The sequence below is a fragment of the Hemitrygon akajei genome, chromosome 7 (genome assembly GCF_048418815.1).
Source record: "Hemitrygon akajei chromosome 7, sHemAka1.3, whole genome shotgun sequence".
Classification (NCBI taxonomy): Eukaryota; Metazoa; Chordata; class Chondrichthyes; order Myliobatiformes; family Dasyatidae; genus Hemitrygon; species Hemitrygon akajei.
The window spans coordinates 98,108,117-98,252,295 of NC_133130.1; the positions used below are offsets into that span (position 1 = coordinate 98,108,117).

At 46.5% G+C, this 144,179-nt stretch overlaps 2 protein-coding genes across 2 annotated transcripts; both read left to right on the forward strand.

Moving 5' to 3' along the window:
- Positions 1-8,435: 8,435 nt before the first annotated feature.
- LOC140730723 (solute carrier family 22 member 2-like) lies at positions 8,436-89,818 on the forward strand. The gene is made up of 11 exons (XM_073051541.1): positions 8,436-8,932; positions 60,994-61,097; positions 61,193-61,347; positions 65,329-65,497; positions 65,582-65,696; positions 72,356-72,462; positions 74,792-75,006; positions 79,700-79,808; positions 80,829-80,941; positions 85,560-85,659; positions 88,417-89,818. Exons 1-11 carry the CDS (start codon positions 8,516-8,518, stop codon positions 88,517-88,519), a joined length of 1,707 nt encoding a protein of 568 aa, XP_072907642.1. The 5' UTR covers positions 8,436-8,515; the 3' UTR covers positions 88,520-89,818.
- An 8,618-nt stretch (positions 89,819-98,436) lies between these two features.
- Positions 98,437-141,411, forward strand: LOC140730724 (solute carrier family 22 member 3-like). The gene is made up of 11 exons (XM_073051542.1): positions 98,437-98,963; positions 100,216-100,319; positions 100,403-100,557; positions 112,809-112,977; positions 113,075-113,192; positions 114,911-115,017; positions 120,378-120,592; positions 129,315-129,423; positions 132,577-132,689; positions 140,390-140,489; positions 140,585-141,411. The coding sequence occupies exons 1-11, from the start codon at positions 98,553-98,555 to the stop codon at positions 140,643-140,645; spliced, it is 1,662 nt and encodes a 553-aa protein (XP_072907643.1). The 5' UTR covers positions 98,437-98,552; the 3' UTR covers positions 140,646-141,411.
- The last annotated feature ends 2,768 nt before the right edge of the window (positions 141,412-144,179 follow it).

Sequence of the window (144,179 nt, forward strand, 5' to 3'; positions counted from 1 at the left end):
CTCACACAGAAGAACAAATGTACCCCCCGGGAAGGTTTGACTGCTAACGGAATGGTCTTTCTGTGGAAGCAGTGTTGGGGGTTTGGGTAGAGATAACGGGTGTTGTGGAATGTGAGCTGGGTCTTTGTTCAGTGGCTGAAGAGTGAAGATGCTGGAGAGACCCGGTGGTATGATTTGATCCGTGGGGGACCGAGATCCAATGGAGAATGGCCGCAGTCGACTGAGGATCGGTGAATATTACTTTTTGAAAGAGCTGAGCTCCAACACGGGCACATGTAACTGTTTAATTATAATGGGACCTTTTTGTTTGTTGTTTTGTTCTTTTTCGTTACTGAAGCTTTAGTTAAAATTGATAAATATAATTCCTTTAATCGTATGGAGTGTGCTGTCTGCTGTTTCTTCGCACTGAATTGTACAGGGCAGCAAATTCCACACAAACCGGGCTTTGGGGTGAGAGAGCGTCTCAAGCTCACGGGGTTTGGCAGGACCGGAGTGTGTACTCCCCAGATTCACACAGCCAAAGAAACGGGTGGGATTTCATCTGCGGGCGTATAGTCTCGGATCGGTTTCATTGGATGCTGTGTGATTGTCATGAGCGTTGATCCAGTGGGTTGTGTGTTAAACTATTGTCCGGTAGAGTGATTACGATGCGGAGTTACTGGTAATGAATGCATGTGTGTTGAGTGTTGTAGTCCTAATGAATTGTCAATTCGGATTTCAAGCACCGTCAAAGCATTAGGAACACTTGGGATTATGGAGCAGAGGTTTGATGAAATGGCAGGCAAAGACTTTGCTTTAGTTCAGACTAGCGCTGAAGTAACGGCAGTGGGACCGTTTGGTCCTATTGGGACCCCGGAGGAGTGGGGTCATGGGCTGTCCGTACTTTCCAGGAGGAGGGCGTGCTGAATGGGAGGCTGAGATTCCCGTAGCTGGGGGCGGAGACAAGTTGCTCTTGCTTTTGTTACAGCTATAAAGGACCCTGGTCAGACCCCACTTGGAGTTACTGTGCTCAGTTCTGGTCGCCTCACTACAGGAAGGATGTGAAAACCATAGAAAGGGTGCAGGGGAGATTTACAAGGATGTTGCCTGTATTGGGGAGCATGCCTTATGAGAATAGGTTGGAATAGGTTGAGTGAACTCGGCCTTTTCTCTCTGGAGTGACGGGGGGGGGGGGTTGGAGGGTAAGAGGTGACCTGATAGAGGTGTATAAGATAATGAGAGGCATTGATCATGTGGATAGTCAGAGGCTTTTTCCCAGGGCTGAACTGGTTGCCACAAGAGGACACAGGTTTAAGGCGCTGAACTCTGAAAGCACTGCCCTCCACTCTCTCCACACTAATCCTAACCTCACCATCAAACCCGCAGACAATGGTGGTGCCGTAGTAGTCTGGCGGACGGACCTCTACCTCAGTGAGGCCAAACAACAGCTCTCTGACACCTCCTCTTACTTACCCCTGGAACAGAACCCCACCAAAAAACATCAAACCATTGTCTCCTGTACCATCACTGCCCTTATCAACTCCGGAGACCTTCCATCCTCAGCCAAAAAACTCATAATTCCCACACCCCGCTCTGAAAATTCCTGACGAAGGGTCCCGGCCAGAAACGTTGACTGCTCCTTTCAACGGATGCTGCCCGACCAGCTGAGTTCATCCAGCTTGTTTGTAAGGGTCTTTTAAAAGACTTTTGGAAAGGTACATGAAGCTCAGAAAAATAGAGGGGTATGGGTAACCCAAGGTAATCCCTAAGGTGTTCAGCACAGCATTGTGGGCCGAAGGGCTTGTATTGTGCTGTAGGTTTACTATCTGTCTAAATAAGTGCTTAATATACTTACTCGCAACCAGTGATGTCTGTTCAGTGGCCAGACCGGCGAATCTGACGGGCACGAAATAGAACAGATGAGGTTGGACGAGCTGCGTGTGAATTTTGCGACACTGAAAGGGCTTCTTTCGGAGAACACGTAGTGTGTTTACCCAGTGACGCTATGTGTTTGTAGTGCTGAACAGGTTTGCAATGTACGTTCGAGTGGGGATCTTTTGCCATTTCTGACTGTGGAGATGTGAGCTGGAATTACTGGGGCTGAGTTTGCACTATCATGCTCCGGGGCAGTGTGAGCGCCACTCTTCAGTCCCAGCTCAGCTGCGCTCCGCCGCTGACGGAGTCATCCCGAGTGGGGAAGAGTAGCAGCGAAGACAAACGGCAACCTGGGGTTACCATGCCAACAGAACATTGAACTGTGCAGCCCCCCCCCCCTCCCGGGGATCAGGCCCTATGGCCCATGGCAATGTGCTGACCTAACTAAACTTGGAGTTAAATGCCTGACGATATGAGTTCCTTCTGCCTGTACCTCCACTTTCTGCATATTCCTGTGCCCACCGAACAGCCTCTTGAATATAAGAAATAGAAGCAGGAGTAGGCCATCTGACCCATCCACCTACCTGCATTTCCCCATAACCCTCAATTCCACTACGATGCAAAAATCTATCTAACCTTTTCTTAAAAATATTTACTGAGGTAGCCTCCACTGCTTCCCTGGGCAGAGAATTCCACAGATTCACCACTCTCTGGGAAAAGCAGTTCCTCCTCATCTTCATCCTAAATCTACTCTTCTGAATCTTGATGCTATGCCCCCTAGTTTTAGTCTCACCTACCAGTGGAAACAATTTTCCTGCTTCTATCTTATCCATCCCTTTCAAAATTTTATATATTTCTCTGCACTGCCTCCAAAGACAGTATATCCTTCCTCAAGTATGGAGACCAGAACTGCACACAGTACTCCAGGTGTGGCCTCACCAGTACCCTGTATAGTTGCAGCATGACCTCCCTGCTCTTGAATTCAATCCCTCTAGCAATGAAGACCAACATTCCATTTGCCTTCTTGATAGCCTGTTGCACCTGCAATTCGTGCACAAGCACTCCCAAGTCTCTCTGCACAGCAGCGTGCTGCAGTCTTTCACCATTTAAATAATAATCTGCTCTTCCATTTTTCTTTTCAAAGTGGATGACCTCGCATTTACCAACATTGTAGTCCATCTGCCAGACCCTTGCCCACTCACTTAACCTATCTATATCTTTCTGCAGAATCTCCATATCTTCTGTACAATTTGCTTTTCCACTCAATTTAGTGTCATCAGCAAACTTAGATACAGTACTCTACACTCGGTCCCCTCCTCCAGCTCGTTAATGTATATCGTGAACGGATGTGGGGCCAGCACTGACCCCTACAGCACATTGCTCACCACTGATAGCCAACCAGAGTAACACCCACGTATCCCGACTCTCTGCTTTCTATTGGTTAACCAATTCTCTACCATGCTAATACATCACCCCAACTCTTTTATGTGGCATGCTTATCTTATGGGTAAGTGTTTTATGTGGCACCTTATCGAATGCCTTCTGGAAATCCAAGCAAATAATGCCTATCTGTTCCCCTCTACCCACCGCCTGTGTTATATAACCATATAACAATTACAGCATGGAAACAGGTCATCTCGGCCCTTCTAGTCCGTGCTGAATGCTTACTCTCACCTAGTCCCACCTACCTGCACTCAGCCCATAACCCTCCATTCCTTTCCTGTCCATATACCTATCCAATTTCTTTTTAAATGACAATACCGAACCTGCCTCTACCATTTCTACTGATAGATAGATAGATAGATAGATAGATAGATAGATAGATAGATAGATAGATACTTTATTCATCCCCATGGGGAAATTCAACTTTTTTTCCAATGTCCCATACACTTGTTGTAGCAAAACTAATTACATACAATACTTAATGACGCCAACCTTCTAAGGAAGTACTGGAAGCTCATTCCACACAGCTGCCACTCTCTGAGTAAAGAAGTTCCCCTTTGTGTTACCCTTAAACTTTTGCCCCTTAACTCTCAACTCATGTCCTCTTGTTTGAATCTCTCCTACTCTCAGTGGAAAAAGCCTATCCACGTCAACTCTATCTATCCCCCTAATAATTTTAAATGCCTCTATCAAGTCCCCCCTCAACCTTCTATGCTCCAAAGAATAAACACCTAGCTTGTTCAACCTTTCTCTGTAACTTAGATGCTGAAACCCAAGTAACATTCTAGTAAATCTTCTCTGTACTCTCTCTATTTTGTTGACATCTTTCCTATAATTTGGTGACCAGAACTGTACACAATACTCCAAATTTGGCCTCACCAATGCCTTGTACAATTTTAACATTACATCCCAACTCCTCTATACTCAAAGCTCTGATTTATAAAGGCCAGCATACCAAAAGCTTTCTTCACCACCCTATCCACATGAGATTCCACCTTCAGGGAACTATGCACCATTATTCTTAGATCACTCTGTTCTACTGCATTCTTCAATGCCCTACCATTTACCATGTATGTCCTATTTGGATTATTCCTACCAAAATGTAGCACCTCACACTTATCAGCATTAAACTCCATCTGTCATCATTCAGCCCACTCTTCCAACTGGCCTAAATCTCTCTGCAAACTTTGAAAACCTACTTCATTATCTACAACGCCACCTACCTTAGTAACATCTGCATACTTACTAATCCAATTTACCACCCCATCATCCAGATCATTAATGTATATGACAAACAACATTGAACCCAGTACAGATCCCTGAGGCACACCACTAGTCACCGGCCTCCAACCTGACAAACAGTTATCCACCACTACTCTCTGGCATCTCCCATCCAGCCACTGTTGAATCCATTTTACTACTTCAATATTAATACCTAACGATTGAACCTTCCTAACTAACCTTCCTCAAAGAACTCCAGTAAGTTTGTCAAACAGAACCTGCTTTTGCTGAATCCATGCTGTGTCTGCCTGATGGATCCATTTCTTTCCAGATGCCTCGCTATTTCTTCTTTAATGATAGCTTCAAGCATTGTCCCAACTGCAGATATTAAACCAACTGGCCCAGAGTTACCTGCCTTTTGCCTATACCTTTTTTGAATAGTGGTGAGACATTTGCCGTCTTCCAATCCAGTGGCACCTGCCCAGGGTCCAGAGAATTTTGGTAAATTCTCACCAAAGCCACTACTATAACCTCTGCCATTTCTTTCAGTACCCTGGGATGCATTCCATCAGGACCAGGGGACTTGTCTGTCTTCAGGCCCACAAGTTTGCTCAGCACAACCTCTTTAGTAACAGCTATAAAATCAAGGTCCTCACCTCCCATTGCACCCATAACATCTCTCTTTGGCATGTTAGGTGTGTCCTCCACCATGAAGACTGGCACAAAATAGTCATTCAAAGCCTCAGCCATTTCCTCATTCTCTATATCAATTGCCTCTTCTCCTTCTCCCAAGGACTTACATTCACTTTAGTCATTCTTTTCCACTTTATATAATTATAAAAACTTTTACTATCCATTTTTACATTTTCTCTTTCAATCTTTTTATTAATATTTAGAATATTATGAATGAGATACAATTCAAACAATTTTTACATTTTGTGCTAGTTTATTTTCATAATCTATCTTCCCTTTCTTTATTGCTTGCTTAGTGGCTCTTTGTTGCTTTTTAATGTTTTCCCAATCTTCCAATTTCCCACTACTCTTGGTGACTTTGTATGCATGAGCTTTTAGTTTGATGCCTTCTTTTATTTCCTTAGTTATCCCAGGCTAGCACCCCCTACTCTTACTGTCCTTGCTTTCAACTAGAATATAGTTTCATTGAGCACCGTGAAAAATCCTTGGGAACGAGATTTACAGGCTTCAATTTCTGAGGAAACTTGGAATCAAATTTTTTAATTGGTTAACACTTCATCGTTATGTGCCCGCCACTCTCTCCTATAGACCTCCATAGGGCCCATATGACCAAGGATAAGTTGTCTCGTTTTTATTTAGATACATCTCCGTATTGTGATAAGTATAACAATGGAGAAGCTTCACTCATTCATATGTTTTGGACATGTCTGAGTCTTGGAAAATATTGAAAAGAAGTATTTCAAACTTTCTCGATACTTTTCAAAGTAAACTTTAAGCCTAATCCTTTGACCGCTTTATTTGGTATTGTTGGAGGAAAGGACATTATTTTGGAGTCATCTGACTTGCACATTTTGGCTTTTATTTCTCTTACAGCCAGAAGGACGCTCTTGCTTAAATGGAAAGATGTGACTCCTCCTATTTACGCCCAGTGGTTACGTGATGTGGTGTCATGTTTAAACTTAGAGAAGATTCGATGTTCAATCTCTGAATCTAGTCAAGACTTTCAAACATTGTGGGGACCTTTTCTGAATTATTTTCAAAACCTTTGATCTGCTGTTAAAGCACAGATGATGATTAATATATTTTTTTATTTTTTTCTTTACTAATCAGCTACAGTCTTGGTAGTGGGTTAGATTTTTTAATATAATAGAATTATTATATTTCAATGTTATGAATTAATTAATCTGTATGAATATAGGGTAAGGAGCCTTTATAATGTATTGATATATATATATTTTTTTCTTGTACTCTGTATTCTTATATGTAAATTAATAAAAATGTTGGAAAAAGAAAGTTTCTGTTCCTCAACCATCCCACCATATAGCCTGTGTTCCCTGTGTACACTAACCAACTCCTCCTCATCCCATTGTTGTTGCCATTGTTTAAGCATAATACACTGGTTTTAGATGGAACTATTGTACCCTCCATTTGTATGAGAAATTCAATCTCTCTTTCCAAGAGGATATTTTACCTGTCTCATTAGCATGGGACCAGATCTAAGACAACACATTCCCTTGTAGGTTCAGTAACATGCTGTTCAAGAAAGCCATCACAGATGCATTTTATAGTCCACCTCGACCAGCTCGATTCACCCAATCTATGGACACCTCTTTTGTATTTTCCTCCAGCACCACCACTGCCAATGCATTCCAGGCACCCAACTCTCCCTGAGTAAATCTTGCCCTGCTTATTTCCCTTGAGCTTGACCCCACTCATCCTGAGTACTCATGCTCTAGTATTGGACATTTCATCCCTGGGAAATCGCCACCGGCTGTCTACCAATCTGTGCCTCCTGTAAGATTATAAGCCTCTACCAGATCTCCCCTCAGCTTCCAATCCTCCAGTGGAAACTCATTTGTCCAACGTCTCCTTATAACACATGCCCTCTAATCCAGGCAGTGCCCTGGTAAACCTCTTCAGCACCCTTTCCAAACTCTATATCCTCTCGAAAATGGGGCATGAGAATGGAACTCCAGATGTGGCCTAACTAGGGTTTTCTGATGCTCAAAGTCAAAATCAAAGTAAAATTTATTTTCAAAGTGTGTACATATACAGTGGATTCCAGTTGACTGGGACACATTGGGATCAGTACATTTTGGCCCATTTAAGAAGCTACCCCAATTTGCCAGCTTCAAGGAAATAGTTACAAAAAATTAAAAAGTCAAAATACTGCTCAACTGAGTAACCATTTAAGCATTTCAATGAAATACAGAACAAATTTAAACACTACCAATATTACTACAGTACTATAAAAATGTGCATTAGTTCCTAATGTTGTTAATGAATGAATTCATCCAGTTTGATTGAACAAAATCAGCACAGACACCTGGTGCAGATAATGGGCTGCCTTCATACAGTGCTTTCATTCAATACAATTTTTGATGATTGCATCCTGCAAATCTTCAGTTTCGCTGTAACATTCAAGATGATTTTTGATACCTTCAAATTCTTTGTAGTCCCTAACTTGTCGAAATAGTGAAATTGTTTCATTTTCACTCCCAGCTGATTCTATCATCTCCGAGTCTGAACCCTTGAAATCACAGTGAGCTAAACAGTTCTGAATTGTCTCACTACTTATTTCTGAAGAGCTGGTAGTGACAAAATTCACTGTTTTTTGAACACAAACACACACAACTGATGCTATTTAAAAGTAGTTCGCTCTAAGCATGGTGTAGTATCAAACGGCCACTGAAGTGACTGAATATAATAGAATTTAAGAAAAGTAATATGTAAACAAAACTGACAAACAGCCAATATACAAAAGACAAATTGTGCAAATAAAAACTGATCAATACTGAGAACATGAGTTGTAGAGCCCATGAAAGCGGGTCTGTCGGTTGTGGAATCCATTCAGAGTTGTGGTGAGTGAACTTATTCACGCTGCAACATAACTTATGAGTTTTTGAACTCAGTGCCTCATCTACAAAAGGGAAACATGGCACATGCGTTTCAGTTCTATTGGGCTGTGGAGTCACTGTCAGGGAGCTTTGGACTTAGACCCCAAGATACATCCACTGTTGCTGTTATTGTCTCTTCCTTTATATTTGATCTTCCTAAGTACAAACCTCACATTCGGCTGGATTAGATTCCGTAAACACCCAGACTTTGGTGTTTACGGAATTGATAATTGATGAGCCTGATGTGAAATGGTTAGCCCGAATGTGAAACACAGTTAGTTTTTTTTATTTATTAACTTCATTATTTGCTCAAACACTTTGAAGACCTTTGAGCCAGACTCAGATCAGCTCCCCTTCTGTGTGAGCAACACACTCACTGGTAGCAAAAGGACTACAAGGCCGGGGAAATGGCCACCTTTGACGACCTCTTGGAGGAAGCTGGAGAATTTGGAGTCTTTCAGAAGATGGCTTTCACTCTGGTTTGCATAACATCAGCAACATTCTCCTATCTGTACATTGGGATTGTTTTCCTGGCATTCACTCCTAGGCACTGGTGCAGAAGCCCAGGGGTATCAGAGCTGAGGGCGAACTGCGGATGGTCCCAGGAGGAGGAGTGGAACTATACAGTGCCCCCTGCTGACGGAGGGGTCCTATCACATAGCCACTGCCTCAGGTACGATGTGGAGTGGCAGTGGACCCCATCAAGTCACTGCAAGACTCCGCTCTCGTTCCTGCCAAACACCTCGGCACAGGAGCTCCCCCTCACCCTCTGCCAGGGGGGATGGGTTTTTGAGGAAGGCTCATACCCAAGCATTGTCACCGAGGTAGGTCACCCCTCGCGAGCCTGGCTCTCAGCAGCTAAGCAGCCGCAGTTCCCCCTGTTAGAGGACCGCGCACTGTATGCATGTAGGAGGGAGGGAGGAAGCGGTCTTGTTTCACTGTAGTTGCTTTGTCGCTTGGTATGTTCCGTTTTTTTGCATTCTGTGCGGTTCTGCTGAGCGTTGTGTGCACGCTATGTTGGCGACACTAGTGGGCACGTCCTTTGGTCACAACTGGGGCATTTTGCCATCTGTTTTGACGTGACAAATGAATCTGAATCTGATCCTGTGTCCCGACATCCAGCCCAGTGCATGGCGAAGCCAGCAAACCCCCACCCCGCTCCCCAGCTACTCAGATACACAGCTTCAGTTTATGCCAAGTAGCTGAATTGAACCGAGATCCTAACCTGAGCTCGCAGAACCTACTGCAGGAAATACTCACCAGATCAGCCAGTGCCTGTGGCCAAAGAAGCAGTTAACAGCTGAGCGACTGGAATCCAGGAAGAGCGGGAGCAGGTTCAGACACACGTGAGCTGGTGCTTCTAAACCATATCTTATTTCTCTGATTCTATGCCTCATAGAACTTGGAAGACACCCTTCGGCTCAGCACCGTGATAAATTAAACTAATTCTCTTCTGTCCGCATGCATCCACATTGCCCCGTGCCCTGCACTCTCACATCCCTAAAGGAGAGCCTCTTACACGCCACTGTCGTATCTTCTTTCCCCTTTCCCACTGGCATGCCAGGCAGCTGCATCTCACTGTGTCAAGTTCAATATCTTTCGGTGTTTCAGTATGTTTCTATTCCATTGTTTTTGGAAGGTGCAATGTTATTTGGAATTTGGCCCTCAATGGGGGAGCTTTTGACTTCCAATGTGGAATGGATCCAGGCTTTAAACTGATATTTACTCCAACCACAGGGGCATTGGGATGGCTGATTCCTGGAATATTGCTATCTCTGTTCTATTCACTTCCTTCCACCCATTCTCCACCTCCCTTTATGCCTAGAAACTGGATTTTCATCGTCTGATGTGCTAAGTGTGTGCTGCTTATAGTGTGAACATGGATTTAGATCACTATGATCATATAAACGAGAAGCTCCCTGAAGTTCAAAGCTCAAAATAGTTATTATCAATGTTGCTGGATACTATCTTGAGGTTCATATTCTTGCAGGCAATTTTCAAGAAATTTTCAATACTGAAACTTATCAAATATTGAAAGGCTAAGATAGAGTGAACGTGGAGAAGATGTTTCCAATAGTGGGAGAATCTAGGACCAGCGGGCAAAGCCTCAGAATACAAAGACATCCCTTTAGAACTGAGATGAGGAGGAATTTCTTCAGCCAGTGGGTGTGAATCTGTGAAATTCACTGGCACAGATGGCTGTGGAGGCCAAAGTTATTAAAGCAGAGGTTGATAAGTTTTTGATTAGTTGGGGCATAAAAAGTTATGGAGAAAAGGCAGGAGAATGGGTTTGAGAGGGATAATAAATCAGCCACGATGGAATGGCAGAGCAGACTCGATGGGCTGAATGGCCTAATTGTGCTCAGTTATTCTTTATATATAAACAACCATCCAATGTACAAAAGAAGGCAAATTGTACAAAGGAAAAATGATCCTGAGGACATGAATGGTAAAGAATCCTTGAAAGAAAGTCTGTAGGCTGTGGATCAGTTCAAAATTGTGGTGAATGAGGTTATCCACACCAGACAGGAGCCTGTAAACTAATAACTGCTTCTGAACCTGGTGGTGTGGAGCCTAAGACTCTCCTACCTCCTGCCTGACGGTAGAGATGAGAAGAGAGCACAGACTGGATGGTAGGGAAACATGGATGATGGAAGATACATTCTTGTGGCAGTGCTCTGTGTAGACGTGCTCAACGTTAGGGACAGCTCAGCCGGTGATTGACTGAGCTCTACCCAGCACCGATCGCAGTGTGGGCTGTACCCAGCAAAGATTGTGGTCTGGGCTTTACCCAGCACCGATCGCAGTGTGGGCTGTACCCAGCAAAGATTGTGGTCTGGGCTTTACCCAGCACCGATCGCAGTGTGGGCTGTACCCAGCACTGATCGCAGTGTGGGCTGTACCCAGCAAAGATTGTAGTCTGGGCTGTACCCAGCACCGATCGCAGTGTGGGCTGTACCCAGCATAGATTGTAGTCTGGGCTGTACCCAGAAAAGATTGTAGTCTGGGCTGTACCCAGCAAAGTTTGTAGTGTGGGCTGTACCCAGCAAAGATTGTACTCTGGGCTGAACCCAGCAAAGATTGTAGTGTGGGATGTACCCAGCATAGATTGTAGTGTGGGATGTACCCAGGATAGACTAGTGTGGGCTGTACCCAGCATAGACTAGTGTAGGCAGTACCCAGCATAGATCGTAGTGTGGGCTCTAGCCAGCATAGACTGTAGTGTGGGATGTACCCAGGATAGACTAGTGTGGGCTGTACCCAGCATAGACTAGTGTGGGCTGTACCCAGCATAGATTGTAGTGTGGGATGTACGCAGCATAGACTGTAGTGTGGGATGTACCCAGGATAGACTAGTGTGGGCTGTACGCAGCATTGATTGTAGTGTGGGCCGTACCCAGCATAGACTGTAGTGTGGGCTGTACCCAGCATCGGTCGTAGTGTGGGCTCTACCCAGCATAGACTAGTGTGGGCTGTTCCCAGCATAGACTAGTGTGGGCTGTACCCAGCATAGACTAGTGTGGGCTGTTCCCAGCATAGACTAGTGTGGGCTGTACCCAGCATAGATTGTAGTGTGGGATGTACGCAGCATAGACTGTAGTGTGGGATGTACCCAGGATAGACTAGTGTGGGCTGTACGCAGCATTGATTGTAGTGTGGGCTGTACCCAGCATAGACTGTAGTGTGGGCTGTACCCAGCATCGGTCGTAGTGTGGGCTCTACCCAGCATAGACTAGTGTGGGCTGTACCCAGCATAGATTGTAGTGTGGGATGTACGCAGCATAGACTGTAGTGTGGGATGTACCCAGGATAGACTAGTGTGGGCTGTACGCAGCATTGATTGTAGTGTGGGCCGTACCCAGCATAGACTGTAGTGTGGGCTGTACCCAGCATCGGTCGTAGTGTGGGCTCTACCCAGCATAGACTAGTGTGGGCTGTTCCCAGCATAGACTAGTGTGGGCTGTACCCAGCATAGACTAGTGTGGGCTGTTCCCAGCATAGACTAGTGTGGGCTGTACCCAGCATAGATTGTAGTGTGGGATGTACGCAGCATAGACTGTAGTGTGGGATGTACCCAGGATAGACTAGTGTGGGCTGTACGCAGCATTGATTGTAGTGTGGGCTGTACCCAGCATAGACTGTAGTGTGGGCTGTACCCAGCATCGGTCGTAGTGTGGGCTCTACCCAGCATAGACTAGTGTGGGCTGTTCCCAGCATAGACTAGTGTGGGCTGTACGCAGCATTGATTGTAGTGTGGGCTGTACCCAGCATAGACTAGTGTGGGCTGTACCCAGCATAGACTAGTGTGGGCTGTACCCAGCATAGATTGTAGAGTGGGCTGTACCCAGCATAGACTGTAGTGTGGGCTGTACCCAGTATAGGTTGTAGTGTGGGATGTACGCAGTATTGATTGTAGATTGGGCTGTACCCAGCATAGACTGTAGTGTGGGCTGTACCCGGCATAGACTAGTGTGGGCTTTACCCAGCATAGACTAGTGTGGGCTGTACCCAGCATAGATCGTAGTGTGGGCTGTACCCAGCATAGATCGTAGTGTGGGCTCTACCCAGCATAGATTGTAGTGTGGGCTGTACCCAGCATTGATCGTAGTGTGCGCTGTACCCAGTATAGATTGTAGAGTGGGCTGTACCCAGAATCGACTGTAGTTGGGCTGTACTCAGCATAGAACGTAGTGTTGTCTGTACCCAGCATAGACTAGTGTGGGCTGTACCCAGCATAGACTGTAGTGTGGGCTGTACCCAGTATAGTTTGTAGAGTGGGCTGTACCCAGCATAGACTGTAGTGTGGGCTGTACCCAGCATAGAAAGTAGTGTTGTCTGTACCCAGCATAGATTGTAGTGTGGGCTGTACCCAGCATAGACTAGTGTGGGCTGTACCCAGCATAGACTAGTGTAGGCAGTACCCAGCACAGATCGTAGTGTGGGCTCTAGCCAGCATAGACTAGTGTGGGCTGTACCCAGCATAGATTGTAGTGTGGGATGTACGCAGCATAGACTGTAGTGTGGGATGTACCCAGGATAGACTAGTGTGGGCTGTACGCAGCATTGATTGTAGTGTGGGCTGTACCCAGCATAGACTGTAGTGTGGGCTGTACCCAGCATCGGTCGTAGTGTGGGCTCTACCCAGCATAGACTATTGTGGGCTGTTCCCAGCATAGACTAGTGTGGGCTGTACCTAGCATAGACTAGTGTGGGCTGTACCCAGCATAATCTGTAGTGTGGGATGTACGCAGTATTGATTGTAGAGTGGGCTGTACCCAGCATAGACTGTAGTGTGGGCTGTACTCAGCATAGAATGTAGTGTTGTCTGTACCCAGCATAGACTGTAGTGTGCGCTGTACCCAGTATAGATTGTAGAGTGGGCTGTACCCAGAATCGACTGTAGTTGGGCTGTACTCAGCATAGAACGCAGTGTTGTCTGTACCCAGCATAGACTAGTGTGGGCTGTACCCAGCATAGACTGTAGTGTGGGCTGTACTCAGCATAGAACGTAGTGTTGTCTGTGCCCAGCATAGATTGTAGTGTGGGATGTACCCAGCATAGACTAATGTGGGCTGTACCCAGCATAGACTAGTGTGGGCTGTACGCAGCATAGATCGTAGTGTGGGCTGTACCCAGCATAGATCGTAGTGTGGGATGTACCCAGCATAGATCGTAGTGTGGGCTGTACCCAGCATAGACTAGTGTGGGCTGTACCCAGCATAGATCGTAGTGTGGGCTGTACGCAGCATAGATCATAGTGTGGGATGTACCCAGCATAGACTGTAGTGTGGGATGTACCCAGCATAGACTGTAGTGTGGGCTGTACTCAGCATAGAAAGTAGTGTTGTCTGTACCCAGCATAGATTGTAGTGTGGGCTGTACCCAGCATAGACTAGTGTGGGCTGTACCCAGCATAGATTGTAGTGTGGGCTGTACCCAGCATAGATTGTAGTGTGGGCTGTACCCAGCATAGACTAGTGTGGGCAGTACCCAGCATAGATCGTAGTGTGGGCTCTAGCCACCATAGACTAGTGTGGGCTGTACCCAGCATAGATTGTAGTGTGGGATGTACGCAGCATAGACTGTAGTGTGGGATTTACCCAGGATAGACTAGTGTGGGCTGTACGCAGCATTGATTGTAGTGTGGGCTGTACCCAGCATAGACTGTCGTGTGGGCTGTTCCCAGCATAGTCTGTAGTGTGGGATGTACGCAGTATTGATTGTAGATTGGGCTGTACCCAGCATAGACTGTAGTGTGGGCTGTACCCAGCATAGACTAGTGTGGGCTGTACCCAGCATAGACTAGTGTGGGCTTTACCCAGCATAGATCGTAGTGTGCGCTGTACCCAGTATAGATTGTAGAGTGGGCTGTACCCAGAATCGACTGTAGTTGGGCTGTACTCAGCATAGAACGTAGTGTTGTCTGTACCCAGCATAGACTAGTGTGGGCTGTACCCAGTATAGATTGTAGAGTGGGCTGTACCCAGAATCGACTGTAGTTGGGCTGTACTCAGCATAGAACATAGTGTTGTCTGTACCCAGCATAGACTAGTGTGGGCTGTACCCAGCATAGACTGTAGTGTGGGCTGTACCCAGTATAGTTTGTAGAGTGGGCTGTACCCAGCATAGACTGTAGTGTGGGCTGTACTCAGCATAGATCGTAGTGTGGGCTGTACCCAGCATAGATCGTAGTGTGGGATGTACCCAGCATAGATTGTAGTGTGGGCTGTACCCAGCATATATCGTAGTGTGGGCTCTACCCATCATAGATTAGTGTGGGCTGCACCCAGCATAGATCGTAGTGTGGGCTGTTCCCAGCATAGATCGTAGTGTGGGATGTACCCAGCATAGATTGTAATGTGGGCTGTACCCAGCATAGACTAGTGTGGGCTGTACCCAGCATAGATCATAGTGTGGGCTGTACCCAGCATAGATCGTAGTGTGGGATGTACCCAGCATAGATTGTAATGTGGGCTGTACCCAGCATAGACTAGTGTGGGCTGTACCCAGCATAGATCATAGTGTGGGCTGTACCCAGCATAGATTGTAGTGTGGGATGTACGCAGCATAGACTGTAGTGTGGGATGTACCCAGGATAGACTAGTGTGGGCTGTACGCAGCATTGATTGTAGTGTGGGATGTACCCAGCATAGACTGTAGTGTGGGCTGTACCCAGCATCGGTCGTAGTGTGGGCTCTACCCAGCATAGACTAGTGTGGGCTGTTCCCAGCATAGATTACTGTGGGCTGTACCCAGCATAGATTGTAGTGTGGGCTGTACCCAGCATAGACTAGTGTGGGCTGTACCCAGCATAGATTGTAGTGTGGGCTGTACCCAGCATAGATTGTAGTGTGGGCTGTACCCAGCATAGACTAGTGTGGGCAGTACCCAGCATAGATCGTAGTGTGGGCTCTAGCCAGCATAGACTAGTGTGGGCTGTACCCAGCATAGATTGTAGTGTGGGATGTACGCAGCATAGACTGTAGTGTGGGATGTACCCAGGATAGACTAGTGTGGGCTGTACGCAGCATTGATTGTAGTGTGGGCTGTACCCAGCATAGACTGTCGTGTGGGCTGTACCCAGCATAGTCTGTAGTGTGGGAATTACGCAGTATTGATTGTAGATTGGGCTGTACCCAGCATAGTCTGTAGTGTGGGATGTACCCAGTATAGATTGTAGAGTGGGCTGTACCCAGAATCGACTGTAGTTGGGCTGTACTCAGCATAGAACGTAGTGTTGTCTGTACCCAGCATAGACTAGTGTGGGCTGTACCCAGTTTAGATTGTAGAGTGGGCTGAACCCAGAATCGACTGTAGTTGGGCTGTACTCAGCATAGAACATAGTGTTGTCTGTACCCAGCATAGACTAGTGTGGGCTGTACCCAGCATAGACTGTAGTGTGGGCTGTACCCAGTATAGTTTGTAGAGTGGGCTGTACCCAGCATAGACTGTAGTGTGGGCTGTACTCAGCATAGATCGTAGTGTGGGCTGTACCCAGCATAGATCGTAGTGTGGGATGTACCCAGCATAGATTGTAGTGTGGGCTGTACCCAGCATAGATCGTAGTGTGGGCTCTACCCATCATAGATTAGTGTGGGCTGCACCCAGCATAGATCGTAGTGTGGGCTGTACCCAGCATAGATCGTAGTGTGGGATGTACCCAGCATAGATTGTAATGTGGGCTGTACCCAGCATAGACTAGTGTGGGCTGTACCCAGCATAGATCATAGTGTGGGCTGTACCCAGCATAGATCGTAGTGTGGGATGTACCCAGCATAGATTGTAATGTGGGCTGTACCCAGCATAGACTAGTGTGGGCTGTACCCAGCATAGATCGTAGTGTGGGATGTACCCAGCATAGATTGTAATGTGGGCTGTACCCAGCATAGACTAGTGTGGGCTGTACCCAGCATAGATCATAGTGTGGGCTGTACCCAGCATAGATCGTAGTGTGGGATGTACCCAGCATAGATTGTAATGTGGGCTGTACCCAGCATAGACTAGTGTGGGCTGTACCCAGCATAGATCGTAGTGTGGGATGTACCCAGCATAGATTGTAATGTGGGCTCTACCCAGCATAGACTAGTGTGGGCTGTACCCAGCATAGATCATAGTGTGGGCTGTACCCAGCATAGATTGTAGTGTGGGATGTACGCAGCATAGACTGTAGTGTGGGATGTACCCAGGATAGACTAGTGTGGGCTGTACGCAGCATTGATTGTAGTGTGGGATGTACCCAGCATAGACTGTAGTGTGGGCTGTACCCAGCATCGGTCGTAGTGTGGGCTCTACCCAGCATAGACTAGTGTGGGCTGTTCCCAGCATAGACTACTGTGGGCTGTACCCAGCATAGATTGTAGTGTGGGCTGTACCCAGCATAGACTAGTGTGGGCTGTACCCAGCATAGATTGTAGTGTGGGCTGTACCCAGCATAGATTGTAGTGTGGGCTGTACGCAGCATAGACTAGTGTGGGCAGTACCCAGCATAGATCGTAGTGTGGGCTCTAGCCAGCATAGACTAGTGTGGGCTGTACCCAGCATAGATTGTAGTGTGGGATGTACGCAGCATAGACTGTAGTGTGGGATGTACCCAGGATAGACTAGTGTGGGCTGTACGCAGCATTGATTGTAGTGTGGGCTGTACCCAGCATAGACTGTCGTGTGGGCTGTACCCAGCATAGTCTGTAGTGTGGGATGTACGCAGTATTGATTGTAGATTGGGCTGTACCCAGCATAGTCTGTAGTGTGGGATGTACCCAGTATAGATTGTAGAGTGGGCTGTACCCAGCATAGATTGTAATGTGGGCTCTACCCAGCATAGACTAGTGTGGGCTGTACCCAGCATAGATCATAGTGTGGGCTGTACCCAGCATAGATTGTAGTGTGGGATGTACGCAGCATAGACTGTAGTGTGGGATGTACCCAGGATAGACTAGTGTGGGCTGTACGCAGCATTGATTGTAGTGTGGGATGTACCCAGCATAGACTGTAGTGTGGGCTGTACCCAGCATCGGTCGTAGTGTGGGCTCTACCCAGCATAGACTAGTGTGGGCTGTACCCAGCATAGACTAGTGTGGGCTGTACCCAGCATTGATTGTAGTGTGGGATGTACCCAGCATAGACTGTAGTGTGGGATGTACCCAGGATAGACTAGTGTGGGCTGTACGCAGCATTGATTGTAGTGTGGGCTGTACCCAGCATCGGTCGTAGTGTGGGCTCTACCCAGCATAGACTACTGTGGGCTGTACCCAGCATAGACTAGTGTGGGCTGTACCCAACATAGATTGTAGAGTGGGCTGTACCCAGCATAGACTGTAGTGTGGGCTGTACCCAGCATAGTCTGTAGTGTGGGATGTACGCAGTATTGATTGTAGATTGGGCTGTACCCAGCATAGATTGTAGTGTGGGCTGTACCCAGCATAGACTAGTGTGGGCTGTACCCAGCATAGATCGTAGTGTGGGCTGTACCCAGCATAGATCGTAGTGTGGGCTCTACCCAGCATAGATTGTAGTGTGGGCTGTACCCAGCATAGATCGTAGTGTGCGCTGTACCCAGTATAGATTGTAGAGTGGGCTGTACCCAGAATCGACTGTAGTTGGGCTGTACTCAGCATAGAACGTAGTGTTGTCTGTACCCAGCATAGACTGGTGTGGGCTGTACCCAGCATAGATTGTAGTGTGGGCTGTACCCAGCATAGACTAGTGTAGGCAGTACCCAGCATAGATCGTAGTGTGGGATGTACCCAGGATAGACTAGTGTGGGCTGTACGCAGCATTGATTGTAGTGTGGGCTGTACCCAGCATAGACTGAAGTGTGGGCTGTACCCAGCATCGGTCGTAGTGTGGGCTCTACCCAGCATAGACTATTGTGGGCTGTTCCCAGCATAGACTAGTGTGGGCTGTACCCAGCATAGACTAGTGTGGGCTGTACCCAGCATAATCTGTAGTGTGGGCTGTACTCAGCATAGAATGTAGTGTTGTCTGTACCCAGCATAGACTGTAGTGTGCGCTGTACCCAGTATAGATTGTAGAGTGGGCTGTACCCAGAATCGACTGTAGTTGGGCTGTACTCAGCATAGAACGTAGTGTTGTCTGTACCCAGCATAGACTGTAGTGTGGGCTGTACTCAGCATAGAACGTAGTGTTGTCTGTGCCCAGCATAGATTGTAGTGTGGGATGTACCCAGCATAGACTAATGTGGGCTGTACCCAGCATAGACTAATGTGGGCTGTACCCAGCATAGACTAGTGTGGGCTGTACGCAGCATAGATCGTAGTGTGGGCTGTACCCAGCATAGATCGTAGTGTGGGATGTACCCAGCATAGATCGTAGTGTGGGCTGTACCCAGCATAGACTAGTGTGGGCTGTACCCAGCATAGATCGTAGTGTGGGCTGTACGCAGCATAGATCGTAGTGTGGGATGTACCCAGCATAGACTGTAGTGTGGGCTGTACTCAGCATAGAAAGTAGTGTTGTCTGTACCCAGCATAGATTGTAGTGTGGGCTGTACCCAGCATAGACTAGTGTGGGCTGTACCCAGCATAGATTGTAGTGTGGGCTGTACCCAGCATAGACTAGTGTGGGCTGTACCCAGCATAGATTGTAATGTGGGCTGTACCCAGCACAGATTGTAGTGTGGGCTGTACCCAGCATAGACTAGTGTGGGCTGTACCCAGCATATACTAGTGTAGGCAGTACCCAGCATTGATCGTAGTGTGGGCTCTAGCCAGCATAGACTAGTGTGGGCTGTACCCAGCATAGATTGTAGTGTGGGATGCACGCAGCATAGACTGTAGTGTGGGATGTACCCAGGATAGACTAGTGTGGGCTGTACGCAGCATTGATTGTAGTGTGGGCTGTACCCAGCATAGACTGTCATGTGGGCTGTACCCAGCATCGGTCGTAGTGTGGGCTCTACCCATCATAGACTAGTGTGGGCTGTTCCCAGCATAGACTAGTGTGGGCTGTACCCAGCATAGACTAGTGTGGGCTGTACCCAGCATAGATTGTAGAGTGGGCTGTACCCAGCATAGACTGTAGTGTGGGCTGTACCCAGCATAGACTGTGGTGTGGGCTGTACCCAGCATAGTCTTTAGTGTGGGATGTACGCAGTATTGATTGTAGTCTGGGCTGTACCCAGCATAGAACGTAGTGTTGTCTGTACCCAGCATAGACAAGTGTGGGCTGTATTCAGCATAGAACGTAGCGTTGTCTGTACCCAGCATAGACTAGTGTGGGCTGTACTCAGCATAGAACGTAGTGTTGTCTGTACCCAGCATAGACTAGTGTGGGCTGTACCCAGTATAGATTGTAGAGTGGGCTGTACCCAGAATCGACTGTAGTTGGGCTGTACTCAGCATAGAACGTAGTGTTGTCTGTACCCAGCATAGATTGTAGTGTGGGCTGTACCCAGCATAGACTAGTGTGGGCTTTACCCAGCATAGACTAGTGTGGGCTGTACCCAGCATAGATCGTAGTGTGGGCTGTACCCAGCATAGACTAGTGTGGGCTGTACCCAGCCTAGATCGTAGTGTGGGCTGTACCCATCATAGACTAGTCTGGGCTGTACCCAGCATAGATCGTAGTGTGGGCTCTACCCATCATAGACTAGTCTGGGCTGTACCCAGCATAGATCGTAGTGTGGGCTGTACCCAGCATAGATCGTAGTATGGGCTCTACCCATCATAGAATAGTGTGGGCTGTACCCAGCATAGATCGTAGTGTGGGCTGTACCCAGCATAGATCGTAGTGTGGGATGTACCCAGCATAGACTAGTGTGGGCTGTTCCCAGCATAGACTAATGTGGGCTGTACCCAGCCTAGACTAGTGTGGGCTGTACCCAGCATAGATCGTAGTGTGGGCTGTACCCAGCATAGATCGTAGTGTGGGATGTACCCAGCATAGATCTTAGTGTGGGCTGTACCCAGCATAGTCTGTAGTGTGGGATGTACCCAGTATAGATTGTAGAGTGGGCTGTACCCAGCATAGATTGTAATGTGGGCTCTACCCAGCATAGACTAGTGTGGGCTGTACCCAGCATAGATCATAGTGTGGGCTGTACCCAGCATAGATTGTAGTGTGGGATGTACGCAGCATAGACTGTAGTGTGGGATGTACCCAGGATAGACTAGTGTGGGCTGTACGCAGCATTGATTGTAGTGTGGGCTGTACCCAGCATCGGTCGTAGTGTGGGCTCTACCCAGCATAGACTACTGTGGGCTGTACCCAGCATAGACTAGTGTGGGCTGTACCCAACATAGATTGTAGAGTGGGCTGTACCCAGCATAGACTGTAGTGTGGGCTGTACCCAGCATAGTCTGTAGTGTGGGATGTACGCAGTATTGATTGTAGATTGGGCTGTACCCAGCATAGATTGTAGTGTGGGCTGTACCCAGCATAGACTAGTGTGGGCTGTACCCAGCATAGATCGTAGTGTGGGCTGTACCCAGCATAGATCGTAGTGTGGGCTCTACCCAGCATAGATTGTAGTGTGGGCTGTACCCAGCATAGATCGTAGTGTGCGCTGTACCCAGTATAGATTGTAGAGTGGGCTGTACCCAGAATCGACTGTAGTTGGGCTGTACTCAGCATAGAACGTAGTGTTGTCTGTACCCAGCATAGACTGGTGTGGGCTGTACCCAGCATAGATTGTAGTGTGGGCTGTACCCAGCATAGACTAGTGTAGGCAGTACCCAGCATAGATCGTAGTGTGGGATGTACCCAGGATAGACTAGTGTGGGCTGTACGCAGCATTGATTGTAGTGTGGGCTGTACCCAGCATCGGTCGTAGTGTGGGCTCTACCCAGCATAGACTATTGTGGGCTGTTCCCAGCATAGACTAGTGTGGGCTGTACCCAGCATAGACTAGTGTGGGCTGTACCCAGCATAATCTGTAGTGTGGGCTGTACTCAGCATAGAATGTAGTGTTGTCTGTACCCAGCATAGACTGTAGTGTGCGCTGTACCCAGTATAGATTGTAGAGTGGGCTGTACCCAGAATCGACTGTAGTTGGGCTGTACTCAGCATAGAACGTAGTGTTGTCTGTACCCAGCATAGACTGTAGTGTGGGCTGTACTCAGCATAGAACGTAGTGTTGTCTGTGCCCAGCATAGATTGTAGTGTGGGATGTACCCAGCATAGACTAATGTGGGCTGTACCCAGCATAGACTAATGTGGGCTGTACCCAGCATAGACTAGTGTGGGCTGTACGCAGCATAGATCGTAGTGTGGGCTGTACCCAGCATAGATCGTAGTGTGGGATGTACCCAGCATAGATCGTAGTGTGGGCTGTACCCAGCATAGACTAGTGTGGGCTGTACCCAGCATAGATCGTAGTGTGGGCTGTACGCAGCATAGATCGTAGTGTGGGATGTACCCAGCATAGACTGTAGTGTGGGCTGTACTCAGCATAGAAAGTAGTGTTGTCTGTACCCAGCATAGATTGTAGTGTGGGCTGTACCCAGCATAGACTAGTGTGGGCTGTACCCAGCATAGATTGTAGTGTGGGCTGTACCCAGCATAGACTAGTGTGGGCTGTACCCAGCATAGATTGTAATGTGGGCTGTACCCAGCACAGATTGTAGTGTGGGCTGTACCCAGCATAGACTAGTGTGGGCTGTACCCAGCATATACTAGTGTAGGCAGTACCCAGCATTGATCGTAGTGTGGGCTCTAGCCAGCATAGACTAGTGTGGGCTGTACCCAGCATAGATTGTAGTGTGGGATGCACGCAGCATAGACTGTAGTGTGGGATGTACCCAGGATAGACTAGTGTGGGCTGTACGCAGCATTGATTGTAGTGTGGGCTGTACCCAGCATAGACTGTCATGTGGGCTGTACCCAGCATCGGTCGTAGTGTGGGCTCTACCCATCATAGACTAGTGTGGGCTGTTCCCAGCATAGACTAGTGTGGGCTGTACCCAGCATAGACTAGTGTGGGCTGTACCCAGCATAGATTGTAGAGTGGGCTGTACCCAGCATAGACTGTAGTGTGGGCTGTACCCAGCATAGACTGTGGTGTGGGCTGTACCCAGCATAGTCTTTAGTGTGGGATGTACGCAGTATTGATTGTAGTCTGGGCTGTACCCAGCATAGAACGTAGTGTTGTCTGTACCCAGCATAGACAAGTGTGGGCTGTATTCAGCATTGATTGTAGTGTGGGATGTACCCAGCATAGACTGTAGTGTGGGCTGTACCCAGCATCGGTCGTAGTGTGGGCTCTACCCAGCATAGACTAGTGTGGGCTGTACCCAGTATAGATTGTAGAGTGGGCTGTACCCAGAATCGACTGTAGTTGGGCTGTACTCAGCATAGAACGTAGTGTTGTCTGTACCCAGCATAGATTGTAGTGTGGGCTGTACCCAGCATAGACTAGTGTGGGCTTTACCCAGCATAGACTAGTGTGGGCTGTACCCAGCATAGATCGTAGTGTGGGCTGTACCCAGCATAGACTAGTGTGGGCTGTACCCAGCCTAGATCGTAGTGTGGGCTGTACCCATCATAGACTAGTCTGGGCTGTACCCAGCATAGATCGTAGTGTGGGCTCTACCCATCATAGACTAGTCTGGGCTGTACCCAGCATAGATCGTAGTGTGGGCTGTACCCAGCATAGATCGTAGTATGGGCTCTACCCATCATAGAATAGTGTGGGCTGTACCCAGCATAGATCGTAGTGTGGGCTGTACCCAGCATAGATCGTAGTGTGGGATGTACCCAGCATAGACTAGTGTGGGCTGTTCCCAGCATAGACTAATGTGGGCTGTACCCAGCCTAGACTAGTGTGGGCTGTACCCAGCATAGATCGTAGTGTGGGCTGTACCCAGCATAGATCGTAGTGTGGGATGTACCCAGCATAGATCTTAGTGTGGGCTGTACCCAGCATAGTCTGTAGTGTGGGATGTACCCAGTATAGATTGTAGAGTGGGCTGTACCCAGCATAGATTGTAATGTGGGCTCTACCCAGCATAGACTAGTGTGGGCTGTACCCAGCATAGATCATAGTGTGGGCTGTACCCAGCATAGATTGTAGTGTGGGATGTACGCAGCATAGACTGTAGTGTGGGATGTACCCAGGATAGACTAGTGTGGGCTGTACGCAGCATTGATTGTAGTGTGGGCTGTACCCAGCATCGGTCGTAGTGTGGGCTCTACCCAGCATAGACTACTGTGGGCTGTACCCAGCATAGACTAGTGTGGGCTGTACCCAACATAGATTGTAGAGTGGGCTGTACCCAGCATAGACTGTAGTGTGGGCTGTACCCAGCATAGTCTGTAGTGTGGGATGTACGCAGTATTGATTGTAGATTGGGCTGTACCCAGCATAGATTGTAGTGTGGGCTGTACCCAGCATAGACTAGTGTGGGCTGTACCCAGCATAGATCGTAGTGTGGGCTGTACCCAGCATAGATCGTAGTGTGGGCTCTACCCAGCATAGATTGTAGTGTGGGCTGTACCCAGCATAGATCGTAGTGTGCGCTGTACCCAGTATAGATTGTAGAGTGGGCTGTACCCAGAATCGACTGTAGTTGGGCTGTACTCAGCATAGAACGTAGTGTTGTCTGTACCCAGCATAGACTGGTGTGGGCTGTACCCAGCATAGATTGTAGTGTGGGCTGTACCCAGCATAGACTAGTGTAGGCAGTACCCAGCATAGATCGTAGTGTGGGATGTACCCAGGATAGACTAGTGTGGGCTGTACCCAGCATAGACTAGTGTAGGCAGTACCCAGCATAGATCGTAGTGTGGGATGTACCCAGCATAGACTAGTGTGGGCTGTACGCAGCATTGATTGTAGTGTGGGCTGTACCCAGCATAGACTGAAGTGTGGGCTGTACCCAGCATCGGTCGTAGTGTGGGCTCTACCCAGCATAGACTATTGTGGGCTGTTCCCAGCATAGACTAGTGTGGGCTGTACCCAGCATAGACTAGTGTGGGCTGTACCCAGCATAATCTGTAGTGTGGGCTGTACTCAGCATAGAATGTAGTGTTGTCTGTACCCAGCATAGACTGTAGTGTGCGCTGTACCCAGTATAGATTGTAGAGTGGGCTGTACCCAGAATCGACTGTAGTTGGGCTGTACTCAGCATAGAACGTAGTGTTGTCTGTACCCAGCATAGACTGTAGTGTGGGCTGTACTCAGCATAGAACGTAGTGTTGTCTGTGCCCAGCATAGATTGTAGTGTGGGATGTACCCAGCATAGACTAATGTGGGCTGTACCCAGCATAGACTAATGTGGGCTGTACCCAGCATAGACTAGTGTGGGCTGTACGCAGCATAGATCGTAGTGTGGGCTGTACCCAGCATAGATCGTAGTGTGGGATGTACCCAGCATAGATCGTAGTGTGGGCTGTACCCAGCATAGACTAGTGTGGGCTGTACCCAGCATAGATCGTAGTGTGGGCTGTACGCAGCATAGATCGTAGTGTGGGATGTACCCAGCATAGACTGTAGTGTGGGCTGTACTCAGCATAGAAAGTAGTGTTGTCTGTACCCAGCATAGATTGTAGTGTGGGCTGTACCCAGCATAGACTAGTGTGGGCTGTACCCAGCATAGATTGTAGTGTGGGCTGTACCCAGCATAGACTAGTGTGGGCTGTACCCAGCATAGATTGTAATGTGGGCTGTACCCAGCACAGATTGTAGTGTGGGCTGTACCCAGCATAGACTAGTGTGGGCTGTACCCAGCATATACTAGTGTAGGCAGTACCCAGCATTGATCGTAGTGTGGGCTCTAGCCAGCATAGACTAGTGTGGGCTGTACCCAGCATAGATTGTAGTGTGGGATGCACGCAGCATAGACTGTAGTGTGGGATGTACCCAGGATAGACTAGTGTGGGCTGTACGCAGCATTGATTGTAGTGTGGGCTGTACCCAGCATAGACTGTCATGTGGGCTGTACCCAGCATCGGTCGTAGTGTGGGCTCTACCCATCATAGACTAGTGTGGGCTGTTCCCAGCATAGACTAGTGTGGGCTGTACCCAGCATAGACTAGTGTGGGCTGTACCCAGCATAGATTGTAGAGTGGGCTGTACCCAGCATAGACTGTAGTGTGGGCTGTACCCAGCATAGACTGTGGTGTGGGCTGTACCCAGCATAGTCTTTAGTGTGGGATGTACGCAGTATTGATTGTAGTCTGGGCTGTACCCAGCATAGAACGTAGTGTTGTCTGTACCCAGCATAGACAAGTGTGGGCTGTATTCAGCATTGATTGTAGTGTGGGATGTACCCAGCATAGACTGTAGTGTGGGCTGTACCCAGCATCGGTCGTAGTGTGGGCTCTACCCAGCATAGACTAGTGTGGGCTGTTCCCAGCATAGATTACTGTGGGCTGTACCCAGCATAGATTGTAGTGTGGGCTGTACCCAGCATAGACTAGTGTGGGCTGTACCCAGCATAGATTGTAGTGTGGGCTGTACCCAGCATAGATTGTAGTGTGGGCTGTACCCAGCATAGACTAGTGTGGGCAGTACCCAGCATAGATCGTAGTGTGGGCTCTAGCCAGCATAGACTAGTGTGGGCTGTACCCAGCATAGATTGTAGTGTGGGATGTACGCAGCATAGACTGTAGTGTGGGATGTACCCAGGATAGACTAGTGTGGGCTGTACGCAGCATTGATTGTAGTGTGGGCTGTACCCAGCATAGACTGTCGTGTGGGCTGTACCCAGCATAGTCTGTAGTGTGGGAATTACGCAGTATTGATTGTAGATTGGGCTGTACCCAGCATAGTCTGTAGTGTGGGATGTACCCAGTATAGATTGTAGAGTGGGCTGTACCCAGAATCGACTGTAGTTGGGCTGTACTCAGCATAGAACGTAGTGTTGTCTGTACCCAGCATAGACTAGTGTGGGCTGTACCCAGTTTAGATTGTAGAGTGGGCTGAACCCAGAATCGACTGTAGTTGGGCTGTACTCAGCATAGAACATAGTGTTGTCTGTACCCAGCATAGACTAGTGTGGGCTGTACCCAGCATAGACTGTAGTGTGGGCTGTACCCAGTATAGTTTGTAGAGTGGGCTGTACCCAGCATAGACTGTAGTGTGGGCTGTACTCAGCATAGATCGTAGTGTGGGCTGTACCCAGCATAGATCGTAGTGTGGGATGTACCCAGCATAGATTGTAGTGTGGGCTGTACCCAGCATAGATCGTAGTGTGGGCTCTACCCATCATAGATTAGTGTGGGCTGCACCCAGCATAGATCGTAGTGTGGGCTGTACCCAGCATAGATCGTAGTGTGGGATGTACCCAGCATAGATTGTAATGTGGGCTGTACCCAGCATAGACTAGTGTGGGCTGTACCCAGCATAGATCATAGTGTGGGCTGTACCCAGCATAGATCGTAGTGTGGGATGTACCCAGCATAGATTGTAATGTGGGCTGTACCCAGCATAGACTAGTGTGGGCTGTACCCAGCATAGATCGTAGTGTGGGATGTACCCAGCATAGATTGTAATGTGGGCTGTACCCAGCATAGACTAGTGTGGGCTGTACCCAGCATAGATCATAGTGTGGGCTGTACCCAGCATAGATCGTAGTGTGGGATGTACCCAGCATAGATTGTAATGTGGGCTGTACCCAGCATAGACTAGTGTGGGCTGTACCCAGCATAGATCGTAGTGTGGGATGTACCCAGCATAGATTGTAATGTGGGCTCTACCCAGCATAGACTAGTGTGGGCTGTACCCAGCATAGATCATAGTGTGGGCTGTACCCAGCATAGATTGTAGTGTGGGATGTACGCAGCATAGACTGTAGTGTGGGATGTACCCAGGATAGACTAGTGTGGGCTGTACGCAGCATTGATTGTAGTGTGGGCTGTACCCAGCATCGGTCGTAGTGTGGGCTCTACCCAGCATAGACTACTGTGGGCTGTACCCAGCATAGACTAGTGTGGGCTGTACCCAACATAGATTGTAGAGTGGGCTGTACCCAGCATAGACTGTAGTGTGGGCTGTACCCAGCATAGTCTGTAGTGTGGGATGTACGCAGTATTGATTGTAGATTGGGCTGTACCCAGCATAGATTGTAGTGTGGGCTGTACCCAGCATAGACTAGTGTGGGCTGTACCCAGCATAGATCGTAGTGTGGGCTGTACCCAGCATAGATCGTAGTGTGGGCTCTACCCAGCATAGATTGTAGTGTGGGCTGTACCCAGCATAGATCGTAGTGTGCGCTGTACCCAGTATAGATTGTAGAGTGGGCTGTACCCAGAATCGACTGTAGTTGGGCTGTACTCAGCATAGAACGTAGTGTTGTCTGTACCCAGCATAGACTGGTGTGGGCTGTACCCAGCATAGATTGTAGTGTGGGCTGTACCCAGCATAGACTAGTGTAGGCAGTACCCAGCATAGATCGTAGTGTGGGATGTACCCAGGATAGACTAGTGTGGGCTGTACGCAGCATTGATTGTAGTGTGGGCTGTACCCAGCATAGACTGAAGTGTGGGCTGTACCCAGCATCGGTCGTAGTGTGGGCTCTACCCAGCATAGACTATTGTGGGCTGTTCCCAGCATAGACTAGTGTGGGCTGTACCCAGCATAGACTAGTGTGGGCTGTACCCAGCATAATCTGTAGTGTGGGCTGTACTCAGCATAGAATGTAGTGTTGTCTGTACCCAGCATAGACTGTAGTGTGCGCTGTACCCAGTATAGATTGTAGAGTGGGCTGTACCCAGAATCGACTGTAGTTGGGCTGTACTCAGCATAGAACGTAGTGTTGTCTGTACCCAGCATAGACTGTAGTGTGGGCTGTACTCAGCATAGAACGTAGTGTTGTCTGTGCCCAGCATAGATTGTAGTGTGGGATGTACCCAGCATAGACTAATGTGGGCTGTACCCAGCATAGACTAATGTGGGCTGTACCCAGCATAGACTAGTGTGGGCTGTACGCAGCATAGATCGTAGTGTGGGCTGTACCCAGCATAGATCGTAGTGTGGGATGTACCCAGCATAGATCGTAGTGTGGGCTGTACCCAGCATAGACTAGTGTGGGCTGTACCCAGCATAGATCGTAGTGTGGGCTGTACGCAGCATAGATCGTAGTGTGGGATGTACCCAGCATAGACTGTAGTGTGGGCTGTACTCAGCATAGAAAGTAGTGTTGTCTGTACCCAGCATAGATTGTAGTGTGGGCTGTACCCAGCATAGACTAGTGTGGGCTGTACCCAGCATAGATTGTAGTGTGGGCTGTACCCAGCATAGACTAGTGTGGGCTGTACCCAGCATAGATTGTAATGTGGGCTGTACCCAGCACAGATTGTAGTGTGGGCTGTACCCAGCATAGACTAGTGTGGGCTGTACCCAGCATATACTAGTGTAGGCAGTACCCAGCATTGATCGTAGTGTGGGCTCTAGCCAGCATAGACTAGTGTGGGCTGTACCCAGCATAGATTGTAGTGTGGGATGCACGCAGCATAGACTGTAGTGTGGGATGTACCCAGGATAGACTAGTGTGGGCTGTACGCAGCATTGATTGTAGTGTGGGCTGTACCCAGCATAGACTGTCATGTGGGCTGTACCCAGCATCGGTCGTAGTGTGGGCTCTACCCATCATAGACTAGTGTGGGCTGTTCCCAGCATAGACTAGTGTGGGCTGTACCCAGCATAGACTAGTGTGGGCTGTACCCAGCATAGATTGTAGAGTGGGCTGTACCCAGCATAGACTGTAGTGTGGGCTGTACCCAGCATAGACTGGTGTGGGCTGTACCCAGCATAGTCTTTAGTGTGGGATGTACGCAGTATTGATTGTAGTCTGGGCTGTACCCAGCATAGAACGTAGTGTTGTCTGTACCCAGCATAGACAAGTGTGGGCTGTATTCAGCATAGAACGTAGCGTTGTCTGTACCCAGCATAGACTAGTGTGGGCTGTACTCAGCATAGAACGTAGTGTTGTCTGTACCCAGCATAGACTAGTGTGGGCTGTACCCAGTATAGATTGTAGAGTGGGCTGTACCCAGAATCGACTGTAGTTGGGCTGTACTCAGCATAGAACGTAGTGTTGTCTGTACCCAGCATAGATTGTAGTGTGGGCTGTACCCAGCATAGACTAGTGTGGGCTTTACCCAGCATAGACTAGTGTGGGCTGTACCCAGCATAGATCGTAGTGTGGGCTGTACCCAGCATAGACTAGTGTGGGCTGTACCCAGCCTAGATCGTAGTGTGGGCTGTACCCATCATAGACTAGTCTGGGCTGTACCCAGCATAGATCGTAGTGTGGGCTCTACCCATCATAGACTAGTCTGGGCTGTACCCAGCATAGATCGTAGTGTGGGCTGTACCCAGCATAGATCGTAGTATGGGCTCTACCCATCATAGAATAGTGTGGGCTGTACCCAGCATAGATCGTAGTGTGGGCTGTACCCAGCATAGATCGTAGTGTGGGATGTACCCAGCATAGACTAGTGTGGGCTGTTCCCAGCATAGACTAATGTGGGCTGTACCCAGCCTAGACTAGTGTGGGCTGTACCCAGCATAGATCGTAGTGTGGGCTGTACCCAGCATAGATCGTAGTGTGGGATGTACCCAGCATAGATCTTAGTGTGGGCTGTACCCAGCATAGATCTTAGTGTGGGCTGTACCCAGCATAGTCTGTAGTGTGGGATGTACGCAGTATTGATTGTAGATTGGGCTGTACCCAGCATAGACTGTAGTGTGGGCTGTACCCAGCATAGACTAGTGTGGGCTTTACCCAGCATAGATCGTAGTGTGCGCTGTACCCAGTATAGATTGTAGAGTGGGCTGTACCCAGAATCGACAGTAGTTGGGCTGTACTCAGCATAGAACATAGTGTTGTCTGTACCCAGCATAGACTAGTGTGGGCTGTACCCAGTATAGATTGTAGAGTGGGCTGTACCCAGAATCGACTGTAGTTGGGCTGTACTCTGCATAGAACATAGTGTTGTCTGTACCCAGCATAGACTAGTGTGGGCTGTACCCAGCATAGACTGTAGTGTGGGCTGTACCCAGTATAGTTTGTAGAGTGGGCTGTACCCAGCATAGACTGTAGTGTGGGCTGTACTCAGCATAGATCGTGGTGTGGGCTGTACCCAGCATAGATCGTAGTGTGGGATGTACCCAGCATAGATTGTAGTGTGGGCTGTACCCAGCATAGATCGTAGTGTGGGCTCTACCCATCATAGATTAGTGTGGGCTGCACCCAGCATAGATCGTAGTGTGGGCTGTACCCAGCATAGATCGTAGTGTGGGATGTACCCAGCATAGATTGTAATGTGGGCTGTACCCAGCATAGACTAGTGTGGGCTGTACCCAGCATAGATCATAGTGTGGGCTGTACCCAGCATAGATCGTAGTGTGGGATGTACCCAGCATAGATTGTAATGTGGGCTGTACCCAGCATAGACTAGTGTGGGCTGTACCCAGCATAGATCATAGTGTGGGCTGTACCCAGCATAGATCGTAGTGTGGGATGTACCCAGCATAGATTGTAATGTGGGCTGTACCCAGCATAGACTAGTGTGGGCTGTACCCAGCATAGATCATAGTGTGGGCTGTACCCAGCATAGATCATAGTGTGGGCTGTACCCAGCATAGATTGTAGTGTGGGATGTACGCAGCATAGACTGTAGTGTGGGATGTACCCAGGATAGACTAGTGTGGGCTGTACGCAGCATTGATTGTAGTGTGGGATGTACCCAGCATAGACTGTAGTGTGGGCTGTACCCAGCATCGGTCGTAGTGTGGGCTCTACCCAGCATAGACTAGTGTGGGCTGTTCCCAGCATAGTCTACTGTGGGCTGTACCCAGCATAGACTAGTGTGGGCTGTACCCAACATAGATTGTAGAGTGGGCTGTACCCAGCATAGACTGTAGTGTGGGCTGAACCCAGCATAGTCTGTAGTGTGGGATGTACGCAGTATTGATTGTAGATTGGGCTGTACCCAGCATAAATTGTAGTGTGGGCTGTACCCAGCATATTCTGTAGTGTGGGATGTACGCAGTATTGATTGTAGATTGGGCTGTACCCAGCATAGATTGTAGTGTGGGCTGTACGCAGCATAGACTAGTGTGGGCTGTACCCAGCATAGACTGTAGTGTGGGATGTACGCAGTATTGATTGTAGATTGGGCTGTACCCAGCATAGTCTGTAGTGTGGGATGTACGCGGTATTGATTGTAGATTGGGCTGTACCCAGCATAGACTGTAGTGTGGGATGTACGCAGTATTGATTGTAGATTGGGCTGTACCCAGCATAGTCTGTAGTGTGGGATGTACGCAGTATTGATTGTAGATTGGGCTGTACCCAGCATAGACTGTAGTGTGGGCTGTACCCAGCATAGTCTGTAGTGTGGGATGTACGCAGTATTGATTGTAGATTGGGCTGTACCCAGCATAGATCGTAGTGTGGGCTCTACCCAGCATAGATTGTAGTGTGGGCTGTACCCAGCATAGATCGTAGTGTGCGCTGTACCCAGTATAGATTGTAGAGTGGGCTGTACCCAGAATCGACTGTAGTTGGGCTGTACTCAGCATAGAACGTAGTGTTGTCTGTACCCAGCATAGACTAGTGTGGGCTGTACCCAGCATAGATTGTAGTGTGGGCTGTACCCAGCATAGACTAGTGTGGGCTCTACCCAGCATAGACTAGTGTAGGCAGTACCCAGCATAGATCGTAGTGTGGGATGTACCCAGGATAGACTAGTGTGGGCTGTACGCAGCATTGATTGCAGTGTGGGCTGTACCCAGCATAGACTGTAGTGTGGGCTGTACCCAGCATCGGTCGTAGTGTGGGCTCTACCCAGCATAGACTATTGTGGGCTGTTCCCAGCATAGACTAGTGTGGGCTGTACCCAGCATAGACTAGTGTGGGCTGTACCCAGCATAATCTGTAGTGTGGGATGTACGCAGTATTGATTGTAGAGTGGGCTGTACCCAGCATAGACTGTAGGGTGGGCTGTACTCAGCATAGAATGTAGTGTTGTCTGTACCCAGCATAGACTGTAGTGTGCGCTGTACCTAGTATAGATTGTAAAGTGGGCTGTACCCAGAATCGACTGTAGTTGGGCTGTACTCAGCATAGAACGTAGTGTTGTCTGTACCCAGCATAGACTAGTGTGGGCTGTACCCAGCATAGACTGTAGTGTGGGCTGTACTCAGCATAGAACGTAGTGTTGTCTGTGCCCAGCATAGATTGTAGTGTGGGCTGTACCCAGCATAGACTAGTGTGGGCTGTACGCAGCATAGATCGTAGTGTGGGCTGTACCCAGCATAGATCGTAGTGTGGGATGTACCCAGCATAGATCGTAGTGTGGGCTGTACCCTGCATAGACTAGTGTGGGCTGTACCCAGCATAGATCGTAGTGTGGGATGTACCCAGCATAGACTGTAGTGTGGGCTGTACTCAGCATAGAAAGTAGTGTTGTCTGTACCCAGCATAGATTGTAGTGTGGGCTGTACCCAGCATAGATTGTAGTGTGGGCTGTACCCAGCATAGACTAGTGTGGGCAGTACCCAGCATAGATCGTAGTGTGGGCTCTAGCCAGCATAGACTAGTGTGGGCTGTACCCAGCATAGACTAGTGTGGGCTGTACCCAGCATAGATTGTAGTGTGGGCTGTACCCAGCATAGATTGTAGTGTGGGCTGTACCCAGCATAGACTAGTGTGGGCTGTACCCAGCATATACTAGTGTAGGCAGTACCCAGCATAGATCGTAGTGTGGGCTCTAGCCAGCATAGACTAGTGTGGGCTGTACCCAGCATAGATTGTTGTGTGGGATGTACGCAGCATAGACTGTAGTGTGGGATGTACCCAGGATAGACTAGTGTGGGCTGTACGCAGCATTGATTGTAGTGTGGGCTGTACCCAGCATAGACTGTCGTGTGGGCTGTACCCAGCATCGGTCGTAGTGTGGGCTCTACCCATCATAGACTAGTGTGGGCTGTTCCCAGCATAGACTAGTGTGGGCTGTACCCAGCATAGACTGTAGTGTGGGATGTACGCAGTATTGATTGTAGATTGGGCTGTACCCAGCATAGTCTGTAGTGTGGGATGTACGCAGTATTGATTGTAGATTGGGCTGTACCCAGCATAGACTGTAGTGTGGGATGTACGCAGTATTGATTGTAGATTGGGCTGTACCCAGCATAGTCTGTAGTGTGGGATGTACGCAGTATTGATTGTAGATTGGGCTGTACCCAGCATAGACTGTAGTGTGGGCTGTACCCAGCATAGTCTGTAGTGTGGGATGTACGCAGTATTGATTGTAGATTGGGCTGTACCCAGCATAGTCTGTAGTGTGGGATGTACGCAGTATTGATTGTAGATTGGGCTGTACCCAGCATAGATCGTAGTGTGGGATGTAAGCAGTATTGATTGTAGATTGGGCTGTACCCAGCATAGTCTGTAGTGTGGGATGTACGCAGTATTGATTGTAGATTGGGCTGTACCCAGCATAGACTGTAGTGTGGGCTGTACCCAGTATAGATTGTAGTGTGGACTGTACCCAGCATAGACTAGTGTGGGCTGTACCCAGCATAGATCGTAGTGTGGGCTGTACCCAGCATAGATCGTAGTGTGGGCTCTACCCAGCATAGATCGTAGTGTGGGCTGTACCCAGCATAGATTGTAGTGTGGGCTGTACCCAGCATAGATTGTAGTGTGGGCTGTACCCAGCATAGACTAGTGTGGGCAGTACCCAGCATAGATCGTAGTGTGGGCTCTAGCCAGCATAGACTAGTGTGGGCTGTACCCAGCATAGATTGTAGTGTGGGATGTACGCAGCATAGACTGTAGTGTGGGATGTACCCAGGATAGACTAGTGTGGGCTGTACGCAGCATTGATTGTAGTGTGGGCTGTACCCAGCATAGACTAGTGTTGTCTGTACCCAGCATAGATTGTAGTGTGGGCTGTACCCAGCATAGACTAGTGTGGGCTGTACCCAGCATAGATTGTAGTGTGGGCTGTACCCAGCATAGATTGTAGTGTGGGCTGTACCCAGCATAGACTAGTGTGGGCAGTACCCAGCATAGATCGTAGTGTGGGCTCTAGCCAGCATAGACTAGTGTGGGCTGTACCCAGCATAGATCGTAGTGTGGGCTCTAGCCAGCATAGACTAGTGTGGGCTGTACCCAGCATAGATTGTAGTGTGGGCTGTACCCAGCATAGACTAGTGTGGGCAGTACCCAGCATAGATCGTAGTGTGGGCTCTAGCCAGCATAGACTAGTGTGGGCTGTACCCAGCATAGATCGTAGTGTGGGCTCTAGCCAGCATAGACTAGTGTGGGCTGTACCCAGCATAGATTGTAGTGTGGGATGTTCGCAGCATAGACTGTAGTGTGGGATGTACCCAGGATAGACTAGTGTGGGCTGTACGCAGCATTGATTGTAGTGTGGGCTGTACCCAGCATAGACTGTCGTTTGGGCTGTACCCAGCATAGTCTGTAGTGTGGGATGTACGCAGTATTGATTGTAGATTGGGCTGTACCCAGCATAGTCTGTAGTGTGGGATGTACCCAGTATAGATTGTAGAGTGGGCTGTACCCAGCATAGATTGTAATGTGGGCTCTACCCAGCATAGACTAGTGTGGGCTGTACCCAGCATAGATCATAGTGTGGGCTGTACCCAGCATAGATTGTAGTGTGGGATGTACGCAGCATAGACTGTAGTGTGGGATGTACCCAGGATAGACTAGTGTGGGCTGTACGCAGCATTGATTGTAGTGAGGGATGTACCCAGCATAGACTGTAGTGTGGGCTGTACCCAGCATCGGTCGTAGTGTGGGCTCTACCCAGCATAGACTAGTGTGGGCTTTTCCCAGCATAGACTACTGTGGGCTGTACCCAGCATAGACTAGTGTGGGCTGTACCCAACATAGATTGTAGAGTGGGCTGTACCCAGCATAGACTGTAGTGTGGGCTGAACCCAGCATAGTCTGTAGTGTGGGATGTACGCAGTATTGATTGTAGATTGGGCTGTACCCAGCATAGACTGTAGTGTGGGCTGTACCCAGCATAGTCTGTAGTGTGGGATGTACGCAGTATTGATTGTAGATTGGGCTGTACCCAGCATAGATTGTAGTGTGGGCTGTACCCAGCATAGATTGTAGTGTGGGCTGTACCCAGCATAGACTAGTGTGGGATGTACCCAGCATAGATTGTAATGTGGGATGTACCCAGCATAGATTGTAATGTGGGCTGTACCCAGCATAGACTAGTGTGGGCTGTACCCAGCATAGACTAGTGTGGGCTGTACCCAGCATAGATCGTAGTGTGGGCTGTACCCAGCATAGATCGTAGTGTGGGCTCTACCCAGCATAGATTGTAGTGTGGGCTGTACCCAGCATAGATCGTAGTGTGCGCTGTACCCAGTATAGATTGTAGAGTGGGCTGTACCCAGAATCGACTGTAGTTGGGCTGTACTCAGCATAGAACGTAGTGTTTTCTGTACCCAGCATAGACTGGTGTGGGCTGTACCCAGCATAGATTGTAGTGTGGGCTGTACCCAGCATAGACTAGTGTAGGCAGTACCCAGCATAGATCGTAGTGTGGGATGTACCCAGGATAGACTAGTGTGGGCTGTACGCAGCATTGATTGTAGTGTGGGCTGTACCCAGCATAGACTGTAGTGTGGGCTGTACCCAGCATCGGTCGTAGTGTGGGCTCTACCCAGCATAGACTATTGTGGGCTGTTCCCAGCATAGACTAGTGTGGGCTGTACCCAGCATAGACTAGTGTGGGCTGTACCCAGCATAATCTGTAGTGTGGGATGTACGCAGTATTGATTGTAGAGTGGGCTGTACCCAGCATAGACTGTAGTGTGGGCTGTACTCAGCATAGAATGTAGTGTTGTCTGTACCCAGCATAGACTGTAGTGTGCGCTGTACCCAGTATAGATTGTAGAGTGGGCTGTACCCAGAATCGACTGTAGTTGGGCTGTACTCAGCATAGAACGTAGTGTTGTCTGTACCCAGCATAGACTAGTGTGGGCTGTACCCAGCATAGACTGTAGTGTGGGCTGTACTCAGCATAGAACGTAGTGTTGTCTGTGCCCAGCATAGATTGTAGTGTGGGATGTACCCAGCATAGACTAATGTGGGCTGTACCCAGCATAGACTAATGTGGGCTGTACCCAGCATAGACTAGTGTGGGCTGTACCCAGCATAGACTAGTGTGGGCTGTACCCAGCATAGATCGTAGTGTGGGCTGTACCCAGCATAGATCGTAGTGTGGGCTCTACCCAGCATAGATTGTAGTGTGGGCTGTACCCAGCATAGATCGTAGTGTGCGCTGTACCCAGTATAGATTGTAGAGTGGGCTGTACCCAGAATCGACTGTAGTTGGGCTGTACTCAGCATAGAACGTAGTGTTTTCTGTACCCAGCATAGACTGGTGTGGGCTGTACCCAGCATAGATTGTAGTGTGGGCTGTACCCAGCATAGACTAGTGTAGGCAGTACCCAGCATAGATCGTAGTGTGGGATGTACCCAGGATAGACTAGTGTGGGCTGTACGCAGCATTGATTGTAGTGTGGGCTGTACCCAGCATAGACTGTAGTGTGGGCTGTACCCAGCATCGGTCGTAGTGTGGGCTCTACCCAGCATAGACTATTGTGGGCTGTTCCCAGCATAGACTAGTGTGGGCTGTACCCAGCATAGACTAGTGTGGGCTGTACCCAGCATAATCTGTAGTGTGGGATGTACGCAGTATTGATTGTAGAGTGGGCTGTACCCAGCATAGACTGTAGTGTGGGCTGTACTCAGCATAGAATGTAGTGTTGTCTGTACCCAGCATAGACTGTAGTGTGCGCTGTACCCAGTATAGATTGTAGAGTGGGCTGTACCCAGAATCGACTGTAGTTGGGCTGTACTCAGCATAGAACGTAGTGTTGTCTGTACCCAGCATAGACTAGTGTGGGCTGTACCCAGCATAGACTGTAGTGTGGGCTGTACTCAGCATAGAACGTAGTGTTGTCTGTGCCCAGCATAGATTGTAGTGTGGGATGTACCCAGCATAGACTAATGTGGGCTGTACCCAGCATAGACTAATGTGGGCTGTACCCAGCATAGACTAGTGTGGGCTGTACGCAGCATAGATCGTAGTGTGGGCTGTACCCAGCATAGATCGTAGTGTGGGATGTACCCAGCATAGATCGTAGTGTGGGCTGTACCCAGCATAGACTAGTGTGGGCTGTACCCAGCATAGATCGTAGTGTGGGCTGTACGCAGCATAGATCGTAGTGTGGGATGTACCCAGCATAGACTGTAGTGTGGGCTGTACTCAGCATAGAAAGTAGTGTTGTCTGTACCCAGCATAGATTGTAGTGTGGGCTGTACCCAGCATAGACTAGTGTGGGCTGTACCCAGCATAGATTGTAGTGTGGGCTGTACCCAGCATAGACTAGTGTGGGCTGTACCCAGCATAGATTGTAATGTGGGCTGTACCCAGCATAGATTGTAGTGTGGGCTGTACCCAGCATAGACTAGTGTGGGCTGTACCCAGCATATACTAGTGTAGGCAGTACCCAGCATTGATCGTAGTGTGGGCTCTAGCCAGCATAGACTAGTGTGGGCTGTACCCAGCATAGATCATAGTGTGGGCTGTACCCAGCATAGATTGTAGTGTGGGATGCACGCAGCATAGACTGTAGTGTGGGATGTACCCTGGATAGACTAGTGTGGGCTGTACGCAGCATTGATTGTAGTGTGGGCTGTACCCAGCATCGGTCGTAGTGTGGGCTCTACCCATCATAGACTAGTGTGGGCTGTTCCCAGCATAGACTAGTGTGGGCTGTACCCAGCATAGATTGTAGAGTGGGCTGTACCCAGCATAGACTGTAGTGTGGGCTGTACCCAGCATAGACTGTGGTGTGGGCTGTACCCAGCATAGTCTTTAGTGTGGGATGTACGCAGTATTGATTGTAGATTGGGCTGTACCCAGCATAGACTGTAGTGTGGGCTGCACCCAGCATAGACTAGTGTGGGCTCTACCCATCATAGACTAGTCTGGGCTGTACCCAGCATAGAACGTAGTGTTGTCTGTACCCAGCATAGACAAGTGTGGGCTGTATTCAGCATAGAACGTAGTGTTGTCTGTACCCAGCATAGACTAGTGTGGGCTGTACCCAGTATAGATTGTAGAGTGGGCTGTACCCAGAATCGACTGTAGTTGGGCTGTACTCAGCATAGAACGTAGTGTTGTCTGTACCCAGCATAGATTGTAGTGTGGGCTGTACCCAGCATAGACTAGTGTGGGCTTTACCCAGCATAGACTAGTGTGGGCTGTACCCAGCATAGATCGTAGTGTGGGCTGTACCCAGCATAGACTAGTGTGGGCTGTACCCAGCATAGATCGTAGTGTGGGCTGTACCCATCATAGACTAGTCTGGGCTGTACCCAGCATAGATCGTAGTGTGGGCTCTACCCATCATAGACTAGTCTGGGCTGTACCCAGCATAGATCGTAGTGTGGGCTGTACCCAGCATAGATCGTAGTGTGGGCTCTACCCATCATAGAATAGTGTGGGCTGTACCCAGCATAGATCGTAGTGTGGGCTGTACCCAGCATAGATCGTAGTGTGGGATGTACCCAGCATAGACTAGTGTGGGCTGTTCCCAGCATAGACTAATGTGGGCTGTACCCAGCCTAGACTAGTGTGGGCTGTACCCAGCATAGATCGTAGTGTGGGCTGTACCCAGCATAGATCGTAGTGTGGGATGTACCCAGCATAGATCTTAGTGTGGGCTGTACCCAGCATAGATCTTAGTGTGGGCTGTACCCAGCATAGTCTGTAGTGTGGGATGTACGCAGTATTGATTGTAGATTGGGCTGTACCCAGCATAGACTGTAGTGTGGGCTGTACCCAGCATAGACTAGTGTGGGCTTTACCCAGCATAGATCGTAGTGTGCGCTGTACCCAGTATAGATTGTAGAGTGGGCTGTACCCAGAATCGACAGTAGTTGGGCTGTACTCAGCATAGAACGTAGTGTTGTCTGTACCCAGCATAGACTAGTGTGGGCTGTACCCAGTATAGATTGTAGAGTGGGCTGTACCCAGAATCGACTGTAGTTGGGCTGTACTCAGCATAGAACATAGTGTTGTCTGTACCCAGCATAGACTAGTGTGGGCTGTACCCAGCATAGACTGTAGTGTGGGCTGTACCCAGTATAGTTTGTAGAGTGGGCTGTACCCAGCATAGACTGTAGTGTGGGCTGTACTCAGCATAGATCGTGGTGTGGGCTGTACCCAGCATAGATCGTAGTGTGGGATGTACCCAGCATAGATTGTAGTGTGGGCTGTACCCAGCATAGATCGTAGTGTGGGCTCTACCCATCATAGATTAGTGTGGGCTGCACCCAGCATAGATCGTAGTGTGGGCTGTACCCAGCATAGATTGTAGTGTGGGCTGTACCCAGCATAGATTGTAGTGTGGGCTCTACCCAGCATAGACTAGTGTGGGCAGTACCCAGCATAGATCGTAGTGTGGGCTCTAGCCAGCATAGACTAGTGTGGGCTGTACCCAGCATAGATCGTAGTGTGGGCTCTAGCCAGCATAGACTAGTGTGGGCTGTACCCAGCATAGATTGTAGTGTGGGCTGTACCCAGCATAGACTAGTGTGGGCAGTACCCAGCATAGATCGTAGTGTGGGCTCTAGCCAGCATAGACTAGTGTGGGCTGTACCCAGCATAGATCGTAGTGTGGGCTCTAGCCAGCATAGACTAGTGTGGGCTGTACCCAGCATAGATTGTAGTGTGGGATGTTCGCAGCATAGACTGTAGTGTGGGATGTACCCAGGATAGACTAGTGTGGGCTGTACGCAGCATTGATTGTAGTGTGGGCTGTACCCAGCATAGACTGTCGTTTGGGCTGTACCCAGCATAGTCTGTAGTGTGGGATGTACGCAGTATTGATTGTAGATTGGGCTGTACCCAGCATAGTCTGTAGTGTGGGATGTACCCAGTATAGATTGTAGAGTGGGCTGTACCCAGCATAGATTGTAATGTGGGCTCTACCCAGCATAGACTAGTGTGGGCTGTACCCAGCATAGATCATAGTGTGGGCTGTACCCAGCATAGATTGTAGTGTGGGATGTACGCAGCATAGACTGTAGTGTGGGATGTACCCAGGATAGACTAGTGTGGGCTGTACGCAGCATTGATTGTAGTGAGGGATGTACCCAGCATAGACTGTAGTGTGGGCTGTACCCAGCATCGGTCGTAGTGTGGGCTCTACCCAGCATAGACTAGTGTGGGCTTTTCCCAGCATAGACTACTGTGGGCTGTACCCAGCATAGACTAGTGTGGGCTGTACCCAACATAGATTGTAGAGTGGGCTGTACCCAGCATAGACTGTAGTGTGGGCTGAACCCAGCATAGTCTGTAGTGTGGGATGTACGCAGTATTGATTGTAGATTGGGCTGTACCCAGCATAGACTGTAGTGTGGGCTGTACCCAGCATAGTCTGTAGTGTGGGATGTACGCAGTATTGATTGTAGATTGGGCTGTACCCAGCATAGATTGTAGTGTGGGCTGTACCCAGCATAGACTAGTGTGGGATGTACCCAGCATAGATTGTAATGTGGGATGTACCCAGCATAGATTGTAATGTGGGCTGTACCCAGCATAGACTAGTGTGGGCTGTACCCAGCATAGATCGTAGTGTGGGCTGTACCCAGCATAGATCGTAGTGTGGGCTCTACCCAGCATAGATTGTAGTGTGGGCTGTACCCAGCATAGATCGTAGTGTGCGCTGTACCCAGTATAGATTGTAGAGTGGGCTGTACCCAGAATCGACTGTAGTTGGGCTGTACTCAGCATAGAACGTAGTGTTTTCTGTACCCAGCATAGACTGGTGTGGGCTGTACCCAGCATAGATTGTAGTGTGGGCTGTACCCAGCATAGACTAGTGTAGGCAGTACCCAGCATAGATCGTAGTGTGGGATGTACCCAGGATAGACTAGTGTGGGCTGTACGCAGCATTGATTGTAGTGTGGGCTGTACCCAGCATAGACTGTAGTGTGGGCTGTACCCAGCATCGGTCGTAGTGTGGGCTCTACCCAGCATAGACTATTGTGGGCTGTTCCCAGCATAGACTAGTGTGGGCTGTACCCAGCATAGACTAGTGTGGGCTGTACCCAGCATAATCTGTAGTGTGGGATGTACGCAGTATTGATTGTAGAGTGGGCTGTACCCAGCATAGACTGTAGTGTGGGCTGTACTCAGCATAGAATGTAGTGTTGTCTGTACCCAGCATAGACTGTAGTGTGCGCTGTACCCAGTATAGATTGTAGAGTGGGCTGTACCCAGAATCGACTGTAGTTGGGCTGTACTCAGCATAGAACGTAGTGTTGTCTGTACCCAGCATAGACTAGTGTGGGCTGTACCCAGCATAGACTGTAGTGTGGGCTGTACTCAGCATAGAACGTAGTGTTGTCTGTGCCCAGCATAGATTGTAGTGTGGGATGTACCCAGCATAGACTAATGTGGGCTGTACCCAGCATAGACTAATGTGGGCTGTACCCAGCATAGACTAGTGTGGGCTGTATGCAGCATAGATCGTAGTGTGGGCTGTACCCAGCATAGATCGTAGTGTGGGATGTACCCAGCATAGATCGTAGTGTGGGCTGTACCCAGCATAGACTAGTGTGGGCTGTACCCAGCATAGATCGTAGTGTGGGCTGTACGCAGCATAGATCGTAGTGTGGGATGTACCCAGCATAGACTGTAGTGTGGGCTGTACTCAGCATAGAAAGTAGTGTTGTCTGTACCCAGCATAGATTGTAGTGTGGGCTGTACCCAGCATAGACTAGTGTGGGCTGTACCCAGCATAGATTGTAGTGTGGGCTGTACCCAGCATAGACTAGTGTGGGCTGTACCCAGCATAGATTGTAATGTGGGCTGTACCCAGCATAGATTGTAGTGTGGGCTGTACCCAGCATAGACTAGTGTGGGCTGTACCCAGCATATACTAGTGTAGGCAGTACCCAGCATTGATCGTAGTGTGGGCTCTAGCCAGCATAGACTAGTGTGGGCTGTACCCAGCATAGATCATAGTGTGGGCTGTACCCAGCATAGATTGTAGTGTGGGATGCACGCAGCATAGACTGTAGTGTGGGATGTACCCTGGATAGACTAGTGTGGGCTGTACGCAGCATTGATTGTAGTGTGGGCTGTACCCAGCATAGACTGTCATGTGGGCTGTACCCAGCATCGGTCGTAGTGTGGGCTCTACCCATCATAGACTAGTGTGGGCTGTTCCCAGCATAGACTAGTGTGGGCTGTACCCAGCATAGATTGTAGAGTGGGCTGTACCCAGCATAGACTGTAGTGTGGGCTGTACCCAGCATAGACTGTGGTGTGGGCTGTACCCAGCATAGTCTTTAGTGTGGGATGTACGCAGTATTGATTGTAGATTGGGCTGTACCCAGCATAGACTGTAGTGTGGGCTGTACCCAGCATAGACTAGTGTGGGCTCTACCCATCATAGACTAGTCTGGGCTGTACCCAGCATAGAACGTAGTGTTGTCTGTACCCAGCATAGACTAGTGTGGGCTGTACCCAGTATAGATTGTAGAGTGGGCTGTACCCAGAATCGACTGTAGTTGGGCTGTACTCAGCATAGAACGTAGTGTTGTCTGTACCCAGCATAGATTGTAGTGTGGGCTGTACCCAGCATAGACTAGTGTGGGCTTTACCCAGCATAGACTAGTGTGGGCTGTACCCAGCATAGATCGTAGTGTGGGCTGTACCCAGCATAGACTAGTGTGGGCTGTACCCAGCATAGATCGTAGTGTGGGCTGTACCCATCATAGACTAGTCTGGGCTGTACCCAGCATAGATCGTAGTGTGGGCTCTACCCATCATAGACTAGTCTGGGCTGTACCCAGCATAGATCGTAGTGTGGGCTGTACCCAGCATAGATCGTAGTGTGGGCTCTACCCATCATAGAATAGTGTGGGCTGTACCCAGCATAGATCGTAGTGTGGGCTGTACCCAGCATAGATCGTAGTGTGGGATGTACCCAGCATAGACTAGTGTGGGCTGTTCCCAGCATAGACTAATGTGGGCTGTACCCAGCCTAGACTAGTGTGGGCTGTACCCAGCATAGATCGTAGTGTGGGCTGTACCCAGCATAGATCGTAGTGTGGGATGTACCCAGCATAGATCTTAGTGTGGGCTGTACCCAGCATAGATCTTAGTGTGGGCTGTACCCAGCATAGTCTGTAGTGTGGGATGTACGCAGTATTGATTGTAGATTGGGCTGTACCCAGCATAGACTGTAGTGTGGGCTGTACCCAGCATAGACTAGTGTGGGCTTTACCCAGCATAGATCGTAGTGTGCGCTGCACCCAGTATAGATTGTAGAGTGGGCTGTACCCAGAATCGACAGTAGTTGGGCTGTACTCAGCATAGAACGTAGTGTTGTCTGTACCCAGCATAGACTAGTGTGGGCTGTACCCAGTATAGATTGTAGAGTGGGCTGTACCCAGAATCGACTGTAGTTGGGCTGTACTCAGCATAGAACATAGTGTTGTCTGTACCCAGCATAGACTAGTGTGGGCTGTACCCAGCATAGACTGTAGTGTGGGCTGTACCCAGTATAGTTTGTAGAGTGGGCTGTACCCAGCATAGACTGTAGTGTGGGCTGTACTCAGCATAGATCGTGGTGTGGGCTGTACCCAGCATAGATCGTAGTGTGGGATGTACCCAGCATAGATTGTAGTGTGGGCTGTACCCAGCATAGATCGTAGTGTGGGCTCTACTCATCATAGATTAGTGTGGGCTGCACCCAGTATAGATTGTAGAGTGGGCTGTACCCAGAATCGACTGTAGTTGGGCTGTACTCAGCATAGAACGTAGTGTTGTCTGTACCCAGCATAGACTAGTGTGGGCTGTACCCAGCATAGACTAGTGTGGGCTGTACGCAGCATTGATTGCAGTGTGGGCTGTACCCAGCATAGACTGTAGTGTGGGCTGTACCCAGCATCGGTCGTAGTGTGGGCTCTACCCAGCATAGACTATTGTGGGCTGTTCCCAGCATAGACTAGTGTGGGCTGTACCCAGCATAGACTAGTGTGGGCTGTACCCAGCATAATCTGTAGTGTGGGATGTACGCAGTATTGATTGTAGAGTGGGCTGTACCCAGCATAGACTGTAGGGTGGGCTGTACTCAGCATAGAATGTAGTGTTGTCTGTACCCAGCATAGACTGTAGTGTGCGCTGTACCTAGTATAGATTGTAAAGTGGGCTGTACCCAGAATCGACTGTAGTTGGGCTGTACTCAGCATAGAACGTAGTGTTGTCTGTACCCAGCATAGACTAGTGTGGGCTGTACCCAGCATAGACTGTAGTGTGGGCTGTACTCAGCATAGAACGTAGTGTTGTCTGTGCCCAGCATAGATTGTAGTGTGGGCTGTACCCAGCATAGACTAGTGTGGGCTGTACGCAGCATAGATCGTAGTGTGGGCTGTACCCAGCATAGATCGTAGTGTGGGATGTACCCAGCATAGATCGTAGTGTGGGCTGTACCCTGCATAGACTAGTGTGGGCTGTACCCAGCATAGATCGTAGTGTGGGATGTACCCAGCATAGACTGTAGTGTGGGCTGTACTCAGCATAGAAAGTAGTGTTGTCTGTACCCAGCATAGATTGTAGTGTGGGCTGTACCCAGCATAGACTAGTGTGGGCTGTACCCAGCATAGATTGTAGTGTGGGCTGTACCCAGCATAGATTGTAGTGTGGGCTGTACCCAGCATAGACTAGTGTGGGCTGTACCCAGCATATACTAGTGTAGGCAGTACCCAGCATAGATCGTAGTGTGGGCTCTAGCCAGCATAGACTAGTGTGGGCTGTACCCAGCATAGATTGTAGTGTGGGATGTACGCAGCATAGACTGTAGTGTGGGATGTACCCAGGATAGACTAGTGTGGGCTGTACGCAGCATTGATTGTAGTGTGGGCTGTACCCAGCATAGACTGTCGTGTGGGCTGTACCCAGCATCGGTCGTAGTGTGGGCTCTACCCATCATAGACTAGTGTGGGCTGTTCCCAGCATAGACTAGTGTGGGCTGTACCCAGCATAGACTGTAGTGTGGGATGTACGCAGTATTGATTGTAGATTGGGCTGTACCCAGCATAGTCTGTAGTGTGGGATGTACGCAGTATTGATTGTAGATTGGGCTGTACCCAGCATAGACTGTAGTGTGGGATGTACGCAGTATTGATTGTAGATTGGGCTGTACCCAGCATAGTCTGTAGTGTGGGATGTACGCAGTATTGATTGTAGATTGGGCTGTACCCAGCATAGACTGTAGTGTGGGCTGTACCCAGCATAGTCTGTAGTGTGGGATGTACGCAGTATTGATTGTAGATTGGGCTGTACCCAGCATAGACTGTAGTGTGGGATGTACGCAGTATTGATTGTAGATTGGGCTGTACCCAGCATAGTCTGTAGTGTGGGATGTACGCAGTATTGATTGTAGATTGGGCTGTACCCAGCATAGTCTGTAGTGTGGGATGTACGCAGTATTGATTGTAGATTGGGCTGTACCCAGCATAGACTGTAGTGTGGGCTGTACCCAGTATAGATTGTAGTGTGGGCTGTACCCAGCATAGACTAGTGTGGGCTGTACCCAGCATAGATCGTAGTGTGGGCTGTACCCAGCATAGATCGTAGTGTGGGCTCTACCCAGCATAGATTGTAGTGTGGGCTGTACCCAGCATAGATCGTAGTGTGCGCTGTACCCAGTATAGATTGTAGAGTGGGCTGTACCCAGAATCGACTGTAGTTGGGCTGTACTCAGCATAGAACGTAGTGTTGTCTGTACCCAGCATAGACTAGTGTGGGCTGTACCCAGCATAGATTGTAGTGTGGGCTGTACCCAGCATAGACTAGTGTGTGCTCTACCCAGCATAGACTAGTGTAGGCAGTACCCAGCATAGATCGTAGTGTGGGATGTACCCAGGATAGATCGTAGTGTGGGCTGTACCCTGCATAGACTAGTGTGGGCTGTACCCAGCATAGATCGTAGTGTGGGATGTACCCAGCATAGACTGTAGTGTGGGCTGTACTCAGCATAGAAAGTTGTGTTGTCTGTACCCAGCATAGATTGTAGTGTGGGCTGTACCCAGCATAGACTAGTGTGGGCTGTACCCAGCATAGATTGTAGTGTGGGCTGTACCCAGCTTAGATTGTAGTGTGGGCTGTACCCTGCATAGACTAGTGTGGGCTGTACCCAGCATATACTAGTGTAGGCAGTACCCAGCATAGATCGTAGTGTGGGCTCTAGCCAGCATAGACTAGTGTGGGCTGTACCCAGCATAGATTGTAGTGTGGGATGTACGCAGCATAGACTGTAGTGTGGGATGTACCCAGGATAGACTAGTGTGGGCTGTACGCAGCATTGATTGTAGTGTGGGCTGTACCCAGCATAGACTGTCGTGTGGGCTGTACCCAGCATCGGTCGTAGTGTGGGCTCTACCCATCATAGACTAGTCTGGGCTGTACCCAGCATAGAACGTAGTGTTGTCTGTACCCAGCATAGACTAGTGTGGGCTGTACTCAGCATAGAACGTAGTGTTGTCTGTACCCAGCATAGACTAGTGTGGGCTGTACCCAGTATAGATTTTAGAGTGGGCTGTACCCAGAATCGACTGTAGTTGGGCTGTACTCAGCATAGAACGTAGTGTTGTCTGTACCCAGCATAGATTGTAGTGTGGGCTGTACCCAGCATAGACTAGTGTGGGCTTTACCCAGCATAGATTGTAGTGTGGGCTGTACCCAGCATAGATCGTAGTGTGGGCTGTACCCAGCATAGATCGTAGTGTGGGCTGTACCCAGCATTGACTAGTGTGGGCTGTACCCAGCATAGATCGTAGTGTGGGCTCTACCCATCATAGACTAGTCTGGGCTGTACCCAGCATAGATCGTAGTGTGGGCTCTACCCATCATAGACTAGTCTGGGCTGTACCCAGCATAGATCGTAGTTTGGGCTGTAACCAGCATAGATCGTAGTGTGGGCTCTACCCATCATAGATTAGTGTGGGCTGTACCCAGCATAGATCGTAGTGTGGGCTGTACCCAGCATAGATCGTAGTGTGGGATGTACCCAGCATAGACTAGTGTGGGCTGTTCCCAGCATAGACTAATGTGGGCTGTACCCAGCCTAGAGTAGTGTGGGCTGTACCCAGCATAGATCGTAGTGTGGGCTGTACCCAGCATAGATCGTAGTGTGGGATGTACCCAGCATAGATCTTAGTGTGGGCTGTACCCAGCATAGACTAGTGTGGGCTGTACCCAGCATAGATCGTATTGTGGGCTGTACCCAGCATAGATCGTAGTGTTGGCTGTATGCAGCATAGACTAATGTGGGCTGTACGCAGCATAGATCGTAGTGTGGGCTGTACCCAGCATAGATCGTAGTGTGGGCTGTACGCAGCATAGATCGTAGTGTGGGATGTACCCAGCATAGATCGTAGTGTGGGATGTACCCAGCATAGATCGTAGTGTGGGCTGTACGCAGCATAGACTAGTGTGGGCTGTACCCAGCATAGATCGTAGTGTGGGTTGTACCCAGCATAGATCGTAGTGTGGGCTGTACCCAGCATAGACTAGTGTGGGCTGTACCCAGCATAGATCGTAGTGTGGGATGTACCCAGCATAGACTAGTGTGGGCTGTACACAGCATAGACTAGTGTGGGCTGTACCCAGCATAGATCGTAGTGTGGGTTGTACCCAGCATAGATCGTAGTGATGCTAAGCTGAGTTCTGCCTTATAGCTGGAACACACTGAGCCAAGTCTGTTGTGGGGGGATGTAGGGAAGGTTCTGTTTTTAGGGGACGCTCGTGAACTGTCTGCTTTTTGCTGGATTGTGTTGGATCTACACCCATCCAGGCAGTTGGAGGCTGTTCCACCTCTCTCCTAACTTGTGCCTGACTCCTAGTGGAAAGGCTTTGGGATGCCAGGAGCTGAGTCACTCAGTGTAGACAATCCTACCTTGTTGCTGGTCTTGCAATGACGGCATGTCCGTGTCTGGTCCAGAGCATTTTCTAGCACTGATGACCGGCAGCACAGTGATGGTGAGGGTCTCAGTGACAGGGAGGGGTTGGAACATATTGGGTGGCTGCATACTCCCTTGCTGGAGATCAGCATTACCTGTCTCTTCTGTGACGCAATTACGTCCTTCCAGAGCCATGCACGCAAAATGCTGGAGGAACTCTGCAGGTCAGTCAGCGTCTATGGAGGAGTAGACGTTTTGGTCCAAGACCCTTTATCAGAACTGGAAAGGAAGGGGCGGAAGTCAGAATAAGAGGGTGGCGGGGGGCAGGGGAGAAGTGGAAGGAGCACAATCTAGTGTGACAGTTGAGACCAGGTGTGGGTGATGGTAAGCTGGAGAATCTATTGTTCTATTACAATAATAGATGCGTGCTGTAACATCATTTATGAAGTTCCTGAAACTTCTTGTGTCATTGCTGTTGCATCCCATGTCTCTACTTTTGTCTCCGGTTCCATGTCATCATATTTGGATACCAAAAGATTCTTCAGATAAGTAAAGTGTAAACGAGAGGTGAGAGTGGATATCAGACCACTGGAAAACAATGCTGGTGAGGTAGTATTGGGGGACAAGGAAATGGCAGATGAACTGAATAAGTATTTTGCATCAGTCTTCACTGTGGAAGACACAGGTGTCAGGGGTCATAAAATGTGTGAAATTACCATTACTGGGGCAAAAGTTTGTGAGAAACTGAAAGGTCGGAAGGTAAATAATTCACCTGGACCAGATGGTATACACTCCCTGGGTTCTGAAGGAGGTGGATGAAGAGATAATGGAGGCATTAGTAATGATTTTTCAAGAATCACTAGATTTTGGAATGGTCCGGAAGACTGGACAATTGCAAATGTCACTCCACTCTCCAAGAAGGGAGAGAAGCAGAGGAAAGGAAATTATAGACCAATTAATCTGACCTTAGTAGTTGGGAAGATTTTGGAGTTGATGGCTAACGATGTGGTTTCAGGGTACTTGGAGGCACATGATAAAATCAGCCGTAGTCAGTGTGGTTTCCTCAAAGGAAAATCTCACCCTACAAATCTTTATTATTATTGTAATTACTTTATCATTACTTTATTGTCACCAAACAATTGATACTAGAGTGTACAATCATCACGGCGATATTTGATTCTGCGCTTCGTGCTTCCTGGAGTACAAATTGATAGTAAATATAATAAAAATTTAAATTTTAATCATAAATAAAAAATAGAAAAGAGAAAGTAAGGTAGTGCAAAAAAAAACCGAGAGACAGGTCCGGATATTTGGAAGGTATGGCCCAGATCCAGGTCAGGATCCGTTCAGCAGTCTTATCAGAGTTGGAAAGAAGCTGTTCCCAGAATCTGTTGGGATTCTTTCTAAAAATGACAAACAGGATAGACAAAAGAGAACCGGTTAATACTGTGTACTTGGATTTTCAGAAGGCCTTTGATATGGTGCCACATATGAGTCTGCTTAACAAGCTACGAGCCCATAGTATTACAGGAAAGATACTAGCATCGATAAAGCAATGGCTGATTGGCAGGAGGCAAAGAGTGGGAATAAAGGGAACCTTTTCTGGTTGGCTGCTGGTGACTAATGGTGTTTCACAGGGGGCTGTGTTGGGACTGATTCATTTTACATTATATGTCAATGATTTGGATGATGGAAGTGATGGCTTTGTTGCAACGTTTGCAGGCAATACGAAGATAGATGGAGAACTGATAGTTTTGAGGAAGTAGAGAGGCTACAGAAGGATTTAGACAGATTAGGAGAATAGGCAAAGAAATGGCAGATGGAATACAGTGTCAGGAAGTGTTTGGTCATGCACTTTGGTCAAAGAAATGAAGGGTTGACTATTTCTAAATGGAGAGAAAATACAAAAATTGGAAGCTCAAGGGGACTTGGGAGTCCTTGTTCAGGATTCCCTTTAGGTTAATTTCAGGTTGAGTCTGTGGTGAGGAAGGCAAATATGATGTTAGCATTCATTTCAAGAGGACTAGAATATAAAAGCAAGGATGTAATGTTGAGACTTTATAATGCACTGGTGAGGCCTCACTGGGAGTATTGTGAGCAGCTTTGGACCCCTTATCTTAGAAAGGATGTGCTGAAACTGGGGAGGGTTTAAAGGAGGTTCACAAAAATTATTCCAGGATTGAATGGCTTATCATATAAAGAGCATTTGATGGCTCTGGGTCTGCATTCACTAAACTTCAGAAAAATGAGGAATGACCTAATTGAAACCTATTGAGTGGTGAAAGGCCCTGATAGAGTGGATGTGGAGAGGATGTTTCCTCTGGTGGGAGAGTCTAGGACCAGAGGACACAGCCTCAGAATAGAGGGGTGTCCTTTTAGAATGAAGATGGGGAGGAATTTTGTTAGCCAGCGAGTGGTGAATTTATGGAATTCATTGCCACAGGCAGCTGTGGAGGCCAAGTCTTTATGTATACTTAAGGCAGAGGCTGATAGATTCTTGATTGGTCAGGGCATGAAAGGATATGGGGAGAAGGCAGGAGATCGGGGCTGAGAGGAAAAATGGATCAGCCATGATGAAATGGCGGAGCTGACTCAATGGGCCAAATGGCCTAATGTTGCTCCTGTATCTTTTGGTCTTATTAGCACAATCCACATCCCTGTTGACTAGGTATTTGTCCTCTCTACTCTTTCCCCTTCGACAGTTACTAGACAGAATGTGAACAAAAAACAGGAGCCATGAGAACAAAGAAAAAGAGGAAGGAAAGAGCAGTTGTGGTTGTCTCATGGTCACACTGGAGATAAAACAAATTCATGTGGTAACAATTAAAGTATAAAGTAGTCAGGTTCCAGTCCTGTGACACCTGCTGCTGAAAATACAGAAGCAACAATACCGTAATTACTGGAAAATTCGCAGACAATTGCATGGATTACATTAAAATTCAAAAAGTTAAACTACAAGAGAAATAACAATTCTATACAACATGGGCATGCAGTGAAGCTCATCATTTATACCCAAGAGCTCTAATGAACGATGGAGCAGCGCCTGGCACTACTGGTGGTATAATCTGTTGTTCATCTGAGACGTGCTTTCAGTTGAACCTGATTGCCAGTGTAATCCAGTTAATGCTGATTTTGGATGTGTCTTAAATGTAACAAAAAGGTGCTAATTGGTTCAGTTTCTGGGTGTTGCTATTATAATTCTCACTAAAATATTTGATGGACTCTGTCTTCAGCAGTGGCTTCACCACCAGCAAATAAAATTTCTGCATCAATATTTAAGTTATCAAATTCTTTGTGGCATTGTCTTAACTATATGCACTTTCACTGCCAGAGGATCAACTTCCCCTGTTATATTATTTCCCCTACTTTATTTCCCCAAATGTAGCTACGTTGCAGCTATATAGGACCCTGGTCAGACCCCACTTGGAGTACTGTGCTCAGTTCTGGTTGCCTCACTACAGGAAGGATGTGGAAGCCATAGAAAGGGTGCAGAGGAGATTTACAAGGATGTTGCCTGGATTGGGGAGCATTCCCTATGAGAATAGATTGAGTGAACTCGGCCTTTTCTCCTTGGAGCGACGTAGGATGAGAGATGACCTGATAGAGGAGTACAAGATAATGAGAGGCATTGATTGTGTGGATAGTCAGGGGCTTTTCCCCAGGGATAAATGGCTAGCACGAGAGGGCACAGTTTTAAGATGCTTGGAAGCAGGTACAGAGGAGATGTCAGGGGTAAGTTTTTTATGCAGAGAGTGGTGAGTGTGTGGAATGGGCTGCCGGTGGTGGTGATGGAGGCGGATACAATAGGGTCTTTTAAGAGACTCCTGGATGGCTACATGGAGCTTAGAAAAATAGCGGGCTATGGGTAAAACCTAGGACATGTTTGGCACAGCTTTGTGGGCCGAAGGGCCTGTATTGTGCTGTAGGTTTTCTATGTTTCTATGTTTAACCTCTCCATACTCTATCAGGTCTATTCTTAACGGACTTGAGAGCAATACAAAAGATCCCAGCAATTCTCAACAGTGACCCCAACCCTGTCTTTCATGGTTATGTCCCAGTGAATGAAATTCAGAAAGAAAACTGCAGGTGAAATCTCCAATAAAAGCAGAAAATGCACGAGTCACTGAAAAGTGAGGAAGGCTTTCAACACGAAGTGTTCACTCTGTCCTCCCACGGATACGGCTGAGTGTTTCCAGCATGTGACGTTTGGAGTTAAACCCCGTGGATCAATCGATGCTGTGCTTTTGGCTTTGCTTTGTGCTGGTGGTGTAAGGGGTCTAACGCGTTGCTACCATTGCACCAACATGGACCTAATTAAGTCTGCACAAGCTCACCGTCACCTCCGATTGCAACCTTTGCCTCTGGCCCTACAGCCAACAAGTCAAGCCACCCTATAGGCTCATTGAGGGATACAGCCCAGAAAAAAAGGCCCTTCGGCCTACTGAGTCCATGCTGACCAGTGACCATAAATTTGCCCCCCCCCCCAACCCCACCCCCGGGCAGGACAGTCGCTTAGCAGCTAGCGCATCACTTGGCAGCACCAGTGAGCCGGGTTTAAGCCGTGCCACTGTCCGTAGCAGTTTGTAACTTATCTGCTTGACCAGAAAGGTGTTCTGGCTTCCTCTACGTTCCAAAGCAGACGTAGCAGCAGGTCATTTGGTCACATGGTGTAGCTGGGCAGCGTGGACTTGCTGCCCAGGTTGGGAGGGCCTGTTACTGTGCTGGATCTCTAAATGTGAAAAAATCCATCAGCTCCCACCACCTGCTGCACATCAGGGACAAGTTACTGCAGAACGTTAACCCATCAGCCTCTGTGCATTTGGGTTGTGGTGTGGGCGGTGGGGGCATGGCTGTAGCCCTCCAAGAAATCGGCACAATCACAGGAAGGACATGCAGACTCCACACAGAGAGCACCTGGAGTCAGGGCTGAACTTGGGTCTCAGGTACTTTGACCACAGTAGACGGGAAAAAGCAGGGAATTATAGACCTGTTAGCTCGACTTCAGAGGCTGGGAAGATTTTAGAGTCTGTTATTAAGGATGAGACTTCAGAGTCACATGATAAAATAGGCAAAGTCAGCTTGGTTTCCTTAGAGGGCGTTTCGTCTGACAAACCCTGACAAACTTCATTGCGGAAATAACAGGCAGGTTGGACAAAGGAGAGTCAGTTTACTTGGATTTCCAGAAGGCCTTTGACAAGGTGCTGCACACAAGGCTGCTCAACAAATTAAGAACCCATGGTAATACAGGAAAGATGTTATCATGGAGAGAAGATTGACTGATCGGCAGAATGCAAAGAGTGGGAATAAAGGAGGGGCTTTTCTGGTTGGCTACCAGTGCCCAGAGCATTCCACTGGGATCGGTGCTGGCACTGCTGCTTTCCACGTTATATTGTCAATGATCTCGATGACAGAAGTGTGGACTTTGAGTATAAGTTTGCTGGCAATACAAAGATAGGTGGAAGAGTAGGCAGTGGTGAGGAAGCAGAGGATTGGGAGAATGGACAAAGAAGAGGCAGATGCACTTTAGTGGAAGGGATAAGGGCATAGGCAATTTTCTAGATGGGGAGTGAATTCAGAATTCAGAAGTGCAAAGGGACTTTGGAATCCTTGTGCATGATTCCTTTAACGTTCACTTGCAGGTTGAGACGGTGGTGAGGAAGGTAAATGCAATGTTAGCATTCACTTCAAGAGGACTAGAATAAAAAAAAGAGGATGGAATGCTGAGCCTTCATAAGGCTTTGTCAGGCTGCATTTGGGGGATTGTGAGGAGACCTGGGTCCCATATTTAAGGAAGGATATCCTGGCATTGGAGAGAGTCCAGAAGAGTTTTATGACAATGATGAAAAGATTAATGAATGAGGAACGTCTGATGGCTCTGGGCCTGGACTGCACTTGTTGGAATTTAGAGGAATGAGGGGGGATCTCATTGAAACCCAACTAATATGGAAAGTGCTCAGTAGAGTGGACATGGAGATGATGTTTTCAATAGTGGAAGAATCTAGAACCAGAGGGCATAGCCTCAGAATAGAAGGATGACCCTTTAGAACAGAGATGTGGAGCAATTTTTATCGCTGGTGGGTGTGGTGAATCTATGGAATCCATTGCTGTTAATGACATGGAGGCCAAGTCATCGGGTGTATTTAAAACGGAGGTTGGTAGATCCTCAGTTAGTAAGGGTGTCAAGGATTATGAGGAGAAGGCAGGAGAATGGTGTTCGGAGAGAAAAATAAATCAGCCATGAACAAATGGCAGAGCTGCCTCAGTAGGCCAGATGGCCTGATTGTATTATGGTCTTCCACTGCACCTGCTTTTCAATGCATTTGCTATTACCTGATTGAATAACTGGCATATCTATATACCATGGCCCCCATTTCCCTCCACTTCTTGAAAAACTCTTGACACTTTAATGCACTGTTCTCATGTTCACTGTGTGTATTACTTACCTGCAGTGAATAGCGACACCCTTTAGTAAGCTGAGCCACTTCCCGTCTTGAGTCTTCTACTGTCTTCAGCACAATTTGATGATGGGCCTCTGATTCTCTGCTGAAGTCAGGCCTTTTCTGCAATTTAGTTCACCACATTCAGTCTCTCTCCTCATGTGACCACATTCCTTTCATGACATGCCTCCTTTATCCATTCCCCGAGGCCTCATCTCTGATATCTTATCAAAAACATCAAAGACTATTTGGCTTTCGCTAATTGATGCTGTCTGACATAAACTGACCTTTACCTCAGTCTGCAACGACAGACACGAGACAAGATCCAACGACTGAACTAAGGCCAATAACGTCCCACCGCACCCTACACTATGAACATAAGGGTATTTGGAACCTTCCAGAGTAATTTTTCTTTGATTATTTTAAATCAGAGCTTCTGTTCAAGATGTGACTGAGCTGCAGTCTCAGCTTAAGTCATGGCTCAGACCTTGTTGCTTTTTTTAGATCAGGGTCAGGTTAGCGTTTAGGGACGGGAGTGTTTGGGGAATCAGGGATCAGGCTGGAGCCTAGGTCAAAGGTCAGTGATGTGGGCGTGGGACATCACGGGTGGATGTCGGGATGGCAGACCTGTGAGGGTGAGAACCCCCACCCTGGATCGGTGAGTCAGCGAGTCACCAGTGGGTTCCTGGACCCCCTAGGAACGCGAATCAGCGAGGTCAGAGTTTGAGGCCCAGTGTTCGGAGCTGCAGTCATCAGGTAGTCTGGAGTTCGGGTCTTTGGTTGCTGCTGCCATTGAGTCCTGGGTTGCTTGAAGCTAAGACAGCTTACACACTATTGGCATTTTCTCAGCCCCACTACAGCTTTTCTCTTGAGATTTCCTCTTCTACTGATGAAATTCTGATTTTGCCATCTTATCTTCATATGACTATAAGACACAGGAGCAGAATTGGGCCTGTCGGTTACTTGAAAACAAACCAAAACCGCTCAGAGACTATGAACGGGGTCGGGGTGACACTATATGACAATAACCAAACTCCCAATTTCAAAAGAGTACATAGAAACATAGAAAATAGGTGCAAGAGTAGGCCATTCGGCCCTTCGAGCCTGCACCGCCATTCAGTATGATCATGGCTGATCATCCAACTCAGAACCCTGTACCTGCTTTCTCTCCATACCCCCTGATCCCTTTAGCCACAAGGACCATATCTAACTCCCTCTTAAATATTGCCAATGAACCGGCCTCAACTGTTTCCTGTGGCAGAGAATTCCACAGATTCACCACTCTCTGTGTGAAAAAGTTTTTCCTCATCTCGGTCCTAAAAGGCTTCCCCTTTATCCTTAAACTGTGATCCCCTCGTTCTGGACTTCCCCAACATCGGAAACAATCTTCCTGCATCTAGCCTGTCCAATCCCTTTAGAATTTTATACATTTCAATAAGATCCCCCCTCAATCTTCTAAATTCTAGTGAGTATAAGCCTAGTTGATCCAGTCTTTCTTCATATGAAAGTCCTGCCATCCCAGGAATCAATCTGGTGAACCTTCTTTGTACTCCCTCTATGGCAAGAATGTCTTTCCTCAGATTAGGGGAACAAAACTGCACACAGTACTCTAGGTGCGGTCTCACCAAGGCCTTGTATAACTGCAGTAGAACCTCCCTGCTCCTGTACTCAAATCCTTTTGCTATGAATGCCAACATACCATTTGCCTTTTTCACCGCCTGCTGTACCTGCATGCCCACCTTCAATGACTGGTGTACAATAACACCCAGGTCTTGTTGCACCTCCCCTTTTCCTATCAGCCACCGTTCAGATAATAATCTGTTTTCCTGTTCTTGCAACCAAAGTGGATAACCTCACATTTATCCACATTAAGTTGCATCTGCCATGAATTTGCCCACTCACCTAACCTATCCAAGTCACCCTGCATCCTCTTAGCATCCCCCTCACAGCTAACACCGCCGCCCAGCTTCGTATCACCCGCAAACTTGGAGATGCTGCATTTAATTCCCTCATCTAAATCATTAATATATATTGTAAACAACTGGGGTCCCAGCATTGAGCCTTGTGGTACCCCGCTAGTCAGTGCCTGCCATTCTGAAAAGGTCCTGTTTACTCCCACTCTTTGCTTCCTGCCTGCCAACCAATTCTCTATCCGCATCAATACCATACCCCCAATACCGTGTGCTTTAAGTTTGCACACTGATCTCCTGTGTGGGACCTTGTCAAAAGCCTTTTGAAAATCTAAATATACCACATCCACTGGCTCTCCCCTATCCACTCTACTAGTTACATCTTCAAAAAATTCTGTAAGATTTGTCAGACATGATTTTCCTTTCACAAATCCATGCTGACTTTGTCCGATGATTTCACCTCTTTCCAAATGTGCTGCTATCACATCTTTGATAACCGACTCTCGCATTATCCCCACCACCGATGTCAGGCTATCCGGTCTATAATTCCCCGCTTTTTCTCTCCCTCCTTTTTTAAAAAGTAGGGTTACATTAGCCACCCTCCAATCCTCAGGAACTAATCCAGAATCTAAGGAGTTTTGAAAAATTATTACTAATGCACCCACTATTTCTTGGGCTACTTTCTTAAGCACTCTGGGATGCAGACCATCTGGCCCTGGGGAGTTATCTGCCTTTAATCCCTTCAATTTACCTTACACCACTTCCCTACTAACATGTATTTCCCTCAGTTCCTCCATCTCACTAGATCCTCGGTCCCCTACTATTTCCGGAATAATATTTATGTCCTCCTTAGTGAAGACAGAACCAAAGTAGTTATTCAATTGGTCTGCCATGTCTTTGTTCCCTATGAGCAATTCATCTGTTTCTGACTGTAAAGGACCTACATTTGTCTTGACCAATCTTTTTCTTTTCACATATCTATACAAGCTTTTACAGTCAGTTTTTATGTTCCCTGCCAGCTTTTTCTCATAATCTTCTATCCCTTTCCTAATTAAGCCCTTAGTCCTCCTCTGCTGGTCTCTGAATTTCTCCCAGTCCTCAGGTGTGCCGCTTTTTTTTGCTAATTTATATGTTTCTTCTTTGGACTTGATACTATCCCTAAGTTCCCTTGTCAGCCACGGGTGCACTACCTTCCCTGGTTTATTCTTTTGCCAAACTGGGATGAACAATTGTTGTAGTTCATCCATGCAATCTTTAAATGCTTGCCATTGCATATCCACCGTCAACCCTTTAAGTATCATTTGCCAGTCTATCTTAGCTAATTCACGTCTCATACCTTCAAAGTTACCCTTCTTTAAGTTCAGAACCTTTGTTTCTGAATTAACTATGTCACTCTCCATCTTAATGAAGAATTCCACCATATTATGGTCACTCTTACCCAAGGGGCCTCGCACAACAAGATTGCTAACTAACCCTTCCTCATTGCTCAATACCCAGTCTAGAATGGCCTGCTCTCTAGTTGGTTCCTCGACATGTTGGTTCAGAAAACCATCCCGCATACATTCCAAGAAATCCTCTTCCTCAGCACCCTTACCAATTTGGTTCACCCAATCTATATGTAGATTGAAGTCACCCATTATAACTACTGTTCCTTTATTGCACGCATTTCTAATTTCCTGTTTAATGCCATCCCCAACATCACTACTACTGTTAGGTGGCCTGTACACAACTCCCACCAGTGTTTTCTGCCCCTTAGTGTTATGCAGCTCTACCCATATCGATTCCACATCCTCCAGGCTAATGTCCTTCCTTTCTATTGCATTAATCTCCTCTCTAACCAGCAATGCTACCCCACCTCCTTTTCTTTCCTGTCTATCCCTCCTGAATATTGAATATCCCTGGATGTTGAGCTCCCATCCTTGGTCACCCTGGAGCCATGTCTCTGTGATCCCAACTATATCATATTCATTAATAACTATCTGCACATTCAATTCATCCACCTTGTTACGAATGCTCCTCGCATTGACACACAAAGCCTTCAGGCTTGTTTTTACAACACTCTTAGCCCTTATACAATTATGTTGAAAAGTGGCCCTTTTTGCTTTTTGCCCTGGATTTGCCTGGCTGCCACTTTTACTTTTCACCTTAGTACTTTTTGCTTCTACCCTCATTTTACACCCCTCTGTCTCTCTGCACTTGTTCCCATCCCCCTGCCACATTAGTTTAAATCCTCCTGAACAGCAGTAGCAAACGCTCCCCCTAGGACATTGGTTCCAGTCCAGCCCAGGTGCAGACCGTCCTGTTTATACCGGTCCCACCTCCCCCAGAACTGGTTCCAATGCCCCAGAAATTTGAATCCCTCCCCCTTGCACCATTTTTCAAGCCACGTATTCATCTGAAATATCCTCCTATTTCTACTCTGACTAGCACGTGGTACTGGTAGTAATCCAGAGATTATTACCTTTGTGGTCCTACTTTTCAGTTTATCTCCTAACTCCCTAAATTCACCTTGTAGGACCTCATCCCGTTTTTTACCTATATCGTTGGTACCTATGTGCACCACAACCACTGGCTGTTCACCCTCCCACTCCAGAATGTCCTGCAGCCGCTCAGAGACATCCTTGACCCTTGCACCAGGGAGGTGCAAGGTACGTTTGATCCTCTTTAAGAAACAAGCAAAGATGAACAATCTTGTAACGATAAAAAAAATTAATGAGACCAGAACTAGCGATATAATGAAATAAACGGCCTAACCGGTACCATAGGTGATCTTAGCGTTCTTAAACCCATTTAGGCATTCTTAAGCGCAAAGCAGTCGACAAAAATGATCACCCCTGGCTCTCACCAGACTAACCTGACTTAAACAGTGTGAACACGAAACTACTCATTCGCCTCCACTATGCCTTAACCCACGTGACAAATGACCCAGAATAAATGTGCAACGCAAAATACAAGGCATATAGGCAATCCTACTCGGCCCATCGAGTCTGCTCAGCCATTCCATCATGGCTGATTTATTATCGCTCTCAGCCCCATCTCCCCGTAACCTTTGACACCCTGACTAACCATGAACCCATCAACCCCCACTCTGATATATCCAATCACTTGGTAATGAATTCCTCAGATTTATCACGTTCTATTCCTTTTATTCCACAGTTTGAGAATCATACAGGATGGACACATTGAGTTTATGCCAACCATCCATCATAAATTTACACCAATTCCACCCCAAGTTTACTTTATTCTGGAGACACGGGAGACTGCAGATGGTGAAATCTTGAGCTACAAATAACTTGCTGGAGGAACTCAACGGGTCGAGCAGTGATCAGCGTCTGTTAGGGGAGAGAAATTGTCAAGGTGTGGGGTTGAAACTCTGTGTCCCTCCTGAGTATGCCACTGACTGACACATCTGGGGCAATTCCCAGTGGCCAGTTAAATTTTATTTCCTCCCTCTTGAGTTACCCTGAAATAGTAATTCCAGCAAATCGTCAGCTCATACACACTGCGGCCACCATATTAGATAACTCCTGTACTGAGTACAGTGGCCACTGAGTGCATGTTCATGGGGTCTTTTGCTGCTGTAGCCTATCCACTTCAAGATTAGACATGTATTGTGTGTTCAGAGATGCTCTTCTGCACTCCACTGTTGTAACGTGTGGTTACTTGAGTTACTGTCACTTTCCTGTCAGCTTGAACCATTCTGGCTGTTCTCCTCTCACCTCTCTCATTAACAAGGCATTTTCACCCACAGAACTGCTGCTCACTGGATTTTTATTCTGTTTTCACACTGTTCTCTGTAAACTCTAGAGACTGTTGTGTGTGAAAACCCCAGGAGATAATCAGTTTCTGAAATACTCAGACCACCCTGTCTGGCACCAATAATCATTTCACAGCCAAAATCATCTAGATCACATTTCTTCCCCATTCTGGTCTGAACAACAGCTGAACCTCCTGACCATGTCTGCATGCTTTAATGCATTGAGTTGCTGCCACATGATTGGCTGATTAGATGTTTTCCACTGAGCATATAAGTAATCGAAGAACAGTATTGATATGTTGCTATGTTTGTCTTCTTCTGCCAATGGTACAGTTCGGACTTGTGTGTACTGATGCCTGGAAGGTGGATTTGTCTCAAGCTTGTCTAAATTTGGGATTTATGATTGGAACTGTTATCCTGGGTTTTGGGGCAGACATGTAAGTATCGATCCACGTCTACACTATGTGAAAAGTAACATTCAACAACGTTTACCAGTTGCAAATCTGAATATTTTCCCCTTCTCTCTTTGTAGATATGGTAGGAAACTCTGTTTCTTATTTTCCCAATTTGCGACCACGGTGGCAGGAATCGCAGTGGCATTGGCTCCGAATTACCTTTGGTTCCTCATCTTCCGCACACTGCAGGGACTATTGAGTAAAGGGGGCTGGCTCAGTGCCTATGTCTTAAGTAAGTCTCTCTTTTATTTCTGCTAAATAGTTCAGTGAGATATGTGTGCTCCTTCAGTCCTGGAATTTTACATCTCCCAAGATTTAATCGCCTGAGGCCTGTTACTCATTCCTAAACTCCGGGAATTCCCTGTAAACCCTCCCTTGCCTTTCAACTTCTCTGCTTTTATGAATGAGTAAGTAGAGACAAGGGTTCAAGTGTCTGCATATATAAGTAAGTGTTTTTTTATGTTGATAATGACCCTTAAATAATTCTGCTATTTTAAAGATACTGGATGTTGCTATAGAGATGTTTGCAAAACTCATTAATAATGGAGGAATTTGTTACTAATGCATGCTCCAGTTTCGGATGTCCTCATCAGGAACACAAAAAAAGTTTTCCCTTTTTCTCTCTGGTTCTAACTTACGATTGGTCTGGTGTCACTGGTTATTTGTAGGTCTTACTTTTCATAATTGGATTTATTGTCGCTGACTTACCTGACGTGAAATTTGCCATTTTGCCACAACAGAGTATCAGTATCAGTATAGTTTACTTGGGTTTTCACACTGTACTGTACCTGAGGCTGCTAACAAAAATCAGAAAAGAACGCACAGTATTACGGGAAAGATACTAGCATAAATAGAAGGTTGGCTGAGTGGCAAGAGGCGAAGAGTAGGAATAAAGAAGGCATTTTCTGATTGACTGCAGGTGACCAGTGGTGTTCCTCAGAGGCCAGTGTTGTGCCCCTTCTTTCCTCATTATATAGACAGATAGATGCTTTAATGATCCCAAAGGAAATTACAGGGTCAAAGTAGCATTTCAACTGCACAGATATATAAATATTCGAAGAGAAGTAGAAAGAATTTAAAAAAGTTACCACAAACAGTCTAAGAGGAGTGGGGCTATAGGTTGACTCATTATAGAGCCCAACAGCTGAGGATAAGAATGACCTCATATAGCACTCTTTTTGAACAGCAGGGTTGTCTTAGTCTATCACTCAAAGTGCTCCTCTGTACAACCAAGGTGGGGTGAGAAACAGTCTGGAATAGGCCAGGATTTTCCGTAGAGTCCTTTGTTCTACCATAACCTTCAGTGTATCCAGTTTGACCTCTATCTTCAGCTTATTGAGCCTGTTGGCATCACCTGTGTTGATGCCATTTCCCCAGCACACCACCATATAGACTGGTATGTCACCAAACCACTGGTGACAACAGACTGGTAGAACATGTGAAGGAGAGTCCTTCATTCTCTAAAAGACCTCAGTCTCCTCAGGAAGTAGAGGCAATTCTGGCCATTCTTGTACACAGCCTCTGTGTTGGTGCTCCACTCAAGTCTGTCACCCAGATGCACCCCCAGGAACTTGTAGGCCCTCACCACATCCATGTCCTCGCCATCGATAGTACCAGGGAGCAATGCAGGCTTAGTTTTCCTAAAGTCCATCCCCATCTCCTTTGTCTTACTGATGGTGAGCTGCAGATGATTCAGTTTGCACCATTTGACAAAGTCCCACACCAGGGCCCTGTGTTCATCCTCCCTTTATACACCCAACTATTGCTGAGTCATCAGAGAATTTCTGCAGATGACATGTCAATGATCCGATGACAGAATTGATGGCTTTGTGGCCAAGTGCATGTATGATACAAAGATAGGTGAAGGAGCAGATAGTGCTGAGGCAGCAGGGAGTATGGAGAAAGACGAACAGACTAGGGGAGTGTGCAAAGAAGTGGCATGTGAAACACGGTGTAGGGAAATTCACCGTCATGCACTTTGGTAGAAGGATTAAAACTGTAGCAAATTCAGAAATCGGAGATACAAAGGGACTTGGGAGTCCTAGTTCAGATTTCCCTAAACGATATAACCATATAACAATTACAGCACGGAAACAGGCCATCTCGGCCCTTCTAGTCCATGCCGAGTGCTTACGCTGACCTAGTCCCACCTACCTGCACTCAGCCCATAACCCTCCATTCCTTTCCTGTCCATATACCTATCCAATTTCTTTTTAAATGTCAAAATCGAACCTGCCTCTACCACTTCTACTGGAAGCTCGTTCCACACAGCTACCACTTTGAGTAAAGAAGTTCCCCTTCGTGTTACCCCTAAACTTTTGCCCCCAACTCTCAACTCATGTCCTCTTGTTTGATTCTCCTCTACTCTCAATGGAAAAAGCCTATCCACATCAACTCTATCTATCCCCCTCATTATTTTAAATGCCTCTATCAAGTCCCCACTCAACCTTCTATGCTCCAAAGAATAAAGACCTAACTTGTTCAACCTTTCTCTGTAACTTAGGTGCTGAAACCCAGGTAACATTCTGAGAGTGTGTGAGTGAGTGTGTGGTGTGCATGTGTGTGTGAGTGTGTGTGTGTGGTGTGTATGAGTGTGTGAATGTGTGTGTGTTTGAGTGTGTATTGTGTGAGTATGAGTGAGTGTGTGTGAATGTGTGAGTGTTTGAGTGTGAATGTGAGAGAGTGTGTGAGAGTGAGTGTGTGTGGTGTGAATGTGTGTGAGAGTGTGTGAGTATGAATGTGTGTGTGTGTGAGTGTGTAAGTGTGTGTGAGTGCGTGAGTATGAATGTGTGTGTGTGTGTGTGCGCGTGTGTGAGTATGAATGTGTGTGTTTTTATATGTGAGAGTGTGTGCATGTGTGTGTGAATGTGTGTGTGTGAGTGTGTGTGAATGTGTGAATGTGTGTGTATGTGTGTGAGTGTGTGTGTGAATGTGTGTGTGTGTGTGAGTGTGTGTGTGTGTGTGTGTGTGTGTGTGAGTGAGTGTGTGCGTGTGTGTGTGTGTGTGTGTGTGTGTGTGTGTGAATGTGTGTGTGTGTGAGTGAGTGTGTGCGTGTGTGTGTGTGTGTGTGTGTGTGTGTGTGAATGTGTGTGTGTGTGTGAGTGTGTGTGTGAATGCGTGAGTGTGTGGGTGTGTGTGAATGTGTGAATGAGTGTGTGAGTGTGTGAGTATGAATGTGTGAATGAGTGTGTGAGTGTGTGTGTCAGTGTGTGTGAGTATGAATGTGTGTGTGAGTGTGTGCGTGAATGTGTGTGAATGCATGAGTGTGTGAATGAGTGTGTGTGAGTGTGTGAATGAGTGTGTGAGTGTGTGTGTGAGTATGAATGTGTGTGAATGTGTGAATGAGTGTGTGAGTGTGTGTGTCAGTGTGTGTGAATGTGTGAGTATGAATGTGTGTGTGAGTGTGTGCGTGAGTGTGTGTGAGTGTGTGCATGAGTGTGTGTGAATGCATGAGTGTGTGAATGAGTGTGTGTGAGTGTGTGAATGTGTGTGTGAGTGTGAGTGTGAATGTGTGAGTGTGTGTGAATGTGTGAGTATGAATGTGTGTGTGTGAATGTGTGAGTGTGTGAATGAGTGTGTGTGAGTGTGTGTGTCAGTGTGTGTGAGCATGAATGTGTGTGTGTGTGTATGAATGTGTGAGTGTGTGTGTCAGTGTGTGTGAGTGTGTGAGTATGAATGTGTGAATGTGTGAGTGTGTGAATGAGTGTGTGAGTGTGTGTGAATGTGTGGGTGTGTGAATGAGTGTGTCAGTGTGTGTGAGTGTGTGAGTATGAATGTGTGTGTGGTGTGTCTGAGCCACAGCTGAGGGATCCCGCACCATGCAGTGATGTCTGAGTGTGTGTGATGGGCAGAGCTGTGAGGTGCTTTATCGAGAGAAAGCTGCAATATTCCACAGTGCCACCGTGACGGGTGACACATGCTGACTGGAGCAGTCAGGAACGCAGCCTTATGCCAGACTGTCGCCCGGGCTGGCAGAGAACACCATGAATTCCACCCGGTCATCAAGGTGCAGTGGCAGGTGTACAGGGAATGAGAATGTCTGAGTCGGTGTGAGCGGGACCAGGGAGGGTCACTGATGTCCCGCGGCTGGGGCTTTCTGAGGACAGGTTGGGTGACGGACTGGGAGAGGTTATGGCGCACACTTGGGGCCCTCGCAAGGAGTGTCTGGTTCAGGAAGTTGCCTGTAAGATGTCTACTTTCACCCAACCCCCAGTTTCTGAGCTAGTCGGAATGCAGCACAGAAGAACAGTGGGGATTGTAATCCAGACGTGTTTCAGCTTTGGGATGATGTTACTGGCCGCTATCGCTTACCTGGCGCCAGCCTGGAGGACGCTGCAGCTGGTGACCACCGTGCCCAACTTCATTTTCCTGATCTACTACTGGTAAAGTCCATCACAATACTCATTATTGCTTGCTCGAGAGTGTGGACACAAACTGCGGAGACAACAATTGTTTTATAATCGCAGGCTGCTGCCAGAGTCCCCGAGGTGGTTACTGTCAAGAAATGAACAAAAAAAGGCTATCAAAGTCCTTCAGAAAATGGCAAAAAGGAACAAGAAGGCTTTCTCGATAAATATTGAGGTAATTATGCCACAGTAACCCGCACTTTGTACCCCTTTCAACACGCTTGCTCTCTCGATGTAAGACTATAAAACCATAAGACATCGGAACAGAATTCGGCCATTTGGCCCATCGGGTCTACTCTCCCATTCCATCAGGGCTGATTTATTATCCCTCTCAACTCCACTCTCCTGACGTCCACCCTTTGACGCCATTACATATCTAGAACCCATCAACCTCCACTTTAAATACACCCAGTGACTCGGCCTCCACAGACTCACCACCTTTGGATGAAGAACTTCCTCCTCATCGGGCTCTGGCACCGTGAGGCAGCACCGCTACCAGACGGGAGTCTGCTCCACTCGACCTCAGTGCACTGCCTCTCCTCAGCTGTGCTGTGATTCACCACAAACAGGTCCATGGGCGCCAGAACCTGGGCTAGAAACACTGACAACAGTCTGTATCCTTGAACCACCTCAGTTCACTGTTAAAATATCCATGAACCTGTAACAAAAACAAAATTATGCCATCACAATGCCGAGACCAAAGAACCAAAGTTCTGAGCACCCTGGTAAAACATTTCCAGTATTTTGTCAGCTCCCTTTCAAAACAATACTTATTAAGAGTTGTACCCTGAAGCTGCTGAGTCTGACATTCATAACAATCACCTATTGCTTTCAGAATCAGACCATTAGACATAAGACGTAGGAGCAGTATTAGACTATTCGGCCCATCGAGTCTGCTCTGCCATTCCATCATGGCTGACTTATTTTCCCTTGAGGAAAGCACACTGACTTCAGCTTATTTTATCATGCACCTCCAACTTCTCCAAAACCCCATCCTTAACAATGAATTCCAACATCTTCCGAACCACTGTAGTCAGGCTAACTGCCCTTTCATTTCCTGTCTTTTGCCTCGCTCCCTTCTTAAAGAGTGGAGTGAGGTTTCCAATTTTCCTGTCTTTTGGAACTATTCCAGAATCTAGTGATTCTTGAAATATCATTACTAATACTTCCACAATCTCTTCAGCCGCCTCTTTCAGAACCCTGGGATGTGGTCCATCTGGTTCAGGTGACTTATCCACCTTCAGAACACTCAGTTTCCTGGGCACCTTCTCCTTAGTAATAGCAGCTCCACTCACTTCTGCCCCTTGTCATTATTGAATTTCTGGCACACTGCTATTATCTTCCACAGTGAAGACTGAAACAAAATACTGATTCAGTTCATCCACCATTTCTTTGTCCCCAATTACTATCTGTCCAGCTTTGTTTTCCTTTGTTCCAATATCCACTCTCGTCTCTCTTTTACTCTGAAGAAACTTTTGGTATCCTCTTTTATATTATTGGCTAGCTTACCTTCATATTTCATCTTTTCTCTCCTTGCTTTTTTAGTTGCCTTTTGCTGCTTTTTAAAAGTTTCCTGATCCTCTAGCTTCCCATTAATTTTCGCTTTTATGCTGCCTTTGACTTCACTCGTCAGCCATGGTTGCCTCACCCTCCTTTCAGAATATTTCTTCATCTTTGGGATGAATCTATCCTGCTCCTTCTAAATTGCTCCCAGAAACTCCAGCCAATGTCGTTCTGCTATCAGCCCTGCTAGTGTTCCTTTGCCAGTTCCTCTCTCTTGCCTCTGGAGTTCCGTTAATTCCACTGTTGTTTCTTGGTGGCACAGTTGCAGTTGAATCAATCGAGGAGGCCTCGTACAGGTCTGGGCGTGTAAGATTTAATAAAGGTGCTTTAGCGGGAGTTTGGCTTTTTTGGCAGTGCAGTCATGACTCACTAGCACGAGAAAATAAAATCGAGGCAGGCAAAAGTGGAGCAGCCATTGTGTGAGTGGACCAGGGTTGGAGTGGGTAGGTTTTGGCTCATCAGGCTTATGCAAGAACAGACTTGGGTGAGGTACATATCTGGTAAGTTTCTTCTTTCTTCTTCTTCACTCTTCATTCTTCATCTGTTAGCACATAGTTAGAGCAGTGATGGTGGCTCCAGGGTCTGTTTTTCCGAGATGTTGGGATTCTGGGAGACCTCCAGCCTTCCCGATAACCACATCAGCACCGGATCAGAACTGCAGTGCCTCAGAGAACGTGTTAAGGAACTGGAGCTGCAGCTCGATGACCTTTGTCTCCAGAAGAAAGCTGAGGAAGTGATAGGCAGCAGCTACAGGAAGGTAGTCACCCCTAAGTTGTAGGGTGACTGTCCGGAGAGGGAACAGAAATGGGCAGCCAGTACAGAGTACCCCCGTGGGTGGTCCCCTACTGAAGAGGGGGGGCATCGAGTTTGGCACTGTGGCTCAGAAAGGGAAAAAAAGGAGAAGAGGACTGCAGTAATGATAAGGGGTTCCATAGTCAGAGGACTAGACAGGAGACTCTGTGGGCACAATAGAGACACCTGGATGGTATATTGCCTCCCAGGAGCCAGGGTCAGGGACATCTCAGATCAGGTCCACGTCATCCCAAAGGGGGAGGGTGAGCAGCTAGAAGCCTTGGTACACGTTGGCACCAATGGTATAGGCAGGGAAAGTGAGGGGGTCATGCAGGGAGAATTTAAAGAGCTAGGTAGAAAGCTGAAAGGCAGGACCTCCAGGGTAGCAATCTTTGGATTGTGGCTGGTGCCATGCACCAGTGAGGGTAAGAAGAGGATAATCTGGCAGATGAATGTGTGGCTGAGGAACTGGTGCAGGGAGCAAAGGTTCAGATTTATGGATCATTGGGATCTATTCTGGGGAAGGTATGACCGGTATAAAAGGAACGGACTATCCTTGCATGCAGGTTTGATAGAACTGTTGGGGATGGTGGAAACTAATTTGGCAGGGGGGTGGGAACTGGAGTGATAGGGAGTAGTGGACTGTCAGGGAGGACAGGCAGATGATAGGGAAAAATTGCAGTCAGTGGGATGAGATGCAGTGCAAAATGGGGACAAGATTGAAAAGGGTGACGGATACTGACTGAAAGTGAATGCACACAATATATGGAATAAGGTAGATGATCTTGTAGTGCAGAAAGAGATTGGCAGTTCTGATGTTGTGGGCATCATTGAATCGAGGCTGAAAGAAGATATGGTTGGGAGCTTAACATCTAAGGGTACACCTTGTATCAAAAGGACAGACAGTTAGGCAGTTGGACTGGCGTGGCTCTGTAGGTAAAAACTGAGACAAATCCTTAGAAAGAGGTGACATAGGATTGGAAGATGTAGAATCCTTGTGAGTAGAGTGAAGAAACTGCAAGTGTAGAAAGACCCCGATGGGAGTTATATTCAGGCTTCCGAACAGTTGTCAGGATGTGGGCTACAAATTACAGTGGGAGATAGAAAACGGATGTCAAAAGGGCAATTTTACGATAGTCATGGGATTTCACTATGCAGATAGATTGGATGCCAAGAGAGGGAATTTGCAGAATGCCTATGAGATGGGTTTTTAGAGCAGCTTGTGTTTGAGCCCACTAGGGAATCAGCTCTTCTGGATTGGGTGTTGTGTTATGAACTGGATTTGATTAGGGAGATTAAGGTAAAGGAACCCTTAGGAGACAGTGATCATTAAATAATATGAATTCCCCCTGCAATTTGAGAGAGAGAAGCTAAAGTCAGATGTATCAGTACTCAGTGGAGTAAAGGGAATTACAGAGGTATGAGAGTGGAGGTGGTTAAAGTTGATTGGAAGGGGACACTAGCAGGGATGATGGCAGAGAAGCTATGGCTGGAGTTTCTGGGAGCAATTTGGAAGGTGCAAGATAGATGCATCCAAAAGAATAAGAAGTATTCTATAGGCAGGAAGATGCAACCATGGCTGACAAGGGAACTCAAAGCCAACATAAAACAAAAGAGAGGCCATATAATAAAGCAAAATTAGTGGGAAGTTAGAGGATTGGGAAACTTCTTAAAACCTACAGAAGGCAGCTAAAAAGCCATAAGGGAAAAGATTAAATATGAAGGTAAGCTAGTTGATGATATGAAAAAGGATATAAAATGCTTTTTCAGATATATAAGGAGTAAAAGAGGGGTGAGAATAGACGTTGGACTGCTGGAAAATGATATTAGATAAGTAGTATGGGAGACAAGGAAATGGCAGATGAATTGAATAAATATTTTGCATCACTCTTCACTGCAGAAGGCACTAACAGAATGCTAGAAGTTCACGAGTGTCAGGGGGCAGAAGTGTGTAAAGTTGCCTTTACTAGTGAGAAAGTGCTTGGGAAGCTAAAAGGTTTGAAGGTAGATAAGTCACCTGGACCAGATAGACTAGATCCCAGGGTCCTGATAGAAGCAGCAGAAGAGATTAGCAATGATCTTTCAAGAATCAATGGATTCAGACATGGTCCTGGAGGACTGGAAAATTGCAAATGTCACTCCACTCTTCAAGAGGGGAAGGAGACAGAAGAAAATAAATTGTAGGCCAGTTAGTCTGACCTCAGTGGTTGGGAAGATGTTGGAGTTGATTGTTAAGGATGTGGGTTCAGGTACTTAGAGGCAAATGATAAAATAGGCCAAAGTCAACTTGGTCTTCTTACAGGAAAATCTTGCCTGACAAATATGTTGGAATTCTTTGAGAAATTACCAAGCAGGACTGACAAAGAAGAATTGGTGGATGTCATTAACTCAAATTTTCAGACGGTCTTTGACAAGATGCTTAACAATATAAGAGCCCATGGTATTACAGGAAAGATACTAGTATGGATAGCGCACTGGCTGATTGGAAGGAGGCAAAGAGTGGAAGTAAAAGAAGCCTTTTCTGATTGGCTGCTTGTGAGTAGTGGTATTCTACAGGAGTTTGGTGTTGGGAATCACTTCTCTTTACGTTGTATGTCAGTGATTTGGATGATGGAATTGATGGCTTTGTGGCCAGATTCGTGGATGATACAAAGATAGGTGGAGGGGCAGGTAGTGTTGAGGAAGCAGAGAGGCTTCAGAAGGACTTAGACAGAATAGGAGAATGGGTGTAGAAGTGGCAGATGGAATACAGTGTTGGAAAATGTATGGTAATGCACTTTGGTAGATGGAGTCTATTTTTTAAATGAGGAGAAAATTCAAAACTCCGAGGTGCAAAGGGACTTGGGAGTCCTTGTGCAGGATTCCCTGAAGATTAATTTGCAGGTTACGGTTAGGGTTAGGGTGCTGAGGAAGGCAGCTGCAATTTTAACATTCATTTCGAAAGGACTAGAATATAAAAGCAAGGATGTAGTGCTGAGGCTTTATAGGGTATTGGTGAGCAGTTTTGGACCCCTTACTTACGAAAGGATGTGCTGTCACTGGAGAGGATTCAGAAGAGGTTTACAAGAATTATTCCAGGAATGAAAGGCTTATCATACGAGGAGTGATCGATGGTTCTTGGCCTTCACTCTCTAGAATTTAGAAGAATGAGGAGGAAAGAAAGCATACGGTGCATTGGCCTTCATCAATCGTGGGCTTGAGTTTAGGAGCCAAGAGGTAATGTTTCTTCCAGATATACAGGACCCTAGTCAGACCCCACTTAGAGTACTGTGCTCAGTTCTGGTCAACTCACTACAGGAAGGAAGTGGACACTATAGAAGGGGTGCAGAGGAGATTTACAAGGATGTTGCCTGGATTGGGGAGCATGCTTTATGAGAATAGGTTGAGTGAACTCGGCTTTTTCTCTTTGGAACGGCGGAGGATGAGAGGTGACCTGATAGAGGTGTACAAGATGATGAGAGGCTTTTTCCCAGAGCTGAAATGGCTAGCACGAGAGGGCATAGTTTTAAGGTGCTTGGAAGTAGGTATAGAGGAGATGTCAGGGATAAATTTTTTACTCAGAGTGGTGAGTGTGTGGAATGGGCTGCCGGCGACTATGGTGGAGGCGGATATGATAGGGTCTTTTAAGAGACTCCTGGAGAGGTACATGGAGCACAAGAAAAATAGAGGGCTGTGGGTAACCCTCGGTAATTTCTAAGGTAAGGACATGTTTGGCACAACTTTGTGGGCCGAAGTGCCTGTATTGTGCTGTCGGTTTTCTATGTTTCTATGAAGTTTCATTGAAACCTATCAAATGTTGAAAAGTCTATAGAGAGTGGATAGGGAGATGTTTCCTCTGGTGGGAGAGTCTAGGATCAGATGGCAGAGGCTCAGAATAGAGGAGTCCTGTACTCTGATGGTAGCAATGAGAAGAGGGCAGTCCTAGATGGAGGGGTCATCAATGACGGATGCTACCCTTTTGAGGCACCGCCTTTTGATTTCCTCGACACGGGAGAGCCTGGTGGCTGAGTTTACAATCCTCTGCAGCTTTTTCCAATTCCGTGCAGTGGCCCCTCCATACCGGACAGTGAAGCAATGGTCACAACACTCACCACTGTATGTACGTCTGTTGAAATTTGCAACAGTCTTTGGTGACACACCAAACCTCCTGAAACATCAAATGAAGTATAGCCACTGGTGTGCCATCTTCATAATTACATCAATATGTTGGGTCCAGGATAGATGTTGACACCCAGGTGCTCACCCTTTCCACTGCTGATCCCTCGATGAGGGCTAGTGAGTCTCCCTCAACTTCCCCTTCCTGAAGTTCACAGTCAAATCCTTGGTCTTACTGTTGTTGAGAGCAAGCTTGTTGTTGTGACACCACTCAAACAGCTGATCCATTTTTAATATGCAGTATTTGAATTGCAGTCACTTTTTGATTAAGAAGCAGACGGCTTTCTAGGCTATTTTGTCATTTTGGGATTCTCTTTACTGCAGACGGTCAAAATTGAAAATTCTGAAGATGGGCTAAGAAAGCCAACTTTCACAGATCTGGTGAAAACGCCACAGATAAGGAAGTATACTCTCATTCTGATGTACAACTGGTAAGTGCTTTTTTAGAATTCCTCTCTTTCAACATGAATTAGCATTTGCGTCCAAGTGTTGCTGGGAGGTGAGCTGAGGACTCTGCTGTGCAAAGAGGCAGCACGACGCAATGAAGACTGAGTTGCTATGGCATCCCCACCACCGTGCAGTCATTACAATGAGGTCCAAGCCCGAAGCTTGCTCACCTCTGTAAGTTCAAATTTGTGCTTAGAGCTTACGTGACTTTCACCAGAAACCTACTGTGATTCTGTTAAAGGTTAGCTCTATATGTCACACGGACACGGAAACATGCAGCGGGATGCGCTGTCAAAATCAAATCAGCGAGGATTGTGTTGGGGGCAACCAACAAGCCCATTACTCACCAAACTTAATTGTACGTCTTCGGACTGTGGGAGGAAACCCACGCGGTCACGGGGAGAATGTTCAAATTCCTTACAGACAGTGACGGGACTGAACCCCGATCTGACAGCTGGCGTGGTAAAGCATTGCACTTGTTGCTGTGCTATCGTGCCACCTCTATCATTCATCATCTACCTTCTCATGTCCCTTGGACCTTATTGTCTACCTGTACCACCCTCTCTCTGCAACTGTAACACTATATCCTGCATTCTGTAATTGCTTTTTCCTTGCACCACCTCAATGCTTTGAAACGTCCCAAATAGAGGGCTTTGCAAAACCTGTCCCTCATTGTGCGTGACAGCTCCCCTACCTTTACCGTCCCACAGCTGCTGCTCATTAGACTAGCTGCAAGAGGACAGAGGGTCAAGGGTTAGAGGTCAGTAAGGGAAATTAACTTTATATTGCCTACCGCCATCTCTGCCTTCAGTGATGCCTTCCGCAACACCCTCAATACATTGCAAAAGATTAAACAAAAGTGATCTCCAGAATTTGACCAAATCCTTTGCCCTAACAGGATTTTGGTGATGGCCCAAGTGCAGAGGGAGAGACACAGACCTGGAAAGAACAGTTCACTGAGTTTTAGTAAGAACTGTTCAGAACAAAGGAAAATAACTCTCAAACTAAAGCTAACACCGTCACTGTGGCTCGGAAGCAGTAACTTAACACTAAATTAATGCAGTACCTTACAGTGTCTATCTAAATTATTAATCTCCTTTCCTGGAACGTGGCCTAAGGTAAGCAGGGACCATAGTCATCACTGCGCTTTGATCAGGATGTAACAAGACTGAAATGGAAGCATGGGAGTTAAATTCAGTTACTGAGAAATCCAAATTGGCTGGAATGTGTGGAATTCTCTCGTGTGATAACCGATTTCTTTCAACTGCCCACTTGTGAGAATACCTAGATTACACAGCAGTTGTGACTTGCCCCCAGTGAATTTGACTAGAGCCCTTTCCTTACACTCGAGACATCCCAGAACTCCACTCCGAAGGTATTTTAAGATTGTCTTTGTATGTCAGATGTGCATCAGAACATACAGTGAAGTGCACTGTTTACATCACATCAAAGCAGTGAGGATCGTGCTGGGCAGCCTGCAAGTGTCACAACCCCCAAATCCCTACCCCCCCCCCCCCGGCACAACTTACTGACACTTGCGCCTTTGGTCTGTGGGAGGAAACCGGAGCACCCGGAGGAAACCCATGCGGTCGTGGAAAGTACGTACAGCCTCCTCACAGTCAGCGGTGGGAATCGAACCACAATCTTACCACTGGTGCCGTAAAGCGATGCGCTAACCACGGCACCACAGTGCCACCCGTCTCTTGTTCACGTGACAGTTTCTGGCCAGCAAGATCCAAGAGGTATCGAAAGGGAGCAAGGAGAAGGCCGCAGCAGCCTTTCCACGTCTCCATGTATGGGACAGGGCCGGGCCCTGAATTTGGTGGCAATTGGCTCATTATTGTCTTGTGTACAGAGACGCAGAGAAACAATATTGTTTTTGTGTCAACCAGCGAGACCACGGTGCACATAACTGCATCGAGGCGGTGCAAAAGGAATAAAGTGTTATAGTTCTAGAGAAAGTTCAGTGCAGGCAGTCAATCAGGTGCAAGAACCGCAAAGAGGTAGACTGAGAGATCAAGAAGTCACCTCTATCACCTAAGAGGTTCACTCAAGGATCTGATAATAGTTGTCCTTGAGCCTAGTGGAATCTGCTCTCAAACTTCCTTATCGTTTACCCAACAGGAAGGGGGAGGGAAGAGAGAGCAGCCAGGGTTGGAGGGGGTTCCGTAATAACATCGCTTACTTTCCTGAGGCAGCAGGAAGTGTAGACGGGGTCCAAGTAGAGGAGGCTGAGGGATTCAGAGATGGGATATAAATGTCTGTGGTTACCGAGTCAGCGAACTGCCTCAACGGGAAGCTTCTCTGTTTCAGGTTCGTCAGTGCTCTGGTGTATCTTGGCCTCGTGATGCGCTTGGGAGTTATAGGAGGGGACATTTACCTCAATTTCTTTGTCTCGGGGTTGATGGAAATCCCTTCGGCGATCCTCATTGTGCTGCTGATCGATCGAGTGGGGCGTCGCTGGCCCTTTGCAGCCGGCTACCTGTTGGCGGGGGTAACCTGCTTGGTGACTGCCTTCATCCCCGATGGTAAGCTTAGCACTGAACTGGGTCCAAATCCAGACTGTGCAGTCACACCGGTGTTGTGACCCAGGTGCAGTTAACAGTCTCAATATTAACGCCCGTCCTGGTGTACAGCAGGAGAAAGATAAGGTGACCTTATTAACCTCTAATCGTCATCATCATTATGTGCCATGTCACGTGACGTAGGTGATCATGGTGACGATGATTATTCTTGTCAAATTTTTCTACAGAAGTAGCTTGCCATTACAAGACAGGTGGCTCCAGCCATGATCAACACTCTTCGGAGATTGTCTGCCTGGCATCAGTGGGGCATAATCAGGACGTGATCTGCACCAGCTGCTCGTACGACCATCCACCACCTCCTCCCATAGCTTCATGTGACCCTGACGAAGGGAGGGGAGGGGGGGCTAAACAGGGTGCTACACCTTGCCCAAGGGTGACCTGCAGGCTATTGGAGGGAAGGAGTACCCTGCCACTCCCTTGGGAGAGACGTATCTCCACCCTGCCTACCCAATAACCCTAGTACCAGTTTAAAATAAGTTATATTTTCTCTCAAAGGTTAACATTACATTCACGTTTGGCTGAGATTGATATCGATGTAGAGTCATACAAACAAAACACTGGAGGAACTCAACAGGTCAATTTCAAAAGTTCAAAGTAAATTTATTATCAAAGTATGTGTATGTTACCATGTACTACTGAGAGATTCCATTACTTGCAGGCTCTCACAATAGAACAAAGAAGTACAATAGAATCAATGAAAAGCTACACACAAACAAGGACTGACAAACAATCAATGTGCAAAAGAAGAAAAACTTTGCGAATAATAATAATAATAAACCGAGGCATTTTCCAGGGCAACTCTCTAAACCCACTATGGTTCTGTCTAGCTTTAAACCCGCTCTCTAATTTATTGAATTGGATGAAAATAGCGTGTCCAATCAGAGACAACCAAATGAATTATACCTTGACACACCTTCTATACCTGGACTGTTTGAAATTACACGCTCCTTCATCAGTAAAGCCAAAGCAATTAATTCAAATAGTAGAAAAAAATTCTGAAGATATAAACAAGAAGTTTGGATTAGGTAAGTGCAGGACATTAAACATAAAGGAAGGTGCATTAGAGTTGGTAGAATATAAAAAGAGCATCAGGATACAATACAACTGATGAATGAATATGAAACATGTAAGTATCTGGGATATCAAAGAGCAAAGAAAATAGCTGATAGTGTGATAAGGGGAAAACTTTTGACAGAATTTACTCCAAGGCCTAAGAAGATGAGCTCATCAGTAAAAATATAACCAAGGCAATAAACAGTTTCACTGTACCTATATTAACATATTCTTTGACATAATATCTTGGTCCGTAAACAATCTCGAATAGAAACCCTACAGCACAATACAGGCCCTTCGGCCCACAATGTTGTGCCGAATGTACTTACTGGAAAACGTAAAACATGTGCAATCTGGAAATTTTATAAAGAAAAATGAGAACTGAAATGACAAATTTTAGAAACCATTATATGTACTTGAACATATTTACAGATTTAAGGATATACAGTACAGTATTTTTCTCAATGAAAACAGGATTCATCCCTCTACGTGAGCATATTCAGTTTCGATAAGAAGTACATACCGCTAAACTTAAATGAAAGCACCACCCAGAAAAACGTCAACACAACAGAAGAAAAAGTTAACTAATGGAAGAGCATGACCCTCCCCACAGTCTGAGCAGGCTAGAGTTGATAAGGAAGTGTTGAATGCTCGGCTCAGAGGCGTTTTGTAACCTTTTGAAGATTTCCATAAATAATGCAGTGTAGACTTAATTGTTTAAACCGAAGGATTTCCTTCTGGCAATGCAGGACCAGGTGGTCAACACAAAAAATTATCAAAAATACGTAATCAAATGTCAACAAATTCAAAGCAATGAATGCAGAAACAATCCAACACATTACAGGATCCTGTATCAGTTTAACTCAATCTGATTACTTACACAGACACAATCAAGTGGCAAACATCACTCCCCAAAACCTTGCTTTAAAGTACAAACTGATAAAAGACACCAAACCTTACTGCAAATACAAGCCTGATCCAGCTTTAGAGTCAGAGTCCCACAAATTATATCACGACTGATCCACTATTACAGGCAGGACAATCCATAGTAACCATCTGGATATAATATTACAGGATAAACAAGCAAGAACAATTTATTTAAGAGGTATAGCCATTCCAAACACACACAACGTATAGACATCAATAAATGAAAAACACCAGAAATATGCTGAATCTAAAGAGGAAATTGAAAGACTATGGAACATGAACCGGGTATACATTGTCCCGACAGTAATATCTGTAACTGGTATCATCCCAAAGTCACTACACAATAACATTTACAATTACGCCTCACAGGAATATCTATGTAAATCATCATAAAGATACTGAACACCACTAGAATAGTCGTAAAGTTCCTAGCAATGAGAAATGGGTGTGTTTAGCTATGCCCATAGCTCAGAAAAGTAAAAAAATAAATAATTCTGAGAGCATGAGTTAAGAGTGGTTGTGGAGTCAGTTCTGAGTTGAGATGAGTGAAATTGCCCACACCGGTTCAGGAGCCTGATGGTAGAGGGGTAATAACTGTTCCTGAACCTGGTGGTGTGAGTCCTGAGGCTCCTTCCTGATGGTAGAGGGGTAATAACTGTTCCTGAACCTGGTGGTGTGAGTCCTGAGGCTCCTTCCTGATGGTAGAGGGGTAATAACTGTTCCTGAACCTGGTGGTGTGAGTCCTGAGGCTCCTTCCTGATGGTAGAGGGGTAATAACTGTTCCTGAACCTGGTGGTGTGAGTCCTGAGGCTCCTTCCTGATGGTAGAGGGGTAATAACTGTTCCTGAACCTGGTAGTGTGAGTTCTGAGGCTCCTTCCTGATGGTAGAGGGGTAATAACTGTTCCTGAACCTGGTGGTGTGAGTCCTGAGGCTCCTTCCTGATGGTAGAGGGGTAATAACTGTTCCTGAACCTGGTAGTGTGAGTTCTGAGGCTCCTTCCTGATGGTAGAGGGGTAATAACTGTTCCTGAACCTGGTGGTGTGAGTCCTGAGGCTCCTTCCTGATGGTAGAGGGGTAATAACTGTTCCTGAACCTGGTAGTGTGAGTCCTGAGGCTCCTTCCTGATGGTAGAGGGGCAATAACTGTTCCTGAACCTGGTAGTGTGAGTCCTGAGGCTCCTTCCTGATGGTAGAGGGGTAATAACTGTTCCTGAACCTGGTAGTGTGAGTTCTGAGGCTCCTTCCTGATGGTAGAGGGGTAATAACTGTTCCTGAACCTGGTGGTGTGAGTCCTGAGGCTCCTTCCTGATGGTAGAGGGGTAATAACTGTTCCTGAACCTGGTGGTGTGAGTCCTGAGGCTCCTTCCTGATGGTAGCAGCAATGGCCTGGACGGTGGGGGGGGGGGGGGGGTGTGTTGTTGATAATAGATGCTGCTTTCTTGTGGCAGGGCAGCTCCCCTTGCAGATGTAACGAATGGTGGGGAGGGCTTTACGTGCAATGGACTGGGCTGTATTCACCACTTCTTGTAGGCTTTTCCTCTCTGGGGCATTAGTGTTTCCATACCAGACCACAGTACAAACAGTCAGGATAATCTCCACGATCAGGCAGGCAGCATCCACAGAGAGGAATAAGCAGTCAGCATTTTGGGCGGAGACCCTTCATTGGGAATGTAAAGTCAGAGAATTCCGGAAAAACTCAGTGTTCCCTGCCTACGATCCTGTACATAATAAATGCTTTGTTTTTTTTTAAAAAAAGGTGCCACAGAGGTCTGTGAAAGTTTTAAATATTCACACAAGAAAAAGTGATTGATGAGTAGTTAATATCTTGGTTAACGAGGTGGGGCCTTAACCATCCCAGGAGCTGGATTGGAGTGAAGGGCAGTGGTGGATCGACACAGAATCTGCCGGTCACGCCGTATCTGTGGGAGGAAGGGAATGTCACCAGCACAGTCGCATGCCTCGGCTAGGAAGCCTCAGGTGGACGGAACTGCCACTGCAGTACATTTCACACCTGCACAGAATTGCTCCCTCTGACGGAGTAGCGAAGAAGGCTTGTGGCGCACTTCCCTTCGTAAGAGAGGATCCTGAGCCCAGCAGTTAGGCTATCATGGCGGTGCGAAGGGCACATTGGGATGGCTGTGTACAGTTCCAGTCACCCCGGTACAGGAAGGATATCAACACACTGGCAAAGATCCAGTGGACCTGAGCAGTACCACATAGAGAATTAGACCAACTTCCCCACGTAATGGTCATTTCAAACCAACGTGTACAAACGTGGAGTGACAAATGAAACATCATTTAATCTTTGTAAATTTATAAAATTAACTCTTGGAAGTAAACAAATCTAAATATTTATTAATTCCTTGCATGTTTCAAATAACAGATGAATAGACATTTTCCTCAATAGAAATAAAACTAAGATGACTCTACAGAAATATGGATTGCTAAAGTAGTAGTTTGGTGTCCCATTTTATTTTCAATTCCCATAGCTGCTGCCTGGCCTGCTGAGTTCCTCCAACATTTTGTGTGTGTGTTGCTGGGATTTCCAACACCTGCAGATTTTCTCTTGTTTACCAAAGTTAAAATGCTTGATTTTGTTTGAAAAAATACATATTTTTCTTTGGCAAATTGTACATCTAACCTATCTCTAATTCAGATATCTTCTGGCTGAAAACAGTAACCGTATCTTTGGGCAAGCTAGGAATTACGGCAGCCTTTTTAATGGTCTGTTTTGTAAACACTGAATTATACCCAACGTTTTTAAGGTGAGCACAGATTTTACTCATTTCAATGGATGACTTTTAGTTTATCTGTTCAACATCAAATGGCAGAGAAGTTTCATTTAATGGTAGCCCATGCTCTTACTGGTTGGAGTGGTGTAGAACAGGAAGTCAATTTTTGTAGGAGTCTCGGCATTTAAAGCATTAATGCATAATTTAACAAAATACTTAAATAATTTTGGCAAATGGTAAGACTGGGATTTTCTGCACAATATAGAAGAATTAACAACTAACCTGCTAGAGAAACTCAGTATCTGTGGGGACAAAGGAATTGTCAACATTTGAGGTCAAATCCCTTCATCAGGACTGAGAATTGAGAAGGAGGATCTCCAGTGTAAAGAGGACGGGGGGATGAGACAGGAGCTAGTTGTAGATAGATGAACAAGAATACAGATGAGAGGTGATGGGAAAGGTGGAGGCAGGTGAGGGGGAAGGTGGAACCGACCTATTTTACCCAACAGGTCAATGGCAGCACGCAGACCAATCTGAATCCCTCACAGAGTTTCCCTGCAACGTTCTCGTCTACTCTCCGGGATTCTACCTCTCACGCTCACACCAGGGGCAGTTTATACCAGCTAGTCGACCTACCAGCCTGCACGTCTTTGGGATGTGGGAGGATACTGGAGTAGCCAGAGGAAAGCAAGGTGCTACAGGGGGAATGTGCAAACTCCGCACCAACAGCACCCGAGGTCGGTATTGAACCGGGGCCTCAGGAGCTGTGTGCACGGTACTGTTGTCAAGGGTAAAAGATAGGGATCCCAATTAACTTTCCTTTGAATTAAATAAACAGTTGAAAATCAGAATGTATTTTTAACCCTCACGCACCCCCCCCCCCACACACACACACATTCTGCATACTTGCAATTAATTATGAATCCAAGCAAAGCAATATTTCTGTGGAAAGTCCATGCTACATAAAATTAAATGCTGCTCTTTGATTCGGAAAGAACTTCTGAAGTTAATTTATGATCCATTTAGAAAGTAAATGCTTGTTTCCTTCAACAGAAACTTTGCTGTTTCGATTTGCTCGGCAATGTGTGACCTTGGAGGGGTGGTGGCTCCGTTCGTTTTGTACAGGTTGGTGGTGGTGTGGACGGAGTTGCCCCTTGTGGTGTTTGGTGAGTGGGCTGCCTTGACTTTAAATGATTTAAGCCTGCGTTCAATGGAATGTGTTTTTTAAAAATTCTTCGGGGGAACTGGACAGTTGAGCGACAGTATATTGTAAATGAAAACAAGCTGGGTTGGCAATTGAACCTATATTGGATAGTCAGACCAGGGGAGAAGGCAGGTGAATGGGGTTGAGAGGGATAATAAATCAGCCATGATGGAATGGTGGAGCAGACTCGATGGACTGAGTGGCCTAAATCTGCTCCTGTGTCTTATGGTCTTATATACATAAGATTATCTGATATACATCGACTGACTGTACGTACATTAGTTGATGTTCGGTAGTTGTGGTTGGGGGGTGGTGGGCTGGGTTAATGGGTGGAGGTGTTGATCAGCCTGGGGACAAGTAACCGTGGGGGAAGTAACCGTGTTTTTTTTTAGTGTAGCCCACACTGAATTATACCATTCAGACTGGGGGCCATCCGTTCAAGTTTAATTGTCATTCAGCCGTACGTGAACACATCCGAACAAAGCAGCGTTCCTGCAGGGCAAACAGGCAGCGCGGTAGCGCAGTGGTGAGCACAAATGCTTGATGGTACCAGTGAGCCGGGTTCAATTCCCGCCGCTACCTGTGAGGAGTTTCTGAGTTCTCCCCGTAACCCCGTGGTTTCCTCCGGGTGTTTCAGCTTCCTCCCACAGTCCAAAGATGTACTGGTTGGTCAGTTGATTGGGCATTGTAAATTGTCCCAGGATTAAATCGGGGAGATTGCGGGACGTTGCAGTTCGAAGGGCTAGAAAAGCCTGTTCCACGTTGTATTTCAATAAATTTTTAAAAAGTTTTTAAAAACCGTATTACCGACAGTCATACAAGGTTTATACAGCACACATAATTTTGATAGTCACACAAAAAATATCAACTAGCCCAAGTCCCTGCGTGTCAAGACCTATAGATATTTGTGCATGGATGTCGTCAGCATAAATAAGTCCACTGCAGATCGATCACGTAGACAAACACAGTTCAGCTTGTCTTCCACTAAGTGGACACTGGGAGGGGCCAGCCCCCACCCGTCATGGATGCCCGTCATGTCGCACCATTTCTGCCATCTCCTCAACTGGGCGACTGTGGCGTGCGACCCCGCGGCACGAGGGGGGGGTCTGCGCTACAACCGAGGCCGCGCAGCTCCCCCGCCGCCAATCTCGCCAATGAACCAGCGAACCAAACTCGCAATATTCTACATTACCAGGGCCCAAACCAGGTCTTGTGATCACAGGATAAACGTCCAAGACACTCACTCGCTCTATTTGTTAGACCGCGCACTGCCTCCATCGTCTTCCTGTAACAGGTACCAACACGGTCCAGCAACAAGCCCAGCTCCTGCACTAATGAGATCAGGAAGATCTGCAGTTCTTGGTGTTCAGAATAGTCAGCAGTGTCTTGCAATCATAACAAAGATGTTGATGCACCATCAATAGCTCACGGAGACGGGAGGCAAACGATAGGCTTTTATTAGCTGCAAGAGACAACCACACAACATCCTGGAGACTGAGGGGGGCAGCAGTGTCTCCAACCGCCTTTATCCAAGGGTCTGTGGGAGGAGCCACAGGAGCAGTCAGCAGAGGGGTGTGTCCAGACAGGTATATGTAGTTCACCACAGATGTAAAGGGCAAATAATTACACCTTAATTACACAATGCGCACTGCTATCTTACCGGAAATGAGTGTATTCATCTTGTAATGGAGTGTAATGGATATGAGTCCCACCGATAGAAACAGCAAGTGTCCACTCTGGAAACCTAATCTTGAGCTAACACACCCCCACTGTCCCGACACAGTGCAGACCCGGGGAGGTACCAGCAGATGGCAGTGTTGCACACCGGGCCTGGCTGTAAGTTTGCCTGGTGTACAATAATCCTCCCACAACAGAAGACAGGCCACTTGATGTCTGTCATCAGGGCTGCAGAATTTTTCAGCTGAGGCCTTCAGCACAGTGTGCTCTGGTGGAACGAAGCACACCAACATGCCACTCTCGTTACAGCCTCTTTGCAACCCTCTCACTGGGTATAGTCTACCATCACTGCAGGAATTCTGTTTCCGGGCAGGAACAGCCACAGCAGAAACACTACACAGCCAGCAAATTGCCTTGTCCAAAAGCTCTCTTGTGGAAAGTGCTATAGAGCTACTAAAACTTCAAACCATTTTTAAAAAGTTTCTTCCCCCCGGGGCAGTTAATATGATCAACTACTCTAGTTAGCCCCCCCCCCCCACCCCTCTATGTATTGCCTCTGAAAAGAGAATGCTGTCCAAGTTGCATGCCATCTTGGACAATGTCTCCCATCCACTCCATAATGTACTGGTTAGGCACAGGAGTACATTCAGCCAGAGACTCATTCCACCAAGATGTAACACTGAGCGTCATAGGAAGTCATTCCTGCCTGTAGCCATCAAACTTTACAACTCCTCCCTCGGAGTGTCAGACACCCTGAGCCAATAGTCTGGTCCTGGACTTATTTCTACTTGGCATAATTTACTTATTATTATTTAATTATTTATGGTTTTATATTGCTATATTTCTACACTATTCTTGGTTGGTGCGACTGTAACGAAACCCAATTTCCCTTGGGATCAATAAAGTATGTCTGTCTGTCTGTCTGTCTGTCAGTTCCTGCACTCCACAGTAAACACTGTGAGCCACTTTTTTATAAGGCTGTTTACATTCTTAGTAGGTGTTAGAGTATGCATTTATCCACATTTTATTCTAACTATTTTTACATAATTCCTAATTCTGTACATTTGTGAAATGTTGTTGTTTTCTGTTGCGTGTTGCCACCTGACCGACACACCACAGCAATACGTGTAAAAGTACAGTGGCATGCAAAAGTTTGGGCACCCCTGGTCAAAATTTCTGTTACTGTGAATAGCCAAGTGAGTAAAAGATGACTTGATTTCCAAATGGCATAAAGATGATACATTTCTTTAATATTTTAAGCAAAATTGCTTTTTTATTTCTATCTTTTACAGTTCCAAAATAACAAGGAAAAGAGCCCGAAGCAAAAGTTTGGGCACTCTGCATGGTCAGTACTTAGTAACACCCCCTTTGGCAAGTATCACAGCTTGTAAATGCTTTATGTAGCCAGCGAAGAGTCTTTCAATTCTTGTTTGGGGGATTTTTGCCCATTCTTCCTTGCAAAAGGCTTCTGGTTCTGTGAGATTCTTGGGCCATCTTGCATGCATTGCTCTTTTGAGGTCTATCCACAGATTTTCGATGATGTTTAGGTCGGGGGACTGTGAGGGCCATGGCAAAACCATCAGCTTGTGCCTCGAGGTAGTCCTTTGTGGATTTTGAGGTGTGTTTAGGATCATTATCCTATTGTAGAAGCCATCCTCTTTTCATCTTCAGCTTTTTTACAGACGGTGTAATGTTTGCTTCCAGAATTTGCTGGTATTTAATTGAATTCATTCTTCCCTCTACCAGTGAAATGTTTCCCGTGCCACTGGCTGCAACACAAGCCCAAAGCATGATCGATCCACCCCCTTGCTTAACAGTTGGAGAGGTGTTCTTTTCATGAAATTCTGCACCTTTTTTCTCCAAACATACCTTTGCTCATTGCAGCCAAAAAGTTCTATTTTAATTCCATCAGTCCACAGGACTTGTTTCCAAAATGCATCAGGCTTGTTTAGATGTTCCTTGGCAAACTTCTGCCACTAAATTTTGTGGTGAGGATGCAGGAAAGGTTTTCTTCTGATGACTCTTCCATGAAGATCATATTTGTGCAGGTGTCACTGCTCAGTAGAACAGTGCACCACCACTCCAAAGTCTGCTAAATCTTCCTGAAGGTCTTTTGCAGTCAAACGGGGGTTTTGATTTGCTTTATAGCAATCCTACAAGCAGTTCTCTTGGAAAGTTTTCTTGGTCTTCCAGACCTCAACTTGACCTCCACCATTCCTGTTAATTGCCATTTCTTAATTACATTACGACCTGAAAACGCATTGCTATCTTCTTATAGCCTTTTCCTGCCTTGTGGGCTACATTTATTTTAATTTTCAGAGTGCTAGGCAGCTGCTTAGAGGAGCCCATGGCTGCTGATTGTTGGGACAAGGTTTGAGGAGTCAGGGTATTTATAAAGCTTTGAAATTTGCATCGCCTGGCCTTTCCTAATGATGACTGTGAACAAGCCATAGCCCTAACAAACTAATTAAGGTCTGAGACCTTGGTAAAAGTTATCTGAGAGCTCAAATCTCTTGGGGTGCCCAAACTTTTGCATGGTGCTCCTTTCCTTTTTTGCACTCTAAAATTGTACAAAACAAAAATAATACACTAATCTTGCTTAAAATGTTAAAAAGAATGTTTCATCTTTAACTTTATGACTTTTGGAGATCAGTTCATCTTCTACTCACTTAACTATTCACAGTAACAGAAATTTTGACCAGGGGTGCCCAAACTTTTGCATGCCAATGCACATGGTGAATAAAGTTGACCTTTGATCCTTGATTCTTAATCAGGCTGGTTAATGGGAGAGATTCCAAACAGCCTTTACTAATTCAGTGGGCAGTACAAATTTCCAGTGCTCACTTATTGAAGTCGGGATTGTTTTCTTCGGGAGCGGATGCTCACTTCCTGTTCACTTCCAGGGCTGTCCGCTCTGCTCGCTGGGGGGCTCGTCTTCTACCTGCCTGAAACCAAGGGCACCCGGTTACCGGAGACCATCGAAGAAGCAGAAACCCTTGGACGGTAGGTACCCAGGGAAATGGGTGGCAGACTCACCTGAGGCAGGTCAATCTGAACACAAAGCCGTGTGGAATAGAGGCAGGACGGGCTGCTCCTGTACCACAGTGCCACTTTCTGCCATTGAACTCATAGAGTTATACAGCAAGGAAAAGGTCGATGCTGACTAAGATCACCTTCCCATTTCCCTCCATTTAGCCCATATCCCTCCAAACCTTTCCTATCCAGGTACCTGTCCAAGTGCTTTTGAAATGTTGTTAATGTACCTGCACTGTCCAGTCTCTAGGTGAAAATGTTGCCCTTCAGTTTCTCCCTCTCACTCTGCATTTCCCGATTCCCATCATTTCCAAAAACTTACCAATCTTGCCCTGTGACCGAACTTCCACAGCTGCCTGGGCAGTGGGACATCTGGTCCTTGGGCTGGAAGTTCTTACTTCTGTCCGAATGGCCGACCCTTTATTCTGAGACCGGTTACGAACTCCCCAGCTACGGACCTCACCCCCACATCTGCTCTATCAAGTATGATAAGCATTTTATATTTCTAAACTCAAAAGTGTATAGGTCCAATATTAACTTTTCCCACACACCCACCACTGGAATCAACCTGGGGAACCATTGCTTGACTAGACTATTGTGAGTAAATGCTTGAGGTAGATATACCAGGGCTTTTCCCAGTGTGGTCTCACCAGTACTCTCGGTTGCTGCTGTATATCTGCTCATTAATACAGATAACTGATCAGCCAATCATGTGGCAGCAGCTCAGTAAATAAAAGCATGCAGACATGGTCAGGAGGTTCAGTTGTTGCTCAGTCCAAACATCAGAATGGGGAAGAAATGTGATCTAAGTGACTTTGACCATGGAACAATTGTTGGTGCCAGGCAGGATGGTTTGAGTATCTCAGAAACTGCTGATCTGCTCGGATTTTCATGCACAATCGTCTCTTGAGTTCACAGAAAATTGTGTGTAAAAAAAAGAAAACAGCTAGTGAGCAGAAATTCTGTGGGTGAAAACGTCTTGTCTATGAGAGAGGTCAGAGGAGAATGGCCAGACTGGTTCAAGCTGACAGGAAGGTGACAGTAACTCAGATAACCACACGTTACAACAGTGGTGTGCAGACGAGCATCTCTGAACACACAACATGTGGTATCATGAAGTGGATGGGTTACAGCAGTGGATGACCACAAACATACACTCAGTGGCCACTTTATTAGGTACAGGACGTACCCTTAAATATTTCACCTTTCATCTTTAACCTATAACCTCTAGTTCTAGTCTAATCCAACTCAGTAATAAAAAGCCTGCTTGCATTTACCCTATCTGTATCCCTCATAGTTTAGTATATCTTTATCAGATCTCCCCTCATTCTCCTAAACTCCAGGGAATAAAGTCCTAACCTATTTAACATTTCCCTAAAAGTCAATCCTCAACTCCTGGTATCTTTGTAAATTTTCTCTGCATGCTTTCAATCTTATTGATATATTTCCTGTAGGCAGGTGACCAGAATTGCACAAAATACTCCAAATTAGGCTTCACCAATGTCTGATACAACTTCAACATAACATCCCAACTCCTGTACAGAATACTTTGATTTCTGAAGGCCAATTGCCACCTTTACGACTCCATCTACCTGTGAAACCATTTTCAAGGAATTATGGATCTGTTTTCCCAGATTCCTCTGTCCTACCTCACTTCTCAGAGCGCTAACTCTCACCGTGTTAGTCCTACCCTTGTGTGTCGTCCCAAAGTGCAACACTGCAGTCATGCCTGCATTAAGTTCCATCTGCCGTATTCCAGCTGGTCCAGATTCCGCTGCACACTTTGAAAGCTTTCCTTGCTGTGCACCGTGGCCCCCAGTCTTGGTGCTGTCTGTAAATCTGCTGACCTACCATCCAGGTCATGGATAGACTGTACAGGACAAATTGCAACAAACTCAGCACCGACCCCCTCGGCACTCCCCTGTCCCAGTCTCACGGTCCCAAATTAAACATTAGTGACTGTCCCTTGGAGGAAAATACACAGGAAACTTCCTTGCCTGTGTATCAGGCTCTCATCCCCTCGGAGATGAAGTTCCTCAAAGTGAAGGTACCTATTACCGATATAGTCAGCATGCATCATGACTCCTGCAGACAACAGCTCCTGTACGCATGATCTGCTTCGCCCTTCTCTTTACTCAGATTCATTCATTTATTTACTTCTTTCGCCTTTCTTCACCCAAGTCCCTGACTCGCCAAAGCCCTCTGTCCGCCAGTCATCGTGGAAGAAACACGTTTGCTTTTTCGCTCCCTCCACGGACCAACTCTCTCTCGGGCAACCAGAGCCAGAGGTCATAGGTTTAGGGTGAAAGGTGAAATATTTAGGGGGAACCTGAGGGGGAAACATTGCCACTCATCACCACCCAGAGTGTGGAAAGAGCTGCCAGAGGAAGTGGTGGACACAGGTTCGAATGCGACACTAAAGAGAGGGACACGGATGAGAGAGGTATGGAGGGCTATGGTATAGATGGGATTAGGCAGAATACTGGGCAGGCACAGACTAGATGGGCCAAAAGGCTTGTTTCTGTGCTGTAGTGCTCTGTGACTCCATGACCTGACTCCCAGGCACCAGTTTAAGTTGGTTTCCTAATTACCGGGGTTGGGGGGGAGTATCAGCTACTTGTAACAGTGCCACTTACTCCACAAGGAGAAGAGAATCCAAATGTAAACCCTGTACAAAACAAAATCCCTGGCATACTTTGATAAAATGACTTCCTCGTCTTTCTGCAGGAAGAAGAAAGCCAGCCCTCAGACGAGCTATCAGATGGTGACGCCACACTCCGCAGCAGAAACAAGTACCGAGAAAGAGCCTGCCTCAGAGATCATCATATGACGAGATTAAATCATTGACAGCAAATATTTACTGATCAATAACATTTGATGCTTCTAACTCTGCAGTGCCAAGAACTTTGAAAAGAACTTAACTTTCAGTCTTTCTGTAATTAGATATGATAATGACTTATGATTGTGCCTTTTGCTATGTTATGTGGCATTTTGATGTGACCTTAATGTTTATGTCTTAGAGATTTGCGCTCAGTAGATTAGCCGTCAGGGTTTCTGTCGGAAGGCACGCCTTTGCGTACCCTTTTGGTATTTCAGGGCAGCTCGCTGGTCCACCACTCCCCCGCCCGCGTGCAGGTACAGGAGATGCAGCACCTGTCCGCTCACCTCTTCCCTTCCCTCTGTCCGGGGACCCAAAGGGGGGTAGCAGCCATTCACATGAGGAGAGGTTGAGTGAGGTAGTGCTACCATGAGAGGTAGGGAAAACTTGGGGTTGTTTTCTCTGGAGTGGCGGAGGTTGAGGGGGGAATCTGAAAGAGTAGACCGGGAGCACCTTTCCCCCCAGGGTTGAAATGTCTAATACTGAAGGTGATGGGGGGAAGGGATGTGAGGGGTAAGTTTTTCACTCTGAGAGGGGTGGATGCCTGGAATGCACTGCCTGGTATGGTGGTAGAGGCAAACACATTAGATGCTTTTAAGGGACTTTTAGACAAGCTCACGGATACAAGGAAGATGGAGGGATATGGACATTGTGGGTAGGAGGAATTCGTTTTTTTGGGGTTTTTTTGCTTTACTTTTTAGCTAGTTCAGTACAACATTGTGGGCTGAAGGGCCTGTTCCTGTGCTGTACTGTTCTGTGTGTTTGATCCAGTTCACCTTCCACCGCATCAGTCAAAGCAAACATCCTTCTGTTGGCTCTGTAGCACTCGGACAGTGAAAATGCACACTTCAGAATGCTCTTCACTGACCCCTGGAAACCCAGTCCAGGACCTGGGCCTCGGCACCTCCCTGCGCAGCTGGTTCCTTGGCTTCCTCACAAATGGAATGCAGTTAGTTTAGATTGGCAACAACGCCTCCTCCCACGATCTCCATCAGCACGGGCGCACCACGTAGCTGTCAGGGCTTGATTCCTGCCGCCGTCTGTACGGAGTTTGTACGTTCTCCCTGTGACCATCCGTGTTTCCTCTGGGTGCCCCACTTTTCTTCCCACAATCCAAAGATGTATGGGTAAGTGTGCAGGAGCTGTGCTGCCCCCAGCGCACCTTTGGTCCGTGATGTTTGTTTGCCGCCAACGACGCCTTTCACTGTATGCTTTGATGTAGACGTAACAAATAAAGCTAATCTAATCTGTTTCGAGTCACCTGTCAAATCCCGTTGAGTCTCTTGTCATTTGCACAACATCACAGGCACATAGCATCAGATAAGCAGCACTCACACAAAAACATAAATTATGCACAATTTGTCCAAGAAAGAATACAATTGGAGCAAGAACCAGCAGAGTCCATTTTAGTGCAAAGTGATTGAAGTGACCATGAAGTCATAGAAAAGCCTTTCAGATTGTCTAGCCCATGTCAATCCATTTAAACTGCCTAGTCCCATCGACCTGCTCTGGGACCACAGCCTTTCATACCTCTATCGTCCATGTACCTACCCAAACTTCTCTTAACTGTTGATATTGAGTTTGCATGAACCACTTGTGCTGGCAGCTTGTTCCACACACTCATGACCTTCTGAGTGAAGAAGCTTCCCCTTAAAACATTTCACCTCTCCCCTTAACCCATGACCTCCAGTTGTAGTCCCACACAACCTTAGTGGAAAAGGCCTGTTTGCATTTACCCTACCTATACCCCTCATAATTTTGCATACCTCTATCAAATTTCCTCTCAATTTTCTAAGTTCTACAGTGCTGACTGGTTCAATCTTTCCTTATAACTTTAGTCCCAGTAACATCTTCGTAAATTTTCTCTGTACTCTTTCAACTTTATTTACATCTTTCCTGTAGGTAGGTGACCAAAACTGCACACAATACTCCAAATTAGGCCTCACCGACATCTTATACAACTTCAACATAACATCCCATCTCCTGTACTCAACACATTGATTTACAAAGGCCAACGTGCCAAAAGCTTTCTTTACGACCCTATCTAGCTGTGACGCCACTTTCAACAAATTATGGACCTGTATTCCCAGATCCCTTTGTTCCACACTCAATGCTTTACCGTTCACTGTGTAATATTATGATACGGCAACAATGAATATAGAATTGAGACAGGTTTTTTAATAAACAAATGAAACATTTATTAAACACTGCTCAATAAAAATGAAAAGTAAACAAACAATTAACAACCAGAAATTAACTGCTATACAGCAACTCGAACAGTTCTTAAGGCGATAAATGCGAACACAGTTCTTAAAAGTGGTAAATGCAAAAGTCCAAATGATTTACACAGTCAATTATGAGAGACTTTCCTGAAGTAACGAATTCCTCGGCGACGTGACATTACTGCTGATCCTAGCCGAAATATGCCTTTCCCGAAGGATTTAAAATGAAGGAAATTAAAAACGGCTTAAAGGCACTGACCTTTGTCTTGGTGAATAATGCTGTGCCCTGCCCTTTCTACTTTCACAATGCAAGGACTATCTTGGATACAGGTTACTACCGTCTGAATGAGGATTCAATAAGGTTGATCCTATATTACCGCTGACGACACCAACTTTACTCGATCCTTCGGGTTTTCTGTACTTCGATAAATTCTTCACTCTCCGACTGGACTAAACTGGCAGCATTTGGTGAAACTGTTGGCAATAACCTTTGAGACTTAAGATAGAAAGTAAAATTCCACTTTAAAACAAAACTGTGTCATGAGGCGAATACGCAGCATAACGGAGTAACTGACGAATTAAACCATGAACTAATCTGCGTCACATCAAGGCTTTCCCGTTTTATACCTGTTAGAAGAGGCCATCACATGACCTCTCACTGGTGGGAAAATTACATCATGTGATCTCACATTGGCGGGAAATTACATCACCCCACCATCACAAGACCATTACATCATGTTCACCAGATAGTCAATTACATCATGGTCATAAGACAGTCACAAGATACCCACAGGGTATGGAACAGTAAGACCTACCCTGTTTGGTCCTACCGAAGTGCAACAGCTCGCATTGTTCCATCTGCCATTTCTCAGCCCATTTTTCCAGCTGGTCCTTAAGACAATAAGACATAAATAAACAATTAGGCCATTTGGCCCATCAAGTCTACTCTGTCATTTCACCATGGCTGATCCATTTCCCCCTTAACCCTGTTCTCCTACCTTCTTGCCATAACATTACATGTCCTGACTAATCAAGGACCTATCAATCTCCACCTTGAATTCACCCAGTGACCTGGCCTCCCCAGCCACCTACGGCAATGAATTCCACAGATTTAGCACCCTTTGGCCCAATAAATTCCTCCTCATCTCTGTTCTAAATGGACACTCCTCTATTTTGAGGCTGTACCCTCTGGTCCCAGATTCTCCAATTATAGGAAACATCCTCTCCAAATCCATTCTATCTGGGCGTGTCAACATTCAATAAGTTTCATTAAGATCCCCGTCATTCTTCCGAATTTCAGCGAGTACTAGCCCAGAGCCTTCAGTCTCTGCTTATATGATAACCCTTTCATGGTAAATGTGAGGCATTGCACCTTGGCAGGGTGAATGCAAGGAGACAGGACACTGTTAAGGGCAAGATCCTTAACAGTGTTGCTGAGCAGAGAGATCCTGGGGTCCAAGTTCAAAGCTCCTGGAAAGTGGCTACACAGGTCGATAGGGTGGTTAAGAAGGCTTACGGAATGCTTGCTTTTATTAGTTGAGGCATTGAGTTCAAAAGTCGAGGTTATGTTGCAACTTCATAAAACTCTGGTTAGGTCACATCGGGAGCATTGCATGCAGTCTGATCGCCCCACTGTAGAGAGGATGTTGAAGCTTTAAACAGGGTGTAGAAGAGGTTTACCAGGATGCTGCCTGGTTTAGAGAGCATGTGCTCTCACGTGAGGCTCAACAGACTCGGGTTGTTTTCTCTGGAGTGGTGGAGTCTGAGGGGAGATCTGACAGAGGTTTATAAGATTATGAGAGGCATAGACAGAGTGGACAGGGAGAATCCTTTTCCCACGGTTGAAACATCTAATACCAGAGGGCGTGCATTAAAGGTGAGAGGGAATAGGTTCAAAGGAGATGTGAGGGTTAAATTTTTTTACTCTGAGAGTGGTGGATGCCTGGAATGTGCTGCCTGGTATGGTGGTAGAGCAAACACATTTGAGGCTTTTAGAGAAGTTTAGATAGGCACATGAATGTGAGAACGATGGAGGGATATGGACATTGTGCCTCTACAATCAGACTGTGTTTTACCTGGTATTGATGGAAGCACAAGATTACTGGTCGCGGATGGGAGCCCAGAATTCTGGGTGGAACGTAGACTCTGTGTGCCCGTTCGAGCTCAGGCGGGTTCGGAAGCAAATCTTTCCCGAATATCTCACAGAGAAACTTGGCGAAAAACTTCACGGTTGGTCCATGTTCGGTCGCCTCTGGCAATCCAAGAATTCTAAGATTGCAGCGTCTGCTGTGATTTTCGAGATCCACCATTTTGGAAAGGAGTTTGTTACATTTTTCCTCTAAGCTGGAACAGAGAGTCTCCAAGTATCGAACACGACTTTCTAAATCTTCAGAAGTCGAATCGATGCGAGATAGGTGTTCGGCATGTTTGTCCACTTTATTGTTGATCCGATCCAGTTTGTCTTCCAACTGTTTGAAAGCGGTTTTAAATTCCTTTAAAATTCAATCTCGGAGCTTTCCGAGCGCAGCCAGGGTCTCGTCTGAAAGAGCCGGAACTTCCTGTTTCCCGGATTTAGAACTCTTGCTAGACATTGTAAGTTAGATGTGTTCACAGGCAAGTAAGAGATACCAAAAAAAATTCTAACTAAAGTTTAAAAAATGGAGACATTTAGTGCAAAGATAGCGACAGTGACGGAACAAAAGTTCGGAGCAGCTAAACAATCGCCATCTTACCAGAAGTCCCCGGTATGGACATTGTATAGGTAAACAATAGACAATAGGTGCAGGAGTGGGCCATTCGGCCCTTTGAGCCAGCACCACCAGTCAATGTGATCATAGCTGATCATCCACAATCAGTACCCTGTTCCTGCCTTCTCCCCATATCCCTTGACTCCGCTTTCTTCAAGAGCTCTATCTAACTCTTTCTTGAAAGCATCCAGAGAATTGGCCTCCACTGCCTTCTGAGGCAGAGCATTCCATAGATCCACAACTCTCTGGGTGAAAATGTTTTTCCTGAACTCCGTTCTAAATGGCCTACTCCTTATTCTTAAAATGTGGCCTCTGGTTCTGGACACCCCCAACATCGGGAACATGTTTCCTGCCTCTAGCGTGTCCAATCCCTTAATAATCTTATATGTTTCAATCAGATCCCCTCTCATCCTTCTAAATTCCAGTGTACACAAGCCCAGTCGCTCCAATCTTTCAACATAAGACAGTCCCGCCATCCCAGGAATCAACCTCGTGAACCTATGCTGCACTCCCTCAATAGCAAAAATATCCTTCCTCAAATTTGGAGACCAAAACTGAAAACAATACTTCAGGTGTGGTCTCACCAGAGCCCTGTACAGCTGCAGAACGAGTGCAGAATAGACAAGATTAGTTTTTGGGGGGGGGGGGGTTGATTTACCTTTTAAGTGGTTTGGCACAGCATTGCAGGCTGAAAAGCCTGTTCCCAAACTGTACTGTTCTATGAAACGGTTAACATATGAGGAGTGTTTGATAGCTGGTTCAGAAGAGTGAGTGGGAATCTTATTGAAGCCTATCAAATACTGAAAGGCTTAGACAGAATGGATGTTTCCCATAGTGGGGGAGTCTAGCATCAGAGGACACAGTCTGAGACTAGAGGAAAATCCATTTCTTTAGCTAGAGGGTGGTGAATCTGTGGAATTTGTTGCCACAGATGTCTGTGGAGGTCAAGTCATTGGTTATGTTTAACATGGAGGTTGATAGGTTCTTGAATACTAAGGGCGTCACAGGTTAGAGGGAGAAGGCAGGAGAATGGGTATGAGAGGAAGAATAAATCAGCCATGATGGATTGGTGGAGCAAATTCAATGGGCTGAATGGCCTAATTCTGCTCCTATGACTTATGGTCATGATCTTACAATATGATTGCTGTTTCGAATGCTTCTACTAGGGTCATGTAAACTGTAATTAAGAACTTCAGAATAGAATTAAAAGGTAAAGTTTTAACTCGAGCAGGAAGTCTCAGTAGCGTAGGAAGAATGATTAACTGAGTAAATGTTTGTGGCAAAAGCTCTGAATGGAACACTGAAGGCAGTTTCTACTGATTCACTCAAATGCAAGTTCGATACACGTCAGCCAGGGAGTAACAAGCTGCAACAACGTGGGTGGGAGGTTTCAGACGTGACCAAATCAGTGAGGCTAGCTTGGGAGGGGCATTTGATACTGGAGCTTAAAGTCATTGAGTCATACAGCACAGAAACAGGCTCTTAATCCCATCTAGTCCATGCCAAATGCCAAATAGACCCATTGACCTGCATCTTGCCCCTCTTACCCCTCTCAATCATGGACATCCAAATTTCTCTTAAATGTTGAAATTGAACCCACATGCACCACTTCCACTGATAGCTCGATACACACTTGCTCCACCTTCTAATTGAAGGGACTACACTTAAATATTTCACCGGTCACCCTTAACCTCTGGCCTTTAGTTCCAATCTCACTTGACTTCAGTGGAGTAAGCCAGCTTGCGTTTAGCCCTCATAATCTGTATACCTCTTTTAAATCTTTCCTCACCCTCCTCCAGGGAGTAAAGTCCTAACTCTTGTCTTCAGTCCCAGAAACATCCTTGTAAATTTTCTCTGAACTCTTACATTCTTATTGATAACTTTGCTGTAGGTAGGTGACTAGAACTGCACACAATTCTTCAAATTAGGCTTCAGAATCAGAATCTGGTTTATTATCACCGGCATGTGACGTGAAGTTTGTTAACTTAGCAGCAGCAGTTCAATGCGATACATAATATAGAAGATGGAAAACTAAAATAATAATAATGAATAAATTAGTAATAAATCAATTACAGTATACATATACTGGATAGATTAAAATTTGTGCAAAAAACAGAAAAATATAATTTTTAAAATGTGAGGTAGTGTCCAAAGATTCAATGTCCATTTAGGAATCAGATGGCAGAGGGGAAGAAGCTGTTCCTAATTCACTGAGTGTGTGCCTTCAGGCTTCTGTACCTCCTTCCTGATGGTAACAGTGAGAAAAGGGCATGTCCTGGGTGCTGGAGGACGTCGCCTTTCTGAGACACCGTTCCCTAAAGATGAACTGGGTACTTTGCAGGCTAGTACCCAAGATGGAGCCGACTAAATTTACAACCCTCTGCAGCTTCTTTCGGTCCTGTGTAGTAGCCCCTCCATACCTGACAGTGATGCAGCCAATCAGAATGCTCTCCACTGCAGTGCAACGTCCCAACAGCTGTATTCAATACTTTGACATAAGAAGGGCGATGTGTCAAAAGCTCTCTTTTCTTCCTACTTACCTGTGAGTAATTGTGGGCCTGTATTCTCGATTCCTCTGTTCTACCACACTCCTCAGCGCCCCTCTGTTTACTGTGTCCAGTCCTACTCTGGCTTGTCCTCCTAAACCTACACTTGTCTGCATTAAATCTAATCTGGCACTTTTTCAGCCTGCTTTTCCAGCTGGTCCAAATCCCGCTGCAAGCTTTGATAGTCTTCCTCACTGTCTGCTACAGACCCCAGGCTTGGTATCATCTGCAAACTTGCTGATCTAGTTGACCTATTATCATCCAGATTGTTGATATCAATAACAAACAACAACGGACCCAGCACTGATTCCTATGGCACACCACTAGACACAGGCCTCCAGTGACAGAGCCAATCATCTCTGGTCTAGCTTCTCCCTTGAAGCCAATGTGCAATCCAATTGGCTACCTCATCCTGAATGACAAACAGCTGAACCTTCACGACCAATCTCCCACGTGGGACCTTGCCTTTCCTTCATCACCTTTGCTCTATGGAAGCTGAATTTCCCCACTCTGTGTTGTAACTTGATTGACAGATGATGACTATGATTTCAGTTCCATTATTGTCGTTTCACTCAAACAGGTGGATAGTGTTTAATTTCACATGGCACCTCAATACCTCTCTGCTCTCCTACACTCTCACTCTATTAGCCTTCTTGACAATTTTATGGAAAAATGGTCTTCAAAATAAGACCATAAGACTATTAGCTATAGGGGCAGAATTAGGCCATTTGGCCCATCGAGTCTGCACCACCATTTCATTTTGGCTGATCTAATTTTTCTCTCAGCCCCAATCTCCTGCCTCCTCCCCATATCCCTTCATGCCCCGACCAATCAAGAATCTATCAACCTCTGCCTTAAATATACACAAATATTTGGCCTCCCCCATGGGAAAGAATTCCACAGATTCACCACTCTCTGGCTAAAGAAATTCTTCCTCATCTCCATTCTAAAAGGATACCCCTCTGTTCTGAGGCTGTGTCCTCTGGTCTTAGACTCTCCCACCATAGGAAACATCCTCTCCACATCCACTCTATCGAGGCCTTTCACCATTTGATAGGTTTCAATGAGGTCACTCCTCATTCTTCTGAATTCTAGTGAATACAGGCCCAGAGCCATTAAACACTCTTCATTTGACAAGCCATTCAATCCTGGAATCATTTTTGTGAACCTCCTTTGAACCCTCTCCAGTTTCAGCCCATCCTTTCTAAGATAAGGGGCACAAACCTACTCACAACAGTCAAAGTGAGGCCTCACCAGTGCTTTATAAAGTCTCAACATTACATCCTTGTTTTTACATTCTAGCCCTCTTGAAATGAATGCTAACATTGCATTTGCCTTCCTCACCCCAGACTCAACCTGCAAATTAACCTTTAGGGAATTCCACACAAGAACTCACAAGTCCCTTTATGCCTCAATTTTTTGTATTTTCTCTTCATTTAGAAAATAGTCAACCCTTTCATTTCTTCTACCAAAGTGCATGACCGTACAGTTCCCAAAACTGTATTCCATCCGCCACTTCTTTGCCATTCTCCTAATCTGTCTAAATCCTTCTGTTGCCTTTCTACTTCCTCAAAACTACCTGCCCCTCCACCTATCTTCATACCATCTGCAAACTTTGGAACAAAGCCATCGATTCCATTATCCAAATTATTGACGTATAATGTAAAAAAAAGTCAGTCTGAGTACAGACCCCTGTGAAACACCACAAGTCACCGGCAGCCAAGCAGAAAAGGCTCCAGTTATTCCCACACTTTGTCTCCTGTAAATACGACAGTCATTCTTAAATATTTTCTATTTATTAAAAACTGAACTTATAGACACAAGAGGCAACAGGTGCTGGAATCTGGAGCAACAAAAAAAGATGCTGGAGGAACTCAGCAGGTCAGGCAGCATCTGTGGAGGGGAATGCACAGTCGACATTTCAGGATGACGCCATTCACTGGATTACATGAATGAGAGGTTTCACTCCAAGATGTCTACTCTCCATTTCCCTCTGCAGCTTCTGCATGAGCCAGTATCATCCTCCAACATTTTGTCTGGATTTAACCTATACACTTACTCCTTAATCTCTGGGACATCCTGAATGATGTTCTCAGGACAATGCATGTACACATGACAATAATAAACCAATTAAATAATTTATTTACTGATTTATTGCAGGTCTTTCATTGTTGCTGTGTCTAAATCCTGAAACACCCTTCACTATCAGCACTGAAGCAATTCACTGTTACCTTCTCGAGGGCAGTTAGGAATGAGCATTGGGATGCGCTGGAATTGTGTGAGCTTTGATTGATGATTGGAAGCCGTTTGTGGAAACTTTGCAAGCCGCTATGGATATGAACTCTGGCCCAGCTCCACTCTGCACCAGTGAACCGTAAAGGTTCAGCGGAAGGAACACGAGCCTGCGAGGTTGAAGATAAACCAGCCCTTGTCTTTTCACACAGGGCACAGTGTCAGGCAGCCAGGCGAGATGGTGACATTCGACAATGTCCTGAGGGACATCGGAGAGTTTGGGAGATGCCAGAAGTGGATTGTTCTGCTTTTGTCTTTGTGCGGGCTGACATTTTCCTTCCTGGTTGCCGTGTTTGTTTTCCTGGGAGTGATTCCAACACACTGGTGCCGGGGCCCGCCTGCCCTCGCGGGACTGCGGGAGAAGTGCGGGTGGACTCTGGAAGAGGAGCGGAATTTCACGGTGCCTCCGGAGAAGCCTGGGAGCTCCACGTACAGCCGATGTGAGGGCTACGATACAGACTGGAACCTGACCTCGCTCAGCTGCGAGTATCCAGAAGCATTAATCACAAACAGCTCTGGCGAGGTATACCGTACGTCCTGTAAGAACGGCTGGTTCTTTGACAGTTCACGTACAACAATCGTAAGCGAGGTAAACGATATTTCACTGAGATATGCCAGGATTTACATTATTTTATCACCAGTTTCTTTTGATACATAGTTGCTTAGTCATAAAAGTCTTTGTAAAATTTAACAGAATTGACGTGGAAGTTAAATTTCCTGGAACCACAGCATTGTAGATCCACAGATTGAGGCCTCTCTGCTCATGGTGCCTGGGCCAGCCCTTTGAAAAGCTGTCTAACCTGTTCCCCATTGTCATGCACAATCATTTCCTTGAGAACTCAGCAGGTCAGGCAGCACCTACGGAGAGGAATAAACATTTGACATTTTGGGCCGAGAGATTCCTCTCCATAGACGCTGCCTGACCTGCTGAATTCCTCCAGCGTTTTGTGTGTGTTGCTCTGGATTTCCAGCATCTGCAGAATCTCTTGAGCTTAAAGACATTTAGTAGATTCCAGATCTTTTAAATTTTTTATTATTTTTCCAGGTACTAAAGATATTTAATTGGTTGACTTATAGTTTTCGAAGGATGTTTTGTTCTTTGATCAATTAGTGGGTCCACTTAGCCAAAGTTGAAGGAATACTATTGAGCCAGAGCTGAAGTTCATTGTTGTCATAGGCATCCAGACACAGGGTATCAATTCCATAAACATTGGCTTTTTGATGAGGACAAACATGTTAATATAAACTCAAATTAGCATAAGTTATAAATAATTTATATACAAATAAACAACAAAATAACACAGCGACACCAATGCAAGATTGAGAGAGAGAGTAAAGTAGTCTGAGGTAGTGTTAAGGCTTTTCAGGTGGGTTAAGTATCCTGATGGCAATGGGGAAGAAGTCGCTGAGACGCGGGTCTTCAGGCTCCTGTACCCCCTGTTAGCGATGAGAAGAGGGCATGCCCTGGTTGGTGGGGGTATCAGATGATGGATACTATCTTCCTGAGATGTTGTGTCTTGTAGAGTCCTCCGGTAGGGAGAGCTGTGCCCATGACGGATCTGGCTGGGACCACCACTTTTGCTTTTCTGTGTGTAAAAGAATCCCAGGGTAGTATATGGTGACTTATATGTTTGTTGGTAATAAATTTACTTTGAACTTTGAACTTTGTTAGAGTTCCCATATTAAGTTCACATATTCACTTTTCTTCTATTCACAATGCCCTGCGAAATTTCTAGAATTTTCCATGCTCTGTTTGTAGCGGTTAATGCTTGTGATGACATTCAAAATCCTTATTAACGCTGAACAATGCTTTTACTTCCCTCTGCTTGCCTCCTGCAAAGTTTGAGCTGGTGTGCAATGACGCCTGGAAGGTGGGCTTGTCCCAAGGCTGCATTCAAATCGGCTTTTTCCTTGGAGTACTAATCACAGGCTATGCTGCGGATAGGTATGTTGGACCTGCAATCTGAGAATTCATTTGTCCCCCCGACCCCTTCCTTAACTAAGCAAAACAAATGCTTCTGTTTCAAGGTTTGGCCGCAAGCTCTGTTTACTGACCTGCCTGGGTGGGACAGGAGTCGCTGGGATCTTGGTCACCATCGCGCCCGTTTACCCGATGTTTGTGATTTTCCGACTCCTGCAAGGCTTGTTTGGAAGGGGGATATCTCTCATCATTGCCGTCATGGGTAAGCCTTGGAGCTGAGTGCAATTGAGTTAAGTGAACGCTGTACAGAGAAATCACTGGCATTTGTGACAAAATGCAATCTTAAAGCTAAGCTGAACATTCTAACTGATTCACAAAGTTTATCTTCAACAAAGCCTTCAATCAACAAAGTTCATATACTGTATGTCACCATATACCACCCTGAGATTAATTTTCTTCCAGGCATTCCAGCAGATCAAAGAACCACAATAGAATTGATGGAAAACGACACACAAACACTGACAAACTGCCAATGTGCAAAATAAACAAATAAATAATATTGAGAACATGAGTTGTAGAGCCTTTGAGAGGGAGTCCATCTGTTTAGAATTAGTTCAGAGTTGAGGTGAGTAAAGTCATTCAAGCTGGTTTAGGAGCCTGATGATTGAGGGGTAATAACTGTTCCTGAACCTGGTGGTGTGGAGCCTAAGGCTCTTGTACCTCCTTCCTGATGAGAGCAGTGAGAAGAGAGTGTGGCCTGAATGGTGGGGGTTCTTGACGATGGATGCTGCTTTCCTGCTACTGCGCTCCTTGTAGATGTGCTCAGTAATAGGGAGAGCTTTTCCTGTGATGTATCCATTACTTTTTGTAGGCTTTTCCATTCTTGAGCATTGGTGTCTCCTGTCATACAACAAGTCAATATAATCTTCACCTTCCCTCTATAGATGTTTGCCCAGGCTTTGGATGACATGCCGGATCTATGCAAACTTCTAAGTCAGTTGTCTTCTAGGACTGCTGTGCCTTCTTTGTGATGGCACTCACATCCCAGCCCCAGGACGGAATCTCGGAAATGATAATGCTGAGGAATCCAACATTACTGACCTCTGATCCCCTGACGAGGACTGGCTCATGGACCTCTGGTTTCCTCTTCCTGAAGTTGATAATCAGCTCTTTGGTTTTGCGGATGTTGAAGGAGAGGTTGTTGTTGTGGCACCACTCAATCAGATTTTCAGTCTCCCTCCTGCTGATCAACATATTAGTCATTCATTTTCCTAATCGGGTGCTTTGATCAAGTTACAACCTAGACAGGGGGAAAACACAATGATGTGATGATGAGGTAGCAATTAACTGGCATGTGATTGGTTATTATCTTGTCTTTGTCATGACTCAAGCATTTGGGATATCATCAGGCAGGCTCGGGCCACAGTTACCTTGTCCTGTTCATCAGTTACCATTTCAATAATGATTAATCAATAATGAGTCATCTGAGGAGTACAGCAGTGCGTTTTGCTTTTCTGTGTGCACTGTTTTATAACTTTGCTAAAGTTATAAGTTGAGCTTACCGTGATGTGCACAGCTATGGTGAGGTGCTTGATGCTATGAAAAGCTTGCTTGCACCAGCGCCAGGCCTGTAGGTACAGACAATACACTGAATGTGCATTATAACACGCTGAGAAAAAGACAACGAGAGACTGTCCAGTTACAGGCCCTTAGTGGAAAAGAAAGCAAGTTCACGTCAGTGTAAGGGGTGCTCGTAGACTTTCATTCCTGAAGTGGTTAGGGTTGTGCAGGTTAGTTCAAGAACCTGGTGGTTGCAAGAAAGGAGCTATTCCTGAACCTGGTGGTGTGGGATTTCAGCTTCTGTACCCTTGCCTGTTAGTAGCATCGAGAAGAGGGCATGGCCTAGAGGGTGATGGATCCTTGCTGATAGGTGTCATTAGCCCTGATGGAGGTCTCGGCCCAAAACGTTGACTGTTCATTCCTCTCCATAGACGCTGCCTGACCTGCTGAGGTCCTCCAGCATCTTGTGCGCATTGCTCTGGATTTCCAGCATCTGCAGGATCTCTTGTGAATATATTGGATATTCATACAATTTTACCCCAATGACTAAATGGATATCAGTATCACCCGTGGCAATCTATGGTCTCTGGCAAGGTCGTGGCTTGGAATTAGTTGTTTTCTCAAGTTCATAGGGATGGTTTTGAAGACAGAAAGAGGAGTTAGGGGTCAGATGAGGATTTAGGGACAGGAATGTGGGGGAGGTAGAGGTCAGATTAGGGTTTAGGGATAGGGATGTGAAGGAGTTAGAGGGCAGGCCGGAGTTTAGGCCTCTGCTCTGCACTCTGTGGTTGAAGCCTACTGATATAGACATGGGACAAAGGACATCCAGAGTCTCGGCCTCCACTCTGTGCTCGAAGGCCAGAGATGTGGACATGCAATGGAAGATTCACAGATGTTGGGCTGGCAAGCACTGTGGACGAAAATCAGTGAAGGCAACGGCTGGTGGCCCACTGGGTCAGCGAGACCCCCACGTCAGTGGTACCAGGAGCAGATGTCCATGTGAGCAGGGAGCATGAGAGCCAGTATACCTAACGTCAGACATCCCCCCACCCTTCTCCCCCCTCCCCTCTCCCCGATACATGAGTCAGCAAGACCAGAGCTTAAGGCCAGGAATTCGTGGTCCCATAATCAGCTAGCCCTGGGGTTGATACTAACGGTCAATCAGAAATCTGGAAGTCAAGTACTGAAGCCCACTGGAGAAGCTGGAGGGCCATTGTGTATGAGTCTGCTGGGGTGGGGTGGGGGGGTGCAGCAGCCTGTGCTGGGGTTGGAGGACTGTCTGTGTGGGTTTGTGAGTGGGTGAGAGTGAGGAAAGGGGCTTGTTTGTGCTGTTGTTGTTTTGTTAGATTCCGTTTTGTTGTGTTCTGTGCTGTTCTGCTGAACGTTGTGGGCAGGCTACGTTGGCTTGGCGGTGGTACTTGCAGGCTGCCCCCAGCACATCTTGTGCTGGTCGTTAATGCAAAGGCACATTTTTCTGTCTATTTGGATGTACATGTGATAAATAAATTGATTTGAAATCTGAATCTGACTGAGTCATCTTCATACAGCTCCTTATAATAGTGATGCTTCATACTTTGTAGCTCCTGTAATTATTGCCATAGCAACACTAAATATTGTCACCTGGAAGACTTCTGGTAATCAATTGTTCTTTCTTCTGGAGTTGGCTTGCTGTCTGAAGGAGATTATTATATACACAATCAGATTTTTGGAGATTGGCTTTGGGATCCCAGGATCCAGCACATTTCGCACTGGGGATAAGATCACGGCAGGCCAATGCCAGAGCCAGCAGAAGCTGGACAATCTCCTTCTCCCGCCACCAGCTTAAGCAAATTCCAGTGGGAGACGAGCAATGATGTCAAAACTGATATTCAGGCAGAGCAACAATTAAGTATGGGTTCAGGAATGATATTCCCGGAATGCCAGGATAACAAGCCAACCTGCTAACTCCTTGTGCCAATGTGACTTTGCAACAGTAGGCATCAACATCTCTGAAGATCTATCCCAGGCCCATTATATTGATGCAATTACAAAGAGAGCACGACAACGGCTGAATTTCATTAGGAGTTGGAGGAGGTTTGTTATGTCACTAAGGACTCCAGCAAATTTCTCCAGATGCACTGTGGAGAACATTCTAGCTGGTCACGTCCCCATCTGGTATGGAGGGGGCCACTGGACAGGATTGGAAAACACTGCAGAGGGATGTAAACATGAGAAAGTCTGTGGATGCTGGAAGTCCAAAGCAACACAAACAAAATGCTGGGGGAGCTCTGTAGGTCAGGCAGCAGCTAAAGACATGAATAAACGGTCAATGTTTCGGGCCAAGGCTCTTCTTCAGGACTAGAAAGGAAGAGGGAAGATGCCGGAATAAAAAAAGGTGGTGGGAGGAGAAGGAGGATAGCTCGAAGGTGATGGGCGAAACCAGATGGGAAGGGAAGATAAAGGGCTGGAGAAGAAGGAATCTGATAAGAGAGGAGAGTGGACAACAGGAGAAAGGGAAGGAGGAGGGAACTCGGGGGAGGTGATAGACAGGTGAGAAGAGGTAAGAGGCCAGAATGGGGAAGAGAAGAAGAGGGAAGGGGGAGGGAAAACTTTTTTTTTAACGGAAGGAGAAATCAATATTTATGCCATCAGGCTGGAGGCTACCCAGACCTCCTCCACCCCGAGGGTTGACTCATCTTGGATCAAAAGGAGGCCGTGGACCGACATGACAGAACGGGAATGGGGATGGGAATTAAAATGCTTGGCCAACGAAAAGTTCCACTTTTGGCAGGTGAAGTGGAGGTGCTTGATGAAGCGGTCCCCCAATTTACAACGGGTCTCACCAATGTAGAGGAGGCCACGTTGGGAGCACTAGACACAATGGATGACCCCAGCAGACTCACAGATGAAGTGTTGCCCCACCTGGAAGGATTGTTTGGGGTCCTGAGTGAAGTTAGGGACGAGGTGAAGGGGCTGATGTAATTTGCACGGATAAGTGTTGGGAGGGAGATTAGTGGAAAGGGACAAATGGACAAGGAAGTCATGGGTGCAGCAATCTTTGCGGAAAGCGGGTGGGGGGGAGGTGAAGGTATGTTGGGTGGTAGGATCCCTTTGGAGATGGTGCAAGTAGCAGAGGATGATGTGTTAGATGAGGAACCTCGTGATGTGGTAGGTAAGGACAAGAGGAAGCAACACGTACAACAAGCTGGATGAACTCAGCAGGGCGGGCAGTCAACGTTCCGGGCCGAGACCCTTCGTTGGGACACGAGGAATCCTGTCACTGCTAAGGCAGTGGCAAGTTTGTGAAGTGGAGGAGATGTGAGTGAGGGCAGCCTCAAGATGCTGGACCCCACCACCCAGGACATGCCCAGGAACCCATGAACTATGCCTCACTACTTTGCTCTCTTTGTGCTACTTACAGTGTACATATTCTCTGTATATTTCTTATTGTAATTTATAGTATATTGTATGTTTTCCTCTGTACTGCTGATGCAAGACAACACATTTCAAGACACGTGTTAGTGATAATAAGTCTGATTCTGGTTCTGATGTGACCCAAATTCAAAATCCTGATCACAACCATCAAAAAAAAACTGGCCATGGATATGATAATCTCCTTCAAAGAGCCGGGCTGCAGCAAGCATACGCAAAACAATAGAACCATAGAACATAGAACATTACAGCACAGAAACAGACCTTTTGGCCCTCCTTGGCTGTGCCGAACCATTTTTCTGTCTAGTCCCACTGATCTGCACCCGGGCCATATCCCTCCAAACCCCTCTCATCCATGTACCTGTCCAAGTTTTTCTTAAATGTCAAAAGTGAGCCTGCATTCACCACTTCATCTGGCAGCTCATTCCACACTCCCACCACTCTCTGTGTGAAGAAGCTCCCCCTAATGTTCTCTTTAAACTTCTCCCCCTTCACCCTTAACCCATGTCTTCTGGGTTTTTTTTTCTCCCCTAGCCTCAGTGGAAAAAGCCTGTTTGCACTCACTCTGTCTATACCCATCATAATTTTATATACCTCTATCAAATCTCCTCTCATTCTTCTACACCCCAGGGAATAAAGTCCTAACCTAGTCAACCTTTCTCTGTAACTCAGTTTCTCAAGTCCCGGCAACATCCTTGTAAACCTTCTCTGCACTTTTTCAACCTTATTAATATCCTTCCCGTAATTAGGTGACCAAAACTGCACACAATACTCCAAATTCGGCCTCACCAATGTCTTATACAACCTCACCATAACATTCCAACTCTTATACTCAATACTTTGATGTATAAAGGCCAATGTACCAAAAACTCCCTTTACTACCCCTTCTACCTGTGATGCCACTTTTAGGGAATTTTGTATCTGTATTCCCAGATCCCTCTGTTCTACTGCACTCCTCAGTACCCTACCATTTACCTTGGTTTGTCCTTCCAAAGTGCAATACCTCACACTTTGTATCATCAGCAAATTTGCTGATCCATTTTACCACATTATCATCCAGATCATTGATATAGATGACAAATAACAATGGACCAAGCACTGATCCCTGTGGCATCCTACTAGTCACAGGCCTCCACTCAGAGTAGCAATCCTCCACTACCACTCTGACTTCTCCCATTGAGCCAATGTCTACCAATTTACTACCTCACCATGTATATCTAGCGACTGAATCTTCCTAACTAACCTCCCATGTGGAACCTTGTCAAAGGCCTTACTTTGACAAGGCAAGACAGGGGCATTGATCAGAAATCTTTCGGATGACAGATTTGAACACTTCTTAACTTCCTGGTTCCTAACTTTCTTGATTTGATTCCACATATCAGCAATCCCGATTGCATGTGTTGCTTTGGATTTCCAGCATCTGCAGAACCTCTCGTGTTTACGTCAGTAATTCCACTTTGTGGGCGTTGGTGGTAAAGTTGTTCTGCTTTCTGGCTTTTAATGCTCTTCTCGTCTTGTTCCAGACAATGAACCTGTTGATTTAATTCTTTTTCCGTTCTCTTCCCTTTTCATTGATCCTGGACTGAGTGCAATTCTCTTTTGAATAATGCAGCAATTCAACCAAATTCACTGCACGTATTACCGTCTGTTTTAATTGCTTCAGATCTGAAGGTACCTGTATTTTGTCCTTCAGTGTACAGAGGCATTCTATAGTTTTAGTGTCATGGGCTCCTCCAGGACAGACAGAGGTGCTCTGGCTCACTAAGCCCACACTGATCACCAACACATTTTCACTAATCCACCCTTTAAAGCCATTTTATTCTCCCCACCCCCACACTGCCTCCAACTCTCACCCCCACAGCCCCCAGATTCTACCACTCACCTGCCTTTGGCATGTGGGTGAGAAACCAAAGCACCCAGAGGAAACCAACACACTCACGGGGAGAACAAACTCCACACTGACAGTTCCAGATGTCAGAATGGAACCTGGCTAGATGGAGATGTGAGGTATCTGCACTACCCAATGTTCCACCCTGCCAATGATTGATTGGTTGCCATCACCACTCTGCCTTTGATTGATTGGCTGGCTGCACCACTCTGCCTATGATTGATTGGCTGCCTACCACTCTGCCAATGATTGATTGGCTGCCTACCACTCTGCCTATGATTGATTGTCTGGCTGCACAACTCTGCCTATGATTCACACAAAATGCTGGTGGAACACATCAGGCCAGGCAGCATCTATAGGGAGAAGCACTGTCGACGTTTCGGGCCGAGGTCCTTCGTCAGAACTAACTGAAAGGAAAGATAGTAAGACATTTTTTCAGCATCTGCAGATTTCCTCGTGTCTGTCTATGATTGATTGGTTGTCTGTACCACTCTGCCTATGATTGATTGGCTGTCTGTTGTATGGGAGTTTCTACAGTGGAAAAGCAATTGCACTGGGGCAGACCCACTATCTCAGCCTTGGATAACCAGGTCCAGTGGTACAAGCAGTTGTCACAACAGCGGTCTTCCTCAGTTACAGTGAATAATCATGACCTCTTCTGTGCCTTTTCATGCCCTTTGTGCCCTTTTCTGTGCCCTTTTCATGGAGCATTGCAGAACCACCTTCTTGACTGTCGGATCTCACTGTTGATCTCATCCTTCCAGTCTGCCGGAGATGGCTTCACATGCTAGGCCCCTATATAACTGGTGTACATAAGGCCCACCGGCTACCCTCGACCAGCTCAGCCTGCCTGTTGAAGCGGTGTTCCCAGTGTGGCTGCTGTCATGTGCTAACAGTTACCTGGAGCCACAGGTGAGAGCTGAGTGACCGGGGGGACCAAAGGTGAGTGAGCTGCCCCAGAATGGACACGACAAGCCCCTGAACCAGAGGTTCTCGCCCTCCCTCGGTACCCCGCACACCTCATCTGTCAGCTCTACAGCCTTTGGGTCAAGCATCAGTTGCTCATGTAATCAATTCTGCTCACAGCTTAAAACTGGAATTGTTCAATTTTGTATTTTTCCAGTACAATCTGGTCTGATTTCTTCAATTAGCTTGCGACTCACTGTGTTAAATATTTGGTTATTCTTTAGCCATATTGTTTAGCATTTTGCAAAAGGATGTCCAAGTGGCATTGATTATGCTTAAGGATCACTTGTCAAGTGTTCCTGCGAATAAATGGAGAGCTTCTAGCAACAATCATTACTGGGCTTCCCAGGTTAATTGTGGCAAAACAAAATGCTTCATTGATTGTCAAGCTAATTGTAAACTGGTTGCTAGTTAAACAGAGCAAAAGGTTAAAAATGCGCTGATTCTGACATCAGGAAACTGTTATAAATGATTAATTTCTTTCTCCGATGCTGTCTTGCTTTGGTGGGGGAGGTGAGCAGAAGGCAAGGGAGCCAGTGTTGCCTCTAATTTGTAATGACCAGCGTGCACAAAAATCTTATGCTGTGCAATTGTTTGCCCAGTGACAACAACATATACACACTGAATAATTTCTTCAATAAAAACAGCATAAATAAACCATCTCTAAAACCTGCAGACAGATCATTGCAAACTCCACGTTGTCGGCACTGTCTGCATCAGAAACCAGAAAAGGAAATGTGATTGTGTACGATAGTGAAATATACTTAACATGCCAACGTTTTGTGCACGGTTTAAATCCCTTTCTGCGTTAGTAGCAAAAGACACACACACACACACACACACACACACACACACACACACACACACACACACACTCACACACACACACACGCACACACTCACACACGCACACACACTCACTCACACACACACACACTCACACACACACGCACACACTCACACACACACGCACACACACACTCACTCACACACACACACACACTCTCACACACACACACTCACACACACACACTCACACACTCACACACACACACTCACACACACACACACACACTCTCTCACACACACACACACTCTCTCTCACACACACTCACACTCACACACACACACACACACACACACACACACACACACACACACACACACACACACACACACACACACACACACACACACACACACACACACACACTTACTTTATACCATGTAATGCTATACCGTGCTAGATGTAAGACTGGGTTTCCATTCCCACCATTGCCTGTAAGGAGATTTGTACGTTCTCCCTGTGACCATGTTGGTTTCCTCCAGGTGCTCAGGTTTCCTCCCACATTCCAAAGACCTATGGGTCGCGTTAGCAGTCATGGGCAAGTTATTTTAGTGTGGAGGCTGGTGACGCTTGCGGGCTGCCCCCGGCACATCCTGAGTGCATTGGTCATTGACACAAATGATGTGTTTCGACACACATGTGACAAATAAAAATAATCTTAAAAAGACTTAGGAGTGAATTTTGGGGATGTCTCAAATGTGGGGGAAGGACACTCTGGATGTCTCAGGGTCAGTCAGCAGCTTGGAGCCATTTGCAGAAGGTTGTGTAGGGGACTTGGGAAGAGAGATGACCACGCAGTAGATTTGAGAGGTGTTTGTGCTTCTGTGGGACAGTAGCCTGCTGGGGATTCACTGCCATTATGACAAAGCCCCACAATAAGTCTCTGTGTTTATCACTGCCTAGAGTTACTTCATCTGGGTTGAGTTAGCGCCTTACGGCTGAGTTCTGTGGATTATGCTGAGTACACGCTGGATCTTTGACAACAAGGTCCTGAGCCTACTTGAGGTTTTTAGTCCTGACGAAGGGTCTCGGCCCGAAACGTGGACAGCGCTTCTCACTATAGATGCTGCCTGGCCTGCTGTGTTCCACCAGCATTTTGAGTGTTTTGTTGAGGTTTTTAGTGTGGTTTTCACTTGTATAATTCCTGACAAATTAGTCACAAAGCAGCTTTCTTCAAGACCATAGGACATAGGAGCAGAATTAGGCCATTCAGCCCATCGAGTCTGCTCTGTCATTCTATCATGGTTGATTTATTATCCCTCTCAACTGCATTCCTCTGCCTTCTCCCCATAACCTTTGATACCCTTATTAATCAAAAGCCTATCAATCTCTGCTTTAAATATACTCAATAATGGCCTCCACAACAGTCTATTACAATGAATTCAACAGATTCATCACCCTCTGACTGAAGGAATTTCTCCTCATCTCAGTTTAGAAGAGCCATACTTGTATCCTGAGGCTGTGCTCTCTGGTCCTAAACACTCTCACTATTGGAAGGATCCTTTCCACACCCATTTTGTCTAGGCCTTTCAATATTCGGTAGGTTTCAATGAGATACCCCTCTTCTTCTTCTAAGCTCCAGTGAGTACAGACCCAGAGCTATCAAAAGGCTCTCCATACTTTAACCCTTTCATTCCCAGGGCCATTCTCGTGTACTTCAGGACCTTCTCCAACGCCAGCTCAGCCCCTTTTAGATAACGGGCCTACAACTGCTCACAGTACTTTGCACGGTCTGATCAAAGCATCGTAAAACCTCAGCTACCCATTACTGGCAATGACGATTCACTTTCTGCAATTATATCTCTTAGCCACACCAACTCTCAGCCGTATAACACAATGGATTTTTGAAGTCTCCACCAGGGTGAATTGAGAGTGTCATTTGCCATTGCCATGGCGATGGCATTGCAGCGAATGTCTGGGGGGGGGGGCAGATTCACCGCCAGGCTCTTGCTCTCCTGGTATGTGGCTGGGATCCTGGGTCACTTGATCTGCGGGATAACAGGCCAACGGAGTAGAAACGGGAGACTTCAGGAAGAAACTCATCCCTGATGCATTTCACCTTGAGCAATGCAATTTAATCATAAAGGCGAGTGTGCCACTCGGCACTAACCTGACAGCTTGCGAAGTCACAAATCCAGAGGCCGTATTGCCATTGCTGTAACAAAAATATTTTAAAAATTCTTGTCTTGTCCTTTTGTGAGAGATATTCACAAACAAAGGAAGCATTGTGCATGTGTTAAAGGTAATAATAAATTATTTTATAGATTTATATAAAGAATAAATTGCCAAAAAGAAGAAAAATGATTAACAAAGTAGTAAAAGAGACAAATTAATACTTAGTAATCAGTCACTAAGGCACTCCACAGAATGTGATCTAGTCAAGGTAGAAAATGGATCTGAAGGTGGGATATGGCGACATTTAAACAGCACACACAAAGTGCTGGAGGAACTCAGCAGTGTCTGTGGAAAAGAGAAAACAGCCGATGGGGGGGCAGACACCCTTCGTCAGGACTGGAAAAGAACGAGAAATCAGACTAAGCAGGTGGGGGGGGGGGTTTAAGAACCACAAGGTGATGGTGAAACTAGCAGGGGGAGGGGTGAAGTAGCGAGTTAGGAAGTCGATTGGTGAAAGAGATAACGGGCTGGAGAAGGGGGAACCTGATAGGAGAGGACAGAAGGCCATGGAAGGAAGGGAAGAGGGAGGAGCACCAGAGGGAGGTGATGGGCAGGTGAGGAGATAAGGTGAGGGAGGGAAACGGGGATGGGAAATGGTGAAGGAGAGGGGGTGAGGCAATATCAGATGGAGAAATCAATGCTCATGCCATCAGGTTGGAGACTACCCAGACGGAATATAAGGTGTTGTTCCTCCACCCTGAGTATGGCCTCTGCAGATCTTCTCTTCTCTATGTTCTTTGATAATGAATTTACTTTGAACTGCTGCTGGGAATCAGAAGTGCTGGCGGCTTTTTCTCTCTCTCTTTCTCTCACCTTCTCTCTCTCTCTTGTCCTCCTTCACTGTCATTCTCTCCCTCTCTTTCTCATTATTTGTCTTACAAACTTCCATTTTGTCTCACACATTTCAAAATGTACTAAGGCAAATGTAACCAAATTTAAAATACAATAAGTTTTTGTTACAATTTCCAGGGTGCTCATTCTTAATAAACATGATTATTAATGACGGAGATACTTAAGAGTTAAGGTGAAATTGTTATCTATTGCCAATCAAAATCTCAAATTTAGTTATAGCCAAATATAATTAACCAGATATACAGTACACTCCTATAGCTAATAAGGTGCTCACTGAGTGTGTGTTCGTGGTCTCCTGCTGTTGTAGCCCATCCACATCAAGGTTTGACGTGTTGTGCATTCAGAGGTGCTCTTCTATAGATCACACATGGTGATTTGAGTCACTGTCACTTTCCTGTCAGCTTGAACCAGTCTGGCCGTTCTCCTCTCACCTCTCATTAACAAGGCATTTTCATCCACAGAACTGTCCAATTTTTGTTTTTTACGCCACTCTCTGTAAACTGTGACAATCCCAGGAGATCATCAGTTTCTGAGACACTCAAACCACCCCATCTGGCACCAATAATCATTCCACAGTCAAAGTCACTGAGATCACATTTCTTCCCCATTCTGATGTTTGGCCTGAACAACAACTGAACCTCCTGACCATGTCTGCATGCTTTTATGCATTGGGTTGCTGCTGCATGATTGGCTGATTAGATATTTACATTAACAAGCAGGTGTGCAGGTGTACCTAATAAAGTGGCTACTGAGTGTATATCGTTGATTGACCATAATCATCTCTAAAGCAAATTATATTGTTATTTATTTTCAGCCACAGAAGTTGTTGGATGCAGATACAGAAGATTTGCAATCGTCGTAACCCAAGCAGTTTTCTCCTTGGGTGCAATGCTACTTCCTGGTTTTGCCTACATGATCGAATCCTGGAAAGGAATCCACATGGCCGTTACTGTCCCCAACTTTGTCTTGCTGCTTTACTGCTGGTAATTGCAATTTACTGCAAACTCTCCCCATCACTGAATGATGCACGAGGGCTGTGGTGTTGATTGATTTTACAAACTCAACCTTTTCCACTTTTAGCCTAATCCCTGAGTCTCCTCGGTGGCTGTTATCCTGCAAGAGAACCAAGGAAGCGTTGAAAGTTGCCCAGGAGATGGCAGAGCAGAATGGAAAGTGTCTCCCGACCATCTACAAAGAGGTAATGAACTTAAGGCAAGGAATGCGGGAAAACCACGGTAGAAGCTTAAATGCCCCACTACATAGAACACAAACTCAACATTGGTTCAAACTTTTGTAAAGCATGAATGTGCCAAATTTGAATTTTGAATTTTTTGTCTTTTGTCAAAGCTCCCTTCTAGAAAGCACTATAGGGCTATTAAAACAAAAACTTGACGTCATCTTAAAAGTTTCTTCCACATGTAAGTTAATCAGATCAACTATTCCAGTTAACCCCTACCCTCTCTATTTATTACCTCAGTCATTGTAAGCACTTTAAACCATTTTTCATAAAGCTGTTTACATTGTAAATACATGCTGGTATTTAACGAATTTATGCATATTTTATTCCAAGTCCACACTTTGTCCTCTAACTTTATTTTTATATAACTCTTTGTTCTTTATAATTGTTGAATATTGTTTTTTTGTTCCATGTTATGCCCTGACCAACACACCACAGCAAAATTCCTAATACCTGTAAATGTATGTGGTGAATAAAGTTGATCCTTGGTGAGGTAACATGGGATTAAATAGAAATAAACATTAATATCATAGCTTTTCAACTAACAATTATTATGATAACGATAAACTGGGATATATAGAACACAGAACAAACAACATCACATCACACTACAGGCTCTTCAATCCATGCTATTGTGTTAATCTTTTAATGTAACCTAAGATCAACCTAACCCTTCCCTCCTATGTCAGCATCGTTATCAAACATACGGTTGTTGACCTTGAATATCTTGAGGGTAATTCTTGTGCTGCTGCAGCATAAACTAGGCAGTGGCAGTATTGACATACCGATTAGCCGCACCATCCTCAAACTCTTTCCAAATGTATGACAAGGTGACCCTCCCACTAGAACTAATTGTGAGTCTCACAACTACCAGCTCACTGAAGCTAGCAATGTTGTTACAATCCTCATTCCCATGTGGCTGATACTGACTCACGATCCCACCTTCCAATAATGTGCAACTGCAATGGGGTAAAGGGGTAGCCATTAGTGAGACCTTTAACTTTCAGACATGCCTGGCACTTGTCCTTACTGTGGCCTCTTTTGGACTGTGTGCCACGAAAGGTTCTGCAGATGCTGAAAATGCAGAGTAACAGACACACCAAAAGCTGGAAGAACTCTGCAGGTCAGGCAGCATCTGTGGAGAGGAGTGATCAGTTGACATTACAGGCTACGTCTGGAAAGCGGGGGGGAAGAAGCCAGAATAAGGGAGAAGGGTGAGGGAGTGGAGTGCAAGCTGGTAGGTGGTAGGTGAAACTAGCTGAGGGAGGGGGAGTGATGAGAAGCTAGCAGGTGATAGATGGATGAGGTAAAGGGCTGAGGATCTAATAGAAGAGTAGAGTAGACAATGGGAGAAAAGGAAGGAGGAGGGCCAACCAGAGGGAGGTGATGGCCAAATGAGGAGAAGAGAAGGGGTTAGAGGGGAGGCAGAACAGGGAGTGGAAAATTACTGGAAGTTAGAAAAATCAAAGTTCATGCCGTTGGGTCGGAGGCTACTCAGAAGGAGTATGAGGTCTTGCTCCTCCAATCTGACTCAACATGATGGTAGAGGAGGTCATGGACCAACATGCCAGAATGGGAATGTGGTCTCATGTTTGGCTGCCTTAGTATGAGGGTTCGCAGCAAGTGTGGAATTTTGTGGGATCTCTCTTCCGGTAACATGGCTCACCTGTGTCTTTCAGATGATAATGGTGGAGAACAGCCCTGAAGAGGTGAAGAAGCCTTCCTTCCTGGACTTGTTTAGGACACCACAGATGAGAAGACATGCGCTAATTTTAATGTACTCCTGGTAGGTTTAAAAAACTGGGTTCTGTTAGTCAGAGGGAAACTCGATGTACAGGCCCTTCAGCCTACTGTGTCCACATTGAGCTTTATGCTCATCTACACCAGTCCCTTGTGGGACCACGTCCTTCCATGCTGGCCTGTGTAAGTGTCCATTATAGTGATTCCATCTGATTCCACTTCCTCCCCAGCAGCATGTTCCAGTTGTCAACAACTTTGGGTAAGAAATCCTACCACTCAGCTTAAACTCCCTCCTCTCACCTTTAACCTATGCCCCCTTGTTTTTTAAACACCTCTGCTGTATTTGAATATAATAGGTACAATAGCTTATTTGGGGGTGGAAAGGCGATGGTTAAGATTCATGATTGTTCAATATCATTTCCAGTACACAAATGTAAAGGTGAACAAAATCTGGATCTGATGCACCACGAGGGTCCGCACGGAAGGTTAGTTAGGAAGGTTCAATCGTTAGGTATTAATACTGAAGTAGTAAAATGGATTCAACAGTGGCTGGATAGGAGATGCTAGAGAGTAGTGGTGGATAACTGTTTGTCAGGTTGGAGGCCGGTGACTGGTGGTGTGCCTCAGGGATCTGTGTTGGGTCCAATGTTGTTTGTCATTTACATTAATGATCTGGATGATGGGGTGGTAAATTGGATTAGTAAGTATGCAGATGATACTAAGGTAGGTAGTGTTCTGGAATATGAAGTAGGTTTTCAAAGCTTGCAGAGAGATTTAGGCCAGTTAGAAGCGTGGGCTGAAAGATGGCAGATGGAGTTTAATGCTGATAAGTGTGAGGTGCTACATTTTGGTGGGACTAATCAAAATAGGACATACATGGTAAATGGTAGGGCATTGAAGAATGCAGTAGAACAGAGTGATCTAGGAATAATGGTGCATAGTTCCCTGAAGGTGGAATCTCATGTGGATAGGGTGGTGAAGAAAGCTTTTGGTATGCTGGCCTTTATAAATCAGAGCTTTGAGTATAGGAGTTGGGATGTAATGTTAAAATTGTACAAGGCATTGGTGAGGCTAAATTTGGAGTATTGTGTACAGTTCTGGTCACTGAATTATAGGAAAGATATCAACAAAATAGAGAAAGTACAGAGGAGATTTACTAGAATGTTACCTGGGTTTCAGCACCTAAGTTATAGAGAAAGGTTGAACAAGTTAGGTCTTTATTCTTTGGAGCATAGAAGGTTGAGGTGGGGGGGTACTTGATAGGTGTATTTAAAATTATGAGGGGATAGATAGAGTTGATGTGGATAAGCTTTTTCCATTGAGAATAGGGGAGATTCAAACAAGGGGACATGAGTTGAGAGTTAAGGGGCAAAAGTTTAGGGGTAACACGAGAGGGAGCTTCTTTACTCAGAGAATGGTAGCTGTGCGGAACGAGCTTCCAGTAAAAGTGGTAGAGGCAAGTTCGATATTGTCATTTAAAAAAAACTTGGATAGGTATATGGACAGGAAAGGAATGGAGGGTTATGGGCTGAGTGCAGGTCGGTGGGACTAGGTGAGAGTAAGAGTTCAGCACGGACTAGAAGGGCTGAGATGGCCTGTTTCTGTGCTGTAATTATTATATGGTTATGTGGTTAATAAAAAACACAATAAGATAAAGAACACAATAATAAAAAACGTATTAAATTTAAATGCATATATTGTTTGTATGTCCATAAGGTGAAGCTAGGCACGGGAATGCCTGCACATAATGTGACTCTGACAGGAAATGATGAAGTAGTGGTGGTTGGGGTGGGTTAAATGAGGGACGTATTGATCAGCCTTACTTCCTGGAGAAAGTAACTGTTTTTGAGTCTGGGTGGTCCTGGCTCGGAAGCAATTTAGCCCCCTTCCTGATGGGAGTGGGACAACCAGTCCATGAGCAGGGTGGGTAGGATCCTTTATGACATTGCTGGCCTTTTACTGGCACCTTTCTGAATATATGTCCTTGATGGTGGGTAGGCCGGTGCCAGTGATGCATTGGACACCTTTGACCACCCGTTGCAGATCCTTTTTGTCCACCACAGGGCAGTTTCCATACCAAGTGGTGACGCAGCAGATTAGGATGCTCTCCATTGCACATATGTAGAAGTTCTTGAGTATTGTTGGGAAACTATGTGAATATTTTGTGTCAAAACCTTTCAGAATCTGGAATAAATGAGGAACTGAACGAAATTAGCAGAAAGCAATTAGCATTCAGGAAATTAATGGGACTGACATGTGGTGCAGAGTCTGCTGCCCTGCCCCCTAGGGGCTGCCTCTGGTGATAACAGCCATACTGATTACTGACTTCCAAACTTCCCATGGATTTGAGAACTGCTCCCACAGGTTAGAAAGTGGAAAATCAAACCTAATATTTAAGAAAGAAGAAAAGGAGAAAACGCAGGGATCTATTGACTGGATAGCCTAACTTTAGTGGAAGGGAAAATGTTGAAGTATGTTAGATTAAGATAATATTAGTTTATTGTCATATACACCAGGGTGTAATAAAATTCCTTACTCATGTGAAGCTCGGAGAATAACTAGTACACACAAATCAGAATCCGGTTTATTATCACCGATAGATGTTGTGAAATTTGTTAACTTAGTGGCAGCAGTACATGTAATACAGATAAATATAGAAAACTGTAAGTAAATTAATTACAGTAAGTATAAATATACTCCCCAATGCCATTAGGCTTTACAATTCTACCGCCAGGACTTAAGAACTTTTTAAAAGCTATTATTAATGCTTTTTGAGATAGTGATTTAGATGCATATCATATTTTTTTTACTGAGTTAAGTATTGTATGTAATTAGTTTTGCTACAACAAGTGTATGGGACATTGGAAAAAAGTTGAATTTCCCCATGGGGATGAATAAAGTATCTATCTATCTATCTATCTATCTATCTATCTATCTATATTAAATAGTTACATTAAAAATAGTGCAAAAACAGAAACAATGAAAAGGTGATGAGGCACTGTTCATGGGTTCAATGTCCATTCAGAAATCAGATGGCAGAGGGGAAGAAGCTGTTCTTGAATCGCTGAGTGTGTGCCTTCAGGCTTCTGTACCTCCTTCCTGATGGTAACAATGAGAAAATGGCATGTCCTGGGTTGTGGGGGTCCTTAATAATGGATACTGCCTTTCTGAGACACCACTCCTTGAAGATGTCATGAAGACTAGTACCCATGATGGAGCTGACTAATTTTACAATTTTCTGTAGCTTTTTTCGGTCCTGTGCAGTAGCCCCCTCCCCTCCCCATACCAGACAGTGATGCAGCCTGTCAGAAGGCTCTCCACAGTACACCTGTAGAAGTTTTAGAGTATTTCAGGTGACAACCCTAATCTCCTCTACATCCCAATTAAATACTGCAATAAATTACAATAAGAAACATAAAATATAAATAGTGCAAAAATTGAGAACAGTGTTAATGAGGACCATTCATAAATCTGATGACGGAGTGGAAGAAACTGTTTCTAAAATGATGAGTGTGTCTTCAGGCTCCTGTACCTCCTCTCTGATGGTAGTAATGAGAAGCAGACATGTCCTGGGTGGTGAGGATGGATCCATGATGGATCCTTGAGGCACCACCTGTTGAAGATGTCCTCGATGGTGAGGAAGCTAGTGCCCATGACAGAGTTGGCTCAGTTTACTACCCTCTGTAGATTTTTCCGGTCCAATACATTAGTGCCTCCATACAGATGGGGGTGCTGGCCACAGTACATCTGTAGAAATTTACTAGTGTCTTTGGCGACTTACCAAATCTCCTCAAACTCCTAATGAAATACAGCCACTAGTGTGACTTCATCATCATTGCTCTAATCAGTTGGGACCAGGATAAATCTTCAGAGATGTTGTCACCCAGGGATTTAATGCTGCTGACCCTTTCCTCTGCTGATCCTTTGATGAGGACTGATGTGTGTTCCCTTGACTTCCTCATCCTGAAGCCCACAATCAATCCTTTGGCCTTACCGACACTGAGTGAAAAGTTGTCGTTGCAACACCACTCAACCAGCAGATCAATCTCACTCCTGCATGCCTCCTCATCACCATCTGAGATTACCATGATGTAACCGGCTGTGCTTAATATTATAATTAGCATGTGATCACCGCATAGTAATAATAAACAATTTTTTTAAATTCCAAACAATTTCTCAAACATTTTCTTTTTATAAATCCATTTAGACAAGTACCTAATCAATCTGTCACTTACGGTTGTGGTAATGATTAATGCAACAACAAGTGACAGGTTGATTAGCTACTTGTCTAAATGGATTTCTAAAAAGAAAATCATGTTTGACAAATAGTTTGGAATTTTTTGAGGATTTAACCAGCAGGATAGTTAAGGACAAACAAATTGATGTCAACTTGGACATAGAGACAACACATACAAAATGCTGGTGGAACACAGCAGGCCAGGCAGCATCTATAAGGAGAAGCACTGTTGACGTTTCGGGCCAAGACGTTGGTCCTGACGAATGGTCTCGGCCCGAAGAGTCGACAGTGCTTCTCCTTATAGATGCTGCCTGGCCTGCTGTGTTCCACCAGCATTTTGTGTGTGTTGTTTGAATTTCCAGCATCTGCAGATTTCCTCGTGTTTGGACGTAGAGAAGGCTTTTTGTAATGGAGTCACAGAAGAGGTTAGTGTGCATTGCACTGATAGTGATATAGTGGTATGAATGGAAGATTGGTTCATGAAGGAAGCAACAGACAGGTTAAAGTCATAGAGCTGTACAGCACAGAAAGAGGCCTTTTAACTCATCTAGACTGTTCCAAACTATTACTCTGCTTAGTCCCATTGACCTGCACCTGGACTATACCCCACCATACCCTGACCATTCATGTATTTATCCAAACTTCTCTCAAACACTGAAATTCAACCATTTCTGTGAGCAGCTCGTTCCACGCTTGCACCACCCTCTGGGTGAGGAAGTCCCCCCCTTATGTTTCTCTTAAACATTTCACCTTCCACCCTTAGCCTATGACCTCCAGTTCTTGTCTCACCCAATCTCAGGGGGGAAAAAAGTTGCCTACTTTTATCCTGTCTATACTCTTCAGAATTTTACATCCTCTATCAAAATTCCCCTCATTCTCCTGCACTAAAGTCCTAACCTATTCAACCTTTCCCCATCCCTGTGGTGGGATCAATGTAGGCGTTTATTGTAATCGGGTGCTGCCTAATGGCTGGTATGGACTGAGTGGTCTGAATGGCCTTGCTTTGTGCAGCATGGCTTTGAATCGAGTTTGTATTTGAGCACGGGCTGGATGTGGAGTGAATAATGACGTGCAGGATGTTCCATGTGTCAGCCGGGCACCACAAGTACTAGGGCTTCACAGGGGAGTCTGCTGTAACAGTGTCTTTGTTCCTCTTTCACAATGCTCAGGTTCACAAGCAGCGTGGTGTACATGGGGCTTATCTTACGCCTGGGGTTCCAGGGCAGTGAGAGTTACAGTGACATCTTCGTAGCTGGGGCAGTGGAACTGCCAGCGACAATGCTCGGCTTTCTGGTTGTGCACCGCGTGGGCCGGCGCTGTCCTTTCGTGGCCTCCAGCGTCCTGGCCGGAGCCTTCTGCCTGATAGCAGCATGCATTTCTGGAGGTAGGCACATTGCTGTAGACAGGCAGCCTGCAATATTGAGCTGCTGAGTGTAATGTTCAGGGCTGAGGCATTTCTCTCACACAGTGTCCTCTCTATTGAGCATCTTTTCACCATGTCTTATGAAAACAATTAACTCTGTGTGGATCAATCATAAGTACATTTATTTTACTTGCAACAATGGAAGACTGGCACTGGCACAAGAACTGGTGATGGCTTCGATAAAACCGACAATATAATCTCTCCTTTATACACACATATAGCGACTGTGCGTCAGTTCAAGGACAGGATGTATTCTGTTTGTCTGATTAATCAGTGTACTTGGCATTCTTCCAGTAACCAAATCCGCCTGCCTTTCTGCAGTTTGTCAAGGACTCAGGCTTCATCAGCGTATTGTTGCATGAACACTGTTAGCAAAGCCCTGTGGTACGTTACAGGTTCCATTTTGTGACAGACAAAAATGCTATTTTGTTACTACAAGTAAAGTACGTTTCCATATCTCTCAATTTTTCTCTCCTCATTGTCTCTGTCTCTTCACTCCCTGTCCTCACACTCTCTCTCTTTCCTCTCTCCCCCCTCCACAAGCCTCTGACCCCACCACAGAAGGCACACTGCTGTCTGGCTGGCATGGGGAGTGTGCACTGCCTTGGCTAGATGCCAACAGCTGTGTTGAGTTACCCCTTTGGGCAGGTGTCGCCAATAGGCAAAGGCACTCATAAGTGAATTCTGGCTTCTACAATGCAATCAGATGTCATCGGGGAAAACATTTGGAGGGTGATGATCGGTCCAGGAAATGGCCGAGCCAAGAAACACTGAAAATGTGGGAAATTGGGGACAGGACACAAAATGCTGGAGGAATTCAGCAGGACGGGCAGTATCAGTGGAGTTGAGGTTTTGGGATAGTTGGTATAAAGAGATAGAGGGTTGGGGTGGAGCAAGAGCTGGTGGGTGATGGGCAGATCCATGTAAGAGGGGAAGTACCAAAGGGCTGAAGAAGATGGAACCTGATAGGAGAGTGGACCAGGGAATAAAGGGAGGGGGTGGGGAGGGGAACCAATTGGAGGAACTTGTAGCTGGGGGAGGGAAGTGAAATTGTGTGACGGATGCCAGTGAGTTAAGGGAAAAAGTGTGAAATTCCACCCCCTCCCAGACATAACAGGGACAGGGTTCCCCTTGTCCTCACCTACCACCCCATGAGGCTCTGCGTGCAGCACGTCATTCTCCGCAACTTCTGCCATCTCCAACAGGAATCCCACCACCAGGTGTATCCTCCTCTCCTTTGCCCCTCTCCACTTTCCGCAGAGATGTCAGTCTGCGTGCGTGACAATTGAGTGCTGAACCTCAGTACAGGCATTCCTTAAATATTCAATTCTTCATGCCCGAAGCATGATTACCAATTCGCAGGGCCATCCTGAACCTTAAAGGGCCGTGCCAGCTATCTGTATTCTGAGGAATTGGTGTCTAAATCCTGGAAGCTGGCATGGTTGAGAGTGTCTCATAACAGGACCCCTTCCCGTTCGGCCGACTCTGATGGCCCTCGCTACTCGGAGGGATGACAATGGTAAATGTGGATGAGAACCAGATCCAAGATGTCTCTTTCAGCCACCCAGCGCCTCTCCTCCTGTCCAAATCCTTCCCAGTCCGCGAGGAATTGCCGAACACCTTGAACAGTACGTGAGTGCAAAAGTCTTCTATCTGTGAAGACCTATTCCCCTTTGATGGGGATGGGTGGCAGCTGGGCTGATGGTAGGGGGGCTAATGGGCTGGTGCTTAGGGGCGGGTCAGACAGGCTTTAATTTAGAGACAAGAAAGGTGGGATTGATCTTTAGGGTCTTGGGGACTGCCTCAGGACTTTGAAGTGTCCAATGAACTTGGGCGCCAACTTTCTAGGTTCCAGTCGGAGAGGCAAATCATGAGTGGACAGTCAGACTTATTGCCCAGGCTGTAAAGTAGGTCCCTGTCTTTTCCTTCGATTCACCTTGGTCTCCACTTTCTGGTTAGAGGCCATCCAAATCTCTCCTGCCCAAATGCATTTCTCCTCGCAGTGTTAGATGAGATCTTTGGCCACAGGCACCCCAACCTTGGTCTCTTGTTCTGGAAGAAGAGGTGGAGAATAACCAAACTGCTGCTCATGTGCTGAATTCTATAAGGTGTTGTGTGTGACCCCTGATCACATCAAAGTTTCACACCACTCATCAGGTCTTTCCAAGGCCAGGCATCTTAGCATATGTATTTAATCTTGGTTGATCCGCTCCATCTGGCTGTTGGACTTCAGGTTTAAACCCAGAAGAAAGGCTTCCTGTAGCTCCTATCTGCTTACAGAGAGCCTTCCAGAAACGTGATGTGACTTGTGCACCACGATCCGAGATAACGTCCACTGGGAATCCGAGGATCCTGAAGACCTGATCCAGGGGAATTTTGTTCATCTCCGCCGCAGTTGGTAGCTTCTCCAAGTCGATGAACTTGCAGGCTTTCAAAAACCGGTCAACAATGTTCATAATGACCGACTTCCTCTTGGATGGCAGGAGACCCGTGACAAAGTCCATGGAGATATGTGTCCAAGGTCTTTCTGGAACAGGTAGGGGATGGAGGAACCCTTGAGGATAGGTACGGGACTCCCTATTCTGGGCACAGACCTTCAATGCCGAACCTCTTTCATCATTCCGGGCCACCAATATCTCCTCCTGATAAACTCAAGGGTACTGCCAATCCCAGGGTGTGCTGTCATTCTCAATGAATGTCCCCACTGGAATACTCGGGACTGGCTGGAACTTGGGATGAACAGCCAACTCGGAGGACTTTTCTTAGGAATCTCCCTTTGTGCTTGGGCCACGTGAACTAGAGAGTTGATTCCCCAGTGAATTGGCGCTGCCTCCCTGGCTTAGGGCAAAATGGTGGTAGGCTGTTCCTCTTGTTCCGGTCCATCATACTGACGAGAAAGTGCATCTGGTTTCTGGCCCTTTGACCCCAGTCGCGAGGTCAGGATGAATTCAAAGAGGTTAAAGTACAAAGACCACCTGCTCTGCCTGGCCTCCTGAATATAAGCCAGGTTCTTGTGGTCAAAAGGGTCTTTGGCCCCATCTAGCCAGTGATGGCATTCCTCCAAAGCCAATTTAACCACAAGAAGCTCCCGATTCCCGATGTCATATTCCTCTCTGCTGGGGCCGGCCACGTGGAGAAGAGTGCACACAGGTGCAGTTTACTGTCCAAAGGTTATCGTTGAGATAAGAGGGCACCCATTCCGATATCTGAGGCATCCAGCTCCACAATGAAGGGAAGATCCAGTTCAGAGAAACCAAGATGGGAGCTGTTGTGAACTGCAGTTTAAACTTTGCAAAAGCAGCCTCCACTCCAGTAGTCCAGACAAAAGTGTCCGCGGATTTCTTAGCGCCGTCAGCAGAGCTGCCACCAAGCTGAAGTTCCCGATGAATTTCCGGTAGAAGTTTGCAAACCCCAGGAATCGCTGGACTTCTTTGATACTGGATGGTGGTGGCCAATCTCTGACTGCCTGGGACATGGTAGTGTCCATCTTGAGATTGCTACTGGAGATGATGAAAACTGAAAATGAAACAGTCATCATGTGAAACTCTGACTTCTCCAACTTGACTTAAAGTCCATGGTCTAGAAGCCTCTTTAAAATGTCCCTGACGTGAGCAACATGCTCCTCCATGGACTTCCGGAAGATTTGGACATCGTCCATATAGATGAAGGCATTCTAATGGCTAGAGCGTTCGCAAGGCCGAAGGGCGTAACCAGGGACTTGTAGTGCCCTGTCAGCGTATTGAATGGAGTCTTCCACTCACCGCCTTCCCTGACACGGACCAGATAGTATGCATTCCGTAGGACTGGTTTTGTGAGTACCCTTCCCTCTTGCAGCATCTCAAAAGCCATACTCATAAGAGGAAGGGGGTAGCAAATCTTGATCGTTTTGTGGTTTAATCCCCTATAATCAATGCTTGGCCGCAGGCTCCCATCTTTCTTTTGTACAAAGAAGCCGCCTGCACTGGCGGGTGGGGTGGAAGGCCGAGTGAAGCCCTTGGCAAGAGCTTCCTTTATATACCCCTCCATTGTGCTTGCTTCTGGGTCTGAGAGCGCGTACAGTTGACCCTGCGGGCAACAAGTACTGGGCAGCAGATCTATAGCACAGAAGGTGGGTTCGGTGCAGTGGAAGATTCGAGGCCTTTCTCTTGATAAAGACCTCCTCCAAGTCCTTATAGATGGAAGGGATTTTGACCAGATTGGGTGTTGCTAGCTCCTCCAGACCTTCTCAGGATGACTCCTGAGGCTTCTTGGTGGCAGAGGTGATTAAACAGGCCTGAGAGTCCTCTCCCTAAGCTCCCAAAGTTCATTCGTAGAAAGAGTGGCCAAACCAGAGTCCAAATCCCTATCTGTATCATCAGGCAATGGCAGTGAGGCATTACAGAGGCTTCCTACCTCCTCCCCCACCCCTGAGGATCAGTACACAGGAGTCTGTCCCTCCTTCGAGACCTGGCGGCTGGATTCCTTAAGCTCAGTGGCAAGTCTACCAGACTGTTCGGGCATCTCCTTGGGCCTCTGCTGAACTAGCGGTTCTCTCTCTCTAGTTCCTGCGGCACTCACGCAGTCCCGCTGGCCACTCTTGATGGCAGTACTAGATCTCCAGGAGGTCTCAGGCTCTCTCGTACTGAAGGTTGTCCCCTTATTGGGCAATGGTCTCTGGGGTGTCTGGGTGTCGGAACACCACTCTGCAAACACACCCTGTCACAATGACTGGAAGCAAGCAGTGATTCTCCCCTCCCTCCAGTCCACGGATGGGTTATGCTGGGACAGCCAAGGGTACTTGGGGATCAGGGGTACGAGTGGAGAGTCAATAATGACTTCCACATGATCCCCTACCCTCATCTGCAAAACCACAGTCTGTTGTTGGACCTACCAGATTCTAGCGGGCAGCCGTCCAAGACAGTTGCGGGCAGGGTCTGGCTCAACCCTCGCAGTGGTATGTCGAGCTGCGGGTGGTTTCTAAATGCAGAAATTTACCCGCTGCCATAGAGTCCGTAAAAGCCGTCATTCACCTGCCTCAAGTTCTTACCCCATGCCTTCAGCATGAAACCAGAGTCCGTGGGATCGGGCGTAGTGGCTGCTACCGTCACAGTCCTCGATACTGGATGGTCTTAGCAGTTCTTCAGGTGGCTGCAGCTTGGGATGTTCGACCCGCAGGTGATTTGCTTCCTCACAGTGAAAGGAGCAACCGTGACTCCAACGCTGGGTCCTCTCATCGGGTGCAACCAGCCTGAATGGCGATCTCGAACAGGCGAAGGGGCGGTCGTGGTCCGAGGTTGGGGAGTGGAACTGTGATGTGTAGGGGCCAGGCCTGGACCGGGTCTTTTCAACCTTCTGAAGTCCCACTTACACTCTGCCAGACGATTATCGAGACAGATGGACTGGTCGATGACAACCCCTAAGTTCTCTGCTGGCTCTCCCAAGGTGAGGGCATCCTTCAGTTTATATCAGAGTCTAATACAGTGTGACCAAGGCCTCCCCGTTCCAACCGCTCTCCTGGGCCAAGGTCCGAAATTTGTCTTGTAGTCGGCCGCTGACCATAGCCCCCCTGTCAAATCTTCATCAGGCGGTCTGAGACTCGGCTGGCTCCAATGGGGTGATAAAACACCTCCCTCGTGACAGCTGTGAATTCCTCCAAATCTGAGCAAATTTCTGACCTACGTTCCTAATGCACAGTGGCCCAGGCCAGGGCTCATTCTGTCAAACAAGGGATAATGAAGGCCACCTCTCCATGTTCCGATAGGAACCAGGGTGGCTGGGCTTCAAGTACTAATGAGCATTGGATGAGGAATCTGCAGCAAGAATCCGGGTCACCGTCGGATCTCTCCAGGATTGGAAGACGGACTGGCTCCGCAGAGTGACCGACAGCCTCACCTGAGTGACACTGGCTTCCTCCCTGCAATAGGTGGCACACGGCACCAGGGAGGTCACTAATCTCCAGGCTCTGCCTTAAAATCTTCTTGTTGTGGCTGGCCTCGCTGACGAAAGGCTCGTTGGTTCCGCATTGGCTCAGTTGTACTGTGTCGAGAGTACCTGACGAGGATGGCTTCGATCCAAAGGCTGGATTATCCAAAGCGAGGACCGAGACAGGGTCTCAAACTGGATCGAGAACTGAGCACAAAACAGACGTGAGACCAAATCACTAGAAGGGCTTATGAACCTCAGTTCAGGTGTTCCTTAAATACTCAATTCTTGGCACCCAAAACCAAGTAGCGGGATCGTCCTGAACCCCTAAAGGGCCCCTGCCAGTAGTACTCCAGGGAATTAGAGCATCTAAATCCTGGAATCTGGCGCAGTTGGGAACGTCTTATAACACCGTGACTCCCTTGACCTCTCATCCTTCCCCACCAATCCCTCTCCAGGCACTTATCTCTGCAACCATGCAAAGCACCACATTGCCTCCCTCACCACCAGCTGGGCCCCACACAGCCCTTCCGGGTGAGACAGCACTTCACATGTCACTTATTGTACCCAGTGTGGCCTCCTCTGCACCGCTGAGACTTGACGCAGACTGGAAGTTTACTTTGCTAGCATCTTTGCCCTTTCTGCCCAGCCGCTGAACTCACAGAGGGATGCTGCCTGCAGTGATAGGTAGGCCTCAGTGGCTGTCTAATTGTGTCATCTGCACTACACTTCCTCCGGCTGGTGTCCCGAGCGAGAGAGAAGTGTCTGTCCTGGTAATCTCCTTCCCCTGCTTTCCCTCAAAGGGAGACAAGTTTCTCAGCTGTGACTCCCTTCCCTGACCAAGCTGTGCTGAGAAGCATTTCAGTGGACGCCTCTCTGTCTGTAAAACCACTGGAGCTGTTAAAACTACGGACAGCTACAGGGCCTTAAAGTCTAAAGCAGCAACCAATCTGAAATAATGTCCTGGGGAATAGGGACCCACGTCCAGCATTGTATCAGAATCTGCGATGGGACCTCTGTTTTACCTCAGCAGTCTCATTCCATTGTTTCCCTGCCGAAGATCTCGTAGGGCTGGAATATTTTCAATTCTAAATCAAAAATTGGCTGCTGAATTCTCCAAAATGAAACGTTGGATACTCAGCTGATCAGACAGCATCTGTAGGGGAGAGAGAAACAGAGCTTCTCTCTGAGCTTCGTTGTTGAAGGGTCATTAGGATGAAACGGTGACTGTTGCTCCCACCACAGATGCTGCCTGACCTGCTGAGTCATTTTTCCCAGTAGTTTTGATTATTATTTCAGATTTACAACTTCTGGAGATTTTCCTTTATTTCACATCAATGTTGGAGGTGGCCACTACATGAATCCATTGAACTGCAGTAAATACTGGGCATTGGAAAAGAAATGGGGACGTGAGAGGAGAGGTCACCACTTTACTGAGTGCAGGCATTATTCACCTTGGACCCCACCACATCAGGTAGAATAAGTAATCATGGTGGTAGGTGGACGGCACACAATGATGGGGGATCTCAGCAGGTCAGGTAGCGCCTGTGGAGAGGAATAAACAATTGACATTTCGGGCTGAGACCTTTCTTCAGGACTGGAAAGGAATGGGGGGGGGGATGAAGTCAGAATAGGAAAGTGGGGGTTAGGGAAAGGAGTACTAGCTGGCAGGTGATAGGTGAAGTGGGAAGGTGGTGGGAAGAAGTAAGAAGCTGGGAGGTGATAGGTGGAAGAGATAAAGGCCTGAAGAAGGAGGAATCTGATAGGAGAGGACAGTGGACCATGGGAGAAAGGGAAGGAAGAGGGGAATCAGAGGGAGAACAAGTTCAAGTGCATAAATACATACTCAGGGAATAAATGTCATGAAAATTAACTCCTTGCAGCAGCAGCTCAGCACATCACAAACAAGAGTTAATATAAACTTAATTTTACATTAATTATACATAATTTACATGTGCAAAATATAGTGACACTTGTGCGAATTGTGAGGGAGAAAGAAATATAGTCTGATACAGTAAACCTAGATAGATATAAGTTCAAGGTGAGTCACCACCAGCTAAGCTCAAAACCGAGCAGGTTGGAGAAGGGATCGGGTTGTAGCTGGAACATGTCGTCACCTGCCACATGTGGCGCTGATGAAATTTCCCCCTAAGCCATGTGATTAATGCCTGTCGAACAGGAAATGTAAATCTGAGCGTGATGCACCATCAATAACTCTCGGAGATGGGAGGCAAACGATAGGCTTTTATTAGCAGCAAAAATGACCACAACATTCTGGAGACTGAGGGAGGAGCAGTGCCTCCAATCACCTTTATCCAGGGGTCTGTGGGAGGAGCCACAGGAGCAGTCAGCAGAGGGGCGTGTCCAGACAGGTATACATAGTTTACCACAGAGTGGAACAGAGAACATGGAGCATTAAAACACAGTATAGGCCATTTATTCTTCTCAAAGATCAATCTCTCCCTTCCCTCCTACACAGCCTCCATTTTTCTATCATCCATGTGCCTGTCTAAGAGTTTCTTAAACGTCCCTAATGTATCTGGCTCGACCACCACTCGTGACGATGTGTTCCACACACTCACCACTCTCGGAGATGACAGCTTCCTGAAAAGTCAGTCACCTTTGTGTGGGTTTACCTTTGGGCATTCTATTCGTCACCCACTCGAGGGGTGAGCTCTCAAGGTCAGGCTGGGTTTGTTATTTGCGGGTAGTCAGTCTCATTACTGATCAAGTACTGTGGAGTAAACTTTGCCTTTTTGCTTGTGTTTTACTCCCCTCGAAGAAATGCACAGGCTCAAGACCGCCGTCACCACGCTGGCCAGATTCGGAATAACGATCTCACTCAGCATACTCTTCCTCATGACCAACGAGCTGTACCCTACATCCGTCAGGTAACGAAGAGAAGCTCACCATGATCTTGAGTCACCCGAGGAGTCAGATACAGGCCCTTCAGCCCATCAAGTTCAACCTAACTATCAATCATTCATTTGCACTAACCCTCCACTAATAGGAAGACCAAAACACATAGGATCCGAATGAGGCCATCCAGCCCCGTCGAGTTTGCTCTGACATTCAATCATGGCTGACGTTTTGTCCCTTTCAACCATATTCTCCTGTCTTCTCCCTGTAACCTTTGACGCCATTATTAATCAATAACCTATCGACTTCTGCTTTAAATATACCCAATGATTTTAGCCCACACAGTTGCCTGCGGCAATGAATTCCTCAGATTCATCACCCTCTGGCTAAAATAATCCCTCCTCATCTCTGTTCTATTCTGAGGCTGTGCCCTCTGGTCCTAGGCTCTCCTGCTATTGGAAACATCCTCTCCACGTCCACTCTACATAGGCCTTTCAATACTCAAGGAGATCCCACCTAATTCTTCTAAAGTCCAGCGTGTTCAGACCCAGAGCCATCATATGTGCTTCGCATACGTTAACCCTTTCATTTCCGGGATCATTCTCATGAATCTCATCCGGACTCTCTCCAATGCCAGCACATCCTTTTTTAGATAAGAAGCTGAATATTGTTCACAACACTCCTAGTGCAGGCTGACCAATAGAGGCTCAGCATTACTTCCTTCATTTTATATTCTAATCCTCTCGAAATTAATGTTAGCATTAATTTGTCTTCCTTACTGTCAACTAGTGCTAACAATACATTTGCCTTCTTTACTAAATATCCCATTATTTTTACTCATCAAATCTACACCTCACTGCACACTGGGGGCACCTCCTACACTGGACAAATAAACCACCAGCCCAGGGAGGACACCGGAGCCCCCAGGGAAACCCACACAGAACATGCAGCACCAGAGGTCAGGGTCTCTGATCCTGTGAGGTAGTGGCTCGACCAGCTGCATTACTGGCGCACTCCAAAGGCTGGGTCATTCCTAGGATGATTGTGTTACTACCAGGGACTCGGCACTGACGTTGCTGCCGTGGATCACCGTCTCCGCAGTGGTGACCGGAGCATTTGTTCCACTCCCTATCTGTTCCCCACTGGGTCTGTGGGGACACCACTTGGTCTGTGAGAAGACCCTCCTCATTCCCTGCATCAGTGTTCCCTCAGTTTTTTAAACAAAGACCAGCTTTTTAAACGATTAGCATAATTTACCACACGTACAGTGAACTGAAACACTTTTGTGTCAAATCAAATCAGCCAGAATTGCCTCAAGTGTTGCCACGCCCCTGACGCCAACACAGCGTGCCCACAACTCATTAACCCTAACGTGTGCGCCTTTTGGAACGTGAGAGGAAACCGGTGCGGCCGGAGGAAACCCAGGAGGTCAGGGGGAGAACGTACAAACTCAAAGTAAATTTATTACCCAATTATCTAAATGTCACTAATGAGAAACTAAGAGTGGTGCACCTCTTTATGTGAGATCCCCTTTAAACGTTTCCTTTATGGGATTTGGATTTGCATGTAAGTTTGTCTTGGGTCTAACTGCACTGTGTTTTCTGCACATGAATGAAGAAAGTAGAAACAATTTGGAGGAGCCCAGTGGGTCAGGCTCTGAGTGCTGATCTTACAGATACTGATGTACAACATTGCACTAACTGCTAAGCTAACAACCCGCCCTGGTTACTCGCCCTGCAGCCAATCGAAACCTTTCTTCCCATTGGCTGTCTCATAACCTGAGCAGCTGACAGGCCCAGGTCCAACTCCTCACCTGCACTGGGAATTAATGGGAAGAGAACATCAGGGTTTCAAAGAGAAACCAGTCAATGCCACATGAGGCAGTTGAATGTGACCCGTGTAGTCGCACAACAACAAGCTGCTGAAGGAACTCAGCATTTGTGGAGGGAAATGGACAATTGGTGATTCGGTCAGAGTCCCTTCACCTTGAGGAGAGATGGTCACTGGATAGAAAATGGAAGCAGCAATAGTCTGGTTATTTAGAGTTGGAGGCTATGATGACCCAGGGAGTGGGTTGGGGTCTTAACTGTTCAATTCAATATCAATGATTCGGATGAGGGGAGGCCGGGAAATATAGAGGTTAGCATTACGCTTTACCTCACCAGCAACCAGAGTTCAATTCCTGTCACTCTCTGTAAGGAGTTTGTACTGTGACTGTGTGGGTTTCCTCCGGGTGCTCTGGTTTCCTCCCACAGTCCAAAGACGTAGGGGTTAGTAAATTAATTGGTGTAATAGGATGGGGTGATCTCATCGGGCTGGAAGGGCCTGTTCCTGTGCTGTATCTCTAAGTTTAAAATAATAATAAAGTACAGTATGTCCAAGTCTGCTGGTGATCAAAGGCCAATACGGGCTGTGAGGGGGATGCGGAGAGGATTCAGGGGGAAATGAACAGGCTAAGTGAATGGGTAAAAATGTAAGGTCATCCACATTGTGATAAGAGGAGGGGAATGTAGGTGACAAGAGGTGATAGGTGGGGTGACAAAGGGCAGGAGTTGATGGAGTCTGATAGGAGAGGGGGAGCATGGAATGAGGTGAGAGAGGGCAGATGGGAACAGTGGGGAGAGGACACTAAGTGAGAGAAGTGACGGCAGGCAGAGTGGGTGGGGGTGAGGGGCTTGAAAGTGACCTGGGATAGTCAGAGGAGAAGTTTGGTGTAGGAGGAGCTTGGCAAGGCCTCAGTTTGAGGCAGCTGTGAAAAGCAAGAAGGACGGAGGAAAGTTTTGAACAATACACGCTCAACACGGGCAAACGGGACAAGCTCACGAGGACATCTTGGTTGGCACGGCCCAGATGGGCTGAAAGGCCTGTTTCCGTGTAGTATGATTTTATAACGGTATGACTCTATCTGCTTTGAAACATTAATTTACTGATATAAGTCTTTTTAATAAAAACTGTCCAGCATATACTGTAACTGAGCTGATGCCTGGCGTTACACATCTCATTCCCCTGAGCCTCTCCTTCTCTCCCTTCCTTTTTCTCTCCTGTCTCCTGCTTCCTCGGGCTTCTCTTGCTGACCCTATTCCCTCTCCCTCTCCCTCTCTCTCTGGTTTGGCATCTCCTCCCCACCAGCAATGGGAGTGGCAGTTTGTAATCGGATCATTATTTCCCTTCAACGACTGGAACAGGAGTATGGGAGCCTCGGCGTGCCTGTCCATGAGCGATGTCGGTGGGATTGCAGCCCCCTTTATCCTCTACACCTTAACGACTGTGTGGACCGAACTCCCTCTTGTGATTTTTGGTGAGTTTTCAGAAGCAATCGAAGGAACAGATAAGCATCTTATCGACTTGCTGGAGAGTGGTACAGACTTGAAGTTCAAAGTAAATTTATTTTCGAAGTACACAGATGTCACCATATACTATCTTAAGATTTGTTTTTTGCAGGCACTTACAAGGAAATGAACAAATACAATAAATTTATGAAAAAGCTATAAATAATAAAAACTGACAAATAACCAAAGTGTAAAAGAAGACAAATAATAAAAATTAAATAAATAGTACTTTATTGAGCAACGGACGATGAGAGGTGACCTGATAGAGGTGTACAAGATGATGAGAGGCATTGATTGTGTGGATAGTCAGAGGCTTTCTCCCAGGGCTGAAATGGCTAGTACAAGAGGACACAGTTTTAAGGTGCTGGGAAGTAGGTACAGAGGAGATGTCAGGGGTAAGTTTTTTACACAGAGAGTAGTGAGTGCGTGGAATGGGCTGCCAGCGGCAGTGGTGGAGGTGGATACGATAGGGTCTTTTAAGAGACTCCTGGATGGCTGCATGGAGCACAAGAAAAATAGAGGGCTATGGGTAACCCTAGGTAATTTCCAAGGTAAGGACATGTTCAGCACAGCATTGTGGGCGGAAGGGCCGGTATTGTGCTGTAGGTTTTCTATGTTTCTAGTACTGTGTTGTAGAGTCCTTGAAAGTGAGTGTGAGGTTTGTGGAACCAGTGCAGTGTTGAGGTGAGTGAAGTTATCCACTCTGGTTCAGGAGCCTGTTGGTTGTAGGGTGATAACATTCCTAAACTTGCTGGTGTAGGACCTAAGGCTCCTGTAAGGTAGCGAGGGAAAAGATGAATTACGGCCATTTCATTTCTCAGGCCAGAATCCCCAGACCTGAGGTCACAGTTGGTGTGACTGGCTCGGACAGCCCACACTAGACTCACTGCGAGTCAAGCCAAATGTATTGTCGTGTGCACAAGTATGGTGAAGTAGAGGACAGATGGAAAACTTGCGTACAGCAGAGAGGGGGGGAAAGTGTGCTAAACAAAACATTAGTGCAAAAAATCCCCACAACGAGAGACAGATCGGTGGCAGTGCAAGAGATGGTTCATGTTGTTTCATTGCTGAGAAAAGGTTGTGCAGGTCAGTTCGAGGACCTGATGGCTGAATCTGGCGGCGTGGAACTTTGGGCTTCTCTACCTCCCACCCGATGGTAGGAACAGGAAGCGGGCATAATGTGGATTGTGGAGGTCCTTGACATCAGGCGTTGCCTCATTGAGGCATTGTCTCTTGTCGATGCACAGGGAGAGATGTTATTGGTGCCCTCCTAGCCCCCCTGAAGAAGTGCAGGGAACCTCTGGGCCCAGCTCTACACAGAGTGTGGATGGCACCGTGAACACACAGCGGCTCTCTGTAAGAGGCAGAGTGAGGGAACCACCTCACAGCCTACTCACCCAATCCCTCAGTCACTTCCTGACCTTCCCGTGGAAGTCTGCAGGTCCCACATTGGCCTCATCAGTCACCTCACAGCCCACAGAGCAGACTGAGTACAAGAAGTAAGGTGGTCATAAGGTCACACAATGCAGAAACAGGCCCTTTCCACACAGTGTCATTGCTGTCTGCTTTGTCCACCTACACCAAACCCATAGAATGCATTAGGACCATATCCATCGGTGCATTTGCCTATTTAAGTAACTATCTCAATGCCTTTGCGCAATACACTCAATGATTTGGCCTCCTCAGCTGCCTGTGACTACAAATTCCACAGATTCACCACTCTCTGGCTAAATAAATTCCTCCTCATCTCCTATTCCGAGGCTGTGTCCTCTGGTCATAGATTCCCCTACCATAGTAAACATCCTCTCCACATCCACTTTATTTAGGCATTTCAACATTCAATAGGTTTCAGTGTCATCCCTACTCATTCTTCTGAATTCAGGCCTAGAGGCCTAGGGCCATCAGACTCTTCTCATATGACAAGCTGTTTAATCCATTGTTGTGAGCCTCCTTTGAACCCTCTCCAGTTTCAGCTCATCCTTTCTAAGATAAGGGGCCCAAAGCTGCTCACAATACTCCAAGTGAGGCCTCGCCAGTTCTTTATAAAGTATCAACATTACATCCTTGCTTTTATATTTTAGTCTTTTCAAATTGAATACTAACCTTGCATTTGCCTTCCTCACCACCTTTGCAACTCTTATTTTTTGGATTTTCTCTCCATTTAGAAAATAGTCTATGCTTTTATTTCTTCTCCCAACGCTGTATTCCACCTGCCACTTCTTTGCCCATTCCCCTAATCTGTATAATCCTTCTGTAACCTCTCTGCTTCCACAAAGCCCCTCCACCTATCTTTGTATCATCTGCAAACTTGTCCACAAAGCCATCAATTCCGTAATCCAAATCACTGACATAACATGAAAAGAATCGGTCCTAACATAGACCCGTGTGGAACACCACTAGTCACCAGCATCCAATTAGAAAAGGTTCCGTTTATTGCCACTCCTGCCCATCTGTCAATGCTCAGTCCATGTTTGAACCTCTGCTGTAATACCACGGGGCCCTAACTTGCTAAGCAGTCTCATGTGTAGCACATTGTCAAAGGCCTTCTGAAAATCAAACTACATGACATTCTCTGTTTCTCCTTTGTCTGTCATGTTTGCTATTTCTTCAAAGAGTTTCAACAGATAGTAGGGCAAGATTTTCCCTTGAAACCATGCTGACTTTGGCTTATTTTATCACGTGCCTCCAAGTACCCTGAAACCACATCCTTAATCATCGACTCCGTCATCTTCCCAACCACTGAGGTCAGACTGACTGCACATTATTTCCTTTCTTCCGCCTCTCTCCCTTCTTGAAGAGTGGAGTGACATCTGCAATTTTCCATTTCTCTGGAACAATGCCAGAATCTGATTCTTGAAAGATGCCTCCACAATCTCTGCAGCCACCTCATTCAGAACCTGGGGATGTAGACCATCTGAGCCAGGTGACTTATCTACTTCCAGACTACCCTGTTTCCCAAGCACCTTCTCCCTAGATACACTTCTGCCCTGACACTCTTGAACTTCTGGCATTCAGCTGGTGTCTTCCACAGTGAACTCAGAATACTTATTCAGTTCATCCACCATTTCCTTGTTTCCATTACTACCCCTCCAGCATAATTTTCCAGCTGTCCAACATCTACTCTCACCTCTCTTTTACTCTTTATCTCTGAAGAAACATTTTGTATCCTCTTCAATATTATTGGCTAGCTTACCTTCATATTCCATCTATGCCTTCTTTATGACTTTTTAGTTGCCTTCCGTTGGTTTTTAAAAGCTTCCCAAGCCTCTGACTTCCCACTAATTTGTGCTGAATTATATGCCCTCTCTTTGGCTTTTATGTCAGCAATGGTTGCATCATCCCACCTTTAGAATACAGTACTTCTTCTTTGGGATGTTTCTATCCTGCACCTTCCAAACTGCTTCCAGAAATTCCAGCCATTGTTGCACTGCCATCATCCCTGATTGTGTTCCCTGCCAATCAATTCTGGCCAGCTTTTCTCTCATACTTCTGTTATACTTTTTCTCGTAATTCCCTTCACTTCACTGTAACACTTATATCTGACTTCAGCTTCTCCTTCTCAAGTGGCAGGGTTTTATTACTGCGTAATAAAATCCTATCATATTATAATCACTGCTTCCTAAGAGCTCCTTTACCTTAAACTCTCTAACAATTTTGGTTCATTTCACAACACCCAAACCAGAATATCTGATCCCCTAGTGGGCTCAACCATGAACTGCTCTAAAAAGCCATCTTGTAGGCATTCTACAAACTCCCCCTCTAAGGATCCAGCTTCAACCTGATTTTCCCAATCTCCATGCATATTGAAATCCTCCATGACTATTGTAGCATTTCTCTTTTGACATGCAATTTCTAACTTTGTAGACTACGTCTTTGCTATTGTTTGTGGGTCCCATCAGGGTCTTTTTACCCTTGCAGTTGCTTAGCTCTACCCACAACAATTCTACTCCTTCTGATCCTATGTCACCTCTTTCTCACGATTTGATTTGAATTTTTACCCACAGAGCCACCCCACCCCCTCTGCCTACCTGCCTGCCCTTTTGATTCAAAGTCCATCCTTGGACGTTAAACTCCCAGCCATGGTCTTCTTTCAGCCATGATTCAGTGATGTCCACAACGTCATACATGCCGATCTGTAAATGTGCTACAAGATCATCTATCTTGTTCCATATACTGACTGTGAGCATTCAAATAGAACACCTTCAGTCCTGTATTCACCCTTTTTGATTTTATCCGTCTTTTACATTGCAGCTGATCTGCCTGACTCTAATTTTGACTTATCAGTAGCCTCTTCCTGCTAGCAATCTCACTACACACTGCCTCTGTTTGTAAACCAACTGCCCCATCCTCAGCCCCATCACTCTGGTTCCCATTCCCCTGCCAAATCAGTTTAAGCCCTCCAACACTAGTAAAAATGCCTGCAAGGATATTGGACCCCTTAGGATCAGGTGTGACTCATCCCTGTGTTACAGGTCATACCTTCCCCAGAATAGATCGCAATGATCCATAAATCTGAACCCCTGCCCCCTGCACCAGTTCCTCAGCGACACATTCACCTACCAAATCATCCTCTTCTTACCCTCACTGGTGCGTGGCACAGGCAGCAATCCAGAGATTACTACCCTGGAGGTCCTGCTTTTCAGCTATTCTCTCTTCAGGACCTCCTTGCCTTTCCTACCTGTGTCATTGGTGCCAATATGTACCAAGGCTTTTGGCTGCTCACCCTCCCCCTTTGGAATGCCATGAACCTGATCCGAGACATCCCTGACCCTGGCACCTGGGAGGCAACATACCATCTGGATGTCTCTATTGTGCCCACAGAATCTCGTCTCTATTCCTCTGACTATGGATCTCCTATCACCACTGCAGTCCTCTTCACCACTCTTCTCTTCTAGGCCACAGCACCATACTTAGTGCCAGAGACCCAGTCATGCGACTCTCCCTGGTAGGCCATCCCCTCGATAATCTCCAAAGCAGTATACTATTATTGTGGGGAATGGCCACAGGGATACTCTGCACTGGCTGTCTATTTCTCTTCCTTCTCCTGTCAGTCACACGGTCACTTGCCTCCTGCAATGTAGGGGTGGCTACCCCCCCAGTAGCTCCTATCTATCACTTCCTCAGTCTCCCGTATGAGCTGCAGCTCCAGTTCCTTAACATGTTCTCTCAGAATCAGGTTTATTATCACTGACATGTGATGTGAAATTTGTTAACTTAGCACCAGCAGTTCAATGCAATACATAATCTAGAAGGAAAAAAAAATGAATAAAATAATAATAAATAAATAAGCAAATCAATTACAGTAGACGTATATTGAACAGATTAAAAATCATGCAAAAAACAAAAATACTATATAATAAAAAAGTGAGGTAGTGTCCAAGGGTTCAATATCCATTCAGGAATCGGATGGCAGAGGGGAAGAAGCTGTTCCTGAATCGCTGAGTGTGTGCCTTCAGGCTTCTGTACCTCCTTCCTGATGGTAACAGTGAGAAAAGGGCATGTCCTGGGTGCTGGAGGTCCTTAATAGTTGATGCTGCCTTTCTGAGACACTGCTCCTTGAAGATGTCCTAGGTACTTTGTAGGCTAGTACCCAAGATGGAGCCAATTAAATTTACAACCCTCTGCAGCTTCTTTCAGTCCTTTGCAGTAGCCCCTCCACCCCCCCCCCCCCCAACACCCTATACTAGACTATGATGCAGCCTGTCAGAATGCTCTCCACGGTACATCTATAGAAGCTTTTGAGTGTATTTGTTGACATACCAAATCTCTTCAAACTCCTAATGAAGTATGGTCACTGTCTTGCCTTCTTTACAATTGCATCGATATTTTGGGTCCAGGTTAGATCCTCAGAGATCTTTGACACCCAGGAACTCTCTCCACTTCTGCAGCTCATCCGGTGCAGATACGGTTATCCGGGAGTCTGGAGGTCTGTCAGAATCCTCACATCCCATACACAGAACAAAACACAGCCCCTGTGCCCTATCAGGTGAGGATTGAAGAATATAACGAGGAGGAAGAAACTTACTAGATACTTACCTCATCCACAGCTGATCTTACCGAAGCATGATGAGGCAAAGCCACTCCAACACTACCCACTCACTCAATGACACCTCCAGCAGTCCAGCTCACTGGAGTGAAGATATTCATTACAGCTGCAGAAATCTCTGGTCAAAACATATCTGAACCACTTCTCCGTCCCACAATGCAATGTCCGTAGCCTCCCTACTGGCAACTTGAGGCTAGATACAGGAACAGCACCTCATATTCCTTTTAGCTAATCTCTCCAACCTGAAGAAATAAACATCACGTTCTCTAAATTCTGGTATCCACTTCCCTCTGTTTCCACCTTATCCCAGCAGATACACTCCAGATCAGAAAGGATAAGGGCTGTGATGTGAGGTCTCTGTGAAGTTTGACTACCTCCTGCTCCTAATAAAATGGGTACTGAGTGAATGTTCATGGTCATCCACATGTTGTACATTCCGACAGGCTCTTCTGCACACCACTGTTGTAACTCGTGTTTATTTGAGTTGATTGGCTGATTAGATTTTTGCATTAATGAGCAGGTGTACAGGTGTACCTAATTAAGTGGCCACTGGGAGTATATCAGGTTTGCATACTTTGGAATGTGAAAGGCCTTGGGATCTGCCTGAGACTTGTGCTAATTTGGAAAGATCAGCCGGGGTAAATTAAACAATCCTCTCTGAATGCCTTGTGTGGGATGGCACCCTTGGAAACAGAGCCAGGAGAAACCAGGAAGGAATTGCACTCTGATCAACTAAAGGATTCCACGATAACTGACAAGGATCAAGGATCAACTTTATTCACATTTCCACGTATTAGGAATTTGCTGTGATGTGTTGGTCAGTGCACAACATGCAACAAAAAACATCACTCAATGATTATAAAGATAAAGATTTATGTAAAAATAAAGTTCGAGGGTAAATTATGGATATGGAATAAAATGCACATAAATTAATAAATACCAGCATGTATTTACAAATGCATTATAAAGTGCAGTGATGGGGGTTGGGGTGGGCTAACTGGAATAGTTGATCAGATTAACTGCCTGGTGAATGAAACTTTTAAGATGGTGTGAAGTTTTTATTTTAATAGCTCTATAGCGCTTTCCGGAAAGGAGCTTTTGGAAAAGTCAGTTTGCTGGGTGAGTAGTGTCCACACTGGTTTTTCCTGCCTGCATCTTTGCCTTGTCCGGCAGTGATACCGCAGTGACCTTTCCTGCTGACCTGACAGTTCACCGTAGTTTTCGTATATTGTGAGAGGATGTTGCACAAATCAGGCAGTGATGTGAAGATGCTCGCTATGATGGCAGTGAAGAACTGCAGCGGTATGCTCCAGGGAAGATGGAATTTTACCAATTGCTGTAAGACTCTGCATTTATCCCTGGACTAATGGTGCTGTGGACTATTGGTTTGAAACAATTGACTAACTTACTGAGTTGTTTCAGAAGATAAACAGGAGTCGACCACATTGACCAGTGTTCCTTATAAACAATACTTTAACTTAGTTGTGGCAGTCAAGGTTATGCATTAATCTTTTACACCTATGATAGTCAATAAATTAGATGTGTTCCCTAAGCTAGCCTATGTATATTAGTGTGTTGAAAAGCAAATAAAGAAGATTATAATTGGTTTGCTGGTTACCCCAGGTGCGCTTGCTCTGGTGGCTGGTGGATTAATGATGCTTTTACCTGAAACGAGGGGAATAAGGCTACCAGAAACTATCAGCGACGTGGAGAACATCATGAGGTATTTATCATTAGGGCATGTTCTGAGTCAGTGTCTGCACTTCCTTCCAAATCTCTGACAGATTGTTCATGCTGTGCTCCGCCTTGTCCCTACAGACTTTACAGACGCGGCCAGGACGACTGTAAGGAGATGATCAACCTTCGAACGTCAGCCTAGGGAAGAGACAGAAAGAGCACCTGGGAAAGAGTTGATAATCAGAGCTAACTAAAACAAGTCACTTATCAATCAAAATATAACCAATTGGTGGTCAATACTCAAGCAAATTGAACATTGAATGATAAGCAGAATGTTTGTCATTTTGATTACCAAATTGTATATTATTCATGTATATCAAGTCAAGACAATTTTCCTAATATAATAATGCTTGAATTGAATGATACTATTATTTCCAGGAATTTGATTGTGTGGTTCTGACAGGTGGGATGATTGGCATTGTGTGTTATTTTATTGTATAGTTCAGGCATGGTACTTTGAATATATGCCTGAATATAGTGGCATGGCATCCAAGATGACTGGGGACCCTTCACCACTACAACCTTCCTCCACCTGCACTGCCATTGTAATAAGTCATCATCTTCCACCAGCTCCACCGCTGCGGTCTTGGCACAATAGAAATATGACAGGAGTACTGTAGATGAATCACCTGATATGACATAATAATAAGGAAATTAACTTTAATTATGAATTTTAACATTTTTCCATTTAAGAAGAACCTGCTGAAAAAGAAACATTTGAATAACTGGTGTTACGTTTTTGTGAAGAGAACACAATGAATATTTTTCTAAAATTGAATACTATTCTAAAGCAAATGATAGAATAGAAATGAAAAGCCTGTAACAACTGAAGAAACAAAAATTGAAAAAAAAGCCTGAAATGAAGATAAACATTTTGTACATGTTAAAATAAAATGTGTTGCTAATGATGTGCCATTATTTTGCTGTAGGATTGGGATAGTAATCCCGTTTGGGATTGGGAATTGGATTATAATTAGGATTGGAATTTGAACTGGAATTAGAATTGGAATTGGGATTGAGGTTGGGATTAGGATTGTAATCAGGATTGGGATTGGGACCGAGACTAAGATTAGGACTGCGAGGTGTTTGGTGTGGTAGTTTCTTTCAGATCTGTGTGACAGAGGGTGGGATGAAATGAAATGGTGCAAGCTGACATTGAGTCTGTCATGTCAAAGATCGACACAATGAATCACACAGCCTCTGTCCACTGTACCCAAGTCTAAAGCACCAAACACCTCTCAGTCCCAATCCCAATCCTGATTACAATCCCAATACCAGTATCAGTCCTAATCCTAGCCTCTCCATCCCAATCCCAATTCTTAGTAGAAGGTGGGCCGTATACGGAAAGTAGGGATGCAAGGGTCTGCACTGACCTCCCCCACTCACCACACTGACAATAACAGTTCAGGCTCCAGGCCTGGAAAGCATGGGCCACCTCGAGTCCTGGGAAAGCCACCTCTCGATGATGGAATTCACTGCCACCTCCAAGTGGCCAGTGAGCCTGGTAGTTGGTTTATTATTGAGGCAGAGTGAAAAACTTTGTTTTACATAGCGTCCACACAGATATTCAGCACACTGAAGTGGTACAAGGGAAAGCTATAACAAGAGTGCGGAATTCAGTGTTACAGTTACACAGGAAGTGCAGTGCGGGCAGGCGACAAGGTGCAAGGTTATAACGAAGGAGGTTGTGAGGTTAAGAGTCCACGTTATCGTACAAGGGGGCTGTTCAATAATCTTGTAACAGTGGAATAGAAGCTGTTCTTAAGCCTGGTGGAACCTGCTTTCCGACTTTTGTATCTCCTGTTGATGTGGGGAGAAGGAGAATGTGCAGGGTGGGTGGGGTCTTTGGTTACATTGGCAGTGCGGTATAGACAAGTCTATGAAGGGAAGGCGGGTTTCTGTGATGTGGGGTTGGGGTGGGGAGAGGGAGAATGTGCAGGGTGGGTGGGGTCTTTGGTTACATTGGCAGTGCGGTATAGACAAGTCTATGAAGGGGAGGCGGGTTTCTGTGATGTGGGGTTGGGGTGGGGAGAGGGAGAATGTGCAGGGTGGGTGCGGTATAGACAAGTCTATGAAGGGGAGGTGGGTTTCTGTGATGTGGGGGGTGGGGTGTGGAGAGGGAGAATGTGCAGGGTGGGTGCGGTATAGACAAGTCTATGAAGGGGAGGCGGGTTTCTGTGATGTGGGGTTGGGGTGGGGAGAGGGAGAATGTGCAGGGTGGGTGCGGTATAGACAAGTCTATGAAGGGGAGGTGGGTTTCTGTGATGTGGGGGGTGGGGTGTGGAGAGGGAGAATGTGCAGGGTGGGTGGGGTCTTTGGTTACATTGGCAGTGCGGTATAGACAAGTCTATGAAGGGGAGGCGGGTTTCTGTGATGTGGGGGTGGGGTGGGGAGAGGGAGAGTGTGCAGGGTGGGTGGGGTCTTTGGTTACATTGGCAGTGCGGTATAGACAAGTCTATGAAGGGGAGGTGGGTTTCTGTGATGTGCTGAGCCGTACCCCACACTCTCTGCAGTTCCGTGCAGTCATGGGCAGAGGTAAGATGCTTTCTACGCCACGTTGATCAAAGGGAGCGGGCAAGTCCTTTAGCCTCCTGAGGAAGTAGAGGCGCTGGTGCACTTTTCTGGCCACGGCGTCTATTGTGGTTCGAACAAGACAGACTGTTGGTGATGCTAACTCCTCGGAACTCGGAGCATATATTCCTCCCAAGCCCAACAGGGTTGATATAACCAGGAGAATGTGCACCCCCCCCCCCCCACCCCCGAAGCCAGTGACCAGCTCTCTTGTTTTCCTGACACTGAGGGCAAGGTTATAGTCCTGACACCATGTCATTAGGCTCTCCGTCTCCTCACCTTGATCTGAGGGAGCCAACGTCACTGTCCTCTCTCGGTTCAACATCACCATCATTAGCACGTTCTGTGGGCTTGGTGGAACAGGCTGTGCTGCTCACAAAACTGACAAGAGCTACCAGAGAAATTCCACTCCAGACTCTGTCATGGAAAGAAATTTCCAGCTAGAAAGTGGACCCTCATCATTCGGGATGCATCCTCTTCTCGTTACTACCATCAGGGAGGAGGTACAGACGCCTGAAGACCAACATTCAATGTCTTAGGAACAGCTTCTTCCTCTCTCCCCTCAGATGTCTGAAGATCTATTAACCCAAGGACACTACCTCACTTTTCCTTTTCTGCAATCTATTTATTTGTTTACCTTTCCATTTCCCTAATTTATTTATTGTAAATTACAGTAGTTTTTTATATCTTGCACTGTACTGCTATCACAAAACAACATATGTCAAGACAGGTGCCAGTGAAAACAAAACTGATCCTGACTCAAGGACATTCTCAGTTTCCTCGGAAAAGCATAAACCCCCTGCCGAGCTGAGGGAACCTCCAGGCCGTGCCTGCACTTGGCCGAGGAGGGGCAGTTGGGTTGTCACTGACTCTCCGATAGGAACACACAGAGGCTCAGCACAAACTGTACGTGGAGTGGGCCTGCCCCCTCAGAAACCTCCGCCCCACCGGTACCATTGTCTGCAGGGCGAGCATTGGGCTCCTCAGGACCGACAGAACCAAGTCACCCCTCGGTCCCAAGGAAGGAAAGAGGCAGGGAACTGAGTGAGACAAATTGTAAACTCAGAATCCCGGCTGCAGAGTTGCAACTTACAGAAAATATTAA

Bases quoted from the DNA above. Each gene is read 5' to 3' on its own strand.
- LOC140730723 (XM_073051541.1), top strand. From the start codon at position 8,516: ATGGCCACCTTTGACGACCTCTTGGAGGAAGCTGGAGAATTTGGAGTC. The intron at 61,348-65,328 runs GTAAGTCTCTCT...CCCAACCCCCAG, and splicing joins GCTCAGTGCCTATGTCTTAA to TTTCTGAGCTAGTCGGAATG. The intron at 65,697-72,355 runs GTAATTATGCCA...TCTTTACTGCAG, and splicing joins CTTTCTCGATAAATATTGAG to ACGGTCAAAATTGAAAATTC.
- LOC140730724 (XM_073051542.1), top strand. From the start codon at position 98,553: ATGGTGACATTCGACAATGTCCTGAGGGACATCGGAGAGTTTGGGAGA. The intron at 115,018-120,377 runs GTAGGTTTAAAA...CACAATGCTCAG, and splicing joins CTAATTTTAATGTACTCCTG to GTTCACAAGCAGCGTGGTGT. The intron at 120,593-129,314 runs GTAGGCACATTG...CTCCCCTCGAAG, and splicing joins AGCAGCATGCATTTCTGGAG to AAATGCACAGGCTCAAGACC.